This window comes from Cyphomyrmex costatus, unplaced genomic scaffold (assembly GCF_001594065.2).
Source record: "Cyphomyrmex costatus isolate MS0001 unplaced genomic scaffold, Ccosl1.0 scaffold57, whole genome shotgun sequence".
NCBI lineage: Eukaryota > Metazoa > Arthropoda > Insecta > Hymenoptera > Formicidae > Cyphomyrmex > Cyphomyrmex costatus.
Window position 1 is genome coordinate 160,299 of NW_017279883.1, and position 134,257 is coordinate 294,555.

Below are 134,257 nucleotides of genomic sequence, written 5' to 3' on the forward strand. Positions count from 1 at the left end.
TCCCCTCCCCTCCCCCCCCGCGACCGTCTCTTCGCCGAGAAGATCCATTCGAACTCCGTTTGATAATTTCGATGATGATTTCGCGCGCTCGCGACAATGACGCGTGTGCGTGGGAAAACGCGAGAATTTTTCTGCTCCTCTACACCTCCGCGACACGTGACGTGTGTCGCTCGCCGTTGGCGAAAATTGAAATTCCGTCAAGACTCTGCTTCGCCGATTTCAGTTATCTACTTTTCTTTCACCGTATCTCTTTTATCCGAGTTTACCCTTTCTCTCTCTCTCTCTCATCTCTCGCCTCCCCCCCCTCTCCCCCTGCTCCCTGTCATCATGCTCGCACGAATGCATACCGGGACAGTTACACGATCCAACTGTAACGCGCCGGCGACTACAGGCAGAAGTATTCTTCCGACTGCGATTAACAATGCTAGTTAGACACGTGTCCCGTGCGAAACTCGTGTGTGTCTGCGGTCGAACGCGTAAGCTCGATTGAACGAGACAGTGTTTAATGTTGGAAGAGAGACCTAAAGGGAGAGAGGGAGAGAGAGAGAGAAGGAGAAACGAGGTGCGTGGGGTGAACCAGAAGTATCAAGGGGGACTCAGAAAGTATCGCTGTCCGTCGGTCAACGTCTGGTGTACGAAATTCTTTGCGCGCAACGACAGACACGGCGAGAGAGAAGAGTCGCGTGTTCCGCGGTTACTGCACGAGACGAAAACAAGCGAGAGCGTGTTGGGGGAAGGAAGGGAGACGCGCGTACTTACTACAAATGAGTGCACCTGCAACCCAGGCGAAATGATGTAGCAAAAGTTATATATGAATCGGACGGGGGAGCCGTTCAGTGAAAACGCGGGGCAAAAGACAATCGTATCCGCGATTCTGCGGCGAACGAATAAAAGAAAAAGAGAACCGCAAAAGTCAGAAACCAATTCGCAGATAAACGCGAGGGACTGTAGTACAATTAAGTAATTCTAACTGTGTATAACAGTAGTGAGCATCGTGCTCTCGGAAACTTAATCATAAAATTGGATCTTGAAATGATTAAATCTCTTTATTATGTAACACTTTGCACTATGAAAGAGGGCGAATGTTAATTAATGTTCTGGAGCGAAATATATGTTCTCGCAATGGATATTGGTACCGAGGAAATGCAAAGAAAGCGTTTTGTATAGACCACTTCGTCGAACCGAATGTACACCGCGTATCGCGCTTTAATGAGAGGGAATAATTTTAAAAGGGGGGAAAAAAAACCACACATCGAATACAGACCGAGATGTCGAGAAAAAATAATCGTAGATTGAGTGCAATTACCCCCTCCTTTCCCTCCCCTCTCCCCCCCCCCACGTCTACTTGTGATAATTGTAATATAAATTAGACGGAAGTTGACGATTAAATATGCTGACGAATACACGTGTGATTTAAAGGATGAAGCTGAACAGTGTTGTTAGACATGCTTATTATTACACAGGTACGCATTCATCAATTAAATATTTGTAATAGATATGAAAAAGTTCTCGAAGACGGTATTTTTAATCGCGTTACACCGCGGGAGAGAACGTTATTCAGAGATGCGTGAATTCTTTCGAAATGATTCGATACAATGGGTAAATAATATAATAAATAAGACAAAAACGCAGTTAATTAAGCTATAATAGCATTATCTCGTGTGTCAGCAATTATGGTCAATTATTTACAATATATCGTTCGCGGTAACGACGCAGCTATATACACATCGATCGTCGCTCATTATTGATTTGTGATTGCATCTTGTAATTATCCGAAATATATAAAATTAAATTAATTTGTTACTGGCATGATTGCAAGCTACACTTTGCGATAATTAAACGTTCCGGCAAATGTTTGTTATTAACGCAATATACGGACAATTTGCTTGATCTCTATTATTTATTGTTTCGCGAAACAACGTACGAATTGCGCGCGGAGGAATTTATACGATGCGACGAGAGCGTTGTGTGTATGCAGTTTATACAAAGTATATTCCTTTTTTTCTCAAGCGAGACAAGAAGGCACAGGAAGGGAAAGGAAAGAGAGAGAGAGAGAGGGAGTTACGTGATGATATAAGCAATAAGCAAGACACAATCACGTAATATCCATCGCGCCCGTTTGGGTCATCTAATCGGTCTTCAATTTATCGCGGCGAGCAAAGTGACGAAATGTACAAAACGATAAGTTTTCGAGCTACCCTCCGACGCTCTGTACACACTATAACCTTCTCCACGGAGATACACCGTGGAATCAATCTGAAGGAAAATAATCCGATTGTCGTTTCGTCCTCCGATTCATAGCGGCGTAATTCAGCGGTAAGGTAACATACGAGACGCGTCGAAACTCTTCGTATTACTCACACACATAACACACTCACGGATTCATCGACCAGTCCCGGAATTGACTTTTTCTCACAAAACGGAAACTCAATACGAGACGCTGCGCTACTAACTTTTTAATATTCAACTTTAAATATCTTCCAAGTACTAAACCCTGAATCAAAAACTTCCTTCGAGTTTCACTTACAAAAAGAAAAATGTCTTATCGTCTAATTTTATCGCTGAAAATTCTCCGTCGCGCCATTCATCGTCGCGAGTATTACACATGTTTACGTCTCATTAAAAGTCAATCGAGTCTCGAACAGCTGGCGTGGAACTGACGAGAGGGATCTTCTCAAGCGCGCTTAATGCGAAACGATCGCTGTCTCTACGCCGAATACGATATTCTCCCTTTTCTCGAAAGATGAAAATCGCGCATGACACTCTTATCGAAAGTTTTATCGCGCTTCGAACGCGCGGTATAAGGGACAGGGATTGATTTGGAGCGGGTCGACAATGAAAACCTGTTGTGATCACGCGGTCGCACTTGCGCCGCGCCGCGACGCGACTCCGCACGCCGATCAAGGCGCGCTGCTGCCTGCCTGGTCAAGGTGAGCGTCGTCGGCCGAGGACTCTCGTGATCGTGCTCTTTGTGACCGAGAAATACAGTGCCGACAATCGTGAGTGTGTCTCGCGCAGCGGCCTACGGCCTAGCCTACGCGGACTCCAGCCGAGGGCGAATGACAACGGAGGAAGGTCGATCGTGGTGTGTGACGGAGGGTGTTTCCCAGAGCGAGAGACCCATTCACACAGTGAATCATTGTTGTTCGTCATTGTTGAACAAAGATGAAAGTACATTACAAACAGTCTGCCTCTTGCTGGGAAAAAAAAACCGCGCTCGTTTGAATCGTGATGTAAAAAGAAAAGGTGTTCGATATCGAGCGTATAACGGCGACAGCGATACCGCGCGGAAACAACCAATCAAATTTGCCCCAAAAATGCATTTTCCCGCGTAATAACGCCAGTAAACTGGAACAGCCAATCTCTGACCTCTGCCACAGGAATGGTACACCTCTCGTTCTACATGACGCTTCGAATCGCCACTGCGACAGGTCTTTCTCCGATTGAGCTCTTATTTCGGTCGATTCGAACATTTATCTATTATCGCGTTCATTTGTCACTTCTATTACGTAGTCGCGAAAGTGAAGATTTCATTGTCGGGAGGAAACCGTTTAACGCGGACTTGAAAAATACCGCGTCGGGGGTCGCGAAGGGCTAATCCGATTTCCACGAATTCCACTCGATAAATCGCTTTCGTAAACACGTCCTGTCCGAAGGACGTAGCCGCCGCGGCGACGATTTCAAACACAGCGAGTGGTCCTGGCGCGATTATATTTGTGACGGGAAAATATAGACTTAACGCGCATTGTTGGAAAGAGACGGATTGCCTATTTAGATATGCCACTTTGATAAGAATGCTGGTGAAAATTTAGTACGCGTCGGACTGCATGCGTCAAATCGACCGTATGCATTTTCAACAATTGGCGCATATAAAAACAGGTTCGTCACGAAATTGAAAATCAGAGAAATTGAATTGTCGGGGAACGTTGGAAACAGTGAGGGAAATTGGAGAAATCAGAGCATTTTCTGGAAAATAAAAAATTTTTTTTTTTTTTTTAAGTTTGATGTGCATACATCACACTTATGCAGAGATTTCGAATACTACCGACTTCGCAATTAAATGCAAGCAGTATCAACAGCATTAATGATACTTAAAATTTTGCTACGTTAAATTGCACTCTGAACAAAATATTTGACGGTTTCCAAAAATCACAGGATAAAAATACAAAAAATTGAAAATATTATTAAAAGTCAGAGAAAATCATCGAATTTTATCTGCAATGGAAATCTGCGGGGGAAAGTTATAGAATTTATGGCAATCCTGAAAAACTTCCTTAATTTATCCGAATCTTGCACGTGAAATATAATACCAAATTTCTTTTCGAGAACATTTTGTAACCGCGCTGTAAAAACGCGTACGATACATTTTAGGAAAGCATAGGATTGCGAAGCATATTAGATCGATAATAAAGTTGAACGTAAATAAATCGCGTTAATACGGGGAACTCATGGCGAGTATAAATCGCAATACCTTCGCCGCCGATAATAATTATTATATTGTCTTAACGATCGCGTGAATATCTTAATCGCGCGATATACTCGGTACTACGTTAAAGCGAACGATCGTAATCGTGAACTATCGTTATATTCAGCAGCATTTACGCAGCGTAGTTTATGTCGAGAAAATTAGTGTACTTCCACAATTAAATGACTCGTAAAACAGTCATCAAAGTGTGGCGCAGAGAACTCGTAACGATAAAAATGTAGCTGCGATTATTTCCACATTATTATTATTATATAAATACGTACTGGAATTAATCTTGTAGGTATTAGATGTTCCATCATGCAAATCTTTCAACAGTCGTTTTCAACAACCGTGATATTTTTAGAATTCATATTCCTGTCATTGGTTTCTTTGAAATAACGTGTATCATTATAGATAGATATTGTCACTTCAACGTGTCAAGTGTAATCCTGCCGGGTCTAGCATTATACGCAGTTACGACGACATAATGCCTCCTAAGATTTCTCTCCAACGGGTTTTACATAAAGTGCAAGTTGTAAAGCTCGTAAATATTTGTGCGCGTCCGCGTAAGCCAAAGTCACGTTTTAGCTAGGAGTTAATACTGGAAGATTCAACCTTGACTCAAATTCTCGAAGAGAGACGATCGACGTTACTACCGAGGAATGAAAATTGCGGAAAATATTAATCTCGAAACTGCTACTTTTTTTTTCTTCCGTGTCAGAAAAGTTTCCTTCTTTTCCCCGCCAGATACATTCGTTTGCGTCGCGAGATTATTATGACATAATGCGATAAAATCGTAAGATGCGACACTGAAATATATATATATATATATATCGCGCGTGATACGATAGGAAGAAGATACTTTGTTATTACACACATCGACGGCATTCTCTTTCGTGCATTGGGATTTCTAATCGTAACGTGCAACATGAAATACGGTGAAATATTGTGCGATACGATATAAGAAATACATTGTACAAAGATTGTAATTGTTTGCTGAAGGCGCTCCGTAGAGTTCGAATCGCTCCAACAAATATGAGTCATTTTTATTGAATAGAGAGAAGAAAGCGCGAGAACGAGAGAGAGAGATAGGGGGAGCGCCGACGTCGCGCGTGCATTCGGAAAATAAGCGCGTCGAAGCGGCGAGTTTATCGTTTGACTTCTGGCGATAAAAGAGCGATCATTGCTCCGTATCATTCGTAATATAAGAATTAATGCAAACGAGCTCGCTCGCGTGTATAGAAAATCCGCGATCCGCCCGATTCAATCTACTGTAGATGTACAATAATTATAGATTATTGTACGCTCGCGGTTGCCTTACTTTATCTTTGTAAATTATGTATTAATGGTACAATGTGACAAAAATCGCAGTAAATTACACTGTCCATAGGCAGTGATTACGTCAAAAAAAAACTTTCTGTAAAATGTAAATGATATATGCGGCCGATGAAATCGACTGGTGAATCTGTGAATGGATCTACGGTGATTATGAATGTTTATATTCCGCCGAGCGTGTCCGGCTTTATAAATTATGTATTAGTGGTATATATACTTGCGAAAAAAAAAAAATAAAATCATATTTAATTTACCACGTCTGATATATCGCTGTTTATTATTTTGATGAAACACTTTACGCAAAATATTGTAATTAACGTCGCAGTATTTCATGTTAACATGTTGGAATTAAATAAACAATTATAGATAAATGTGACTAATGAAATCAATTGAAATATTTTATCACGGTTGTCGAAACTTCATAAATTATGTATTAATATGTATATAAAACAAATTTTTCGAGGTTCGAGTCACAACGTCTCTGGCTGACACAACCACGCTGTTTTACAACTTTTCCACTTAAGCAATTAATATCGCCGGCGACACAGCGAAGCTAAATAGAGTAATAAATATATTCGAACGGAAATGTTTTTAATTGGGGGATCGTTATCAGATTACTAACTGCGAGACGCGACAGGACACGTCGGTTTCACGCACGTTTCGCGATATTTGCGCAAATCCGCGGTATAGTCTTGGATGTGAGCGCGCGCGAATTGTTTTATAAGGCAGAAATAATATACTCTGTGAGTGCATTCGAGCATCCGTCAAAAATATCGCGGTAACAATAGCGAAAGAAAAAAAATATATCCGACGTTTCGACTTCGCGTCAATGCGTGCACTACACTCTCGAGCTAACAGCGCGGGCGTATATTTCGTTTCTGTCTATTTTTCTGAAAACAAACATTCGATCTGACGAGCTGAATAACGCCAATGGAACACTAGGAAAGGACCACTCGTTTCTGGAGCACTCTTCGGAGCGCCATCGCGGAAAGTTATGTTTTTGTTGCGCCCGTTTCGTTTTTTGCCACCCCCACATACGACCGCCGCCGCCGCCGCCGCCGCGCGAGGGAGGTCCCTTGAACGGTTCGATAGGAATATGGGCCGCAGGTATTTCCTCTCTCTGACATTCGATAAATAGCGGCCGATGTTTGCTTTCGTAAATGAATGCCCTCTCCTCATTCGCGAGAGCCTGACACTTTTAATTTTTAATCCATATCGTGTGGATGTTACAGGCAAGTCCAAATATATAGGAATTGCATGATGCGAAGCATTCAGATTTATAGGAATATAGAAATCTTATACACGGCTGATCAAAATCGGTTGATAAGAGCTAAACAGAGTAGAGGTAAAAGTCGTGTTTACCCGGTGATATTTTCGTGATTCGACACCGTGTCCAACAGATTGGCATAATTGCCAAGTCGAAGTACTTGGAAACAGCACAATCAATAAGATATCGCGACGAGGCAAAACCCATCCTCGTAATTTATACGCAACTCCCACGCGAAATGCAATTGCCGCTGCGACGCGCCGCGCCGGTCTCTTCTTTTCTGCAAGAACGCGAGGGAAAACGATAGCACGTATGGCGTTGTACCGCGAATATTACGTTCGTGGATCGCAATTATCGTCCGTTCTTTCGCGTCCGGGCGAATCCATAAATTAACGAATGAAGCCACTTCATTTGAAATAACGTCGTGACGTATCACGCTTTTTTTCGTAAAACAACGCGAGACACATCGATAATGAAATGACATTTGTATTTGTAGAGTGCGATTTACTTATACGCTGCAAATACTCGGTTGACCACTCGGAAGAAAGAATTTGCAAAGCGTTTGCACGTGTGAAGCGCGGTGGATCGCATCCAGAAAAAGATACGCTTCTGTTTTATTTGCGTCGCGAAAACAATACGTCTGAAAAAAATCTGAAAATCCTAAGGAGTGGTTTAGTATACGAGAACAATTCGGCAGAACTGGAAACTCGCGAGTTCACGACAATTCTCAAGGAGCAGGATTGCACGTGAATTTTTACACGTGGTGTGTCTGACGAGACATACTTTGTCTTACCTGCGAATTATATTCTTAAGTATGTCGAGTGCTTCTGCCAGTGTAAAACTTGTCTCTAATACTATATGTATCGCAGGTTTTCTCCTTCGATATTTTCTTTTATTGTACGCATATCGCGCAGACAGCGCCTTCACTTTGAGCCCACAAAGTCGCTTTCACCTGTTCAATTAAGTCCTCGCTTTCGACCAAAGACACTCTAGTTATTTCGCGATTTTGTCAGTATACGAGGATAGAGGAGGTCGAGGTTTTCCTTCTCACTTTTCTCGACTAATTTACGGCACCGTTAAGACGGGCCGGAAGCCAGTGCAATCCGCGTAAAAATAATCGGCTCGATCGCCAGTTTTATTTCCTCTTAGTTACATTACAAATCCAGTGATCATTAACTCTAATTGTCATTAATTTACGACGCGACGCAAATGTCGAGTTGTCCGGGCGAATCTCAATTTTTTCCTCCACTCCGACGTAGCTTACTCATCGCTTTATCGACGTACAATATAAATGAAGCAAAAACTCGTTAGAAATTTTAATGTTGTAAAAAGAAGAAAAATCTCTCTCTCTCTCTCTCTGTTTCTTCACGATAATAGCGTCGCGACAATTGACGCATTCCACACTTTTGTGTTTCCAGTATAGGAGATTGACCTTATCGAAATTATTACCGGTTTCGAACTCCGTGTCGTGGTGCAAGTTTTTCGATTGTTTGCTGGGAATAAAGCGCGATTCCCACCACTCGGGGAATCGACGGGATCGACCCGGCGACTTAAATCTGCGAGCCGCCGCGGCAGGAAAAATCTTTAAAAATGCCCCGACGAAAAAAGCGCGCATGTGCAGCCACGAGCCATCTCTCTTCCCTTGCTCCTCTTTCTCGCCCTCCTACTACCACCGATGCGCTACAGTCCTCCCGGCTTCGCTTTATGCGTTTCTCGCAGCCAAAACAAATCGTAAAGACGCCCGGCGGAGTGCAATCCCATGCTTATTATCGAAAAATCAATGATATCAGCATTGGCGACTTTTCTCAAACACGAAATACCATTCCACGGAACAGTATAGGTACCGTGCGATAGTCGAAGAATTTTATGTTTTTACGGCGTGTACCTCGTTTCGTTAATAATAAGTCGATATGTCCCAACTATGTATTGATATAGAGATTTTTACGAACAAAAAGACCTCGACATCAGTTTCATCAAATCTCCTCCTTTTTCGAAAGATCAACGAAAGAAGGAATGGAATGAGATCTAATCGTACAGGTAGATTATTTGTAATTGGTTCTTGTCAATCTTTTTTACTTCTTTCGTCAATTATACACTCGAAGCCCAATACATATTATGTTTTATATCTTACACGTGCTGAACACAATTTTTTCTATTTTTACAATTTTCTTGCATGTTCCTCTTAACAATTATGTGATTATATCTCTTCTTTCATTGGTAAGCTCGTATAATTTCTATCAAGATTTCTTTCCCATTTTTGTTGATACTATACTAATCTATCTAAGAATGTCCTTACTCTAAAATTTGAAATGAGATATCGATATTGACTGAGAGATTAACACGAGAAACATTGGCTGATTATACGCGATAACATACCGTATTTAAACATTTTCACTAAAAGAAAGTTTTATCTATTATATGTTTTAGTTTCGAATGACGAATGTTGGACGAAATTAACAATGTTTGATTTGAGTGATTATTTTTTACGGGGAGTGGAAAGTATCTATCGAGATATATTTATAAGTTGCTGAAATAGTGTGTGGTGCTAGGATTTATGGCTCACCCTGTAAGAACTTGAGTGATAAACCGGTCCGAGCGAACAAAACGTCATTCAGCAGAGATTCCCCGACACACACACACACACACACGCACATTATAATATTCCTCGTTCTAACCGTCTGTATAATAATACAACACTGTCGAACAAGTCTCATTTTCACTTGCTGGCTGTTCTTATATATATTCGAATTTCGATGTAGATTTATATTTCAAGTGACAGAGTTTTGAAGTAGATTTTTTATTATTGTAACGATTGAAAATTAACACACAACACACACAGAATGCACACACTTTTTTAAGTCCATTTATGATTAAATTTAAGCTATATCGTTTATGTTTAAGTACTTGTGTTATTGAAATCTTAAGCTTTGTGTTCGTTTGAGAATAACTCGTAAGCAAAGAGAACAAGAAGGAATAAAAGTAAGAACAACTCTCCGTAACACTCTCCAATGATATATCCATTTGTAAGTGCAACTCTCAAGAGTGACTCTCGACGGTACTTCTTTCAAATGAACAGTAGCCGCTTGTCTTTATGTGATTTGTGAAACATAACGCGCATCAAAATCAACTTCGAAAGCTTACGATTGCTTAGTTGGTAAAGTTATAAGTGGATCGCGTCTCTCATTAAAGCTCGGTCGGACTGTAGCAAAACTTGGAGTTCGTATCAACGCTTGCCAATGTTTATCCACGCGAATGCAAGAGAAATCGAAAGAACAATCTGACATTTCTTTAATGCAATTTAGTATTAAGAACATTTCTTGAATAACTTGACACTGGGAAAGATTCTTGCGATGCGATGGAGAGAAAACTAATTTTTATCTTTGTTTATTTTTTATAGTCTTTCTAAGTATTAACCTTCTGCATTTGAATAATTGGTCTAAGTATTATTACTTACTTATTATTATTTTCGTCATTACTATTGTAAATATTGTCGCAATTCTTAAAAAAAATTGTATTTATCTAAATCACAATTTTTTTTTCTGATTTCTTACAAAAATCAATTTTTGGAGCAAATAAAAAAGTCATTATTTTATTCTATTAATTAAACTTTTAGTGTCTTTGATGTTTTTATCTTAATTATCAGCTTTCGTAAAATGCACTTACGGGTTACAAAACTTCTTGTGAGATTTCTTTTTACACGATATAGCTAATGACTTCCTGGATGCGAAGGAAATTTGGACGATTGCTCCGGGATTCTGGATGTAATTAAGTGTTGCCGGACGGAGATTGAGTTTAATGAGACGTTGCGTCGCCTTGATCGCATAACTTAATGAATTTCTCTAAATAAATCGGCTTTAGAGCAGATTAATGAATGTATTGTAATTTCTCTAATACAGGAATATGTATATATTTTTACAATTAATATATATATATATATATATATGTATATTGTTACATTATATATGTTAATCGTAAAAGAAGAGAGAGGTGGCGAATAAGAATCAGACCGTTGACGCGTAAATATTTACATCAATACATGATTGATGCTTTTATAATGATACAATTACTTGGTTTATCTAGGAATATCGAAAGCCTTTCAGATTTTCTCGTTGTATAATACACTTGATTAGAAAAACAGAAAATGATGTTTGCAAAACAAGATATCACTATATATATATATATATATATACGTGCTAATTAAAAAATTTGCGCTAATCGTGGAACTCGCGAAATGTTACGCAGAATTGTATCAATGACGATAACGATACTTCTCAAGCCGTAAATATCACATTAGCAACTTTTCGATTGGTTGCTTTTCTCCGCGATAACGGGATATTACAATGTTATCGCAACAGAGATTCTCAAAATAGTTAAAGCAATTATATGATCAAATAAACTTTGGATTGCAATAAATTAATCTCAACCGGTGTATGTAATATTATCTTAACAAATAACGGTTACGTAACGAATAAATACGATACAATAAAACAATTAACTATAAATACGATTCACGTGCAAACGATGGATGCGTGTCGAGTTGCAATAAATTTTTTTTTCTCTGGAAAACAAATTTATATATCGGTGAACTTCGTTAACAAATGTTTCCAAGTCTTATCGTTATCTGCCATATGACATTAACCATCGCTACACATCACGTTACACAACATTTCAATCTACTTCACGTCCTTCTGTATTCACATTCAAGTTTTTCGTTTTTATATTTTTTCTCATCTCCCTACAGTAAATTGGCGTTTGTTCTACTTTTAATCAATTTTCCAAAGAAAATAAATTATTGAATATTTTTGTGTGCACACAGTTCTGCTCGATATAAATTACGGATCTTGTAGATTGTGACTTGTTGCGTATCCAGGCGATAAATCCGTTGGAATATTTTTTGAGAAGAAACAATATAGCATTAGATGAGTCATTGAACAAAGCAAAAGCAAAAATTACATTAATACAGACCGCGCAAAATGCAAATTGAGTGACAAGTCCAAAGTGGCAAATGAGAGAAAATGAAGACTGATGTAATTGGTTCGATAAGAGAAGGAATGCCTCGCGATATTGCGTAACATAAATTCCGTAATCGTAAAGCGGACTTAAGCCGTCTCTTATTCCTCGTAATGTAATTGCGCGCGATAATACCGATTGGGCGAGACACATGTCTTAAATAAGCGTCTTAAATAGCGTGGTAAAGTTTAATTAAAAACTTTGCGCGATATGATGACCTTCTTTTGAGTTTGCCTCTTATTTTCGGTTAATTATAATCGTATCCCGCCTTTGTTACCTGCATATTTAAAAAATTAACGAGTATAAAGAAAAGCACATTAAAGCGGAATGTGCGATACGATTGTAAGAAGTTCCGTCTTATTCGAACATCCAAGGATAAAATTCCTCAAGGATTCAGGAATCCAGCGAATCGAGCACGTGGTTTTGTGTGGCGTTTAGCACCTTATAAATTATCAGCACGATACGCAGTTCATATATATTCGACCTGCATAACAGCGATTGAACTTGTGAAGCGTGAACCGGACGTGTCTATCCATGCGTGACTAGGAACGTGGTTCGATCTGATATTCTAGAACGTGCTTTCTAAGATCGAAGATTCTAAAGATGCAAACATCTACGTGGCCTAATTTCGAGAATAACGTTATTCCTGACCGAAATTGACCAAAGAATATACCTGCAAAATTTATTTTACGAACGCTGACCATCTATATATTCACACGATATTCATACTAAACCGTACACGAAATTCGAGACGATAAATGTAATAATAGTTACCGCGATCAAATAAAACTCTCCATTGTTTACACGAAAGCGAAAAACAAAATAAATATATCATATTTCTTTTCTTATACAATGACGCGCTAACTGTGAATCCTCTTTTTGCATTGTTTACTTGCAGATACTGGCGCGCCCTACGTATTGTACAAAGATAACATGGAGAGACCCCAGGGTCAGTGGGGCCCGGGGCCGGGATCTCTCCAGGACGGTGGACTGTACCCACAGCAGCAGCAACAACAGCAGCAGCAACAGGGTTCCTCCTCGTCGGGAAGCCCACAGCAGGCCTGTGGACCTCCAGTCGAGGGTGGCGAAAGTGGTCCTCCGCCCTCGTTAGCCTCGCCCGTGCCCTCACCATATCCTTCGGCGCCTCCCGAGCCTCAATCCTTGACTCCGCCGGACGATGATATACAGTCAAGTCAAGCCACGTCTCAGCAACAGCAACAACAGCAGCAACAACAAACGCAGCAGCAGGTCCAGCAGCAGCAGCAGCAGCAACAACAACAGCAGCAGCAACAACAGCAGCAGCAGCAGCAAGTTCAACAGCCACCTCAGCAACAACAAACGCAACAGCAAGATCATTCGCCGCAACAACAATTGACTCCTCACGCAGAGGTGGATCGCAGCGACTGCTTTCCTGGCGCCGGAGAGCTGCAACAATATCCGCAGCATTATTTTAAAGAAACCCGGCCGCACCCTTCACCGTCCGTGCCACCGCATATGCTTACACCCGGCGGCTTCTCCGCGCTGCACTATCTCAAGCAACCCGGAGTAATGCTGACGTCTCTCGGCCAAGGCGACGGCGGGCCTGGTCTGGACGCGCATCAGTACGCGAGTCCGGGCGCGCCGAACATGGCGACCGGGTTGCCTGACATTGTGCAGCAGAGCGGTAAATCGTCCAAGGCCGGTAACAGCGATCTACGTCTGTTCAAGTGCTTGACCTGCGGCAAAGACTTTAAGCAGAAATCGACTCTGCTGCAGCACGAGCGGATCCACACAGACAGCCGGCCGTACGGATGTCCGGAGTGCGGCAAGCGGTTCCGTCAGCAATCCCATCTCACGCAGCATCTGCGCATACATGCTAACGAGAAGCCGTACGCTTGCGTATACTGCGAGCGTACGTTCCGGCAGCGTGCCATCCTCAACCAGCATCTGCGCATCCACTCGGGTGAGAAGCCATACCAATGTCCGGAGTGCGGAAAACACTTCCGTCAGAAGGCGATCCTGAATCAGCACGTCCGCACACACCAAGGCGAGCATTTCTCTCTGCCTCCCAGACTCCCCAGAGGGCGTCCACCACAACCAAACACTGACCCACCCACCGGTTCTCACTCATTACTATCGCAACCACCGTCGTCACCGCCGTCACCATCGGCATCATCGCCATCGTCGTCATTATAATCATCACGCTCATTACCGCCGGCGGTACAATAACCCGCATACTAACGATTCATCTCGATTCTCACCTGTCCATCTGCAGCACCAATGGTGGATTTACTTAGCTCTAGAAAGAGCAAAGAATTATATAAATTAACAAAACGATGTGTCTCGAAATAATAGGGGTAAATTCACCACTGGTCTGTGTATCGGCTATATCCCTCACCAGCTTGCCGGAACGCGTTTTTCTTTCTCTGTTTTTTTTTTCCGTTTCGAAAGCTTTCCACAACTAACGACAACGAGTACCAGTAGTACCCATCGGCCTCGTTGAAGCTAAGGCCAACCGGCGGGTAAGAACGGTTGAGCTGGATGCGACAGCGCTGGTGAGCTGTGAGATAGAGCAATCCTTGTCCTCGTTCTATACGATCTGACTTGTCATCCAACTAACCCAACTGCCCTTTAATAACTCTCTGTGTTTCTCCGTTAAAGTGGACAGTCGGTCTGCTATGGATAACTATTTTCTCTCTGACATTTCTCTTCCCGTATATACCTGCTACTAATAACTTTCAATGGGAACCGCGATAAGTTGGTTTACGGTAATTTGCCAAACAGCACAAAAGTTCAAAAGACACGCAAATGCTTCGTCGAATCAATCAGGATATCTGATTAAACTAAAACTCTTTGCTCTTTGGATATTTGTGTTGTCTGGATGTTCTCACTTAACTTGAGCGAGCATCTATGAGGTCGCACTTAATTCGCGCTACAGTTGGCCTTTTTAGATAGATTTGATCCTGTATCAGTAAACCGTAATCCGGGCTACTAACGTTCCTCTTACGTTCCGTCTGTCGTGGAATACCGCCGATGAACCGTGGATCGTTCTCTCGTTACAGACGTGAGTCCACACCTCATCTTCAAGAACGGAATGACGCCGACTCTCTGGCCGCAGGACGTTCCCTTTCCACCTGAAGAGGGTAAGGAGGAAGTGGCATCGACATTCGGCGACACGGACACGCAGTCGGGCGCGTTCAGTCCGGCGCCGGACGCCAACTCTATCCAGTACCCGGCGTACTTCAAAGATCCAAAGGGCGGTAATCACGCGGTGTTTGGCGCAGGTGGCTCAGGCAGCTTTGGTGCGTTGCAGTACATCAAGCAGGGTGGCACGAAGAGCTGTCTACCCGACGTGATACAGCATGGCCGCTCGGCCGGCATGCCGTTGTACGTGCGTTGTCCGATTTGTCAAAAAGAGTTCAAGCAAAAGTCAACGTTGCTGCAACACGGGTGTATACACATCGAGTCGCGGCCGTATCCTTGTCCGGAGTGCGGCAAGCGATTCCGGCAACAGTCCCATCTCACGCAGCATCTGCGCATCCACACGAACGAGAAGCCGTACGGCTGTGTGTATTGTGGACGTAACTTCCGCCAACGTACGATTCTCAATCAGCACCTGCGCATCCATACCGGTGAGAAACCTTACAAGTGCCAGCAGTGTGGCAAGGACTTTCGTCAAAAAGCGATCCTGGACCAGCATACGCGCACTCACCAGGGCGATCGGCCATTCTGTTGTCCGATGCCAAACTGTAGGCGGCGGTTCGCCACCGAGCCCGAGGTGAAGAAACACATCGACAACCACATGAACCCGCACGCGGCCAAAGTGCGCCGGAATTCGAGCGGTGACACGAAACCGCCTGGCACACCCGCGGGCTTGGGTCCGGTACCTGTGCCTCGCGGCCTCACGCCGACGGTCGTCAAGCCGGAGCTTTACTTCCCGCAGTGTTACGCGCCCGCGTTCAATCATCAGCCGCCAGTCTCCACCGCGCAGTTCCCCGGCGCCCAGGCGAACGGCGTCTCCGTGACCGGCGAATTCAAGCCGCCGACCGGTCTGCCGCCACAGTGACTAACCGTCCATCCTGCCGCCTACTAGCAAGCAGGAATCCCCGCGCTGAGGTTTCAGCGCTGTTTCGGTCCCGCCGCGTTGGAGGCCGACGCAACGTCAAACGCCATCGCCGCCGCCGCCGCCGCCGCCGCAGCCGCCTCTCGATGCGGCCAGCAGCCGATCCAGCAACATTACCCGTGACATTTATCATTGTGCATTTACTAGAGTCTTCTTTATTTTCGTCGTTTCACACAACTCGCTCGCTCTTCTTGTTCCATCGCTGCTTAGCAGAACCTCAGAACACACGTCGCCCAGCTAGTCTTGAGCTCGACGGTGAGAATGGTTTCGTCGCGCAGACCGCATAATGCGATTATCCGAGAAGTACGTTGCGAAAATGTGTATTATCCGGTCCGCTATGTCTCTCTCTCTCTGCTTGATTGTCGGATAAAATTATCTTCGAGAGAAAACCGCTTTTCTGTCTGAATGTCGTAGCGTACCGGCTATGATGTAAGCAAAGAGAGAGAAAGAGAGAGTGGGAGAGAGAGAGAGAGAGAGAGAGAGAGAGGGGTATAAATTTCGGGTATATAAAGTTCGGGTACCTCTTGTTTGAAATGTCTTGGGTTTTTGCGTTGTTTGAAATATACGCGGACTAGGTCACACATCTCTGTGTGACATTCATCGAATATGCCGTTACGTATATCGCGAAAAGACGACAATCCTAGTTAGGATTATCGCTATCGTTACACGGTCGCAACAAACCGAGTAACAAACGATAATATACGATTATAGTTGCTCAGGTATCAATCGGTGTCTCGCGCGGCACTCGTAGTAAGTTCGTGATATACATTTTCTTCTTCATGTACGCGATCGTTCGTTACTTTCAACTTTTCAGCACATCGGATTAGATCGACCTTTTAGGAATCCCAAGATTAATGCTTCGTTATTGTTGGCGCACATCGATGACACAGTCTAGTTAATCCGCCAGCACACGCAAATACCGCTTCTCGCTGCGATCCGCATCTCCAAGTCGTCTCGAATTCGCACGAAGGACAAACAACGTTAAAGGGGACACGGGAAAAGCTCGGAAAAGCGGCCGCCGCTCACCGTCGAGTTTCTTACTAGACAGACCAAGGTAAAGTAAAATCAACGAAGAGTCTCGTCTATTCCTCCGTACGTATTTTTTATAATTAATCGATTACGACGTACCTTCTCGCGTTTCTTTCGTGGACAAGCGAGTAGCACGAGAGTTCGGGGCTTACTCCGCGAGACATAGATGAATTCAGAGAGATTGACAAGAGAGTTCCCGCGAATCCCTCTGAATCCATCTATCTTCTTCTCGCGAGATGGTGCATGCGCCGCCCGGGGCGTCACCGCTCACCGTTCAAAATGCCACGTATCGCCAAACGGGTTGAAGATGTTCGATTTCGACCAGACTAAAACGATTGTGATACAATATTTAACTTGCCTATGTTTTAAAAGTTTCGCGAGAGAGAAAGAGCGAGAGAGAGAGAGAGAATGAGTGAGCGAGTGAGAGTGAGAACGATATATGTATATATATATATATATTTATAAATATATATATATATATATGTAGAGAAAGAGAGAGAAATTTTGCTTCTTGAAGGGAGCGCTTACATGACCACGAGAAGAATACCTGTAAATATGTAAAGCCGTTCGCTCCAAACAAAAGAAGAAGAACGAGAAGGAACGACGGAGAAAAGTGAAGTATGCGAGCGTGCGCGAATGGGACTAGGTGTGAATGAGACGGGAAAAAAAAATAAAAGGTACGACTGAATGAGAGGGTAGAAGAAAGACGATATAGGGGGTTGGGGCGGAAAGGCGGGGGAGGGGAGATATGACGAGCAGAAAAGAGGAAGATACGAGAGATTATAGGTAGAATTTACGAGAACGATGCATCCCCCCACTGTGCTGAGCCATAGCTTTCCGTAGATCGAGTCGCGACGACGACGACGATCCGCGTTAGCGTGACGGGGAAAAGAAACGGAAGAAGAAGAAGATTAGGGAGGGGAGGGGTGCAATTCTTGTATACTATAGTAATAATTTGAATGTATATTTATACAGGTTATATTATATTCTAACTATATGACGATATTTTGAATCGGTTTTAAAATCAGATTGGTGCTGATAAAAGAAACTAGATAAGCAAGTACGAAAAAAAAAAACAAGAGGAGGGAACGTGGAAGAAGGCTGAGACACCGTAAAAGTTAGCGTTTAAGTAACGTAGACGATAGCGTAGCTCAAAGTAAAGAAAAGACTTTGAAGGACCGCGCTCGCACGGGGTCCGCTCACATCTCGGAGAATTATCATCATCACTCTTTAAAAGAAAAGAAAAAAAAACAGGGGGAAAAAGGAAAGGAAAAGAAAAAGAAAAACGATTCGTGGCAATACTTAAATGAAGAGCAAAAATGGGAGGAGAGAGGGGGAAGAAGGCTTCAACGTATTAGAGAATAATCTTTTAAAAATTTCTATATTAAGACGTGTGTGATCTCTCTAATTATTGTACATTACGTAATGAGTCTAAAACTTAGACGACGAGATACGTTAGTATAATTACGATTACGTACGTATTAGGTGTTCTACAGTTAGTCTTTTTGTCATTTAGAGACACAGAGATCTGAAGATGATAATTGCGCGGCCATATTCTCTGTGGCCTGTTCGTAGTGCCTCGGAATTGCTGCTCGCGGCAGTGATTTGACCGTATTTTTAGGAAGGTATATTATATTATATTATATTGAGGAACCGCAATTATATTATACTCTCCAATATACAATATTAAAAAAAGAAAAGGAAAGGAGGGGGGGGGGGAATCGCGTCGTGAGGCGTCGCGTTAATAAAACGACTCATTAAATTATTATGACGAAAGAAAATCTACTTATATATATCGCGAGGATGAAATAACGACGACGATATAATCGTGGTTGTTGTTCACTGTTGTTTTTGTTGTTCTTATTATTTTTACTTTTCTTTCTCTCGTTCATTACGTATAAAACGTGAAGTTATGAAGAAAAAAAGGAAAGATGGCGAATGGGAAAATATTGAACGCCGGGAATGGCGGGGTCTCTTCCGGTGTGGCCGTTCGTAATATTTATGAGTATTATTATTAACGTTGAAATAATTTTAATACTTATCCACGTGCCCTTTTTAGGATATATCTTTATCGTTCTTGCGGCGAAAAGAAGAAAGCGCAAGTAAACTTGTTAGACGTTGATCTAATTGAATCGTACTCGAAACATCGATCCGTATGCCTTCGTATACACACATATGCGTCTGTAACAAAAATATGACATATTCTTATTACGTTTCGTAGAAACTTTTTGCAATAGCATGTTGGATATGGTAAAGCCGTGTCAAGTTCAGTGAAGTGAGTTTAAGATGAAAATTATAGATAACGAAACTAAAATAGATACACGATTCGTAATCTACTAGGGGGAAGTACACTTTAAAACTTTTTTAAAAAGTTAAAAAAATTTTTTGTTCAAAATGTAGTTTAAAATTAACGTGTATAAATTCCCAAGTGGATATTCGAATTATTTTTCGAGTTATAGCATTTCAAGTGGACGCGCGTATCTATGCGCATAGAGGTAGTCGATTCAATCGTTGCACTGCAAATAATGTGAATATTGAAGCCAAAATATACATACAGAATATAAAACATGGATAGAATCGCATAGAAATGAGTGCTCCATCAATCATGAAAAAAACGCAAGAAACTTTAAAGGCTTTTTCTCGAAACCATATGTTTTTCAAGACGATATACATGATTTCTCGAGCTACAATTGACGGATTGGCAATTTGAAAAAAATGTATATATATTTCAAATTGCATATATATATATATATATATAACTAGTATTTTTTTTGTCTGTCGTACGATTTTATTGATAACATTCCTAGTTTACAATAATAATACAAATGCAAAATACAATAACAATATCAAAACATGTGTTAAAAATTCAAACACGTATATTTCCGTCAATTTTCAAAGAAATGAAAATAAGTCACAGGCGATGAGGAGTACGTTATAATTTATGAAACTATTTCGATTTTTGATTTCAGGATAACCAAAATAGCGGAATCTGTTTACAAGCAAAATCACATTTATTATTTTTCAATAAAATTTGCAACATGACGAGTTTAATGTACATATGTATTAGTAAAGTGCCAAATTACTCGGATCGCATTACAACCCAAATTCAAACAAAAAAACTCTACTTTTTAGACTAATTAAAGTGTATTGTTTCCTTAAGTACTTTACGAAATCGCATGTAAAAAAGAACTTGATGGTTATTTCATTATTTTTATTACTTTGTATTTCATTCTTGCTCCGCAAATTTTTTTATTGTTATGATAACTTATATAATTGTTTTACGTACATCAAGCATGGGATTTTAGCGTTTACCATTTGATTATTGTTAAAGATGCTCAATGTTTGTTGAAAATTGTAGCGGTTGTTTGCACAAAAATGAAAATACTTCTCTAAGACTTTGAGAATTTTGTTTCTCATCGAAAAAAGGTATAATTAAAAGAAAAACAATCTTTCATTCCTTCTTTATTATTAAACTTTACACTGACCGCGTTATAATCGTGTCTCAATTACAGATTCGTATAGATAGTAATTCATTTTTGTTGTAAACATCTGTTCTTATTTACATGTTTTACTCATTATCAAAAAGACGGAATATTTTTATCGATCGGATAAATGTCAGTGTCCGGAATGCTTTTCCTCTTTCACAAATAATGTGTCAGTGATTTATATTATCCCAAAACAGGGACACCCGAATAAAAATTGCAACCGTTTCACAGATAACAGTCATAAAACATATTTTTTTAGCTTACATTATTTTCTTCTTTTTATTTTTCGAGGTAATTAAAGTTTTTTTACTTCTCGAAATCTTTAATCACATATATTTCTTATACATTTCGGACGTTATATATATTTTATAATTTTATTTCTCTACGAGACACACAACAAACATTAAAAACTCAACTTACAGTTTAACTAATGAATGTCCAGCACACAATGATATGCGCGCGATATAAATTATAAAATATACATTTACGAGTACTAATTTATTATATATACAAGAAATTAAACATTTTAAATTAAATTATTTTTTGCAAACATTTTTGCTCAAAACTTTCATGTAATCTATAATTAATGGCCGGTTTTTTATATGTACTCCTTCGGTCCAATTTATGTCAAATCGGAAACGACGATAGTCTCATTTCGTTCGGTAAAACTCGCCGCGGGAAACATTGCTCGCAAAATCGTGTGGTAACGTCGAAAAGAGTAGCGCACGAGGAAAGGAATTTTTTTTCGAAAAAAATAGAGAAATTGCAATATAAGTGGGAAAAGAATTACGTTGACAGCATTTTAAACTTATTCATACGCACGGCCGATTGTACTTTAAAGGAATCCGTGATAACGAAAATAACCGATTACACACAAAGATTCATATACATAAACATATTAACATAACAGGCCAAGATTAGAGGGGGAAGAAAAAAAAAAGAGAGGAAGAGGTAGAGACACGCGCACTCGCATTTCCCGACGTAATCTTCTTTCTCTCTAACGAGTCAAAACATTATCGAGAAGCGAATTAAGTTTGATGAGAATCGCGTAAACTGAAAAATGCGAAAACGAAAATAATAACTGTTGTAGACTATGTGTAGATAAAAACAGATATTTGTTTTTTTATATATTATTACTACGAAGTACTCGATATAATTGTATCATTATATCTTATTATTATTATTATTATTATTACTATATTATTATTTTATTATTAATATTATTATTACTATTATATATGTAATAACTATTATATTATTATTAAGTTTTATACAAGAGAGATATTACGTATGGTGCATTTCTTTTAGTATCGTCACAGTGTTTTGATCACCTTTGTTTTTATTACGCTATATCGACTGTGCGAAATTCTCTCACTCTGTTTTCATATCCGACAAGAAGTCTCTTTTTTTTTTTTATATGCTACTATCGATATTAGTCGACTATTAGTGCTTATGCTTTATTGTATTCTAATCTCGCAGTCACAAAATCCGCCGTGTGATATAACAATACGTATATTCGAGTGTCGCGAACGAAGAAGAAGCGATGTCGGATTGGTGTTTTTTTAATCTCTTTTATATATATATTATATATATAAATATTTTATATACATATTGCAAGATGTACTTTGCAAAGAGGAGCGGGAGAAGGGGGGGGGAGGTCTAGAGTTGTTTTTCTGGCCGAATGACAGGGACGTTACTTCGTACTTTAAGTTCCGCATACGCGTGAGACCGCAGACTTCGTGGCGAGCTGTTGCGAGCAGGGATGAATTTATATACGAAGAAACTAAATGCGGCTTAAGACTGCTCGGAGGAAAACCACTGAATTAGATTGTAGAAGAATCCGTTTCGGAAGAGAGACAATAGGAGGGAGAGAAACGCATGATGCGTCTCTTCTTCGCTTTGGTTCTCGTGAATGTTATTAGCTTCAGACCGCGAAAAATCATCATCCCGCCCGTGCCTGCGAGCGAAACTGGTTCGGGTGGTTAGACGACGTCGGAAGGTTGCGCGGTGCCATTTCGATCGACGGGAGAAAAGAAGGGAAGCAGTGAGAGGAGTATAGGAGGAGAGAGAGAGAAAGAGAGAGAGAGAGAGAGAGAGAGAGCGCAAGGTATACGTATTAAGTAGAATCGGCGATGCACTGTGATAACGACCACTAACGACATACAACATCCGCTTAATTTCATTTGATCCTACGTCGGAATTATGCGTCAGCCAACTTTCTCGGAGTTGGATATCTCGCAAACGTCGCTCTCTGTCTTTCGCTCTCCATCTCGTCCCCTGCTCCCTTCGGAATCGCAAGGACGGCGGAGAATCTCGCCGTCTGCCGATCGATTTACTATTTTGCAATAACGGCCCTCGTCTATCTCACCTCGACGCCAGCGTTTAATCTTTTTTTCTTTTTTTTTTTTTTTCCTTTGTTTATCACGTTGCTTTCGTGGATGCGCAGCAAGAACGCCGGTCAGTCTGTTTTGGAGATAAGATAGCTCGCGTTATTCTACGTTCCGGTTTAACAGCGAGCTTTCGTGGATTTGAAAGTGTTTATGTAGATCCACGAATAATCCGCGAGTGGGCCTGGGAGGGCTTATCCGATCTGGTTTATCGTCAAAAAATGGACTGGACTAGTTTTACTTGCGCCATTCGTGTTGCGACGAGGTAGAAATGCACGAACAAATTCCAGGATGTCCAGCTCTCGCCACGAATTCCGTGGTAAATGCGCGATCGTGTATCCGTATACGTAAACGACAGAACAAGCGATCTTGTTTCTTTTCGGTTATTCTTCTTTTTTTTTTTTTTATATATATATAGTTTTTTCCTTTTTATAGCCGGATGTGTGCTTTCAAAGATGCGTAAAAAAAGAGGCAACGCGTTTATCACAGGCTGCGCCACTCTCGTCGTTCACCGAATGCTCAACATAGATTAGGTTTAAGCTTTATATATATATATAATATTACCTAATGATATATATATGTAAATTATTGTTTTCTCTTTCCCCTCGTAAGACTCAGGGCACGCGCTCTCAAACGGGCCGTACCCCGCCGACAGGGTGGCGCATCCAACGTTCCGTACATAATCATTCGTACTCATTTTGTTTTCGAAAGCTCCGCAAAAAAGCGGATGGATTAGAAGAAAATCGATAGAAACTCGTTCTACAAAGCTGCGTATTTCTGTCCTTCAAGTCAGGTTTTAAAAATGAAGTCGAATTTTTTTTCTATTTTCTCTCTCTCGTTTTAATAATTCTTCTAAAGAGATTAACTTAATCTTTTAATCAGAATTAAGATATGCTGTACTGAATTTTCTGTTTTCTTTCACATTAAATACTCGATTATTTCGCTTTATTCTACAGAAAAGAGTGTAAAGCCTGCATGTATCGACTAAGTAGCTATTGGCCGAGACTATACTAGTCTTTCCTTTTAACAGTTTTAATTGTAATCTCGTCTGTCTAGACGGAGAAAGAAAATTTGCTAAAATTAGTTTAACGCGCGACGTTGGTACTTTCAATTTCGAAAGAATTAACTTCGTGGAAAGAACGGAAAGAAATCAAAGCTTCCAAATGTGATCTTAAATCTTAAATCTTCGATAATGAAAAATTGAATTCTACGAGTTTTATAGAACGACTTTCTCACAATTTCTTTCGATCGATCGACTTTTTGCAGGGCTGAGAAAAAGAGAGGCAAAAACCTCCGAAAACGTTAATTTATGCAAATGGGAGAACAACGCGATGCGCGCGCGAAAGAAATACAAACGGGGGTGTTCGCATACGTTCTCCCGTGTGAGATCTCGCTTTCGAAATTTTTAGCTTTAAAAGAAGAGAAAAAAAAAAGGAAGAAAAGCCCTCGAATGCGAACGCCGACGCAGGTGCAATACGTTTCACAGATGTGCATAAGTATACTTAGGATCGTGCCGTGATGCGTTGAACACGTTGAGAGGAAAGCACGCGAATTTGCAAATATTAAATGGCGCCGTTTAGCGCGTGCAGCATTGTACGTGCACCATATATGTCCAGTTACGAGCCGCAAATTGTTACGTCGCGTGCGCTCACGTAGGCTCCGTTAACACTGAAAACTCGTCTTATTCTGTAATACGAAAATTGCTTGCTCGCGAGAAAAAGAGAAACGAATCAAAAAGGAAAACTGATGGAAATGCATTTTTCGTCGAAATGACAAATTTCATGAAGTCGATTACATTTTGTTGGCTTAAGAATCGTTTATTTGTATTTTCCTCCGATTTCTGTTCGTTCAGTTTAATATTTACGACGTGCAATTTGAAAAAAGGAGAGTTAATTAATAATAATGAAAAAGTTAACACACACATACGCAGACTCGCCCGAGATCACAATTGTAAAAGAAACGGAGATCACGCGGCGTGCCAAGCGCCGGGGTGATGCATATACCATTATTTACAAGTATATACGCAAGCAGCGAAATACTGCGCCAAGATCGACCTTACCTCGTTTTTCGTCGTTTAGCATGCAAATTTATTCGCGGCGCAACTTCCCTAATTATATTGCCGGTGGTATACCTCTTGATTCATGTTTGACGGTACGATAAATTGTTGAGAATGATGTTACGTTTTCGGCGAGGCTCTTTAGAGACAACGATGTTCTCCATGGAAATATCAGCCATTAAGCAGCAGCCATTAGGGAAACTATGAATAGTGTGCGCAGCGAAATTAAATGCTTTTTGCATGTACGAAACATATATATTTTATAATGTCACACGTAAATATATATTGTATTTTGTTAAAAAGCGCCTTCCGTTTGGTTCGTTTTGTTGCCCTTCTATCTTTAAGTTACGCATATAGTTAAGTTTTCGCGCTCTGCACGTAGAGATCTATGTTACCGAACTATCCAATTGTCAAAAAGTTTTTCGCAGTAGGTATATGTATTATTTGTAACGCTTTATGATTTTGTAACAGCCGATTTAACTTGCTTTCCGTTTACAACACACTTCATCATCCTTCTGCCGTAAATCGTTGCTTTCGGTAATTACGAAATTACAATGTCAAATCAATCGCACGCAGAACCGCGATGTTCTGGCTCGAAGAGTTAATTCGGCTGGAATCTTGGCCGCAGAGTTTTTCGCTGCAACGTTACAACGGAACCAGGTTCCTAATAGTAATTTAGGGAGTGGGAAGAGTGAAAGAAATCAATTCGTCTCATATATTTTGTGACTGACGAGTGTCTCACGGCGGGCGCGGGTCCGATTCTGTTCGAACCGACAGTGTTCCCAAAGATATATCACCGTGTATATCGTGCATACATCCTTTGTTCTCCTTTTCTTCGCTCTCCTCCTTTGGCTTATTTCTCTCTGACACAGCGCTTCCAACATCCCGCCCAGTTTCTAGTGTTTCTCCGTGTTCACCCTCGTCCGCGATTCACCAACTTCATAATGTACATATATATATATATATGTGTACATGTATACATACGCGCGTATATATTATATTAATCAACAAGTGTGGCTGTTCATTACGAAACGGTCCCGCGTCCATGCCCCGAGCGTGTTCTGTTTTTCATTTTTTTTCACCTTTTTTATACAAATAAAATATACAAATAATACCAGACAAGCGCACGTCTTCCAGCACAACCCTCATTATTTTCCGTCCTTGTGGAGTTTACCGAGACATTATGTTACTTGTAATATATTTTCTAAACTTTAACGGAATATGTAATTCTTATTTCGATGAATGTTTTATAGATTTATGTATACATATATAAAGATTTGAAAGAAAACTTTTGTATGTACGACGGCGGTACATTTTTCTGAAGGAAAGTAAGGATGGAATTAAAAGAAGAGCTAACGATTAAAAAAATTTGACTTTAACGTGAAGCAAAAGTGCATTGACTCAACTTTAAACTTGCATAACTTGAACGCACTTTCGGTTTCTTTGGCATTTCGCCGTCAATTAGAAAGTAGCGCAATGAAAAACACAATGTCTCGGTAAATAGCGCCACTTCATAATTATTACTTTTGTTTCAGCTGGCAGTTATATTGTTTTCTCTTCGATCGCTTCTTCTGTTTACTTTAAATTGTTTAATTTTAAGTTGGTGTAATTTCGTTTTTCTTTTGTTTCCACGGATAATCACGATGATCGACACGAAAATATTTCTCATCAGTTCATAAACCTGAGATATAATTATGCAAGTAAATTTTAAGACGTGAAAACATAATATTCGTATTGATATTTGTAAATTAATTGTTTATTTGCATATTTCAGATATTCCTCTTACATAAACAACAAAAAAAGATCTGTATTAGAATTTCGATTAATACATCGTGATGAAATCGTGATAATAACGTAATCAAAACTTTTACTCGAGCGACTGGAAATTGTCGAAAATCTTTTCTCTACCGAAGTGAGCTTCAACGTCGCGATTTCGGGATCGGCTTTATCGGGTCTACGACGCGCGGAGAATAAATTTCAAGCATGGTCGTAAATTTGAGAGACCGACCGACCGACCGACCAACCAACCAACCGACCATCGGGGAACAGTCCGTCTCTCGCGCCGTGCAACCAGTTTTGCGCGGGCACGTCAGATCACGGCTGCTTGTCAGAACCGCGCTTGTCCGCTGCAACCTTGATTTGGATTATTTGCAATGAATTTTACAGAGCGCCGCTCTTATATGATGTACGCACCTGTACACGTGCGTTCTTATCCGCGAAACTTCATCAGAATCCAACAGAAACGTCTGTTAAAATCTCGCTCAGGCGAACACAGAAGCCACTTGCTCTCGTTCGCACGACAGTGGTTCTCGTTTTATCTCGTCAGTGACTATGGTCGGTAAAAATAGAGGGGATTCGTCATTTTTCAAAATCGAATTATAGAGGCGTGACTTTATGTTATACCTTTACACGCGACATAAATCAATTATCGTCGTGATTACGTTTGAAATGCATTAACATATTCGATGTACGGAGAAAACGATCCATTTCCAGAATATCCAATTTCACTTGTTAAACCGTAAACATGCAAATACGACAATGTGCCGTCCATTATCCCCGGAAGACCGAGAGGTTTCCGTATATATATCTGAAGACGAGTAAGTAAGAGGAAGAGAGACGCGGTATGTAAATTTGGCTCGTTCGTCAGTGCAGGGAATAACGTCGTCACTTTTGTCGGTTACTTTTTGTATTACTCTTCTTGCACGGCAGCGAAAACGGAGCGTTTAAGTAGTTACTCGAAGGGAAGCGAGAGGCGATCATCTGAAGCGTGCTTCAGTCTGGAGAACTGTTAAGCTATAATACGTTCGATCGATGCAAAAGTTTGAGCGGCCTATAAACACACGAGAGAGAGAGAGAGAGAGAGAGAGAGAGAGGAGGGGGGAGAGAGAGGGAACGAAAAGAGACAGAGGGAGAGTGTGAGAGAGAGAGAAATACAGAGAGAGAAAGCCACGAGAGCGCGCAGTGTTTGAGAAACTCTGTCGTCTCTCTGCGTAGAAGCTGCCCGACTGCACTTGACTTTCCAACTTCACGACCACAGCCGCAGCACAAGTGAATCCCGCCCATACGAGGACAGTAAAAAGATCAAATTGAGATAGCCAAGAGAGCTCGAGCTATCAAAGGAAAGGCGAAGTGAAAAGTGTCCGAGTTACGCGCGACTTCGCCTTTTACGACAAACAAATCGAGCAATTTTGAGCAATTTAGGAAAATTGCATGGATAATTTTGAGAGGGAATCACGCGCGCCGAATAATTACCGGAAGATAATTGCATACGCGAAGGCGAATTAACATCGGATACCAATTTCCGACGAAATGTATATACATATACTCGCGTATATTTTCAAGATAAAAGAGAGAGAACATTTTTACGATATTAATAAAATATTGAGATTGTCAATAATATTACAACGTATATACGCGGTTCATAATGGTGCTATTAAATCTGGCGTTTTCTCATCGGGATCGCCGCGCTGCTGCTGCTGCGTTTCTCATCTCTGACGCTAACGGTTGGACTTAGTAAAACGAGACACGGAGACGTCGTCGTAGGTGACACGACACTGACGGTGAGAATCACGACGACAGCAATTTGATTCACGCTTGTATCTCGGCCAAGCAGCTAATGTAGTTATTGCCAAAAATGACGAGGAACGAGTTTACGCGGCTCACACCGATCGGCGTACCATCTTAACCAGCCGCGTACACGCCGAATCCGGTTAGACCGGTTCGGCGAGACGTTAGATTTTCGCGTGATCGCACTTTCGGTTTCTGAATATTGTGTCCTTGAATGAAGCCCCGCATCGCGTATAGTGGCTGCGGTGGTCGCGGAGGTACGTGATGCAAGAACGAATGCACCGAAAATTATTTTCGGTTGAAAAAAAAAGGCACACGATAAAGAAGCACTTGATATAGTACATATAATATTTTATTCATCGCCGCCGAGCGCGGCAGGATAGTAGAGGTATTTTTCAGCAACACGAATGATGTACGCTGTTTTTGGGACGCTTTGTTGCGCGTACAAGGGGAACCAATTAAATCTACTTTTGCTGCAAAGCCAACTTTTAATAATACTGATTGTGAGCTGGAAAGCTGTAAATGTCAACGATACCAATAGAAGCTTTCAAATTTATTCGCGGATCAGTTGTCGGATTTGTAAATTATTTTCGTCGAGTATTCATAAGCTCATTAATATGTATACCTACATACGTATTTGTTATTATAATTATGAAATATCAAGCTCTCTATTAAGAGGATGGTATAATTATTGCTAGATAAAATCAAGCGTTTTGTTTGAAATACGTATCTCCTTGAATCAGATAAATGTATCTATTAACATAACATCGTTATTAATACAAATTGTATTTATTAACATAACATCAGAGAGACTAGAATTTATTTCGTGTCAAAATACTTTTAAAGGACCTTTTCTTTCACTGGAAAATAAAGAGAAATAATATAAAAATTCTGGTTTAACGTGTTCTCTCAGTTAATTTTTATGCAGTTCGAAACTGGGTAAGGCGAACGCAGAAAGCTTTTAAGGTAAGGGCATACGGCTCGCAAACACAGATTAACAATTATATTGTACGGCGGATTGCCGTAGAGAGAAACAATGAGTTGCAGCTCATTGCACGGTCGATGCGCGACGCGCCGCGCCGCGAAATGCAAGCGAGCGAGCAAGCCGAAGGACAAGGAGCAGCCGGGTATCGGAACGGTGCGAAGAATGATGGATCATCATGCATGCCCGAAAACCCGTTGGGACTCGGCGGAGATGAAGAATGTTGACCGGAGAAGAGAGAGAGAGAGAGAGAAAGGGAGAAGGAGAGAAAGAGAGAGAGAGAAGAATCCAGCCGGCGGCACGGCGAAGAGGCGATATCAGCGATCATGAAGTATGACTCCGACTGTTTTGAGCGTCCGACTCGACGCGGGAACGAGAGGAAATTATTATGCGCTGTAGAACTTCCGATCGTGCCGTTCGGCGTAACACGTCGCGAGATAGATAATAGTTTTCATTTTGGAGAAAAACTCCGTTTATCTCAATCGAGTCTCGTTGAAAGAAAAATGAAAATTGTCGCTCGTACAATCAGCGGGATTTGGAAGATTCACGTAAAAAAGACGTCAATCCTAAAGAGAGAGAGAGAGAGAGAGAGAGAGAGAGAGAGAGAGGGGGATCTTTTTTAGAGGGAGAAAAAGAGACAGGCAATTTTTGTGAATATTTTAATCATAAATTATAATCTACAACTGTGTTTATTTTAGTTGATAAAATTCTTCCGAAAACACAAACGCATTCAGAGTAAAGTCCCTACATAGATAACTGAATTAAGACCAACTGAAGTGGATACCTTTGAAGTTATAGCAGAACTGTGGATCGCGGTTTTTATCATTCGGCGTATATAATTCCGAATTAATTTCACCGTAAATACTAAGAAATGTACCTTACATCGGTTATTTCGATTACACGCGGTACCCAATCTGTCTAACAGAGAGTTATCTTCCAGAGCTAGGCGCTCTATCGACAACACACCGAAATATCTGACCTCACCGAGATTACGGCGAGATTCGAATCGCCTGGCGATAAACCGCGCGCGCATCGAATCACGAGGACATTCTTAAAAGGCATTCCGCACAATGACAATACCAAGTTCGCGTAGTTAAAGCCGAGACTTGGTCGTCATCGCTCGCCGTCGCGCGAAAATACAGGCGGGAGCGAAGAGGACAACCGCATAGAGGCCGGGACGAGAGAAGAAGAAAGAGAAAGAGGGAGAGAATTACGCGTTCGCTATATGGACCACGCGAGGCGAAAGTGAGACGGGGGGCAGAACCGCGATGGATGAGGAGAGGAGACGCGCCAGGCTAGGGGAGAGCCAGGGGGGTATCGCGAAGGAGAGAGACGAGATCCTCTCTCGGGTCCCCCCCGGCTGGCTCATAACTCGATGCCGTACGGTGGGAGAAACGCCCTTGACTCGGACTTGGTGGTTGGCGGGGGAGTGGGACCACGGCGCGGCCTTGAGCCGGCCCGTCTCGTTCCCCACGACCAGCGTTTCTCAATCTCGCGGTCTCGTCGGGGGTCTACCTCTCTCAGGTCCAACTCACCAGCAGCGTAACGCCGTAAAACGACGAAAATGTAGGAACGGTCATGAATTTCTATGAAGGGAGATAACACACTGACAACTGGGACAATCTGTCGCCCTTCCATAAGGAGGAGGATCGAGCGAGAAATGGCAAGAGGAAAAATACGTGGTGGTTTAACGACGTCTAATTTTTTAGCGGAAGGAGCTCGGTGACGTAGAGATGAAGAGGAAGGTGTGTGCGTGTGTGTGTGTGTGTGTGCATCCAAGTCCAACCGAGATAAAGCTCTTCTCGTATCTTACATCATTGTTTTCGTGGCGTTCTTGTACTTCTCGAGGCCGCTGTGCGTCACGCTTCTTCTCGACGTAGATGCGTCGCGAAGCGAGACGTTCTGGAAGAAAGATGTATACAGGTGGACGCGAACAGCATTACGTAGGTCAAGTAAGCGAATGTACTCTAAAAGCGCGTCATGAGAGCATCATCCTACCCATCGAGATAGCAACGTGCTATACAATAAAATAAAAAAAATCTCTGAAAAATGTAATACATATTATATTTTCCCTTTGAATCTGAATATCACAAATTCATATATTGTTTAAACTAAATAATCCTTAATATAAAATAAAGACGTCGCCAGAGGATCTTTAGTCCTCCAGAGACGACGAATCTCTATTTCGTCGTGCAACGTTTATAGGCTCTTGGACGCAACGAGGGCGTTCAGCGAGCGAGCCAATGTTGCGGGGGAACGACGTTAGTCGGCCGAAAACCTAATCACCGACGGATCGCCAGCCACGCGGGCATCTCTCGAAACGAGTCAGTCGGCGGGCAAAAGCGGGGTTCAAGGTTCATGAACTTGGCACGACGACCGTCGCGACGACTCTTATGAGCGTGGCGCGGCCACGACAGAGGAGAGAGCCCCCCTCGCGGCTCTCTTTCTCTGGACCTCTCTCCCCTCGTGGCTCTCGCGCGACCACGTGAACGAAATTCCTCCTCAACAAGAACGAGTGAGAAGGATCCTCGAAAAAAACATTCCGATGCACGATTGCATCTATGGTGCATCATCGTCGGATCGTGTAATAACAACGCGACGTTAACCATTGCACAAACGATCGTGCTATCTGTCTTTTTCAAAGATAACGGATGAAGTGTAGCTCGCTTTGAAATCTCGACGATTTGTCTTAATCTTTTATGTCAAGAAATTATTTCAACTCGAACACGTCTGATAATTAGCGGATACGAGAAAAATGTTGATTCCATACGTACACCCTAATATGAGTATAGCTGGCCATTCACGCTAAGATCAGAAGATCTGGAAAAAAATTCGCAGAATCCAAGAACGTTGTAGCATATGTGTTCAACGGTCGCTTCTCCGTACTATATTTCGTAAGCATTGACAGCCAGTACGAATGCAAACCGAATACAATGACACCCTCGTTGCGAATCTCGCGAATTTACGCGCGGTCCGGAAGGTGCGATCGAGGAAGTTGAGAACAAAACGCGTTTCGTCTGTCAGAAGTGTCTGCGAGTATCGTGGGATAGGAAGAGGAAGGAGGGAGGTGTCTTGGAAAGAAAGAGAGAACAACGCGAAGGACCGTAGAGGGAAAGAGAGGGAGAGGAAGAGGGAAAAAGACGCGCGGTTTAAAGGAGCGAGGAGGAAGAAAGAAGCGGTCGAGACGATCAAAATTGGTAGCGAACCTTCTGATAGGGGCACAAGGTGCACGTTTTAAGCCCCCATGTTGTAGGATCTCCGTGTTTGTTACACAGAACGAGTAAGTTACCAAGAACAGATCCTCTTCATCCGTAAAAAAAGAAACCTTTAATTTAAAAAATATACGATTTTCTTGAACACACGTTTGATATTTTCTTTAAGTTCTGTATTTTCCTCCCCCCCCCCCCCAAATTGCATCAAATTTTATATTCGATGATAATGAGAGATTATGAAGAAACAATGTTTCATTTGTCATTTAACGGCTTGAAAGATGATACGTGCGCGGAGTTCGTTCGCCGATCGGTCTCTGTCGCGGTTTAGGGCCCCACGTATGCTGAATCCGCTACTGATCGAAGGGATCTCGAGGGGTCCCACCGTCCGTCGCTCTCGCTGCATCGTCGTCTCGTACGGTCCGTATACACCTCACCGGTGCACCGGTGCTTATCCTTTATACTTTATTTTGCCTCCGCGAAATACCGGCTGACAGTTACTCCCTCGAACGAAATAAAAGATATCTCCTCCCTCTCTCTCTCTCTCTTTTTCTCTTGGTCTCGCGGAAGAGAATCGCGCGCGCGGCTCCGGGGAAGTTCCTGCCACTTGGCCTACTACTCCACTCCGCTCTCTTCGCTCGCGGACGAGCTACCGGGGCTTTTCTTTTTACGCGAGCCACTTCCTGCTCTCCGCGAACTTTGTTTTTCTTTCTTGTCCCTCCCTCGCCCTTCGTCCACGGTCCCCCTCGCGGTTCTTCCGCAGCTTCTTTCTTTCTTTTCCCCTTTTCTTGTTGCTCCACCCCGAGACCCAGTCACGGGGGATTATGCAACACATAACGGAGAAATCTAAACAAGCACGACGAAATTCGCCGGGATCGGACTACCCGAACTCTCTTTTGGAGCGACGTCCCTTGCACGCACTGCTTTTGGATCGCTCGGCCGAAGAATGCCAATCTGCGATGAATTCTGATATTCGCTGAATATCGATCGTCTAACTTTTTTTTTTTTCCTCAGGGCGGAAACGTGAAAAGTAAATGCATTTTGTGTGTACATATTATACATCCGTGTAAAAAATTAAATATTAATTTTTCACAATTAATTTAACTCTGTGAGATATATTATTTCAATTTATAATTGTGTTTCAAGTCCCCCCCAGACAAATCAAATTGGCGCGCAGTCCATAAAATTATATTAGTTATATTTGCATATTCACATATGAGTATTGCTAAAGACCCGTTTTGACCAAAAATAGATTCTTCTGTTTTATTTATATTTAAAAAACTTTCTCTCGATATATCGTGATACTAAAGGTCATCTCATTACTTTATCAAGTCGACTTTATTAAGTTTTAGACATGACATTGAGCTTTTCTCAGAGAAAGGATCGAACAATTTTCTCTTGTACGGAAAATACATGCTGCAGTGTATCGATAATCTCTTGCCTTGGTCAATAAGAATATATACATATATCGTAGTCAATTTTCGGGACAACAAAAATTGATAACGAAATGGAAACTCGTGCTTTCGAAGAATAGCAATAAATACTCGTTGGAAAGATTAAAAATGAAGAATCGGAGGAAGCCCCGTAGAATAAGGAGCCCCGCGTGCGCGCGCTACCATATACACGTCACGTTATTGCCGACGATTTCGCGATTGCCGAGCGCGATCAATGTAACCTGCGTACCCTTGGCGGGATGCTGTGTGCGTGAGGCGGCGATTACTACCGTCTGGCTGTTATTACGAGTCGGCGGGACAGGCCAGGCAACGCGCGCCGAAGGACTGCTATGCAAAGGACTCTCGCTGGCGGCGGCGTTTGCATACTAGTAGATTAGTTCGCTAGGTCGCTGTAGTTTCGTCGTCTCACCCAATTCCGGACGGGATGAATAAACCAACAGCAACAGGTTAATCGCTCGCTCGGCGAAACGCGCCGCAAACGTTAATCGTTTTATTACTCCCCGTTACGCGCGTTTTACCGTATCTCGAAGTTTTCGCGGCGCGGGACGACGCGAAAATTGACACCGCGACGCATCGCGCCCGGCGGCGCGCTATTATTTTAATCGAGCCGCCCGCCGTTCCTTTGTCGTGCACCGCCGGGGCTCCGCTGTTGTTTGTCAGAGCGTAAACAATTGCGGCATTGTATCCGGAACGCTGCGTTGTTCGCAGCATTATTGCAAACATTTAACGCGACGTTTATCGGTTCCGTTATATGTAATTCCACGCGGACGTACGATCCCGCGCGATCGACATGTCTGACAACGCGTTGTCTCTCGGATTTAATAATTGTCGAAACGTTCCCGACACGCATCCATCCTTCGTGGAAAAACGCCCGGTGACAGTTTGACGAATTGATCTGTGTGTGGATTCGTATCGCGGATTCCCGATCTCTGGTGGAACCTTCACTCAAAGAACTGAACAGCGTAGGATGTAAACTGGAGACCAAAGAGAGAGAATGGAATTTCAAATATTTAAATTAATTTCTTTTTCAATTTTTCTTTAACACTGGAACCGCAGCTGTGCCATTTTTCGTCCGTCTGATAAAAAGTTGTATCTTTTCCAGTTAATTTAGATTTACGTGGATCTTTAGATTTTTGTGACTTTGCATAAATAATCGTCATAGTTAATTACAAGAATAATTCTACTTTTATGATGACGCAATCCTTCCTCGTAAGAATCCAAATTTAACCTGAACCGTGATTAAGTCAAATCGTCGCGATTCTAATGTTAAAGAGTTAAGATTTACACTGATCGCATTCAACTTTTCAGCTCCATTATTTGCGTTACATCGAATTATGTTTTCTACCTCGAGGCAAGGGAGAAATCCTTCTGATTTTTCCGCGATACATCGAAGGTAGCTATAATTCAACGTTTTGACGAAAGATCGCTAGTAGAAAAGATTGGTTGGCAGTTGACGATGCAAGTAAATTGCCCCCACTGCGCTTTGTTTTTGCGGAGTGCGCCGGCGTCGCGCATTTGCGCATCGAAGCCCGTCCAACTGTTTACCTGTTTAAAAACGTATTCGTTTTTTACTAATTTTTTTTTTTTCTTTAATCGTAGTAGCTACCTGCTACGCCAATGAAACACTCGCCGACCTTCGAATCGGAGTCTGACCGTTTTTGTGTATCGTGCCGGTAGCTCGAGGAGGGGCTGCCTCCTCAAGGAGTGGAAATAAACCTGTGAGAGGAGGTGCAGGACCCCTAAGAAATCACTGGAGGGGAGATAGGTAGCTGCAAGAGAGCAGTCAGGGGGGGGGGGAGAATAACGCATACTACAGAGTGATTCATAAGTTTGCTTACATAGGCAATGTCTTTAGTTAGCTGAACTGTAAAAATGTTAAAGCGAACGCGCAGAGGCCGGGATATTATTTTTGTTACAAGATAAATGTTTCTTTAAAACTCATCCTCGCGTTACGACGAAGGTATACGGATATCGGTATTTCGAGAGTACATCTACTGCGATTGGTGCATATTCCGCACATTACACATGTATATATTCCTTTGTGATATTTTTCGATTTGTCATTGATTCGGATCACGATGACGCCAGCGCCTTTACGAAAATTACGAAATTACGATTAAAATTAATTAATTCGATAATTGTATACGATAATCGAGCGTTAACGATACATGCATCGCACACCGAGGAAACAAAATAAAAAATGCACCGAGCGAAAATTAAAGCTCGCCTCGTGTGCCGCAAAGAGTATCTCTTCTTTTCACACGCGACTCTGTTGACTCGTTGAATTTCTTTGTGCAAGAGGCGAGCTCTTCGTTCTTCAAAATGTCTTTAATATCCATCTCAATTTCGAGTTATTTTACTTTCGATGCAATAGGAAACTGTCTATTCTTTTTCTCGCTTTCAATTCTTTTTTAAACAAATTTATATAAACGCTTCTCTACCGATTCTCGTAATATATATATATACAAAAAACGCTCGTTTGGTATACGAGCAGAGGTAGTAGATACGACGTAGATAATTTTGTAACGATTACAGAGAGAGAGGAGAGAGAGAGAGTATATGTGCAACAAAGAAATGTGATCCGATCGATTAATACGTAGCGGTGTGCCATAAGATCTCGCGCGAACGTATAGTTGTTCGACCCGCGCGGCTCGCGGAGTCGATACGTAAGAAATTCGGACGAGCGACAATTAAGAAGCAAAAAGCGAAATTTCTCACCACGTCCAATTCGCATAAGTGAGCTGACGTGTCACGGCAATCAAATATCTATATATATATATATATACGTACATTCAGGAACTTAACGACGCCAAGCGGAAATTAGGTGGAAAAGGTCGCGGTAAAATTCTCTTTACGTTCGAAATATCGCTACAATTATTACACACAGGTATACACATATACATATAAATATATATATATATTAATATATAATAGATTATCGCACAGGTGCTCCGAACATTGCAGGCATCTTCCACGCTCTACCGAGGAATACGTAATTCAGTGTGACTTATAGAGAGAGAATATGAAAAATAATAATAATATAATAATAATATTAATAATAATATTATAATAATAACAGTAATAATATTTACATTTTAATGACCGTTTTCAAGTCGTATCGATAAGACAATGCAAAGAAGTGACAATCCCAAAAGATGGTTTTCGAACAAGCCGGAAACAATTTTATCGACAAGATAACAGTGCGGCAACTTTTATTCACTTTAAATCGATTCATTTAGATGTCTTTCTTCGCGTTTTTGTCAAGTAAAAAAAACATGTTAGAGAGAGAGAGAAAGAATATAGTGTACGGGTAGTACATCGTTTATATGTCACCAGAAATCATTTCTGAGTTTCTAATCAAACTTACGTTCTTCTTTTCGATCCTTTTCTGATTGCAAATACGATTGTAACGTTTGAATTTTTGTAATTTGTGTAAAAAAAAATAATTAGTTGATCTATTTGAAATGGCTCGCTATCTACACTTTATATAACACATTGACGAACGCTTAATATGACGAACCCGCGAAGAAAAGAAATAGATCCAAGTGAGCCGAGTGCAAGAGAGATCCGATCCTCCAATCTAATCTAATTGAATATTCAGGTGATTCTCTCTCGTTGAACGCGTTGTACTCTTACGTTGCCTCTCTATACGAACGACACCGCAAAGTAGAAGCTTCGTCTCACTGTTTCCGAACTGATCTTAAATCGGTCTTTAACGCGGATTGCTCGACTTTTTGACACGCCACAATGTTTTTCATCCTTTCTCGATAAGACGGTTTCCCTCGTGAGATTGCACGCGTTACACGACACGTGTCACTTAATCAAAATGTTATACGTATTCTCTATTGTATACTAGTAAGCAATTGCCGAACAGGAGCGGACGCGCTTGTACCACACATCGACTGATTAGAGTTTCGTTCGAACTGTCCATGCGAGCGCAAGCGAGAACTCTTTCCCTGCAGCTTTACGTTGCGATCGTTGCACTTACTGGATGCTGGACGATGTTTCCGTATCTCGTGACTGTGCATTGGGAGACAGTGGTGTGTTATGTGCGCGAGAAACAAATGTTTATACAATATATAATAAATATATGCGCTACGAGAGAGGAGAGAAAGAGAGAGAGAGAAAGAGAAAGAGTGGCGGTAAAGTATCGGGACGCACGTGCGATAGTCGGGAATATTTCATTACGTGACGTTATTATTATACTATTTTCATATGCCGGATAAATCAAAACGGAGAGATTCGCTCGTCCGGTGATGTTATCCCGTGACTTTATCAAATCGAAATTACATAATCAACATCGGCGGCGGTGCATTCACGCACGTGTGTCGCAATACTACGTGTGTCGCTCTCGTGCGCGTTTCTCGGTATACGGTAAACGATTAAACAAATGGGAATCACTAGTGTGTGTGTGTGTGTGTGTGTGTGTGTGTGTGTGTGCGTGCGTGCGTGTGTGTGCGTGTATATAGAGGACCACGGGTTCCTTAATTTTACAATTCTTGAGAGAAAGAGAGAGAGAGAGAGAGGGGGGGGGGGGGGGGGGGAGGAGAGAGATAGAGAAAGCGAATACATGAATGCTCGTCAAAAAATAATTAGTAATAATAAACGATAATTCACATTGCGTATCTCTCGTTGCGCGCCTAGTAGACTGCAAATAGTAGTCATTCGAAAGTCCGTACATCGTGTTTTGGAGACACGAGCAGGAAGTGTATAGTGTTTTATTACAAGAAGTCCATGCATCGACGGGATCTTCTGTGTCGCTTTCCGGACAATTACTTTTGTGATTTATTCGTAATCGAAGGAGCATTTATAAGGTATAAGGCGCACCCGGTATTCGAAGATTACAACAGATTATAACCCCGAAAAGAGAAAAATCGAATTAAAAGAAACTGACAGTGTCGGATGATAAGCGTACCTCGTGAGCATAGCTTACAAGGGAATTTTTTGGAAAAAAATGGTAATCTTTTTAATTCCTTCTGTGTAGAATGAAGCATAACGATATAACAAAGTGCCCAATATGGAATGGAGAGGAATTTGCTCTAATAAAACAATTAAATCGCTTAATTCCATCTGAAGGATTAAAATGAATGAAGAAAATTAATAAACTGTTAAACTTATCTCTGACAATTTTATAGATTGAATCAGTTTCTTTGAATTTCTTCTTCTTGCGGGGAGAGCTTTAAAAATCACTGGTAAAACTGACAGAAATCGAATAGCCGGGAGAAGCCATTTTTCGCTCTTCGATAATTATATGAGTAATTGTCTTTTGTTTGACAGAAAAGCGATGCGAAGGTCGGTCGCGTTGTACTCAGATATACTCCGCATACCTTGTTATTCAGCAGCAGTTGAACAGATGAATATGATTTATTGCAGAGAGCCGTAATACCACAAGTGAAACCGTTCTAAGTATATTTGTTATACACACATATTGTTACCATTGCCACATGAAAGCAATTATTAACTCCATAGCCTGGGCCATTGTTAGACGAACGAGAACTCGGGACTGTTTCTTGAAGTAGGATTGCAACTGGCGTTACTATCACTATAAAGTTCGTGATTATAATTATTACACTTTTTAATAAAATGTAATAACTATATTGTTTAAGAGGACAGTTGAAAAGAGATCCGAGGAGGGGATCTTGGAAACACTGGAAAACGCGCGAACAGTTCCTTCTCATGAATTTTAATAATTAGACTTTAGCGTTATTCTTTCAACATAAAACGCACCACGTTTTAAGTTTCTTCTATCGAGAAATAATTTCCAAGGGTGAGCTGATTTAAGAATAATTACGTTTCTCTTTAATCTTATATTCTTTATCTTTTGTTTTTCTTCTTTTTAACAGCGCAATCCTACGTCGAGGAAGAAAAGAGTTACAAAAGAAAGTGAGACAAGTTATCGTAATAGTCGCCGATTACTCCGTAACAATGGCAATGCCCATACGTATGAAGTCTGTAATCGAAATGCTTTATATTTTTACACCGAACAAAGCAGTATATAACGTACAATAAAACAATAAAACATGTCCTTCCATACATGCAACCTCAAGATGACAAATGTTAAATTTTTATTTTTACAACAGCCCACTATCACTTCCGATATCTGAGCTATATTTGGGCGTATAATTATAGTTGAGACTATTAATTAGGATATTAAAGTCGGCTAGATTCATTTTAATCGACTCACAATTTTACGATTTCTACACGAATGATCGTCTACTGTAATATACGCATTATACGATACGTATACATATGTTAGTGATATTATACCGATGCGACGACTCGTTTTACGATCGTTAATAATCCGCAGGAAAGGAAAAAAGATTTCGAAACTGTTAATTTCTTCTCCGAAATTATGAAAACGAGCTGGCCTGTCCAAACAAATACGTATATAGTTAGCGTTCCATTCGTCCGTTGTCGCAGCGTCCGATTGTACATTGACGCCAATTAATTCCGGCTATGCAGATTTATGCTGTTTCGAAGCGAAGAAATCAAAAGAGGGGAAGAAGAAGCAAATAGTACCAAAAGCGAATTGCGAACGCCGACGCGTTTAACTTCGATCACGACCGACACATATATTGTACATATGTATTTATTAAAAATGATAGATATACGAACTCTCACACACACAACAAACACACTCAACGCGCATACATTTACGCAAAAGTTTCCACCGTACTGAATAGTGTGTGTTAAATATTTTTCTCCGACATTACATGTCTGGTATTCATAGTACATTTTTATTTTAAGACCATCTTTTAGGTAATGTCTTAAGATGTTAACACGGCTCTGTGATTAGCTTATGACATCTTAAAACTGTACTTCAGACAGTCTTAAATGTAAAAACCGATTATATCAATACCGACCTATAATTTTCATATACAAGAAAAAAGAAGAACTGCATCGACGATGATTCCGCGAATACGCGACAGCCTTCAATATTATTGTTCTATATAATGGATTTCAGATACTGTTGCAAATTGTTTCTCCAAGTAATCTCTGCATATGCGAGTTTGACGTGAACATGAACGTGATGATGAACCTTTTACGCGATGCCGTTCTTCGATCGTGATGTAGGTCTCGCGAAATTCAATCGAGCGTGCAAAATCAAAAATTGCATCCTGTCTAATTTCTGTCGACAAAATTAATCCTCGGCAAACCTGCCGAAAGACAAAAGTTAGCCAGTATCTCAGCTCACGTTATGTGGTAAACATTTGCGTATACAACATGTCGTTCCATCAGCAACATCATTATTGTTATCACCTGGTCGACCGACTTATAGTGTGCCGTCGAGGTTTCTTATCGGCGGAACACTGTACGTGTTCGGTTTTTTTATTATAATCGCCGTCAAATTTAATTTCAACGTATTCTTGATCTGTACAGGCTGTGTCGAAAGTCCCGTGATGGTTTATAAACTCCCCGAAAATATGAAGTTTTACAAAATTATATGAAAATTAAATTATTAACGTTACGAATTAAGGAGTCTCGAGCCATGTGATATAAATAAGTTACAAATCTTATCCTTCCATCGATTAATGAATTTTGTTTTATCAATGTATAAATCTCAGGCTCGAGGTGCAATCTGAACATTTACACAGATCTGTCGAGGAGGCAAAGAATTTCGATCGATTTGAGAGTATTGACGGAAAAACTTCTTGCGGGGAAAATGCGTGCGACTTTTGATACGGCCTACACATACGAGGTTTAACATGGTACGGCGAACACACAAACAAATTAAATTCACATTTGTTTATTTTAGAACGCCTCTAATAATAAAGACAGCCGTACTTACTTGTACGTGAAAGTATACGTATCTGAAGGAAGGGAACTTCGATATCTCCTCGATTCGCCAAATCGCGACGGAATTTTCTTCAAGCGCGGAGCGGGACGTCGCCAAATTGGGATATTGCCTTTTTGGTAGAAAAGGGAGGATTCGATGTCGAATCTTCGAAACGCGGGAGATCGAGAAGGGGAATATAGGGCTAATGTCGAGTCGAGCCTGAAATTAATAATCAAAATTGAACGACTGTTTGCGAAACACTTGTGATTAACTATTTTATAAAACCGACCCACGGTACGTCCTTAGATATATTATGTAACAAAATGTAGAAAGCAAGAAAAGAGAAATAAATCGAGGAAAATTCCCTTGTGAGAGAGCACGAATATAAAATAAAGACTTTTAAACATTATCATCCGTTTTTATCACACTCTCATCTGAATGATAAAAAAAAAAAGAAGAAAAAGGTAAAAAGAAAATGCGAAGACAGTCTTTCCCGTTTCGATGTTTATCGTTATTCATTTTACGCGCGTCGAATCGTTGGGACTGTGTTCGTAATGTTATTAGCCGTTAGAAGTTTCTCGATCATTAGAAGCCGTCAAAAGAAAGAAAAAAAAGAAATCGAATGTTTACAGAAGAAAAGGTACATACCACACGCTTACTGGAAAATACGAATATAAAATGTATTTCAAGACGTCTTCATGTAAAGCTGATGAATGTTTTACGTGTATTAAAATGTTCCCTTTTAATCCTATTAAGACTTACAAAATATTATAAGTATTATACTTTACTTGTATATATACATATGTGATAAAAAAATATATATATATCTATATATATACATCTTGTTCTCTTGTGTGCGTAAAATTTATATTCGTGACCTGTTCTCCGTCAAACAAATGTATATGTTGAAACATTATATGCATAGTTAATTCGTAATAATACAGGTTATATGTCAGCATCTTGATACCGTGAGGACTACGAGCGAATTTGCAAATAAAAGTTTTATATATTTACAGAAAAATATATTTTTGACTATCTATTTTTACAATTTGGTTTTACAATCTTATTAAATAAACAATATCAACGTGGAAACTCGCAATATATATTACAATTTGTGCACAATACATATTACAATTTGATTTTAATAAGATGTGCAAATTATGTCTTTAACATATTAACGTTTTTAAAATATCGTGATTGTCATGCAGTTTTATTTGTATATCGCGTTTACTTTCATAGACGTCATGATTCAAGTAAAATATGCATTATGATAGATTATCACAGTTCTGCAATAAAATATAAATTTATGTTTATGTGTATTCAGTCAATTGGAATTATATTCATAATTCCTACAGAGAATAATGTTTTAGAATCCAGTGATTATTCTCCTTTAAGCGTATAGTTTCTTAAACATCGTTCGAGGGTACCATGTCCAAATCGGAAACCGTACTAATGCTAGGTAAACTACTGTCGCTCCAATCAGGATGTGGACAGTCCCGTAATGGACTAGGTATATTAACAGGTTTCCTATTTTGCATATCGCCTTGCTTCCTTATGCCAGAAACTGTTGATTTTGTAATGCTTTCAAAAACTTTTGATGCATTAAGAAACAAATTTTTGGTGTTATCATTTTCTTTTCCCTTAAATGTTGTAAACCCTTTTATTTTATGGATATCATTTTCTTTATTGTGATCCTTCTTTGAAGATTGATGCAAGGATTTTTTTGTGGTTACATCATTCGTATTTTGGCAAGGGACAGTATTATTTTCATTATTATTTTGCTTTATTGGTCCTTTATCCTTAACTGTTAATAATAAACATTAATATAAATTAAAAATTGCATTAAGGTGATTTCAATGATAATTGTGTAGTAAACTCAAACAAACTTACCTTCATTTTGATCCGGCAGTATGGTATGTGATGATTCCCCATCAAGTAAACTAACGAGTTCAAAATCTTTAACGGGCGCATCCTTTTTTAAAACATGTTCTTTAGGAATGGAATCTTCTGAAGAAATGTCTGATAAATCATTCCAGGATTTATTAAAGTCATTAGAAAAACTAGAGGTAGGAGAAGAACATGCGTGCCCTATATGAATCAACGATATGTGGGAACTTGTGCTTCCTTCTTTCATATACATCTCATTTAAAATTTTTACATGTTTTTCAATATGATTTTGTAGCTCTCTGTAATACAAATCAATTGTTACATAATTTGTACGATTTACAATTATATATCCATCGCGCGCGCAATTAGTAATTTTTTTTAAATATATACATATTAAAAGTAGAATGTGTAATATACTAACTGTATTGTATTTCGATAATCAGTAATTTGTGCATCTTTATAAGAAGATAACTTCGAAAGTTTATTTATTTCCATTGTTAAATATTCGTTATCAATATCATTTTTTCGTGCAAGTTCTGTTTGCTTATTTAGATTCGTTTTTAGATCTGTAATCGTTCTTTCGTTGTTTTCAATTTGTTGCATTAGCCTTGACATTGTATCGTTCTTTTTATAAGTGGCTTCTTTCAGTTGTTGTGTAAGTCTTTCTACTTGAAATTTTAAGTCTGCATATTTTTGATCAACTTCCTTTAATCGTTCATCTCGCTCTTGAATTTCACTGATGTAAAATAAAAAGATTGAAAAATTAATATTAACTTCTAGTTTTCTTATTACACTTACATATCACATCAAACCTTTTTAATTTTTCTCGTTCTAATATGAATGATTCATATGACACAGTTCTTATTTTTTTACTAGATTCCTTTAGTGGAACTGCATTGAATTCTGCTTTGGTTTCTAGATCCTGCAAAAAATAACAATGTAATAAATTCATTCAAAGCTGGTATAAAAGTGACAGAACAATTAAATAGACTTATATAATAAATGTCAATTAAAGTATATGCCGAAAAATATAAATTACAGGTAAATATAATATATTGTAAAGAATATTACTACGTCGATTCGCAAATTTTCGCAAGTGTTTTGATACGCGTATATCTCTTTATATAGAATCTCGATTGAATAACTTTTACAGGCGTATAAGGTAGGCTTCCACTACAATGCCTTACTGATGAGTCCAGTAGTACGAAACGCCAAAATTAGGTGATATTCTTTGCAATATATTAAAATAAATTAAAGAATTTAACGAATGTATTGGCTCGTAGCCCTGATTCTCTACATTAGTGGTAAATATAATGTTTAGATAACATGTAATTTTAACAGCTTACCGGTACTTTCTGCAATATTTGTTCCATTTCAGTAAAAATTTCACAGATTCTTTTATCATTTTTATTAACTAAATCTTTTAACTGTTTGATTAAATGTAACATGTGTAGTGGATTAAAATCAGTAATAAGTTTGTTAAAATCATAATCAGAACATTGTACTGCACAATCCTGAACAAAAATTGATGAACAGCATGGTAAATGTTTTTCATCTAACTTTTTCTAGAAAGATATTTTTTATATGAGAAATTATATATTCAATATAAAAAATATTTAAATAAGAAGCATGTAATCATATACAGGGTGGGACATTTAAAAGTGTTATAAGCTATTATCTCTAAAAGTAATCAAAATCAAAATATGTTCAGACAAAAGTTGTATAATTTCAAAGAGAAATAATGATAAAATCAATTAAAAAATTCTTTATTATTTCTTTATTAATTCGTTATTAGAGAAAATACATAGTTGTTTTTCAAAAATGTGATATAGCTTGTAACACTTTAAATGCTTTAAATGCTCTATTGTATGTATATATAGATTTAAAATTTATATAATATATAAGACTTACATGTTTCACAGTACTTTTCTGTTGTTTTTTAGCATTTATATTCTTTTCTGCTTCTTTTCCACTTTGTTTAGAAGAGTGTTGTTTTGATACATGTAACAAATTCTGATTAAAAACATTACCCCAGTTTGGTGGAGTGTTATTATCAGTAGTCATAGATCTTATCTTCTCAGCTTTCTGTTCATGGTTACAACTCACTACAGGTGAAGTACGTTTCTGACCCTGATTCTTTTTTCTTACTGTGACTTCTACAATATGATCCTGACCGAACATTATAACTTCGTTGGACGGGCTCATTGTGACACGCTTCTAATAAAAAAAAAATATGAAAATTCATTTAGACATTATAGCAAAATTATCTACATACCATAAAAGTGCATTATAAAAAAAATAAAACCTTTTGTTCTGCATCACCAGGTTTACAGGTTCGTTGATAATTGCCTGAACTATTTTTCTTGATAGTACCGGTCTTATGTATCTTACTCATTTTGGCACTTATTAAAGTCACATTGACTGTTAGATGTTGTTGAACATTTATTTATGAATATATTCATGAAACTTTCAGAAAAACAAATAGAGAAAAGTAAACATTATCTTGAACATAATAGAAGATTGATATATTAACAAATAATCAGAATGTATTGTAATCTAAAAATATGGTACTTTACAGATCGTAGTATTTGTTTAGCACTTATCAGAAGAAGCGTAATGTAATTATTAATTATCTAATATCGTTTTACAAATATATTATCAGAACAAATATATTATTAGCTAAAATCCTTACAATGCAAGACATTAGATTCCGCGCGACATCATCAAACTTCACTGAGTTGTTGTCAACAGTTGTCAATTACTTAGAGAGAAGACTTGAATAAATGGAACACGACCAGAAAGTTGTCAATTACTCCTTTCCCTCCTCTAGACTGCGTTCAGAAACATCACCCGAGTGCTCCCTTGTTCGTCATAAACTGATTTTTTCATGTGCAATGAGAGCCGCGCTTTCTTTTAGGATTGTCCTGCCATTGGCTGTCGCTAGTTAACGATAGCGACAATCATCGATAAAACGTTTAGAGAATCCCGGCCCAGCACGCTGCGGCAGCAAAATGTCATGTGATACAAATTTTCGAGAACTGATTGGAAGTGCGTCACAGTGCGTCACCTCACAAGAGATTTTTAACCAATAATAACATTTTGCTGCCGCAGCGTGCTGCGCATGAAAAAGCTTTATCCTTGTTTAACATGATTGGACAACAAGGATAAAACCACGAAGTAATAAGAAGGAGATCAAGCTCAAGCGTTCGGCCATGAAAAAGATGGGCTCGAAACACGGTGTATAGAAGAACTGATCCGAGCGCGCCTGTCGGAAAATACATCGAAACACATCGAAATGTAGTAGGTTAGAGAAAGCGAAATATATGTCACGTGACAATACTTTCAACTTTTCCCACGAAGGCGCTAAAATCACATCTTCTTAATTTTTCATGGGGTTTTCCGAAACCGTGTTTCGAGCCTATATTTATTCTCGAGTTTGATCTCCTTCTTATTACTCCGTGCTGCGTGTGAAAAGGGGAAGGATCCCATTTACCTTCATTCCCGATTGCACACACCACTCACATCGATCGGTGTCTAGTAACTTTTCATGCGTGTGAAAAGGGGAAGGTCCCATTTACCTTCATTCCCGATTGCACACACCACTCACATCGATCGGTGTCTAGTAACTTTTCCGTGCTTTACCAATGAGGTTATATTATTTTTGAATTGGCCAATCAGCGAGCAACGTGTGCAATCGTCATGTAGGTAATCGGAATCTTCCCATGAAAAGGACCTTAAGATATTCAATTCTCAAAGTGTTACACGCAGTTGCTTAAATATGGCGGCTGCTTTTTGATCAATCAAAACGTTGTTTCGTATTGTAAAAAGTTACCTTAATTACTATCATGTGTATTCCACTGATTTTGAGCAAGCATTTGATTGGTAATGGCCGCAACACAAGATTTTTTTATGCGCATAATATAATGGTCGTGTTCCGAAATGCACTGCCAGTACTGAAAATCTATAGTTCACGTTACATATACTATAAATTTTCAGTACTGGCAATGCATATCGGAACATGCCTTTTATCATGACTTGAAGATAGGTTTATTCTTTATTTTCACACTATACCTGAATTGGTGCCCACGGTGCAAAGTTGAAATTCGCTAAAATCCTAAAATTCAGTCAATAGAATACAGATTTCGATTAGGACTGGTAGTCTTATTGGTTGAATTTTAGGATTTTGGGGTTAAGAACTGAAGCAGATAATGCCGGTTCTACATTAGTTGCAAATCGATCGCAAGTTCGTTGCGACAGCCAATCTCAAGCTTGCATTTTGAAATCAACGCTTCAGATTGGCTGTCGCAACAAACTTGCGATCGACTTGCAACTAATGTAGAACCGGCATAACAGGCATTTAAATCGTGAGTTGGCAAACTGGGGTTAAGATGGTATTAATGGTTGCTTTCCATCTACGACACAGCAATCACCTCATCTTTATTTAACATTAGCGAACGACGAGGATGCAACGATTGCCGTGTCACACCGTGTCACTTCTGTGTCTCTTGTTGGATAATAATCTTATGCGTAGATATTATTTTTTACATTAAAATAATCCAGATGACTTATGAACGTACTTCTTATATCGTACATATATTTAAAATGTAAATATTCTAAAGCGCCAACCGAAAATTAGCAACCATAACCAAGAGTGTCCGACTATGCTTTTCTGCTGTGTCGAATCGTGTCGTGGCGTGTCGTTGTTGGAAAGCACCGCGTTCGACACTGTGTCGATGTGTGTCGCCTAAAAGCCTTGATCGAAAGCAGCCAATATAAAAACCAACCATGAACTTCAGCCCCTAGTATCACCCAAACTTGGAGCTCGGAGCAGTGTGGGCAACCGAATTCCGAAATAACGAGTATTTCGTGTAAATCACACGCACACATTGTCATTTATCAGTGTCGCGTCAAGTATAGCTGGTCTCCGAGATAACTAGCGTACATTAATCGACGATTAAACCCGTAGCTGTTTCACGGAAGCTGTAGAACTGCGTATCGTTCATCCCGCGCGCGATAATCGATATCGAGGGCGTATCAACGATACGCGATCGCAAGGTCCGGCTTAAGGGGATTAGGGACAGTGTATTCAAGTTACATCGTCTACGCACGTCTACGGCGCGTGGTTCCAGGCTCGTTCTTGTAAACATGGTATTTGGACTCGTCGGGATAATTGTTTTTTTCCACAAGACCAATTAAGCTCCGCAGGAGCGCGAATCTTACGAGCAGCGTGAGGGACAGCGCAGCCGCCTTCTGAGAAGACCGGCGTGTATCATGTGATTCTCACTGGAATACAACAAGTATGGGCACATTTCCGTTTCACGGTGAGTTTGTCATGTTCTGCCATTTGGACCGCTCATTGGATTTCGTGTTTTCGGAATACCGCTCAAATAGGTGGGATAGCCCGGGGGGGGGAACTGATATTGACCACTACGCTAGTTACTCTTCTCGTGATAATCAAGTTTGCTCGCGTGCTATCATAAGGTTGTTTTTTTTTTTTATTCCTGTACTGGATTGCGCACTGAAACTTTAATTACTTTCGCCAAACATTAAATATCTACCTGTTTAAGTTTAAAAATTATATACTTGTTGAGCTATATAGAAAACAGACCTTTAAATTGCTTATTCCTTACATGTTAATTAAAGTTTGCCAGTAGTTAATTAGACAAATTGCACGTTAGATTTTTTGCATCTACTTGCAACTTGCATTTTGTTTATAAGATCAATTGTCGTTACTGTATGAATTATTTGTTGACTTTCGCGGACATTTATACTTACTAGGTTATAGCTGTTTTCATAATAACACGATACATGATATTTATATTACAATATTTTCTTGCAAAACAGGAAACTATATGATTTAATGACAAAAATTTGCCGCATCTTGGTACTTTACCATGGAGCAATCAGACTCGCCACAAGTTCTGGAAGTTCATGAGATCGAAACGGAAGATGTACAAATAGTTGAAATCGTCAAACCAGATATAAAAACCATTGCAGAAAGTAGTCAAGATTTATCCAAGGTGTACAAGCTACCGTCGGAATCTCTATTAACAGTAGACAATACTGATATTCATACAGGAGTTAAGTCAAAAGATCATGTAGACAAAAGCCACAGCGAGGTATCTACTAAAGAAATTGACAATGATGTCAATAATCAAGTGGAATCTGAGTCAACGGAGCCAAATGTAGAGGTACATAAATCAGAACAGGAAGAGATCAAAATCTATGATATAAAAGACGAGGTAAATTCAAATCATGAATCACAACACTTGTCTAATGAGGAAGACCAAAGCCTAAATGTGATAACTGAATCTAAAATAATAAATGAAGATAAAGAAGCAACGAAGGCAACGGATAGTCTACAAAATGACTGTATTATAATAGAGGACGCAAATCAATTTGATTCCAGGGATAAGCAGAATGTAGTACCAGACGAGTCTAGAGTTAGTAAACATGAGGGCCAAAGTCATGACTCGTATAAGTCAATTGAAGAAACAATCAAGGAAATGCATGATAGCGATAGTAATCAGAATAACTCAGTAGCAACTAATGCTGAACCAACTAAGTTGATGCAGGAAGAAACAGAGGTAGTTGTAGTAGTAGAGACTGTACCAGACACAACTAACACAACAGCAGATAATTTTATTGTTACTTTACAAAAGAAAGATTCTGATAAGGAATGTAATCAAGAAAATGTTACTTTGCAAGAAAAACAAATTGCAAAATCTGAACATGGGAACAATAAGATTGATCTAATTCGTTATAGTCAAGAAAGTGACGATACCATACTAGAAGTAACAGAAATTATAGATACTCCACTTGACGAACGATACAAGCAGCAAAGTAATACGGGCTACATAGACAGTAATAAATGCGATACGAAATCCATAAAACTAGTTGATAGGAAAATTACAGTAGATGAAAGTGTAAATGATGAAAATATTAAAATAAAAGCGACTGATAAAAGTTTGATAAATTCTGGAAAAAAGAATAAAGAAGATATCACTATTATTATAGATGAGAAAATTATAATCACAGAAGTTGAGTCTTCTCAAACAGATCTACCACAAATTGAAAATATCCATAAAAATATTGTTAAGGAGATAACTGAGCATAAACAAGATGATACCTCTGTTGACAAAGTGTCCACAGTGGATTCATCGAAGAAAAGAAGCTTTATCCAAGATATATTTGATGATTGGGGTGTTGAGAATACGGATGAAGATACACAATCAAGTTCAAAAGTACAAGACTCTGTTGAGATTGAATTAAAAAGCCTAATGGATGAAACGAAGACAGACCAGACTGTTTCGAGTGAATCAGTTGCAACTTGTCAAGAAAAAGTCCCTTCTGCAGTTGAAGAATATGATGAGACACATAATATTGTAAGTACAATCGAGAAGAGTACAACGAAACAGCCGACTGAAGAAACAGAAAATCAAAAGAAAAACAAAGCTGTTAATAAGGACGCAATATCATTGAATAAAAATGAAACGAATTTTCCTGTGCCAACTGTGAACAAATCTTCACGAAGTATGGATACGCATCCGGTTAACGCGTCGTCACACGACACTACAGTTCCTAAAAGTCGCGCTCGGCATTTAACCAGTCAGATAGTGTCGCCAGCCGAAGTGACGGAAGTGTTGAAGGAGCGTTTTCGCGAAAAGCAGAAGAGCGTAGAGGCATCGCGTGGACCAGATATATTCTTTGTGAAAAAATTAACGCAAAGACTGTCTAGTAAGTTGGCAGGTAGCACAGTATCCAATCCAGTACCAAAACTCATACCATTACCACAGCAAACTGCTTCTTCAAATCCATCTCCCTCTTCTGTTGCTGCATCATCGACACTGGAAAACTGTGATAAAAAGGAAACGGAAAACACAACAACGGAAGCTGGCAAGGATAGTAATTCTGATAACAAAGAACTATTGGCCATCTTAGAGGGTGACATTGATCCTGACTGGTCCATTTTGAAACCACCAGTTCTCACCGAAGAAAGCAAAACGGCGTCAAATACCGTGGAACACTCTGAACAAAGCAGTCCACCAAAACTCGATCCGTTAATTGAACGAGAATTGGCGCTGAAACAGCTCCTTGAATTGCCCATAGCACCGTCCAAGATTTCATTGCGGAAAAAGAAAACGTTCCGAGCAGCGTCTGGTAAAGCATCTAAGGACGCGACGATTGTCGAGAAAAGTTCGCTTGCTGCACAACGAAAGGAAACTAATGTAGATTTAGCAAGTGAAAATACGCAACCAAATACAAAATCCGTTGAAATTGATTTAAATTCTTTATCTCATGAAAAGAATCAGGATCAGATAAATTTACGATTAGAAGAGTCGAGATCAGGCAGAAAGCGTAAACCCACCGAAAAAGCAAGAGAGCACGAAGAAAATACGATAAAACGACAGAAGGTATATAGAGGTAAAGTTTCGATAAATAAGAAACAAATAGAAGAAAAGTCCGTCTCTAGTGATAACTTGACGGTTGAAAATCATGTTGCGACGAACGTTGCTGTAAATAATGAGAAAATTGCCATGAAAGAAGCAGCAGGTAAACAGTCTGAGAATAAAATAGATTCAGTTCTTAATAAAATTGAAGATTCTTCTTCAAAACGGTCGAAGCCTGGTCTTGTTAAAAAAGGACCGATCACTAAGAAGAAAATGGTAGTTAAGAAGTTGTTGCGCCAAAAAGTGTCACCTGATAAGAAATCTGTTCAGCTGAAAACTAAGCTGACTTCGTCGCCGAAGAAGACACCCCCGAAAGCTGTCTCAAAATCGCCAAAGCGGACGACTGAAGTTCCAGTTGGTGACGTGAAGCCTAAGAAGAAGAATATAAATGAGATAGACAGATTGTTACAAGACGAAGGTGTTGTCAATTTACTGTACGATGTAGAACAGCCGGATAGAAAACGCCTGGTTCCTATTACAAAGTCACGAGCGAAAGTAATGGACCTGCAGAAAGTGCAACGTGAACTTAAAATTAGAAAAAAATTAGTTCGCAATGCTGTGTTGCGATTACGTACGTCAACGACCGCGGATGTTTCGAAATCTCCGAGGTCAAAAAGAACGACGATTCATGCGGTTGATGCTCAAGACAAAAAGATGGTAGAGCAAGTCTCGTCACCAAAAACTGCATCACCCACAGAATTTATTCTTCCCGCAAAGATTCGAAATGCGGCTGACGCGTCTATCATTGTCAGGAGACACTCGTCTAGTTCATTTTCGAGTGCATCTGGAAGTCCCAGAGTTAGCGTTGACTCATCTGAGAAATTTATAGAAGCCGTCAAGTCGGAAGACGGAACAATTCATTCCTTGAGATCTGCCAAAAAGAGACGAGATTCACAAGATGAGAAAATTAATTATTCGAAGAAGAAGAAGAAAACTATACAAAAGTCTGATACTGATGTTACTGCTACTAATATCAGTACCATCTCTACTACAACTACTACAATTGCCAGCAATACTATTGCTAATAATACGGAAGAAAAAGTTAATGTACGCCCCGGTAAGAAATCAGAAATCAAGAAAATGGACAAAATCGGGAAGCAACAGGAAAACATTTCTGCAGTTGAAGACAATGTTTCGAGTAAAGTTACAACCCGATCGTCGAATGGTGCAGTATCAGGGAAAGTAACAGCAAAGAGCAAAAAAGTTATGAGAAGCAAAGTAACTTTTGCCAAGGCAAATGAGCCTGATAATGCTGAGGATTCTTTGAAAAATGATGATAAATTATCTGCTTGTCTTGCTGAAGCAGCTACTGCTCTTTCAGTCGTCAATGCCAGAAATGGTGCGACTACGCGAAAGAGCAAAGGTAAAGGTAAACACTTATCCAATAATGCCCTTTTTTTTTTGTAAAACTAAAAATATAATAATTTATTTTCCATGTGAGAAAACGATGAAATGTTAAAAGTAATTTAAAAACAATTTGATATGAACTATATAATAAATATCTTACAATATTTCAGTAAATACAAATACTGTGAAACCATTGGATATAGATAGTAACAAAATGAAAACGGAAATACAAGCTCAATTCAGTAATAAAGAAATAAATGTTCGACGACATGGTAATCTCGTACAATTAATACTTACACCATCCTCTTCGACAAAAATAAGAAATGCTCTTACATTACAAGTAAGTAGTTTTACACTCAGACAATCTCCAAACTCTATTAGAAACTATTAATACATATTTCTTTCAATGTTATTAAGGTAATGCAAGAATTCAAAGAGGCTTTGTCGATATTAAAAAGAGATGACAAATGTAGGGTAGTACTCTTAACATCTACGGGTACAAGCTTTTGTGAAGGTCTCGATCTTTCCACATTATTGCATTCAAATAAGGATGAACGACGATCCATCGCTCAAGAGTTGGCACTTGCTGTCAAGTATGTATTTAGATTTGTGTAAATATTTAATATAATATTAATATAGTATTTTATATAATTTTTAATATACTATTTTATACAGTTAATGTACTTTATATATAATAGTTTATATGTAAAGTACATCAACTGTATAAAATAGTATATTAAATTATATAAAATACTATATTAATATTATATTAAGACTTTATATATAATAGTTTATTTCATCAAATTTTTTTTTTAGGGACTTTATAAAAAGTTTAGCTACTTTTAATAAACCTATAGTAGCTGGTGTACAAGGTGCTGCAATTGGACTTGGAGTGACTATGTTACCTCTTTTTGACCTTGTAATTGCTAGTGATAAAGCGACGTTCTGTACGCCTTACGGAAAATTAGGACAAATTGCCGAAGGTGCTGCAGTCTTCACTCTGTCACACATACTAGGCAGTGCAATTGTAAGTCGTAAGCAATTTTTATAACATTTATAACATAACGTGAAAATAATAAAAAAACAACGTCTATGCATTTCGATAGACGAGCGAGCTTCTTTTGGGAGGAAGAACTTTAACAGCGAGTGAAGCATTAAGAGCCGGTCTTGTTACTCGAGTTTTATGGCCTGATCGGTTTCAAGTCGAATTATTACCATCATTGAGGGCTATGAGCGATCAATCGTCACAGGTAAGTTATATACAACAATGTTTCTTGATTTTAATCTTATTAATGCTTTTGCAATATATTTACGAGATATATATTATATTTTATGCACTCATAATATCGCTAAACTTTTAACAGTTTTTTTACATTTAGTAAATTATAGAACTTTTAATAACGGTAACAATAAGCCATATAAGCAGGTCCGGAATAAAGTAATTCCTGTACATTTACTTGTGTCTTATTTTTGAAAACGCATAAATGCTTTTCTGGACATGTACATCTATAATATGTTGAATATAGATCAGATCGTATATAGCCGCAAAACTCCAAAGTCTCGCACATTCTTTTCTGTATTAAAAAGTTTACATTCAGTAAATAACATTGATAGATAAAAGAATATATATATATATGTGTGTGTATATATATATAAAGGTATTAAAATAAAATAAAATAATTAATCTTGTCTATTCCTACATGATTTAAACATTTTTTCTTTTTAAATAAGAGAGTACAGAAGAGAATTAATGGTTTTATATATTGTAAATAATAACAAAAAGTATGTATAGATCATGGAAAATACTTGTAATTATCTCGTAAAATGCAGAAACGATTTTCTCTCTGTGCATTACATTACATATATAAAATATATACCTTGACACATCTGAATATTTGAACAATACCATGCTTTTCGTATGTGTATTTTTGCAATTTCCAGTAATGTGTTTGCGGACATATGCAATTCATAGTTACATTGTACGGTATTATATAGTTATTATTCGTATCACCTTCTCCATGTACGATCATTGCTTCTTGTTTATGTGCGCATGTCTCCAGTTCCAGAAATTGCGTACAGAACTGTCAGGAAACATAATTATTGGAAATGTTAAAAATATTTTTTAGTTACTTAATATTTTTGATACCTTCAGAATGGATTTATTATTGAGGAATATGGTTGAGTTATCAAAGGTTTTTGTCCATTGCCACGGACATTCATTCCCATCGGGACAGTGACAAAGCCTTTCCGTCAATTTAGGCATCCAAAATCGATCATGAATTACATTGCACACCTCGTAAGGTTCACAGTTGTGTAAATCGCTTTCTCCTTCAACCTGTTTTGATTCAATAGAAATTTGTCGTTCAATAGAAATTACGACGTTATACTCTTATGAGAACTATGTTTATATAGTATTTCGTTTACGAACTCCCTTCATATACTTGAACGTATTATTAGCCTTACTGCTAATTGTTGTATATACACCGACACTCGCGTTTATCAGGGAAATGAAGAAACAAGTTTTGATAAACATATTTACAATCGTACGTATACTCGACTGTGCTAGATTCGATTGTCATAAGCAAAATTATTAACGCAAGTAGCAGCAATAATGCTAATATATTCTCGATTCTACGTGTGCACCCACATGACTCCATTACGAAATATTTTAATATTCATGGCATTGTCTTCGTTTCATTTGTAAGATGCAGAAATATGAGTATAAATCGAGTGTTGATAATAAAGACTATGTTTTTTGCAGTATTGTACATATTTTAATAGGTTTGATAAACACAGATTTAACAAAGATATATAATAAAAGAAAGTATTTATATAGGATATTGTAAAATAAGAGAATCGTTTCTGCATATGTGTATAATTATAATTTTTGAAGTCACTAATCATATTTTTTTTAATAAAAAAATCTGTTTTTTAGTCCATGGAAGCAACAAAGGCTCTACTACGTCACAGTTTACGGAAAAAATTAGATGCCGCACTTGAATCAGAAACATACTTATTAATTCAACATTGGTGTTCTATAGAATGCCAAACTACTATAAAGGCTTACATTGATGGAAAAATTGAATAAACAATAGTAAGCCCTTCATATACATGGTAAAATGTTACGATTTATATATATATATATATACGTGTATACATACATTGTAATTTATTATAATGCATTATTTATTGTGAAAATATTAATTTCAGTGTACTACTGTTTAGTTGTGATTTTGCAATCTGTGTTAAAAATCAGATGTGACAGGTTCGTGAATATTGATGGAGATAATAACACAAAAATCGACATATAAAATTGATGTCCTATAAACTTTTTAATGCGACATTCTACGTCAATGCACTCTATAATATATAATTTAGATATAAGATATAAATATTGAGAACCACTCAAAAAGATGGACTATTTTATTATTAGATCATTTAGATATAAATTTATTATTCATAAATATATGTGTATATATATTTACATATATATATATATATGTGTGTGTGTATGTGATATATATGCATATATCCTTCTGCATTATGTTATTATTGTTAGATTAAAATAAAGGTGCATTCATTGTAAGAATCAAATTAAATTTCTGATATATTGTTTTACCGATTTCATTGGTTTGTATGAATTTATGCATGGTGGTAGAAACCCACCATGAATTTATGTGTATTTGCAAAGACTTGTGCGACTGTTTAAAAAGAAGTTCGAAATTGCACATAAACGAACTTCACAATTCAAATAGCCAATGGATCTATTTTTTTCCTTGTAAAGCAATATTTATGCATAAAATTTTCATAAAATTGACAAGTATTTATTATTTATCGGAAGAAATGGCAGCACCGGAAATGCCATGCACTTATGAGTTCTCCAAAGGCAATGGCACCGGTGTGGCAGAAGCGCTTGGAAACTGGGGTTTCTCTAACAGAACTTGTAGCGCCGGCCAAGAGTTACAACGTTTAAAGTGTCTCTTTGCAAAAATGGATTCTTTGTGAGGGAAATATGCATTTTATTCAACAATAAAGATTCAAATTGATGAATTGCTGGCCTTAAGGAAAAATTCGACCATAAAAAAAAATAAAAGGATTGCCTTAATTTTAGACGCAGTGACAAACCGGTGATGTGTGTTAAATACGATCCCAGATACGATCCTGAAGCATGGCATGTTAAGCCTAGTCCCAATGAATGTAAACCAGCATGGACATTTCCTATAAACAGGCCTCTAATTACTCACTGTTCGACCGCCACAATTGCGAAAGTTTCCAATATGCTTGAGATCGGATCGGACTTAATGTTATTCATTCCTGGCCGCAGCTATGTTCAACAGGGTGTATGTATATACTCTTTCAATGAATTTAATCATTTAAAGCAAACCAGCAAAATTTTATTATTATGGATCAATATATTACCATATAAATTTCGGTTATATATTGTACCTAAAGTAGATACTTTGCGCGTACAATTATATAATTTACTTTTAGACGAGTAAATGGTATCGTCGAAGTTCAGACTGTTGTTATCAACCTAGCTGTCTAGCTCCGCAATGTCCTGTACGATATTCTTGTGAAGGCTAACCTTTAAAATTTATGTAGTTTGTAATCGTGCTTAATAGTGATGATAACATCAAACTGAATATTTCTGTTTTTTTTTCTAATAATAAGATGTAATATTTGTGCAATATACATATACATTAAATTCTAAAATGTTTATGATTAAAAAAAAGTCACGATGGAGGAATCAAGGTATAAGGACACAAGTAACAATACAATTGAGTTAACAAAAATTATATCTGAGAGCAATGAGGTCGTTTAATTTATTTTTCTTTTACTTTAACAAACACAGTGTTTCGAGCTTTTGCGCGTTGCGTGAGAACAATTACATTATCGAATGGTGGGACAAGTAATTTAACTGACCGTCATTGCCAGATTTTCATTCTTTGAGCTGATATATATTGGTGGATGAAGTATTTCTAGATACTAGCTAGCGTTACAACAATGTACACTAATTTGAATTCCTTAAAATAGAAACTGATCTACACAAGTAGCATTTTGTAAGATCCTAGATAAGGAGCTCTGTGCTGTCTTTGCGATGACTCTGCATAAAAGCTTTCTCTCGGGATTCTTATGTACAAGAAAAAAATATATAAAAAACTGAATTGATATGAGTCATGGTACAATATAAATATGAAAACTGTACGAAAACGACGTACGATTTACGCGAGTCAATAATATATGTTATACGAGTTATTAAAAATATATACTTATGATATCTTAAGCAAGTATTAATAATATACATATCGTAATGTATAAATTAAGACTAGATAGAATATCGGAGACCTTATCTACTTCTACAGCCAATATAATAATCGAGTGTGACTGAAGTATAACTTATAAACTAGTTACGCAATGACATGCGGCACAATAACGGCTGAAAGCGTACTGGCAAGAAGAAGAGAGCATGGTATTTTGTTGACATCTTTTTCCACATATTTTGTCTTAAGTTGGGCATAACACTGAAATCAGAATAGTAATTTTGTAAGTATTTCTTAACAATGTTTATCGATCATGATTTATAATACGTTCGAGTTGAAAAATTGTTTATATTTGTAGTGGAAAAATTGAATTGAAAATCTAGTTACCTTTGAGTATATAATCTGTTAGTAAAGTGGGTACTGTCGGGCTATCCTCGCTAATGGCCTTTAATACTGCAAATAAGCATGTATATTGATATATGTATGTAGTTATATTTTGTAATTATTTTTTATTATTAAAAAATTGTATGTAATTAGATTAAATTATTATTAATAATACTTACTTTTGATAAGTACTTGCAAGGCTTGATTGTCTGGCGGACCATTGTCTGTATGATATGGAATAACGGTTGTCAGGTACTGTAATAAGAATGAAAAATTCCATTTTCTCTAAATTGTACAATTAAATTACTGAAAACTGACTTTTTTTTATTAAAGATTTAATTTACTGTAAAAGAGTATTCGTAATTTAATAGTTAAAAGATAAATGCGTAAAATTTACTACGTAAGTTCATAATTCTATACAGCGGTATACCTTTGGCTCCTGCAAAGACCTATGTTGTGGCAACGGACTAGTACCATTCTGCATTTGATTTCTCTTCTTTGTAACATGATGCTGCCTACGTCGATTTTGCACAGCCAACAGTAAAGAGATAAACTGGTTTTTAAGTTCCTTTTCATATTCTAATTCATCCCGAAGCGCAAGCTCGGCAATTAGTGTTTCGCTCAAAGCCGCAACCAAGGATTCCATTTCTCCAAAAAGTTCAGTCAGTTGGCTGGAGGAAAGTTGCTTTAATTCTAAAAATACATTTAATGTTTTTTAATATGTTTTTCCATTTTAGAAATTAATTTATCTCTATATTATTATATTTAACGTGAATACTTTTCAACATATAATTATTTTAAATACTTTTTTCATGAAGTGGCGATCCAAGTACTTCTCTACTTCTTTCCAAAGCCTCATCGCTATCCAATAAAGAACCCTCTGAATCTGGCGATCTTTCCATTGACGGACTTTCCTGTGGCGGCGACAAGATGCAAAATCGCTTATTTAGTAATTATTGCACCGGCAAGAATAAGAATTCAAGTGAATGCGTCAAGGTTATACCTGCATTATATCATCTATCTCGCGAAGAACTTCCTCGGCAGTCTTTAGCGGTTCTTCCGGACTGTGAGTATCAGTACTGCTGGACAAGATTAAAGCATGCATGTCCAAGTCTGTGGCAACTGCCTCATCTTCGCTACTCAAATCTTCCAATTCGGGTCTATAGAGAACAAAAAACGAAAGCATCGAATTTACGAATAATAGAGTCGATGTGAGAAAACGAGAAGCAAAGTCAGAAAAATTTTTTTTAAATGCATAATTGCTGCAAAGTAAACTTTTTACGAATAATTATACAAATAGTTAAATGTGCAAGAAACAAACATCTACCTTTCTGTCGAAGCGGGTGCTTCGTTCAAATTCAAAGCGGGCATATGCATTTTCCGCGCGTAGGATTTGCTCCAGTCGATGGGTAAGATATTCCCGAAAGTTCCGGTAATCGTCCACCACATCCTATAAAAAATATAATATTGTAAAAAATACACATACATATATATGGTTATTGATACACGAAGACTCTCTTGCCGTTTTCTAAGGGCAGTTTGCTTATAATCTTAGCAATCGTTTATATCATTTAAGTATACGTAAACAGATGTATCTCTTCAGAGATGACTCATATCCTTTAATTCACATCATTCTCTAGTCGAGGAAATTAATGTACTTTAAATGTGTCATCATTTTTTATTGCTCGATTACTGAATGTTTCGATTAGGAATACCGCATCTTCCTCTTTCTTAATTTTTATTTGAAAAATTCTGGAGCATGATTTTTTATAACAAGCCTATGCAATTTTCTTGACTGTGTAAGATATAGAATTGTCTTATAATTTTTCTTCAAAATTTTATTTATTTTATTATATCGAAAATGTATATTACAAATGTATATAATAGTGTTAACTATTTTACTAATATACTAAGATGACGATTCGAGATTATTTCAAGAACACCTTTAATCTTTATTTTATTTTTATTCCTTTCATAATTTTTTTGTTTTGATATAAATAAATATATATAAAATTTCTAATATCTCTCTCTCTCTCTCTTTCTACATATACACAATGGATAAAGAAAAGTTTACTCATAGAGGTGTCATAACAGTTTCCGGCATTCATCTAAAGGTTAATGAGGACGTATGACAGAAATGTCGCGTAATTTTAGCGTGAAGGACATGATTTGCGAGATATTACAAGAACATGACGTGTAATGCGCGATCAATAAATGCAGATGTTCCTACGAGGATGATATAATGCCACGATATTATCTATTGAGTCGTGCCAATGTGTGTTGTTCTACAATGTAGAAACACGCATTTGGAACGTTCTATATATAGCTGTCATCAGAGACAGGTTTCTCACTCAGGAGGACTCTAAGTCTTTTTAATACCGCGCCTGTTTATATCATTAATATAATAGCCGTGTGAGCATTCCCATTAGGAACACATTTGGAACACCCTCTATGGTGATGAGAGCGACAGACTTTCTAGGACGCCGCGTGAATCATTGCAGGCTGTGGGCGTTTCCTGCGTTACGCATTGTACATGTACGCACTGCATAGATAAGACGTTTAATCAAGTGCGAACAAAACGTAAGTCAACGACGTTACGGCGATAACATGTTGTTTTCTAAAGGAAGTCATTTTTCATGCGAAGAACGGCCAGAGCGAAGACTCCTCGCGGCGCGAATTTGCGAACAATGTATCTCGTGGGAGCCGAGCAGCAAAAACAACATCCAGAGGCCTGTAATATCCTCAGGAACTGAAATATCAATCGATTGTTATCTTCTTTTACATCTTCTCTTCCAAATGTTCTCTCGCAGTCGATGCATCGCGATGAGCGACAGAAACCATGCGTTTTAAAAGTCATCCGAAGCTCTTTCTTAAAATATCTCTCAGTTCCGCTAACGTGAAATATTTACGTTTCTCACGAATCTTCCTTTTACTTTCTTGAAATATTAAATGGACACACAGTCGACAGAAAGATTAAAATTTCTTATTTTTTTATTAACCAATATTTCTCAGAAAGTTCGAATCAGTTTTTACTTACATATGAATTCTTTTTTTTTTTAGACTAAAAAAAAAATGTGTAAAATATATAAATTAAAAACCTCTGAACTTTTATGAAAAAAATTTGTGTATAGAGATATTTTAAGAGAATAAAGTCATTAAAATCTATATTTATGTTGGGAATATTAAAATCTATATTATGTATGGGAATATTAGATATTCTTTTTGTTCAAAATTTTCATGTATCTGTGTATTTACATGTGTAGAAAAATGGCTGCAACGGATATCAACGCATTGATCGACCATTTGATGTCGTGGGTTAATAAATCGAGGTCAACTCAGTCCACTTGAGTCTCTGATTAATGTAAAGTGGCTTTATCTCCAGTGTACACGTTGTTCGTATCGAAAAGGTCCGACATTTTTATACCGCATGGTACGTACGAAGTCAAGCTAATTTTTAATCTTTGAACGTTTGCAAAAATCATAGTTGGATAAGAAAGGATAAAAGGAAGCTCAGCGATTGTAAAATTAGCTTAATCTCGAAAAATGGGGATTTCGCAATTTTGCAAAAACAGCTCTTATCAATTCTTTTAAATTTGCTTGCTTCTCACAAAATCTGCTCAAAACAGAGAGAGAGAGAGAGAGAAAATATTTAAAAAAATTATAAATTCTGTTCTTAATTAAAATCAGATGAATTCTCATATACATATATATATATAGCCTTCGCGTATAAATTTATTCCCGTAACACCCCGTAAATGTGATCGCCGCTATCTGAGGCGCGTGCGCGCCGATATTGACGTTTGCCCTCTGTTTGGAGGGTGGTGTAGCTCGATACGAACGAAGGAGCAAAACAGAGATTAAATTTTCATGTCACGCGTTTTCGTTAGTATCAAAACACTTACGAAACGATAGTATCGGTTAAGAGAGTGAATTCAAGCGTCCATCTATCGAGTTACAGAAATCTGGTGCAAGTCAATTGATATATAAAAAAACACATTTTATATATATTTTTTATATTATATACAGATATAGTAATATATTTCCATAGAATTCTACATAAAACTCGAAAGCTAAACTGATCACGTCCACTTTTTATATATTTTATAATATTTTAATATAATTGAGGGTAATTATATTCACATAATATAATATATATATATATATATGTGTTATGTATATGTATATATTATATCTTGTAGCTTTGTCAATTTTCTTTACTTCTCATTCCATAGAAACAATCAATTTAGTTTCTGAGAAGCTTTTACTTAGATCGGTTGCATGCGATGATAATCCGTGTCCACGCAAATCATTAAGGTCTAAGGGGATCTATTAATCTCCGTTCGACACGCGTTTCCGGTGCGGCCAGTACTTGGACGTCGCGTTCAGCCTCGCGCTAGAAAGTGCGGCTGGAAAATTACGAAGAAACCGCGTTTGAACGCGTTGGATCGCGACGAGCAACGTAATATACGATGGAGAATGCAAGCGCTTCGCGAACGTGTGCCCTCGCATCGCTACCGCGGCTTTGTCACAATCGCAATCGGGTCGATGACCTTATTAGTCATCGGAATGGAGAGAACATGCCATTTGAATAATGCCACCCTCGCCAAACGCCCTTTCATAACGCCAGAGTAAATCGGAGCCGATCAATGGCACTCGAAATCGCTTGTTCTAGAATCTAGACAAACCACGAAAGGTAGACTTCTTGAGAGAAGAAAGAAAAAGATACCTGCCGATTGTGTTTATTTAGACTGATATTCTTTTTTCATTTATTGCAATCTGCTTCAAGTTTCCTGAGCTATGGGCGTAGCCAGACTGTGCTTTCCCTTATAAATCTTAAAGGAGAACAAAAAAATTACAAATTACGATTATGTTTAATGAGTACTAAGAAGAAATTAATTTTAGAAAAGGAAGGAGAATTGGAGGTGAAAGTTATAGAAAGACTTACTGAGAATTCAAGACGGTTAATGTCATAAATTTAATTTTTCACAATTCGAAGAATCAGTTTACAATTTCAAGAGAAAAATTAAGTAAATTATAGTAAATTAAATGTGTAATTTTACGATTTACTTATCAATAATCAATTAGAAATAATAATATAAGACAAAACAAGTTCAATAGTTAATATCACTCGATTACCCTCCCCCGAAGATTCAAAGGTCTCAATTTCAATTTGTCCATCTCTCCCCCTAAACAAAATCCTGATTACGCCCATGTTCTGAGTTACAATTTTTCCCCCCTAAAGTAATTTTTTTTTTCACGACTCGTGATCGTGAATTCTTGAATAATTAAACTCTTAAAATCTTGTAATTATATAAAAAAATATACGTAATATTTTTTTCGTCGATAGATAACAAAAATTGCATGAAGTCCATAGAAGACACATATGGATTATCTCGTGCACTTTCAAAGGATGTGTAGGAAATTAACGAACCGATCGAAAATCGCGCAGTACTTCCGCACGACGGCGGATGATGAGGCGAATGATCCAATGTAAATTTAACAGCTTTGTGCGTGGCTGCGCGCGGAAGAAGAGACAATTTCGCGCTTCGCTGAATTTCACCTGCTGCCGCTTGGTTATGCTCGTTAGGACGTGCAGCCTTGCCTTGTCCGTGGGCATGTTGCGACTGTAATTTACACTCTGCGACTAAAATATTTGCCGAGATCGTCTATGGCAGCGTGAAGCCTCGACCCCTCAAAATGATCAAAAATCCGTGAAACTGGGCAAGCTCCAAAACGTGCTTACAATGTGTGTTCACATTGACAGAAAAATGTACTAAATTTTAATAAATATTGCTTAAACTAATATACTATTTATTTAAAATAAATACTTATAAAATAAAATATATAATAGTTCGAGTAATAGTTAAATTAATAGTTCTTATCAAATAAATATATGTTCATTCACAATTAGTGCAAATATTTATTAAAATTTAGTACATTTTCTCTGTACAGGTACTTATAATGCCTATATGTTTTAATTTTTCGGTGTATTTGCAAAATTTTAATAACTAAGAGAATTTCAGGAAAAAGTTATCTTTTCACTTAATTAAGAAGTTATATCATATTAGAAATTACGTCATATCATATTGAATAAATATGTAGTCTAACTTGTGTCTATGACGCAGCTTGAATCATGCCTACGTCAACGTGTCTCGCCGGAGATGTTCGTCAAGGTTGCCTTGAAAAATCTCGTCGTGACTCGCTATACTTAGAAGTATGCGTTCATAGTGATAAGAAAAAAGATTTAGGAGACGTATCTAATAATAAAGTGCCACCTAGGGTATTATTATCAGAAAAATAAAGATTAATTATTAAAATCCAATTAAATACATGAAATCTTCTTTTTAGATTCTATAATATTAAACTAAAAGTGCTAAGACAACAGATTTGTGTCTTGAATTTATAAGCGTTTTATTATTTTTATTGAAATATTTCATACATTTAATTTATCGTCTTTTGTACACTTTACTAAAAATTAATAAACTGATATTAACGTTTTGTGGAAAACTAGCACAAAAATAATTTTATTGTCAAATAATTGGATTAAGGAAATGTTTATATTTGAATTATACAATCGAGATGCATTTTTTTTATGTCAAGCGGCGACACTGTGGCTACTTTGGAGAGAAAGCTGCAATACGTGCCGTAAACATCGCGTAGAGAGTACTAACGGTGTCGACACACTTCTTCCATTGGGAAATCGATTACTGTCGAGTATCAAGAAGAAATTCCATTTTCTACCATCCATTTTTTTCATTTTTAAAAAATGCGTCTGCCTCGAATTATAGGATCAAAATGTTGAATCAGTGTTCACATACAATAACATGCATAATATATGTGTAGTAGATCTTTTAGTTTATACACAAAAAATACATACAGTATGTAAGTAATGATTACTTGTTTCAGATATGTTTCAAAAGTTCATATATATTCTTAAACCTATTTTAAGTTTATCACAAACATCAAATTAATTAAAAATATATTTAAAAATGTGCTAGATTTTAATTAATATCTTTTTGAAGTGTCAACTAAATATTTATTTACAGTAAATAAATATTTACTCAATAAAAAAAGATTGTTAAATTAAATTAATAGTTCCTGTACCGAATAAATATAGATTTATTATATATTTAGAAAATGTTGTACTGAACAGTATTTTTTTATATGTAATTATTTTAAAACTATGTCACGTAAGGTAATTTCAAAAATTTTTAATACGAGTCTTTCAACTAAATGCTCCACTAAGATAGATGTGAAACCATACATCTAATTGGGTTGCACTAGGCTGCAATACCGCATTAAACGGAGCATTAAATGAAATTGCTGACGTGTTTTAAAGAAAGAGAAGTACAAGAAGAAAGAGAGAGTACGAGTAAGCGAGGAGTAATCAACATGAAAGATAGATTACTGGACCGCGTTCTACTCTCTGGATAGGAATGCTACCCGTTATTGCGCATTACGTATCATGCGTGTTATGACGAGCAAACGGGTTAACGGATAATGCAATAAGTGATTATTTCCGCTGTAGCAATCGTCACTTTCAAGCGAAGAAACGGGAGTCACGAGGAAGCCGGAGTCCGCAAAACGTAAACGTCGATTTTAATACGCACGCGTTTACTTAGTAATTTTCATGCGAGCGTGTACTCTACGCGTCGTCGACATGTTGTTGATTTATATCCCGTGTGTACTCTAAGGCAGTGAAACCGGTATGCCCGTCGTAACCGAGTTCTCGTTATACAAACCGAAAAACCGCATAATTATACGCATGAAGATTTGCGATCACCTACGAATACGATTAATTAGGGTTAATTAAAATAAATGCGTCAATGGAGTCAAATGTGCTGATAATTTTTAACGATGACGAAAACTCTTACACAGTTATTAACTTCTTAATACACACGATGATATTCCGGTCTTTTTAAGGATCCTGTAACAGAGGCTGGCTACGAGCAATTTAGTGCAAAATAAAAGTGAAAAAGAAGGGTATCTGTTTTTTTTTTTTTCGATAAATACTATCTCTCATTCTAACTTACATCATCTTATTTATTCCAATTTACTAAAGTTGATAAAAACGACAGACTAATCAAATGTTCGTCATGGCTAGATTCTGTTACAGTGTTTCTAGATCCTTTACTACACACGAGGCTCGTTTCTTCTTGCATGGTTTATCTTTCCTCTTTTTTTCCCCAACCGTGGAGAGAAAAGGAAGAAAGATAAATCATGCAAGAATTTTAGCTAAAAAGAAACAACCTACGATGGGTCGTTTATGTCCTGGATAAATTTGCATCATACTTTTATAAACAAAAGTTTATCAAGTGATCCCTACATATTCTAACATTGCTAGGAAGTATTTATAAAGTAGTGTGTGTTAAAAATAAAAAAAGATAGAGATTATTGTTTAGTCAAATGTGCTTAATATTTCAAAGAAAAGGAATGCTTAGGACACGAATGACCCAATCGTGTGTACATTAAGGATTAAAAGTGATACCATTAGATTATCCCTTACGTAACATCGGATAATCTCATTTTGTGCAATAGATGCTTCATTAAGATGAGATCATTAGGATAAGTATCAATTATGCGGTGAACGCGACTTACTGGCACTCGTTCATGATCTCCTCCTGCGTTCGCACCTGCACTGGAGCCAATGATTCCACGTCAGTGCCATAATCGCGAAAGCAAGACGTGATCTTTTCGTCGAAGGTGTTAACGAGATCCTCGAGACTACCGCTGAACGGGCTGAACGTTCCTTCCTGGAGGATGTCAGTGCCGCTTTCGTGTGTCGTAGGCGGCTCATTCGCGTTACAGTTCTCGCTGAAATTCGTATCCAGGCTGGCGTCCAATAATTGTTCTGCGCAATTGAGAAAACGATCAATAGATACAGATATCTGACACAATATAATACAAAAAATATGCAACAAGAAATACATGTATCTCTTAAGTTCGATTCCATCAATGTAAGAATAACTTTAATTTCGATTCAATATCAAACTGCAACATATTAAGAGTTAAAATTAAATCCCAATTTTTTTTAACAAAAGAAATAATTGCAATGCCATTTGTGACTAAAATAATATATACATTTTAACAACTACATATAAACGTTTAAAAAATATTGCCAACCATAGACATACTTTGAAATTGTTTTTTGGAGAAATTTGTATTAACATACTTGAATCTGAGTGATTAAGGCCAAATTCCAAAATATACGATTAACTTAAATTAACAGTTAATAAAATTAATAAATATTAAATTAAACCGAGATTAAAGTTAATATTACATTAATAAAATAAAACTTTAATTACATGAATTCAAGAATGTCAATACAAATTTATCAAGAAACAGTTTCTTTCAAAGTAGGTAATAACGGTTAATAACGCTTAATAACGGTAAATTTTAAGAAATCTATATATAGTTTTAATCATAAATGGCGTTGATGTTGCAATTATTTTTTTTCGTCGAAACAAATTCGGATCCAAATTTAATCTTAAACACAATTCCGCACTTTACCATCGACAAGACACAAAGAAAAATTAATTGCCTCTCGAGCGATATATATGTATATTTTTTTCTTCTCACGCCGAGTACGATTTTGCGATGCAGATAATCTTGAGTGGAGATTCAAAAGGTCTGCGAGAGAGATTTCTCTTGCAGAAAAATTAAATCACAGTTTTTTTGAACATGGCCGGAGACGCTACCGCGTCTCCTGATATCGGAAAAGATGAACATAAAGCAACACACCACAAACATTGATCACAGACTCGACGGATTACCCATTATTTTCCCGGAGATGGAAAAACTCTAAAGGGATTATGTGCATCCCTATATGTATATATATATCTAGAAAGAAATAAAGAGTCGGTTATTATCGCGGCGATAATTAATGGCCTTCATGGAATTGGTTCGTCGTGGCAAGAACTCGCGAGTGTCTACAGAAAAATAGCTTATACTTGAACGTCGCTGTATTCGCAAACACAACATTTCGGGTGAATTCGAAGGAACTTACTGCGTTAACCGGCGACGATTTCACGGTGACCGAACGACAAAAATAAATTCGGAGAAGACCCGCGGTCGATCTAATGCCCGTTTCTACCAATGTAGATTAACTTTAATCTCGGTTTAACTAACTCTTCGCCTCTTTCTAATTCTTAGAACAAGATGAAAAATTAATTAACTAAAATTAAAATTGACAGAAACGGGGACAATGTAAAGTAAATTAACTTTAATCCTGGTTTACCTTTTGTCTTTTCCAGTTCCAAGAATTAGAAAAGGATGAGAGGTTTATTAAATCAAGCACTTAAAGTTAATCTACATTGGTAGAAATAGATAAGTCGAGTAAACCGAGCGTTATCGTTTTCCCATTTGTTTTAGCTGTCACACACACTGGTATAGAATTCTTTTAAATATACAAAGCGCCAACCAGGCCCAAAATTGATGCCGTGTCCCGTTGCACGAAATTGCGAGGTTCGTAACACCTGTCGATCTCTGAGAAACGCTGCTCTCCGAAGCTGCGTGCACTTCTTCCCTCTAAGTGCAGTTTCATCAACGTAAGATTAACTTTAATCTCGCAGTATAAATTCGATTTACTCCATAAAAATTATGCCCGTTCCTGCCAACGTAGTTTAATTTTAATCTTGGTTCACACATTCAAGATGTAGAACGAGCTGAATCGAGATCAAAGTTAATCTTATCACATATTGGTGGAACCGGGTCCCAATCCGTGTCACGAAAGATCGACTTATTCGGAAACATTCAGAGAGAACCAAAATTTAGGTCGCGGATTGCGCGACCCTGTACAGAATTACATCACCACTGTAGCCATTGCCAGCAATATTCATTGAGAATTTAATATTTCCACGAAGGTTTCAGCTGTCCGCTGAAACAACAGCATGAAAAACGCAGCAGCGCGCGATATCATATATTCACGCCAATTAACTTGGGGGTAATAATAGCTCGCGTTGTAATTTCTAGTCTGTTTGTCACTAATTTCGAAAAGTGGCCCGGATACGATATGAAAGGCCGATGGCCAAACTTATATGAGCGTCGCCGGAGCACACACCCTGCGTGCGTTCCGCGAGACGAAGTAAACAACAAAAGGCGGTGTTTCGCACCTGTCAGGAGGTTCATGTTCTTCAGGCTGGCGGTGTCCTCCTCCTCGAAGCGCGCGAGGGGTGCCTCGAACTTCAACTCGGCGATCTTACCTGCCATGTCCCTCATTATTGAACGTGAGGGAGTATCCCGCGGGTGCGACGTAGAATTCGGCGTCGCGGCCGAACGTATATCTCGCTTTTTCTTTCGCAGTCCACGGAAAACGGACTCGCCTCGCCGCCGTTTATCCGACGAGATCTCGAGAGCCGAGGTCGGGACGACGTCGACGACGCGACCGAAACATGTAGGAGGTGCGACGACGCGCTCGCGCGCACACACACACACACACACACACACAAGCGCGCAGCACCGGCCCAGCCACGCGCGCCCGCGCGATCACGCACACGTCAAACGCTCGAAACGTGCGCGTGATAACCCCTGTCGACACGAACGAACCGTCTACGAGCGACTGACGTAGTAACGTGGAGGGGACCTGGCTCTGGCGCTCTGCGCTCTGCTCCTCTTCGCTGCTCTTCGACGGAGCCACGGTGGTGGTGGTGGTGTAGCGACGGGTTACGTCGGAGTGAGTAGTGGTGGGATGATCACTGGTCGTCATGGTAACCGCTGCTGCGCCGAAGTCACGAATCGTCTCCCTCCGCCAGGACCAGCCAGCCAGGGCTGACGCGCTGACCTATGCCCGTTTCTACCAACAAGTTTCATTTTAATCGTCGCTCGATTTTAACTTGACTTCATCTTTTCTCTTAATTTTTAGAACTAGAGAAAGACGAAGTTGATTGTGCGAGATTAAAATTGAACTACATTGCTACAGACAGACGTTATGTTCAAAGTGTGTCCCCTTTCAAAGATTTTATATTTTAATAAGTAGAACGCAGAGAAATAGTAATCTCGTAAAGGTATCATTTTGACTCCTTATATTTATCACTTATGAGTTCGTTTTTAAATATTAAATGACGTCCTATGATATATATTATTATCATGACTGCATTATGATTCTGTGTTTTACCTGGGATTTTATTGAATTTGTACAAATATTTATCGGCGTATTCCCTCTTCTTTCTCACATTTTTTTTTTCTAGTAGGCGATTGTATCCTTTAAGGGATGCTGGAGTGTCTGTTTTATCATTATACTTAGTTAAAGACTCGTTTCTCTTAATTGCATTTACGGATGGAAAAATCCTTTTGTATAATTAAAGTATCGACAACAATGAATTGCGCTAGCTACATTTCAATACGAAAAACGGAAGAAAATTAAAAACTTATACAGTTTCGTTATCGGCTTCTGTGATTTTTGATAACGAAACTGTAAATTTTTTTTCCGTTTTTCGTATTGAAATGTAGCTAGCGCAATTCATTGTTGTCGATACTTTAATTATGAAGAAGGATTTTTCCATCCGTAAATGCAATTAAGAGAAACGAGTCTTTAACTAAGTAAGTAATGGTAAAACAGGCGGGTCCAGCATCACCTTAATTCTCTTTCTAATGTTTAGAGGTATTATATATCCTCCTCAAATGCAAAAAATGTTAGATAAAATAGATTTGTTCCAGGGTTTTAATTATACAATACATTTTGATACGCGCTTAATTACTCAATAATGCGTAATTGTATAAGATAGAAAGCAGTAGCATAATATTAAATGTTAAAAAAGAGAGGGTGCCTGCACTTAATATTAGTATCGCATAAAATAGTCATAATCATCAATTTAAAAAAACTGTAGCTTTGTTGTTTGTTCTTTTACTATATATGTCCCTAATCTACGCCTCTGATTAGAAATAACAATTTCGCTGAAAGTATAAATTCCTCAATGGGTAAAAAACTTGATGGTGCAGCCAACGACTGTAGATAAGATAAGTATCTTTGGAAAGAGCGGCAATTATAGCAACAGTTGGACACTGCACGTTTCCTACATTTCCACATGCTGGTATATTTATTGTTCGATAAATAAATATTTTTCTGTGAAATGTCTATATACAAATACAAAAAAAATAGTAATTGACGAATTAATGTATACCAATATATATAACATTTCAATTAAAATTTGACTTATAGAATACCCAAACGACACAATTACGTTCAAAATACTTTGCCGAACGTTAAAATTGTATAATAAACTAAAAATATTATAAATATACTTTAAAAGTTAATAAATTTTTTTTTAATTATTTAATGAATATTATTAAACCGTTAAAATATTTCGTATAAGACCGATTTTAATTTTAACGTTAAATGTTCTTCTAAAGGTATATAGATATTGATAACATTAATTTTGTTTTTATACATTATAAAAATCTTTCAGTTGAACTTTTTTTATTAGGTGTGCAACTTTGCTTCCGCCGTTTCCTATAGGTGACTTTAGCGGTAAATGGTGGTCGAAATAAATAGTTAATAGGTCATAGACGTCATACAATAAACAACAATAAACTTGGGCATTTGTCAACATAACTCCATAGAAACATTAGTCGATTTGTGTCTGCATCATAAAGTTATTTCTCAATTGAAAATGTCAGTTTATGAGCCAAATTCTCGTCATTTGCGGGAGGTTTTAATTTTCTGCTTCAATATGAAGAAATCTGCGGCTGAGGCTCATCGAATGCTCTCAAATACTTATGGTGAGGCCGCTATTAGTGAAAGAACGTGTCGTGAGTGGTTTCAACGCTTCAAGAACGGTGATTTTGACATCGATAACCAGCATAGCGGTGGAAGAAAGAAGGTTTTCGAAGATGCAGAATTGGAGGCATTACTTGATCAAGATTCGTGTCAAAATCAAGAAGAATTGGCACGATCATTGGGAGTGACTCAACAAACCATTTCAAAACGCCTCAAAGCCATGGGAATGATTCAGAAGCAGGGAAATTGGGTAATAAATGTATAATAAATTGTCCGCTTGGGACATTGCCCTTTTTCAAATAATTCTAATATCATAATTAATATAAATAATTAAAACAAATTGAATAAAAATATTGTAGTTTTTGATTGATTAATGGAATTGCTTTAAATTGCAGATTAAGAAGAGTTAAATTACTTTAGAAATACAGATGGATAATTTCGAGAAGACATAATCAAGATACGATTTTATCAAGAGAATACAGCAATCACACAGTTATCCACGTGACGGATATAATTAAATTTCAATCGAAATATACAGTTTGCTCTGTACATGGCGAAAAAAATATTTCAATTTCTAATAGCTGATTAATAAATCACCGCCCATCGAGGTGAGTCGATAAACATTAATGCCAATCGAGCAGGTTTAATGCCACAAAAAAAGAAGTGTTCTATCATTAAATACAAGTTGCATAAAGAAGCAAGGCGATTTGCATCTAATGGAACTCAAAAGAACGCGCGATCTGATTTCCATCCTTGGCGAAGCGATGGTTACAGATAATCGTACGTTTCTTGATGCGGAGTAGGGAACAGGGAAGGGAACGGGGTGAGAAGGATGTAAAAAAAATATTATTTATCTAGAGCGCACAGAGTTCGAATTTTTTTTATTACATCTTTTTTACATCGCTTCATGATGTGGAGTTTACATAGTTGACGTAGAGCACATTTTTTTCGTAAAGTTTATGAATAAGTAGTACACAATTAGCAATTATTTATTCACTCCTACCAATCCAATCTTCCTTTGCCGAATCTTGAATTGGTTGCTGCGAATTCTGCGTTTCTTTTTTTCGGACTTGCCCTTCGCGATCTCCGCGGTGATCTGTCATTCATCTTTACTATAATATGCGTTGGAGAACAATTTTAATACTACCACGTGTAAAATATTACTTCAATGTTAAGTTTAGCAAACTTGTGTGTGTGTGTGTGTGTGTGTGTGTGTGGGTGGACTGAGTGAATAGAAAGAACAAATGGAGGGATTGTAGTCAGCCTTGGTATCGCACCTCTCTCGTAACGTAAATCTCTTTGTCACTACCGGATGTTTTAATAAAAATGACGCACGAGAATATGCTCTCTACAGGAACCGATTAATCCCGTTACTCCGATTATCTATTTCTTCTCTACATTCATTTTTTTTTTCATATTGAGATTAATATATGATTTTGATGAATGATTTTGATTATGTTAGTAAATTAGGATTGATTTTCGCATCTGATTACTTGTAAGAAAAAAATTAAACAAGTCAACATGTAATTGTTGAGTAAAACACATTACACGAAATCTCTTTTATTTACGTTCAAAAATTTAATTCTCAATAAGATATCCGTGCTGTTATTTATCTTTTTTTTTTATTGCTGTGCTGGTCGGAAATTACGTTGCATATCTTAAGTATTATTACACATCGGAAATTACGTAATTAACAATTGTATAATTTCTGCAATGTGCAATAATATCTATAAGATATGCGACATTAAAAAATCTGTAATTCATATTGATTTCTGTATTAACTTTATTATGTTCAAAATAGCCTTGTAAATTATAATTTCAATACAATGATCTAGCGGAGAACGCCTTCTTTAATGATTAATTATAGACCGAGAAGTAAATCGATCGAGCTAAAAGAATAAAAATTTAAAAAAACGTATATGTGTTCACATATTAGTTCACACATAGATGCGATGTTCAATTCTAAACTTATAATATTCTGAAATCTAACGACACATAAACAGATAGCAATATTTATCAATTGTTTTCAGTGGTGACATGTATGATTTTCATTTACAAATAAGATGATAATTAATTCTAATTGGATATAGATTCAACGATTCATAATTGAATATAGATTCAACGATTCATAATTATCATAAATGCTACAAATGTTTTACCCTCGAACGAAATTAGAAATTTGCGAGTACCGAGAAAAAAAATGTTGATTTAATATAAAATGTAAAATTGTCTGTCACATAACATTAAGCAAGTATCGTTTACGTATTACAATTAAAAAAGAGAATAGAAAAATTGAATGATATAAATATGCACGAGAAAATCCAAGGCGCAAGAAGTAAACGCAAAATGACGTATTATATCATAAAAATTTCCGGAGTAATTTATTAACATTAGGTAGCAATAATTGATGGCCTACAATAAGATACTTAATCACAGGCACTATAATTATTCTACTATTGCATTCACATATAAAATTTTTTACATATTTGTATCGCGTTGTTCTTGCGCAAATATCAATATTAATGTTTCTTAAATTAATAGACGGGAATGTTTGTATGTCTTGCACATGTCATAACTGAACATTAATTGAGTTTCTAACGGATTTACGTATAATTATTTTGACATTTTTGTTGTATATATCTTTCTATTTGTAATATATTCATTACCATAATTTAGTAATGAGATTATGGTCATTAGCATAATTAATAAAGTTTAATTGATCGTTTACGCATAGTATTTTAAATGATAATTTATACATTTTACATGCATATACACTCTGGCGGGAAAGAACGATTGTGAGAAATTGCGCTTTTATCTGCAGCGTTGAAACAAAAAATCAGATAACATAGTTCAATAAAGCTAACATTATAAAGTAACCGAATGAGTCACATCGCAATCTTATGTACTCTTGTTATCTGTTATGCAAAACGATCATATCAATGCAATATGGCATGAACTTCTTTGCACTCGTTATGTGAATTCTGAATAGTCGTAAGAATTTTCTTATTATTATTTTGGACATGCATAGCCTATAATGTTCAAGCCTGTAACGTCAATAAAATAAATAATAATAAATAGTTGGCAACATTATTTAACTCCGTGTATAATGTAGTTTTAAAAAAAGTAAGAGAAAAATCAACTAAGTTTTATTCAGAGTTACGGCAGGAAGGCGTTCCTGAATAGATTACTTTATTATTATCGCGTATCGATAAAAATGTGCGAGATAAGATCCTCGCAGGAAAATCCAGAAATAAAATATCCGGTAATATTCAGTAACGGTCATAAGCGAGGACTTTGACATTTTTTCAGATTTTTTTTAATAACGCGATGGAAATATCGTTATCTACACGCGCAAATATATGCTACCAGTAGATCTGTCTTACGCTGTGCAACAATCGACGATGACATCCGTGATGGAAAATAAATCAAGTAATTAGGTCAATTTGCACAATAAACACAGGGCAACGTCCTTTTAATTGCATTACGAACGGCTCTTCACTCGCGCATTACTAATCGCGAGATCTCTCGACAATAATTCTATTTAATCCTATTTAAGTTGCTACTCGAAAGTAGATTGCACAACTAATCGTATACGTTTATCAGAATTGTACTGTTGTAAATCCGCTATGCAAACAAGCAATTATTAATTATAGACAACGTTTTTATCGGTTCATTCAAGATAACGTCGATTAAATGCATTTTATTTCTACCGTGAAATTTTCATTCAAAAAATTTGTTTCCGAATATTTGTTTAAACAATGCGTGTTTGACATTGATATAGGAATTCGATATGAAATCATGGACAAGTCGATAAGCAAATAGATAGAATGTGTATAAGATTTTTACGAAATACTCGTGAACGGTTATTGAGTCAAACGATACTACAATGAGTTGATTAATGCACATGCATGATCCCCGTGTACGGTGGTTTCAAGTGTATCAATGAAACCCTATTACTGAGAGCCATCTCGCTCCCTAATGAAATTTAATGGAAAAATAGACCAGGGGAGACTCGCTCGAATGTATTACATATATCACTGGTAACGATCCATAATCTACGATCATCCTTCTCACATTCAGTTCACAGTTGGATATAACGGGAGAGAAAGTATCCACGCGTTGTACGTATCTTTCGGTGAATTCACGTGAAACCGACGGACGTCTTACTGCCAAGCAAGTAAATAGTCATATAAGTAGAGTATAAGGATAGGATTTTTATCGAGAGCATGCGCCGGGATGTTCCAATTTACTTCGAATATCTTGTTGAACGCTCGTTCGTTCGTAGTTACTCGCTTTCTTCTTCATCCTACGAAGCTACGTTTCAATTAAGTCTAATTAATAAGATAATTATCTTATAAATTGTAAACGTACGCATTTAATAGAAAAGTATCCCTTAATAAATTTCGTCAAAAATGTGTACTTGTTATTCAAGCAGATGAGTAGACAAGTTGATGACAGGTGTTGTATTATTTTATCACGATTTATCTTCGCAAATGGGCACAATTATATCTAACAATAAATAAATAAAAGACTTAAATACTTGTCTAATAATAATATATTTTCCTTGTGTAATTAAAATGTAAAAGACATTTAATTGATAATTCTTTTTGATTAATTTGAACATTATGATAGAAATTATTTATTAGATATTCCAATTATCATTAATATGTATAAATTATAAACGTAATATTTTTTTCATAAAATGTAATATTAATTTTAAAAAAATATAATTTAAAAAAATGACTGGTATTAGCTTGTTTCTTAATTTTAAACTTAAAAAATGTTTATAGCTTAAATTTACATTATAAATATTAATTTCTGTGTAACTGCGCTGAACAGTCTAAATGTAGATAGCAAGAGACACTTTGCATATTGCGGCGCATCCATGCCAATAATAACCTCTGCCGAATTCCTATGTGCTGCACGAAGCGTTGAATCAAGACGAAATCACAATCTGAAAATATACTATAGCAATAGTTATTTTAAACCATTTATGTAATGAAAATTGTATTTTAAAAGCAAAACCGAATAGATTAAAAAATTAAATATTGTAACAAAAAAATCCTCTTGAAAAATTAAATTATAAAAATAGTTGCAATTGTCGTTCCAAGCAATAACTTTGAGATATAATGATGTAAAATTGGCCAATTATAGATTATAGTGATACATAAATAAACGACTATTTGTCCGTGAATCACGTTTCGATTGTGTTAGTAATCGCGCATTTTATGCGCTCACTAAACTATCAATGCATGACTCACAGATTATCGTTTAACTGTTATTTATAATTAGCCAGTATTTAAACTTATATAACTCAAAAACTACTGGTTAGAAGGACAAACGACAAATATTTTTGTAATTTATTTTTTTGAGAATTTCCTTCCTGTAGTATTTTGATCCGCAAATTTTAGGTGCACAAATTTCTAGTTTAACTTCTTTCAAAAACTGTCTTGAAGTAACAATGTACTTCTTACAAGTGTTCGATGATCAAACGTCGTGATTAAATAAATCTTGACAATAATGCGAATATTGCTGCTAAATTATCCATTCAAGTGAGACTCAATCAGATTCAATTTCTACACATTAACGATCAATTGAGCACTGCACGTGCTACGATTGCGAATACCGGAAATATAATACAAAAGGTGACTTATACTGTTCTCTATCACCTACAACTCTATACCAACATAACATACCGATCAATCTTTTTTTAGAAATTAATTTTAGCATATTTCTCTAAGTATGAAATAGTAATAGTAAGAAAATACGCCACAGAATTTTTAATATAGAAGAATATATTCAGAACTAATTGATGAATTCTTAGACGAAAAGCAGCTCAGTAGACCTGAGCCAGATATTGTCGTCCTGGTCAGTGATTATGCAATAAAATATGCGTAACGTAAAATGTTAATGCCATGTAGAACAATAACGTATTACACATTCAAATAGAAACTGCTAAACAAAGGTTAGGTTATTAACCTAAACATCGATAACGACCATAATTGCCGATAATATATATATAGTTCTCACTGATAATAACATTCGAATGGGATGCACCGTTAAACTCGTGCGCGACTGTCACTTCGTCCGCATTCGTCGCCGTTACATTGGATGAATCATTTTCGTGTATGGATCGACTGGTGTATGGATCTGTCGTGTGATAAATCGTTTTACTGATCAGGATACCGCATCTGTATTTGCGTGTGTACGCACATTAACGCGGATAAAAAGCGTTACTCTACAGCAACAGAAGCGGAACGAAGCCGAGCACGAGGCGTGTAGTCAGGTAGGTATGGCATATCTCGTTCTGATGCAACGTAATACATACTCGCGTGCAGATCGCGTGTTATACGTGATGAATGCAAATAATGCGCTAATTACGGCGCTTCATTTGGACAAATTTTCGTCCGCGTCACGTGACTGTTCACGCTTCGATGCCTCGAACGACGGGAATATAAATATTAAGTACGTATTAATTTAACTTTTACATACATTTCTTTCTACATTTCAATTATCTTTAATAAACGAGTTTGTTCTAAACATACGACGCTAAAAGTAATTCTAAATTACTTTTAATTCGATGCATATAAAACACAATAAGCTTATCAAATATTTTGTATATTTATGTACGTATATTTTTATATGATCAAAATTTTGAGAAACAAATGTAGAATAATATAATAATAGAAATGTATTTCACATTAAATATTTCAGGTGAATTTATTTGATAAAAGAATTTAATGAAGCAGTGGAGTATAAATAAAATGTTTTTATCATTATCTCTCTCTGCAACGTCAAATAGATTTATTTGAGATAAAAATCGAGAAGAATCGATAAAATAACAAAACTTGATTTTTTATTTATTTTCCACGACTAAATATAGTACGAACAATAGATTTATTTTAAAAACACGCAATTGTTGTAACATTTTTTTTCCTTCATATTTACGCGCTTTTACATTGTCGCATCGGCCTGTCTAGTAAACAGTTTAATTCCTGCAGCATGCGTGCAACCTGATGTCAATATTAGCTCTCGAATTAATTCTAACAAGTTCTAACTTAAATAATGTCTTAGAAAACAGACAGTTTGCTCTTGAGTCATTATAATGTTTTAGTGACTAAACTATTAAAATCGGATTAAGCAATTTTAATTAACTTATCAATCTTAATTAAAACGATATTAAGAAATTAATATGGTTGGCAAATTGATGATTAAAATGATCTTGTAAATAAATAAAATCATTAAAATAATTGATTCATTATGATCTTCCAGTTTTAAAGCGTGAATTAAGCTTTACAAAGGATCGTGTTACATAGTTACTTCGAGGACAACTGGTCTGTGTGTCGACACATTCAATATAATACAATTTTAATTTGAATATACACAACTTGTAAATTTTGGTTTATCAGAGGATGAAAAATCCAGTATAAAGACGTATTGTATTTCTCAAATAATTTAAACAATCTTTTGTTAATAATTTAAATTTATTGTCTTTTTGAAGATAGTTGCAAATTTGAATTAATATAGGATCCTGTAATCGGATGTACGAGGAATTAAATTCCTTCAATAGGATAAATAGGATGAAATTCCATATGTTGGTACGATTCAATGTTCCCCTACTATATGAGCATATGCGCACTTTTATTATAAGTAATAGGAATTATACTATTGAAAGTGCGTCAGAAAGCGCTCTCGTTTTGGTCGAAGAATTATATGTGCATAATGAACGATATATATATTATGTACATACATTTAATAGTAAACGATAGCAATTCGCTTTGATTGACCATTCACTCAAGGCCTCCATCGGTCGTTAAAACTATTTTATCTTATCTTAATAGATTACGATTGCAGTGACATAGTCTGCGACATGATGGAACTATTTTTTATTAAGCGCCGAAGGTGCTCCAATAATTCATACAGCATATTCTATTCAAGACATATTCTGGAAACGTCAAATATCAGGACATTCAGAGGACACGGAGATATCCTCTAGGTGTCTTTAGGATGTTCCTTGAAGATCTCTATGTTGTATGGGAAATCATATTCGTAATCGCACATCGAATCGACATCGTAAAGTCGATCTTCCCAAATTATTAGTGATTGTCCAATTAAAATGTAAAAAAAGAACATTTTTATTTTTATTCCAAAAATACCTACACTTTTTTTTATCAAAGCTCAATTTGATTTAATTTACAACTTGAAAAAATTAATTATGTTATTTTTATAAACGATATTTAATATTACTGTTTTATCCTCTTTTTTTATTCTTCATATTCTAATAATATTTTTATTGTTTGATACTTTTTTTTATTGCAATATTTTCTGGCAAATATCATATACATAATTTTTTGTGTTATCCATTTTCTTGTTTTCTTAATTTTATAATTAATGTATTATTGAAATATTTAATGTATGGATATATATATATATATATAACGATTTTTAACATAAATGATATTTGCACAAATTATAAAAATGTAATGATTTATTATATCCTGCTTGCATAAAATTGTTTGAGACAACAAAAATTTGAATCAGTTCACTAACAACAGACATATTCAAGGCGATAGATTTATGCAATTCAATCTGTGTTTCAAGGACAGCCTTTTTATCTGTCTAATATAAATCTTCTAAAGGCTCCTGTTGAGTAACTCTTCACAAAACCTCATTATCACCTGTTCTGTTCTCTTTTCCGATCAAACGCGGAAACCTAGCTATAACATAATATTCATTCAGGATTTGCTACCGCATCCAATTTGAAAGGCTGCGAGGAATGCTTGAGAAATTACTTTATTGAGGCCGTTAAGTTTCATTGTCGATCGTTTATCGATTGTCTAACTTATCGAGTGTCACGATCAAAGGATACACGGTAGGAGAACATATACGGCCATGAAGATGCCTCGTAATTCTTGCTGTATCTCTATGCTATTTAAATCATTGAGTCGCTGAGTAGTATTAACTTGCTAAAAGATTATTCGCAACGAAAACGAACCGTGTATTTAACCGGCCGACAATCATAAAAGCTAATAAACGATATTTTATCGATTTTTTATTGCGGAAAAATTGATTTTGTAGATTAGAAAATGATCACGTTACTCACCTTTGACGAGTAATGCGAACAAGTAGATATTACTGCATATTTTTACATTATGATTTTATATATATATACATATATATAATAAGAAGGGAAAGTCATACATATATTTAACCTTTTGAACTACATGATTTTTACTGTGACAGTCTTCAAGATATCATGTTCGATTCTAGATATGATTGTACGATTATTGGTGACCTTCGAGCAGATAGATCGAGTGGACTGTCGTTGTCTTTGGCATGTTCCGTTCTCCATAGCACAATTGCTCGTATAAGGGCATAAACAACATCAGCATATAACACTATATAAATGAACATACTGATAAGAGATATGCCAGTGGCACAAGAACGTCATCAGCAATTCTCTCTGAAAGAAACTGGGTATATTAAAAATTAAAGTTGTATTTAAAAAGTGCATTATATTCATTAATTATAAAATGCGTTTATTCACAATTATCATGACATCCAATCACTATTATTATAGTTTATCATGTATTATTATGTATTTTATCAGATGTGCTTTTCCAAAACGTTTTTGCAAATTCAAAATGTCATTAATTAATGAATTGGTTTTCTCAAACTCCAAATACAATTCTGATTAAAAATCTGGTTCTCAATTACAAATATGAAACTTTGAGAAAAATAATTGATGTATTCGATTATTAGAATTAAAAATTTTAAATTGCGTAATAAAGTAACATTAATTTTCAATTTACTTGTAACATAAGAACGGAAAAACATGAACCTATCTACCAGAAAAAATTGACGAGTCGAGCATCGATTAAATCTATTTGCCACCTATACAAATAATAATTTGAATTCAATCACTTTTCGATGTCAGTTAATGTCCTACGTGAATTAAGTAGTACGTCGAGTGGTGAAATATATGGACGCATATTATTATTTCTTGTTAATTAATGCATTACGATACTCACGACAATCGACGGTGTCGAATAGAAATTATTTTTGATTTTTGTATGCAACGTACACAGTTATACATTGCACACTTTGCTTTTTAATAGTAAACCGTCAGAATTCTGTACCTATATATCACGAACTAGACTCGTGATAAAATGAAATTGTTATTATTCCCTAAGTCATAAAAGTCTTGATAAAACTTTATGAGCACTTTTAAGTGAAAATAGACTGCTTAAATTAAACATGAGTAAAAACGTCATGCGGTCAAGGCGGTTTTTCGTGCCTATAATAATATTTTTTTGTGAATTTATATATATATTTCGTGACGGGTATCATGTGAACTCTGTGTGTGTATCTATAAAAACTATACTGTTTTTTATTTTATTTATACTATTTTTTATTTTATGTTAAGAAATAGAAAATAGTAAATTGAAAATAGAAAATAAAAGTATTCTGTTCAATCATGAAATATCGAAATGACAAATAATTATCTTAATTTAAAAATAATAATTGTATGATATTAAAGCCGAAACATGTAAAAGTAAATATGTATATTTTTGTTAGCTCTATTAAATTTATTATTTAGTATTTATTAATGTTTATCATAATATGATTTTCGAATGTTTCTTATTTGTTGACTCTTATCGCTTTTAATATCACACAATTGTTAATTATTTTTTAATATTATAAGAATATTAAGAAGAAAATAAATGTTAATATATTAAATACTAATAGTAGTATTATTTACCTTTTTTGTATTACTACAAAATATTTATTTGAAATAGAGGCATTCTGTAAATAAATATTTCTATTGAATCTACTTCAACTATTTCCCTATACTAAAAATATGTATTTACTATTTTCTATTTCAACTAACTGTGTTTTCCTTAGCATGGGTCTTCTCTGATAATCTAATTCTCCTCACTGGAAAACTTAATAAAAAATAAAGTTCAGTTTATCACAACAAATCGCTATAAAATTATACAATTATATGATATATTATCATGCGACAATTATTATACAATTATATGATATGTATAATTATGTGATGATTGCGGATCGATCCAAGGCTGATTATATAGATATCCTACGATATTAAAAACGGGGGCGTCACCGATCCTAAGTATCCTAAACTATATCTATTTGTCCCTGAACCTGCAAGAATGCCTGTTGCTCTTACGGAGCGTATATAAGACTGTCGGCGTTCTATTACAATGCGCAGTGTTAGATTACTACCTCGTCGACAACAATCGAGCATCACGTTGTTAAGCACTTGGAGAAGTTGCTTCCACAGTTACAACTTGTATATTTGCCTCTCAAGTGCGGTAAAGCTCGCGGATCTTATCGTTCATCATGGAGAACGTACGTGCATCAAATCGGGTTAATGCAATTCGCATCGACAGCGACAAGACCACCACCAATTTCGTGAAAGATGCACCGAAGATTACGAGATATTCGGTAAGAAGTTAAACGAATAAGTTGAAATAAAAATTGAAATCCGCGTATATTCTCTGACACTTTAAATACTAAATTAATACTTGATGCGTTTGATATAATATGTTAAACATTCCACTTCAGAATTGGAAGATATAACTATAGTTATTGAAGCTCTGCTTTTATGACTGTAAAGATAGACACATTTCTTGAATTCGATTGAATAAATAAACGATCCTATACAATATGAAAAATTTTAGAAATTTTTCATACAATCTTTCTAAAATATAAATATATTCAGGAAATGAAAATTTTTTTAATATTCTCTTTTTTATAATATTTGTACAATATTTTTAAAATATTTTTGTAAAATATTTAAAAAATATTGCAATACTTTAAAATGTAAAATATTTTAAAAAATTATTCGTACAAATATTTTATACCATGTGGATATTATTTTGTGTAAGAATGTATCGAGAGATCAAGTAAAATTATTTTGGTTTATAATCCTTATTTATTAGTTTTTTTTTTATTATTTTTATCGTATATTATGCATTCATAAGTTTTTTCTTAGAATATCGCTATTTTATTTTATGAAATAAATAAGGAGATTTTTATTACATGTGCTTTAGTCGAAATGTTTAAGCGTAATCAAAAGATTATACGGTTGTGTCTCGGGTCAAGACAATCAATTTGTTAGTTGGCGCCCGAAAGAGAGTCGTGTATCTGTCAAAAATTATACCGCTTTCAATTTTTGATCGAGTGTGATACTCTTCCTAAATAATACTTCTCTAAGGGATAAAATGAGTTTTGTTCCTTACATTGGTGATGATATTCGCGTAAAAGTGCTTTATAGTGATCTAATCATTTTCTCGCAATAATTGTAGGATGTCAGAAATTATTATGCAGATTATTAATTACGCTGAAAGAAACCGTAAGCGAACTTTTAATGTAAGTAATGACACGCTCCCTTTGACATGACGTAACTCGAACGATGACAACGCGTCTTACACAATTATATCCTTTTGCAAACGTAATGACGCGTAATATTCAGAGAGTGGCTCCTTTAATTGCGACAAATTTTTATCGGCGCATTAAGCAATTAAGCGATTATTTTAAATTATAATTTAGCAAATGATTATTAAATGACTTATCAGAGGAAGGACATTTTAAATTATACAACGGATGAACAATAACGGTGTAACATTCAAGGCAAAGGAGTTTTGCATTCCGCAAGGTTTCCTTACGTTCTAAATAACACGTCACGATATCACATAGTAGCAAAGTAACCGTCTCAAAACACATCCGTTCAATAATAGAAAAAATTTTAAAAAATTAAAAAAAAATTAAAAAAAAAGATTTATTGCAAATAAAAAAAATTTCGAAACATTTTTCAGAGAATTTTTAATTTCATGTTATTTTATATATGTACGTATATCTATGTCGTTTGCAAATCGTGTCAGACCCAACGAACAAGTTGCCGTTATTTGTCGTCATTTTGATGACAAAATGACGTGTTCCACCTCATTTCGATGTCAAAATGATGATAAATAACAAATCAAGTCAATTTGTTTGCTGGAAACGCACATTGCATCCGCACGCGCAGGCGGTCTTATCAATTCTTACAAATCACTGCTTGGAAGTGGATCAATGACAGATTAGCGTTGGACGACGTTGACCGCACAATGGTCGATCGCCATAGAACGCATTGAATAAATGAGACTGTCTCACGCATGTCCACGTAACGTACGGTGTAATAAGCTGATGCATCATTAATCATTCCTACGTATATAAAAGTTTCCTCTGAATCCTCGACTCGAGGATCGTGTTGCAGCGTTCCGCGCAAATTGCGCTGAATTTACATTTCCTATTGTACAGAAATTGCATGACGCGTGTCTCATGTACCGGTTAACTATGTATGTACACCCCAAGGTATATATTAGGTCTAAATAAGATATACATCAATCATTAAATAATAGCGTTCTAAATCAATAATATATCAAATAATCCTTCAAATATCTTTTTTCTTAATCATTTTATTGTAAAATATTAATTAATAAGCCTAGTATTATAATGCTTTTAATTTTTTCCTAAAAGCATTCAATTTCTAAATATAAAATTGTATTATAGTGTTATAATCTTTTCTTATAATGCCATATAATTTTTGTATTCTCATTTTCATAACGTTTTTATTTCAGTTGGCCGATTTGGCTGACGGGTCGAGTAACAGTATGGATTATCATATCGAGATAATTACTAAGAATGACAAACTGAGAGTGCTGAAATTCTTGAGGAGGTTTTTCTTCAGAGACGAGCCGCTAAATCAGAACATTCAATTGATTCCGGAAGGTGAAGACAGTACTTGCACAGAACTGGAGGAATATTGCAGCAATGCCTCATTTGAAAATAACTTGAGTCTAATGGCAGTTTCTGCGAGTGGCACAATTGTTGGAGTTCTGCTTAATGGTAAAACTGTAGTAGTAGTTCTTTGTTAACTTTATAAATACTCGGTTAAACTTTTTTATGAAGACAATGTTCTTTCTTCGAACTTTTGAAAAACATCTCGAACTAGCATCACGTTTGTAATTTTGTTTCTCGTGCGTTTTACGTTATTTAAATCAATTGTATATTCTCAATAACAGTAATCAAGCACATATTTCCAGAAAAAAAATTTTAAGTGACATAAAAGTAATTTTTCCAATTGGTAAAAATATTGCTATTTCAATTTTGATAATAATATCAAAATAATTAAAATTATTTTATTATTATTTGTTGTCCATCGATTTTTTGTCTATATTTTATTAAATATTAATCTCTTATATTTATAATCAAAGAAACTATATTTGTTAATATATATGTACCAATGTTTCTTCAGATTAAATTATTTATATTCGTTAATATATAAAAGATAAAAGAAAATATGTACACATATATGTATATCTTTATGTTCTTGAAATACTTACGATTGTGTCGTCTCGCTTGAGCAGATGCAAAAATTGTCAGTTAATTTGAAACGTATCTTAACTGTATTCAAATAAATGCACATCAAGAGAAGAGACTAAAGAAATACAACGGTACCGTGATGTTACGTAAAATGCTACGGATCTCGAATAATACCGCGTGAGTTATTATCCGATACTGGTTGAGACTCGAAATAGATAATTATATCATAATTTGCTGATAAATATGTATCTACATTAAAATGCACAAACAACTATTACGCGACATTCAAAAATCGCATTCTTAAATTATACATATGCAAATCGTTAACGGTGCTACAAAGAAGTTAATCATACATTTAAATACGATTTAAAATAAACAATATGAATAAATAATACGTAAACAGCTTAAATTGGAACAAGAATAGTAAAATGAAAAATCACTCACACAAAAGGAGATATCCTCTAAAATTTATAATATTCTTTAACATAATACTAATAAATATTTATAAATACAAAAAATAATATTAAATATTTATAAGTATAAAAAAAAGAAAAGAAAAAACACATTACATTTACAAAATCTTCAAAAATATTACATTTATAAATGAAAAATATTGTTGATACAGCAATGATAGATTTATAATTTAACAGTAAGCATAGAAATATTAACTGAATCTATTTAGATATCACTCGCTTTATCTTTTATTATGCAGAATTATTAATTTGCAAAGTTCATAAAAAAGAAGAATATCACGTAATACAAGAGTCGAGAAATATATAATTCCTTCATTAAAAACTGGAAATACAGCTATAACATGTTTTACATTCAGACAGTGAGATTCAGTGAGACAGTAAGATTTCATATTCAGATACTTTGTTAGTAGATAACACGATTGCTATTACACATAAATGTTTAAGTAATTTCGAATTGGCCTTCCTATAACAGAAATATTATTTTATAAAGAATCTAAGTTATTGTGTCAAATGTGTAGTGACGGAAGAAATTAAATTTTATAATAAAAATACTTATTAAATTAATTGTTTAACATACTGAAAAATTTTTTAATATTTGTTATAAATTTATATACTATTTCTACGTTATGTCTTAATTCGTGGCTTATCATCCGCGTTATAATTGATATATAGCTGTAGTTAAAAGATAATATGTAAAATGCACTGTGACAAGACACATGCTTATATACGTACGGATTATACGTCACGCCATATTATATACACGAGAATATATTTAAAATAATTTCTAGATTATTATTACCCTCGATAAATATTAAAATGTAAAAAATATTGAAAAAAAAAACTGTTGTTTGGAATGTTAAAAATAAATGATTGGCAAATGATTAATGATAAAGGAACTGTGCGTGTCTTATTTTATCGACTTATTTAATTTAATAACTACATATTAAAATTTATACAAGATATTTCAGGACTTTTAAGAGAAACTAAAAGATAATAGAGCTGAACAAAAATAAAAGCATTTATTGAGGAACCTGGTGGTCTCCCACTCCTCTGATACATTTTTAAGGAGCTCTGTTTGGATTGACTGTAAGGTATCTTTTTACACAACCAAATTAAAGAACATGAATTATTGTTGTGAGTTATCACGCAATCGAAAAAGTAGCTCCTTAAAAAGGCATCAGAGGATATAATTTCCTTAACAAGAGTTGATTTTCTTGACGAGAGCCATTCTCTTGTAATTTATTTAAAAAATTTTGTGTGTGTGTGTATTATAATGTTAATTTTTTTTAGGGATATGTTATACCTAAACATTAATTATTAAAAACATTTTAATATAAATTATTCACGTAGTTGTAGATTAACATGGATTTACTTTTTACAGGCAAAATGGGTCTTTCATCAAATGAAGAACCGGAATATATACGTTCGTGTAAAAATCCGAAATTTAAGAAGATACTGAGATTATTGCATCATCTGGATAAAAGTGTAAACATGGGTGAACGATTTCCAGACTCCAAAATTATGGAGGTCAGAATAATTTCGGTGGACACAAATTGGAGAGGAAGAGGTGTCGGGACGACTCTGATGGAAAAAACATCGTAAATATTATCTTGCTTTTGCGATATATTTAAAGATCGATCGAAATGAGAGATGCGTTTAAGAGAGCGAAAGATATTTTCTTGATCAACTTATAAATTGCAGGGAAATGGCAAAGGAACAAGGATTTCATTACCTCAGGGCAGATTGTACGTCCATTTTTACCACTAAGATGTGCGAACGACTTGGTTACGATCAGATATATAAAATTAATTATAAGGATTACGTGGATGAGGACGGAAAACCAATCTTTTCACCTGCACCACCACACGTAGCGGCTGTCACATATGTAAAGAAATTGTAAAAATAAAATTAAAAGATATGGAATTAAAGAGAGAAGTACATCTGGAATGGACAAAAGTTTGTGTAAAGAATAACAAAATAGCAATATATTATATTATATTACGTTGATTATTAAAAATGTATAGCAGTGTTTTAGTTGTAAAAAATAATGAATAAAATATACTTTATAATTTACTGTACAATTTATGTGTAAAAAATATACATATCTAAGTTACATCTAAATGTAATATTAAATTATTGTAAATACAATAATTGCTTTAAGAAATGATTGGGATTGAGATAGCATAGATGTCTGTATATTTACATGTGCAAAAAATGTATTATTAACAAATACATATGTATCGCTGAAATATGTGTGTATATATATAATTTTAAAAAATTATAAGTGTAAAATGTAATTTTTTCGTCTATTATTATTATCTAAAAAATATTAAAAATATAAGTCAAATAATGCATTACTGTTAAAGTAATTTTACTATTAAAGATCCGAATTCGACTCTTGGCCGAGGTAATATTTTTCGCAATATAAATCATTTACAGATATTTAATATGTCATTCATAGATTTTAATATATCATTCAATTTTATTAAGATTCAAGATGCTATGAACATCAAAATTGTTAAATTGGTAGATAATTTAATTTGTGATATTATTGCAATAGTTTCATAGAGTGGCGTTTCAAGACCGAAAAATTGTTCGGCGCGTGGTTTAAACGATTACATACGTAATATATAAATTCACATGGAATTATAATAGCATCTAAGATCCAGCTCGACTGTTAAAGACAATTTCTTATTGGTTGTGTTTCTCACATGTATCGTCTTATACGATGTAATATTTAAATAAAGTAATTTTCTTACCGTAGCTTTTCTTTACTGTTTGTGAAAGAGTGACCATAGTAGTGACGTTACTTTTTTAAATCTGTCGATTTCAGGCCATTGGTATAGTTTATTGAAATAGATACGTTAAAAGAAAAAGTAGAGATCATAATTCATCATCTTAGTATTAATATTCGATTTGTTCATCTCACAAATTTATTAGATCAATTAATCTAATAAAATCTTTTGTTCCTCAAAATCATAATTAAGTGAATTTTTTTTCTTTATCCCACTTTATCCTATAGCTTTCACCCTTTTATATAAGTATAGATAAAAATAAAAAAAATATTTAAAACTTTTTATAATTGAGGTATATTAAAGAACATTTTGGATTTTGTTTTATAGATTTAATATATCATGCTTTCAAATCTTTTCTATTAAGCAGATAAACAAAATTTTATATAAAAAGAATCCGTGAAATATAAATATATAAAGCCATTTTTATATAAAAATCATATAATAATAGGATATATTTTTAGTAAAACAGGAAAGAAAAGGAAATCGAGGAAAACACTATGTCTCTAACTACCATTTTTTTAATTTCTAATAAAATTTTTGCTAACATTCACTACTACTGTCTTCAGTCAGGTACTCTTTAAAATCCTCTTCGGAATTAAGATCTTTTATAGAAAACTTATCGGCTTTAATATGTACCGATTCTCGAATTTGTTGGTATTTGTGTTCTATTAGAGCATTCCGCAAAGCTACTATCTTTCTCACTTTAATAGAATAAAATATGAAGATAAGTTGTAGCAACCCTAATCCAATACACCCAAGAGCTATTAGGAGGCCAAAGTTGGTATTCGGTTGTTGTGGAGGTGGTGGCCACGGTCCTCCTGCTGTACGTACTTCATATTCCCATTGACTGCTATATTGCCTGAAACAATGTATTATGTTACTTGTATTAAATTTTTTGCTCACTATTACATATTTATTGCATTTATACATGGAATATAGAATCAATTATAAAAATATAGTCACTTTATTTTAATCTGTTTACAAAAATATAACACTCCATACAACAGAACTTCTCTCTGGACATTTTTAGTCCCTTGAAGAACTGTTTTATGCACGGAGAGAGAGCAAGAGAGAATGGAAATGAAAATAATACAATTTCAGCATTACATCAAAAAAGCATATTCACTGATTATATTATATTTGTTTTAAATAATGTGATGAGTTTTCTACAGATATTCACAAAACAAATTTGGAATTGCAAAAGCAAGAATTCTAAAAATATGACTTAATTCCATATTGCATTAGTAGTATTTTTAAATAAAATCAATATTATATTAACTTACATGTTTTGTGAATTATATATGTGAGACGGGTTAAACTTATACTTCAAATCAAAATCATATAGGCGCCTTGTATTTTCTTTGCCTAGGATCATGTATGCCTCGTTCAACCTTACAAAATCAGCATGACCTTGTTTACCACTAGTATCTGGATGCAACTAGCAAAAATAAATGTACAATTAGTATGATTAAAAAATATAAACTAGTGAAAACAGAAAAAAATAAACAATATTCAGAAAAAAATAAGTTGTTCATATTTGTAATATTATCCAAATTAAAAATTTATGATTTCTCCTAATACAAATTATTATCTAAAGCATTACATACTTCTTGTATTTAGATGATTACATACTTGTTTTGATAATTTTATAAAAGCTTGTCTAATCTCTTTCTGCGACGCATCAGGTGAAACATTTAAAATTTCATAATGATTCTGCTGGTACCTTTAAAAGGAACGCGCTACATTGGCAAAAATTAAATTTGTTTCTTTTAGCAGGCTGACACTTTCTGCACTCAGAATAAAATAAGTATATATTTCCATCTCTTATATTAAAGGGAAGGGAAAGAGAGAAGATTGTGGATAAATATATAGTATTATGTTCTTTCCTTTGGATTTCCCTGTAATTTTGTAAATTTGTGTTTTTTCATGCATAGAATATATTTTCCGAGAAAAAGAGTCAATCTTATTTTCTTTTTATCCCAAATTTTTTAAATATCTACATAAAAAGAATACATAATGTTAACTTTGAATGACAAACTATTCTCTACTATAATTTAAATTATACAAAAAAATAATTTGTAGTTATAATTAATGAAAAAAGAGAACCTGCATAAAATAATCAGAGAATTATCATTTTTTAACGTACTGACATAAAAAAACTAACATTAATGAAAAATATAAACAATTTTTCTTCTCGAAATATATTTTACTCATGAAAATATCAAAATTTATAAAATTACAAAAAATTGGAGAAGAGCATTATACTAACTATTTATGAAAGATTATAATAGAGTACAAAAAGTAGCTAGCTAAAAAAAAACAAATTTATTATTTGATAACGATTATGATGTAACATAATAACAAAAACAGATCTAACCTCCGAGTTCCATAACTTCTGGCCACACAACAGATTTCAGGTTTGCACACTCGTAAAAATTGTGCCATTGTTTATCAACGCGATATTTCTCAACAAAACGATAAGTCATTTTGGAAACTAGAAGCATTTTGCACATCGGTGACTCGTCTGTCAAACGAAAGTCGCCATTTTTCTTGTAAATTTGTATGATACAGGCTCCTTAGCACCACCTGGCTCTATGGCACCAAAATTGGAACTAAAAGGGCACGTGACCAAGGTATCGATCATGCACGTGACCAGTAGTGGGGATATTCAAATCTATACGCGCATATCCATATGAATATAACAGCTTATAAGTTCTTGAGCGATGTGTTAACTAATGTTATTAACATTATTTAAGTTTGCATTATTTAAGATAGAGAAATATACTGTTTCTCCACACATCTAAAATAATGCAATCTTAAATAATGTTAATAACATTACTTAACACATTGCTCAGATTTTGTATTTAGATTAATATAAAGGTGTTATCTAATATTATTAAAAATTCTTTTTTTATTTTTATTAATATTTATTTAATAAATATATATGTTTTATACATATATTTTTTATTAAATATTAAAGGAGAGGCCCCTATTATGAGATATCGAGTTCATTTTGTGTAATTACTAAATGTTTATTGGTAGAATTAAAAAAAATAATAGGTCATTTTAAAGAGAATTTAATAAGCTTTAAGATAGTGTTATGTAAAATTTAATTCAAATTTTATTTTATTTTTTAATTAAAGAAATGTAAAAGGTGAACAAATCGCAAAGTCGAAAAATTGTGCTCCTAGTATGAGATACCCCGAGAAATCGATAATAAAGCACAAAGCACATCAGTATTAGAATTAAAAAAACTTTATTTGATGTTTCTAACATATCAACGAGTACAGCCTATGCGCGTAAATTGAGCATGTGATGCATTGTATTCAGGATTTGCCTTTAGTAGTAATTGGAATTAAGTATTGCAGAAACAGACCCTCAATGTTCATTCCGGTTATTCTTTTTATTATTGTACAATAACATTTATACTTTAACATCGATTTTCACTTGGGCACAGAAGTATAGATTATTTCATATTAGAAATATCCTGGGTATCTCATATTACGAGTATCACGTCTTACAGCTTTACGATCATCAAATCTAACTTCTTTAATTAAACAATTCAACATATTTCGTATTTTTCTATCAGTACGATCTTACTCTATTACTACATGAAGAATTTATTGCCAAATAATTATTTATTAAATAATAAACAAAGATTAAAGGCTTATCTCAATGAAACTTGAAAACATTCAAACTCTAAAATTTTATTTTACAATTACTGTAGGCATGATCTAACAATGAATTTTCCACTAGTTTTCAATCCAAGAGCAATAATTTCATGATAAAATCAACAAATAGCATTTATTAGTTTAGCAGAAACACCGCTATTTCATGTTAAGCGCCTATCTCATAATAGGGGGCTTTCCTTACTATAAAAGTTACAATTATTTTTCGCTAATTTTATTTTATTTTTTTTTTTATTAAAAATATAATGCAGTACATTTTCCCGTCCCACTTTACAGACTGCGGACTGTCGGATATACAAATATTTTGAATACCCGGTGTGGTTAAAAAATGTAATGCATATTGTATAATGATATAATGAATGTAATAGAAGGTATGACTATAAAGAAAAAGAATGAGAGAGAGAGAGGGGGGGGGAGAGAGAAAGGGAGGGAGGGAGAGAAGGAGGGAGAGAGGGGGGAGAGAGAGTGAGTGAGTGAGTGAGAATATACAAAATAAAGAAATAAATATATATATATACATGTATATATATATACAAAAAGAGATAAGAAATAAATTGTAAATATGAGAAAAACTTATCGTTATGTATAATATATATGTATATTTCCCAAATTTTTTCAGTACTTCACAATACTTCACGGAACTTTTCCTTTACGTTAAACAACGATTAAACTCGATTGAACTAGATTAAATACAGTTACGTGCATGTAATGGTTACGTGGGAACACGTAAGAAATTCGTTACACATTACACTTCGTAAATGATGTTCATTGATGTTCGTAAATATATATATATTCGTCAATGGCCGACAACAACCTATAGTGGAGAGAACACGGTGCTAGGTCTGTGGCACCCGTATTGAAACTACACACCAGCTTCCGCCGTCACTAAAATATACGGAGTTTGAAGCATATAATACTTTAATTAGTCTGCTGATAAGAAAAAGGATTTTTTTTTTTATTAACTATGAGTGAATTTCATTTCATATATGTATGATGCATCTTTGTTGTTCAATGAATGTAAAAAAGTATATGTGAAATAGAATGCACCATCATTTATGCTATCAAGTACAATACTTGCATAGCAATATGATAGAAATTTGAATAAAACCCATACTGTAATAATTTATACATTGATGGATAAGAAAAGACGTTTTCTCGTAAGTCATGACACATATCATTTTATTGTACCACCTAAATACAGGCTATAAAATGCACAACATAAAACAAAATAGCATATTCGCTCAATATGCGTCGACTGGTGTAATTATCGAATTGCTAGAGAGCGTTGAGATTAAACAAAATTCAATCCCTAAGTATAGGTATTCAGAATATAATCTACTAAATTCATCTAAAAAGGATTAAATAAAGGATACAAATTTTTATAATATAATGTATTATAATATAATTATTATAATATAATATATTCCATAATCGAATATAAAATTTTTTAATTGTTATATAACAATCAGAAATTTTATATAATTTAACCCTTTATGCTTATTACGAGTCAAAATGAACAGAGCATAATGTAAATCTCAAAAGTATTAGGACAAATTAAAAAAATTTTATAAATTTAAAAAGTTATAACTTTAAGTAAAAAATTTATTTTCTGAAGTTCACTCGTTACAATTTTTTTTAGGATTAAAGTTAAATTTTTCACTACAACACTATTATTCCATTTTCTTGATGAATAAAGTTAGGAATAAACTATAATTTTTTAAAGTGTGAGCATAAAAGGTTAACCAAAACGCATTTAATTATACACATATTGATATTAAACTATAATCAAAACATTTATGTCATGCATTAGAGACAATAGAAGGATCACATACCTGTAATAAAATTATTAGGAAGTTTAAAACTCCACTGTATACCTGAAACAAATATGCTTTCATCATAAAATCGATAAAAAGGTTTGTGTTAAATCGAAAACAATTCACGTAAAAGAATAACCCTGACAGCACAGAATATTTATAATTAGCACCATAATTATTTATAATTACACATTCTTTAAAATACTACATAAAAATGTTGTACCTATTTTAAATAAGCCTAATTTGAAAACGTTAAAATGTAAATTAAATGTAGGTATATTATCTAATGTTTATTTTTAAATAGATAAATATTTTAAATAAATATTTAATCTTCTATTCAATGTAATGTAGAACATACCTTGTAAATGGTATTATATCCAAAGCGAAAATCTCCCGAGCCAAATTTTACCTCCCTTTGTTTTATTTGGAGTATAAATTGTAAAATCTAATAGAAATAAATGATCTAAGAAATGTAAAATAGACACTAACCTTTACGACATATTGGACACTTGTATAAATTCTACGAAATGGTTTTGTAAATAATTAAGACATTATTAAAAAATAATAAAAATATGTCATATGTGAAACAATAATCACCAATCTTATAGGTTAAATAACAATATGTTATTTTTAACTACAATATGTTTAAAATTCAAGTCATTTTTTAGTTCCAAAGTAAATTGAATTCATATTTTATTTTGTGTGTCCTCAAGAAATAAACTAAATTTGAGTCAAAATTAATCTGTTGCATTGAGAAAAATTATTCAATTCCATTGTTCCAGATAAGTTAACGGCATACTGAGTACAATCAGTGGCTATCTACAGAAATGATTAAAAATAATTCAAACTGGATGTAACATCAACATTATGAAGTCAAGTTATTCAATATTATGAATTTGACATATCCGTTAATATTCATATATTTTAGGTATTTGTACATACATTAACATTAATTACAAAAGTTTTACAATAAATATCTTTAATTTTGTAAGACAAAAAATGTATAGCGTATATGTATGTATTGTAGGTATACATTGACAGTATAATCAATAATTCAAATAATAGCTTTTTTGACGTGTAAAATAAAAAATTAGTTATAAAACAATATTCAATACTAAAGACCGTTAATGTGAAAACACAATCAATACAAATACAAAAAAAAGGCTATAACAATCTAGCTTAGATCTTTATCGCTTACATATACTCTACCGCGGTACTATCACGAATTAAATTAAATTAATAATAATTAAACTAGCTAATAGTTATAAAACTTTTTCCAGCTATACATGTTTATATACGTATGGTGTTAGTACATAATGTGCATAAATTTTCTAATATATGTACATAAGAACATAATGCAATTGTTGTTTTACATTGTTTTTGTCTTTTACGTAATAATTCGATAAAATTTATACAGATGTCCGAACTTCTGTAAACGCTGATAAAATTATGCGTAGAATAATTAAAGTCTTACGAAAATTCTGTTATAATAAATTACCTGTTCACGTAAATCATCATCCTGATTATAATTGGACAATTTGTATAGAATTTCTACCGTCTCGCTTGTCTGAAATTGTTATCCCTATAAAAATATCTTTAGAACAAAGAAAATATATGTTGCAAATGCGCATAAATAAGATATCCAAAACGTTAAGTTCTTCTTCATAAAATATGTATACGAAATAAATGTAATTAGCCAAGTATTTCATAATGCAAAACATATAAAATAAATTGAAAGTAACTAAACTTGTCAACTGGGTTATAGTGAAGAAAAAACTTGACGTGCACGAGTCGCACGCATTAAACGCAACATTCTAATACAAAACATATGATTTATAGTACGGAAATTATTTGTCAAATTAATTAACAAAATGGTCATTACGTACAGTACTACTAAAAGTATCTAAAAGTTTAAAGTGGTCTTTTTTAGTAAATCGATTTCTAGATCTCGGTCTCGGCTGTTCAATTTTATTCCAACTGGTCGTAATCAAAATACACTGATAATATCAAATAATAACCGTGTGTTTAGACGTTTTATTATGGTTTTAGTTTCTAAAGTAATTTTAATTTAAAGATTGCCGATAACAAAATTCGAGATTGAACCATAGTGGTACCATCTAGAACTTGACAACATCACGAACGTATGTAACGACGTTCTTGGCTCGTGTTATATGCCGAGACATTAACATAATTTTAATACGAGTACATTTGTCATCGGGACAGTTTCAGTTGAATTACAAAATGTAAGTCTGTGTAAAATTAAAAGTTCTATCCAAATAAATATGATTATGTCATTTGGGATAAACTGTACGTATGTAACTTCATCCATATAAAATTCTTGCTTGTGCTTATTATTCTAATTAGAAATAATTAATAATGTTTTTTTTACCATACCTTATAGTTAATAGTTTGACATAAATAATTTAATGTAAGAAACAAGATGCTACTCGGAATCAAACATAATATTGGATAAAGAAAGCTGACTGTATTTATAAGTGACCATGAGGTACGGCCATTTACGTTGTTCAAAAGTAATGTATATATATTGATAGATACAAATGCAGCGCCTATAAAGTACCACAGCATGAATAGTAACATTTGTATGTGGAATACTTTGTTTAGTTTACGTGATATAAGGCATAGTTGTAGATGGACGTGCCTATAAATAAATAGCACTAATCAATAATAATCAATCCATAAAGAAACATATAAAAAGTACTAAATAAAACATATTTTTAGAGTGGAATTTTATTTAAGCTATAGTTGTAACTTTCAATTAGTTTGAAATGTGCGATTATTTCAGTTGAAGTTCATTATTTTTGTAGCTATATGATATGCGTATGATCCACACTTAACTTGAAAACTTTCAATATATCTTTCATCTTTTATGGTACTAAAAATATTTTAGATAAAAATAGCATGAGGTACGTGATACGTATTTTGATTACATTAGTTATTTTTGTAGATGGAGGTCCAATATGAAGTTCAACACTTTTTCAAATGTAATTATTGGATTACAAATTAGTTCGGTCCGTTTTCCAAAAGATGATCGCCTCCAAAGACGAGTCATTTTTTCGAGATGGAATTCGAAAATTGTCTGAGAGATGGGAAAAAGTAGTAGCCAGCGATGGACAATACTTTAATTAATCTGTTCATTCATTTTGTTTTGAAGTAAATGCATTTTTGAACACAAAAAACGGACCAAACTAATTTGTACACCTAATACATATATATATTTTTATATGATATGATTTCTTTCTAATTAGTCTAAAATTAATATAAATTAGTTTAAAAATTAATATAAATATATAAAAAAATAGCTTTCAATATACGTATAACATTTTAGATCAATATGCCAGATCTCGAAGAAAGAATAAAATATCTCGTAATTTATATTACAGGTTTTTTAAATTTATCATACTTTTTCGCATTACCTTAAACCGATATATGCTAAATAATTGGAAAAACCATATTATGTAAAAAAAATGATATAATTTCATTAAAACAAACGAAAGTAATCATCATATCTGGAGACACGGTAGTGTCTCGGCGCTAAGCCAAGCGCAGCGACATTGGGCGCATTCAGCGGACTCAACAGTTGAGTGAGCGCTCGCTGTTATTGCTGTATTCTTTTAGATCATTCAATCAGAATTTTAGATCTGGAAGAATACACCAATAATAATAGCGAGCGCTCACTCAACTGTTGAGTCCGCTGAATGCGCCCATTGTCGTGGCTACTTTACGCGAGATTATCAAATCTCAATAACGGCTGAACTGATCAAGTTCTATATACTCTCAATCGATAGCCACTGCTTAAATTGTATAATAAAGGTGCTTTTATTTTTTTTACGTGCCCTATGAGTGGAAATATCGCGACGCAAAGTCCGAATCTGTAACTTTCTAGATCGTTTTTAAGATACATCGTTGTCATCATTATTATTATTATTATTATTAACGTCGTCGATCAGAGAGAAATGTACGGTTCGTTTTTTCGATAATAAAGGGCTTTTGACTTTATGTCTATCTATTATATTATTATCTTTTTAACGCCTCTATCTAAACTTATTACTGTGTCCATTTTACTAGAATGCGATCTGAGTTCTTAGATCTCAAGAATGTGTAGCTAATTAATATGTAGTTTTTACGGAAAGTCTATAAGTCGACTGGCAACACATTTTTCGATCGGAGAATTCGGATCGAATTCGAGCACTGTATAGACACAGAGCTTAATGTACACCGCGAACAGTTACTTTCTAAACGTTTTTTAAAATATTCTATGTATTTCACTTTCGGTGAATTACAAAATTTAAAAGAAGAAATACTGTAAGCATCCAAATATGGGAGCTCATTTGTGTATGTACACCGTAATTCTTTTCAAAAATTACATTATAATCCATATATATTGCTTGCGATTCTTAGCTCCTGTTATCCGTTGACTGACTAAAATGGATCTGTTTTCCCTTCTACATCTGTGATCTGCATTATTTTCGAAAATATCGGAATAAATTACACGTAATAGGTTATTGACTTGATGAAATCTGGAGCTCGTGTATCTGAATTGAATGAATAAAGAGACTCAATTAAATCTTTCAGCAAAATTAAAATACGTATAGGTATGTTATAAACTTTAAAATCATTATTAAATAATCAAAGTCAAACTAAATGTTGACATATGTACTAACCCAAGAACAGTTCCACAAATCAAAGCACTTGAAGCAATTATATACTCAAAATATTTGTAGATGTATATAATATAAAAATATCTAATAAAGGTCGCAAATAAATGTGAGGTATTGAATGAATATGTAGCAAAAATAGAATAAATTGATATCACTAAATCAATAAAAGGGTATATATTCCATCCAATTATTATTCGAAGTATCCAGTTACGCAGCACTTGGTATTTCTTTGGAACACCGAGTGCTTCCAATGTGTCGTCTACTATGGAGAGTTCATGTAAACATATCTTCAATTCCTTTAAAAAATCATTTAGATTTTTATGCAACATAAAATAGAAACTATTATAAGTTTATACTTGAAGTAATAAAAATTGCTATTGCAATGTGTACAGTAGAGCTACCAAAAATGGTAGCTAAAGTTTTATTGCAATTTAGTTAGTTCTTATACATAAGACATAAATAAATTATTTTAAAAACGAATTCATGGTCGCAATAATATAAATACAAATCTTAATTTTATCAAACAAACTTTGTCTACAATAAATATTAATATATTAATATTAAAATTGATTCTTTTAAAAAAAATTTACAAAATCGTATTCATCCAAAATAAAAAATTTGTTATTACATATCAAACTTCTTTAATTTCAATTAAAAATCCGTTTAAATTTAAGAAACATTCAAAGATCAAGTAATAGAGACTGGGAAAGAATTAAAAATTTTACCTTATAACGATAGAAGCTGATAAGAATAGACATAAGGGCAATCAAGACACATAAAAGGTTGATGATGTCTGCAAAGTCTATTAAATTATGCCATTGGTAGTATATTTTATAATGAATGAAGTATATAAGAGTACCCAATACAGCCAAAGCATACAGGCAAGAGAAATACAACCTAGGTTGTCCATGTGGATATTCAAACAAGCTCAAACAGTGGAACGAACTTATAATAAATAATGGTGCCAGTGTTGACTGTAACGATTTTGTCATAGTTTTTCGATCGTCTACTAGTAACTTGAAATAATTTTTGCTGCATGAAAGGCAAACGTACGAGTTTAAATATTTTTTATAAGAATTTCAGAAATAGTTTGTAAAGATCCTTTAAAAACTGCAGAAGAATTACACTGTGAAGTGCTTATATTGGAGGATAAAATTGATACATACGTGTATCAACTAATAAGTACTGAGCGACTATATAAGTACACATATGATACAGAATAAATTGCTTTGCTCTAGTGAAATTTTTATTTGTACGTATACTTTATTCAAGCATACAAATTACTATAATCGTAACTATTCTTTCAATATTAATTCTTTATACTAGGTTCCAAAGTAGTTCATGGATGATATTTATTTACGACGCTTTTAACGTCGTATCGATTAGAGTTGAAGTAGATAACTTCGATAAAGTGTTTTACGTATTATATAGAAACTAATTCTCATAATATAACATTATTTGTAAATTTAAAAATTATATAGTTAATATATAACGCTTGTAACACTCTGAAGAAAATTTTGGTCCGAGTGGTCGTTAATCATTGTCAAACTTAAATTGTCCAATTTAATGAAGTTAATTTATTAATACAATAACTGGGGATTCATTAATATTATCAATATGTCAAATGATGTCATCAATATGTCATATGCAGAAATGTCTAATATATAAAAGACATGCGACCACCGTTGAAACTCGAAACATACCAGCGCTGGCACCCTTGAGCGGCAGGAACTAAGTTTACCACCTTTTATTATTATTATAATAGTAATTTAATTTCGAAATGCAAATTTCTTTTGATTTCCTGTGAATCTGTAACTTCTAATGTGTGCTTTACGAACACTTTTCCATAGGCAAAAAATGTTTTTCAGCAAGGGACGAATTTGTATAATGTAACATATTGAATTTGTTGTCCTTGTTTACCATTATTTAACAAAAAGATGTCATTTTTCATTGGTCTTTTGTTGAAACTTGTCAAAATGTATGTTAGGAAGACGCTACGCTAACGTCGTTCACGGAGCTTGCTAACGTTATTGCGTTATTGATTCCAGGAACAGTATTGATAGCGTTTGCGTTTATAATGTGAATAGCATCTCCTCGAACGCATTCTATAAAGTTATTATTTACTTGCGTAATAATATTTTTATATTTGAAGAGGGCTTAATATAAAGCCAAAACACATATGTAGTAGACATATAATTTTATTTTATATTTTATAAATATATAATTTTATTATGTCAAAAAGGTTTATTATTTAATTGTATTATTATTAATTTTAAAATAAACATAAATATTTTTTCTTATTATTTTTTTTTATTATTCTTTGACTCTTATATGCACTATATTTATATATTTTTTAATTTTAAGTATTCTTTTTTTAATTTTTGTATTTTGAAATTATTTATTAAAACTGCTTGATTTTTGTGACATACGCTTACAAATTTTTTTAATCAAAAAATTAAATAATTTTATAATCATATTTAATGTAATAATAATTATTAATTTATTATTCATTTTTACATGTAATACTGCAATGTCATCAATATTTTGTATTTTATGATAATTGTATCATGTAACTTATATGTGTGAATAACAAAATTAAAACAATATAAATAAAAAAGGGGCAAAGAGCCGATGATGTAACAAACAAAAAACTTTCATTCAAATAATAATAATAATATATGTATAGCTACAAATGTTGCGACTCCGATCGGGTCATTCTCAATGTTACAATAAAGACAAATAATAATTCGTTATCATCTGGTAAATATTACAAAATTCATTATCCTTCTAAAATTATTTTGTTCGTAAATTTTAATTTAATAAAAAAAAATGAAATTTACCTATATATGTTACTATATACTTTATACCTATATAATAATCTAAATTGTAATTGTTATTTAAATTTGATTTAAATTGTAATTGTTATTTAATTTTATTTTAAGAAAAATTACATTCTGATGCCAAAAATAATTTTTTTAAAATTAACTTTTTTTTAACTTAAGTTAATTTTAATCTTACCTTAATTTTAGTTAAGTTTATTTTTTATTCTTTCAACTTTTATTTTAACTTTATTACGTAAATTTTAATTTTAACTATTACATTACCTTAACTATTACATTAATTTTATTAACTTAATTTCATTACGTTATCTGACATCATCGAAGTTATGTGTTCTTATAAAGGGATATGTTCATTTGCAATTTTGCTCTAATTTTTAATATTAGATGTCGTAAAAAGAAATTCATTATTTTTGCATGAAATTATAATGGAAAAATAATGGATTTCTTTTTACTACACCTCTATTATTATAACTACGGCCTAGGTCCGGACATTCCAGCTCGGTCACAAGCTCCGCGCGAAGAACCGCTGGCGCAGGTGAATTCAATAGCGCCGAGACATTACCGTGTCTCCAAATGTAAACAAAGCGTGGAGAGTTTGTTCAGCAAGCATCTTACTCGCATGCAGCGATTCTCCGCGCGGAGCCCGTGAGTCCGAACATCCTGACCCTAATTATAACTACTAAGTATATATCACCACGATGTAGATTACCATCTTTTGCGTTCTTTTTTATTTATTGACACTCTCTACATTTTATTTTATAAGCAAAATAATCAAAAGGCTCAGTTGAATAAATCAAAAGAAACAAATAAAATGCCAATATGAGCCAACACAAGTTATCAGTGTGTACATTTTATACAATTTATTTGAAATGAATAATAAAGCGTATACGTTTTGAACTACGGTTAAGGTCTTCTTTAGTACATATTAAATTAATATATTTTAGTACATATAATTAATATATTTAAAAATAACAATTCAAAATAAAAATTAAATTAAATTACATCCATGATGGTAGCGCATACAAACTATACATTATATTAAAGTGTGAGGTAAGAAATACTAAACTAATTTGGACATTATCATCTTAGTTCGAATACAAAGTCTATAGCAAGGTATCTGGATTCGACTTCCGACCGAGGTAATATTTTTCGCAATAAGAATAATTATTTCCAGATTTAGTTTTTTCATATTATTAGAGTTGCGCGCGTTTCAAGACCAACGATTGTTCGGCACGCAATTTGGGGGAACTACGTATATTAGTTAATTATTTGTTTTAATTCGTGATAGTACGTCGGTAGTTTATATGTAAGCGATTAAAGATTCAAAGGTGGTGCTCGGGGCCCCGTGGGGATCTTACCGCATGACGCCCCTGCCGGCTCGTCTATCGTTCCTGCAACCATTCAGCCTGCGACGCCTAACGCGTTCGACGGCGCTCGCAAAATCTGCACATATTGCAAAAATTATGGGCATTTGTTCAATGAATGTCGAAAGAGACAATATAGATTCAACAATCCTAATATTAATAACAATAATATTAACAATAATGTACCTGCATCTCCACAAACGGTAAATCGCTTCGAGACCTCGGCCAGCGGGACCGTACGAGGCCAGAGAATGTTTGTCCCGTCCTTCCACTAGAATGTGTCATCGAGGATTATTCATTATACGCTCTCCGGTCCGACACCGGCGACATACCCGTCATCGAGCTTCAATCCGCCTCTTTCAGAGGACCAGTAGCATTTATGCTAGATACAGGCGATCAGCCTAATACAGTAAAACGAAACTGCATTAATGAAAACTTAACTATTAATACTAATGAGATTTTGCAACTTACCGGTATAACAGAAAATGTGGTTAACACGCTTGGATCCGTTCAAATCAATGCAATGTCTGTCCCGGTAGTATTTCACGTCGTCTCCAATGACTTCCCTATAATTCCACAAGGAATATTAGGCTCCACATTTTTTATTGAACAAAACGCATGCATAAACTATGCTGAAAATAACATTACCTGGCGTGGTCAATCACTTCCATTTAAACAAAGAGAATCTGTTAAAATTCCTGCTCGCACGAATTCAGGATTTGTAATTCGTATATCTCTCTCTCAAATCCAGAGATTAAAACGGGATATCTCCCACGACTTATTGTCAGATATATTTTAACTTCAGCTTGCTTTTAGCATAAATGTTTCAAGGAAGATAAATACAATTGTAACGTGGAGATCTTGAATGTAATCGCTTATTTGTGCTCGGTACAAATCTATTCGTACAATCAGTGATCGACATGATTCACGAATATATGTTATATATGTTATAATAGTTGGCATTAATAATGAAGAAAGCGACGATAACCTTCTGATATAACAGATAATACTATACTTATAATCGTAAATTTATTTGAAAAACTGTATGTATCCGGCCGGCCAAGACGATACCGGTATGTATCCTGTCGGCGTGTGGGAAGCTGGTATAACGTATCCTGCTGGCGTGTGTGAAGCCGGTATAACATATCTTGCTGGCGTGTGTGAAGCCGGTACGTATCTTACTGGTAAATACGAGGCCGGTACGTATCGTCCCAGAGTGGATGATACCGGAACATTTCCTACCGGCGCGGACGGAGCCGGTATGTATTCTGCCGGTGGGTTTGATGTAGTTGAAAAGACTTGTGGAGCAACAAAGAGATGACAAAGACGGCATGGCGAGCGCAGGTAAACTTTGTTTAGTAGTCGAGGAATACATCTTATATGGATCTCTTTTATCTTCTTGTTTCTGTTTCTGAATCGTTCGGTGAGTTTCTTGCTTTACTTCCTGTAAATAAAATTTTAAATAATTTTATTTATATGTATGCTTATGTTATTCCGCGTGATCATCTGTCAGAAATTTTTAAAATTTTTCATATTTACAATTAAAAACATATAGTAAATAGGAGAAGCAAACATATTGACGTAAAGATTAGATATACCCATGAACTATATGTGTGTGTGTGTGTGTGTGTGTGTGGTGTGTGTGTGTGTGTTATCTGAAAATTTTATATCTTAATATTTTCTAATAAACTGTTACTTATTTCTGCGGAAGAGTTTCCAAAGAGATCACACTTGCGGACGAACTAAAACTGACTCCAGAGTCCAGTCTCGAAGCTCCAGCTTCGGGAATCGTACTCATACTCCTGTCACTCCTGATTCGTCTGCGCTCTCGCAGCCTTTACTACTGCGTATTACCACTATGGAGCATGTTCGAGACTGCACTTCCCTCCCTCCCCCCTCACTCTCTCTCTCTCTCTCTCATACTTACTCTATTATTCCTGCAGAATTGTTTTTTTTCCGAAGGAACTATCTTATGGAAATGAAGTAAATATTTGAACAAGTATCTTTTCAATGAATTGCACAAATCACCAGTTATAATACACGGTAACAATAATAAAATCGAAAAGAGAAATCTTAAAAAAAAAAACAGAAAAAAATTGAGAAAAAGAAGTTAAACTATAAAAAAAAAAATAAAACAAGAAAATAAAAAAAAAATTAAAAATGGGCAAAAAAAAAACAAAAAAAAAGGGAATATACACTCACCACCTTCACGTTGGTTATTCCTGGGTTCGGCAGAGAGCGAGATAACCTAATGCGTGTGATATGTTTTATAAATTAGTCCAATTCGGAATCTATCAAATATGTATTTACTTATTAAAGAAAGTTATATTTTTCGAAATAAAAGAATATATGACTAAAAAGATACGAAAAAACGCGATTTTTTAGGGTTTTTTTTTTAGTTTTGACTTGAAAATGACCTTGGCGACAATTTTTTTATCATATTCGTAATAAGCACATCAAAATACATAAATATATGAAATTACAGCTAAGAGCATTATTCGCAAATACAACCGTTTATTAAAAAATTTAATATTTCAACTCCCATTTTCAGCCCTTAAAACATCATGTCTATCTACACTGAGAAAGATATCCAATGTTTTTGATCGGTAATAACCGTTCTACTGCTTTTTCCGATCAATTTCGATCGGATTCAGGGTTATTCGATGAGGTGACGAACACCTTTATCCGATGAAATGTAATTTCCGATTACATGTGAACGGAATATGAACCGCCATATGCCTATCCGTTCAAATTTCATCGGATAAACGTACAACTTGATCGGACATTAACTTTGAACGGATAAAAAGAGAGTATTTTATCCGATCAGATTTGATATGGAATTGGAAGGGGCTGGCCAATCACGGAATGGTTACGTGTGATCGGATATTATTTCCATATAGGCTCTTTATTCTAGGCTGGTGTCATTATACTTATAGTTCTGAAGGATTACTCGACCATAACAGACACGTTTCGGCTCGTCTCGTTCGTTCATTCTGACGCGCGTTATTGCCGACGTAGACGGCATATATTATATATACATATATAGGGTGTGTGCGTGCGTGCGGGCGTGCGTGCGTGCGTGCGGGCGTGCGTGCGTGCGTGCGTACGTGCGTGCGTGCGTGCGTGTGTGTGTGTGTGTGTGTGTGTGTGTGTGTGTGTTGTGTGTGTACCCTATATATATGTATATTTCATATAAAATCGCTGCACTGAGAAAAATATCCAGGCTTTTTCCAATCATTAATGATCGGATTGTCCGTCCAAAAATTAACAAACGGTTATTTCCGATTACCTTGATCGGACAAAAGATCCGATCAAATATTTAATCGGAAATAAATTTATCGGAATATCCGATGAGAAACATCCGATCATTATTTTTTGAACGGACTATTTTCGACCACATTATGTCCGATCAAATATTTGATCGGATCTTTTGTCCGATTAAGATAATCGAAAATAATCGTTTGTTAATTTTTGGACGGACAATCCGATCATTATAATGATCGGAAAAAGCCTGGATATTTTTCTCAGTGTACTATTCGACTTGTAGAGGTCGCTCAAAGCACTAGTAAACCTCCTTTGCACGCAAATTATCCAGAATTTTCGTGTATTAATAAAAATTTGAGCTCAAAAACTCAAATATTAGGTAATGTTTCTCCTCATACCCAACCAAGTTTGACTGAAACAAAAACCACAACCGAAAATTCACTCATTGCATGCAATACAAAAAACCAAACACTATGTAGTACAAATAACATTGATAATAATTTACCACTGAAAAAATCCAAACTAACAAATAAGAAAAATTCAAATTTTGCTCCATCTACCTCATTTATAAGTAACAAAGAAAAGGAAATTAAGAATCCACTTTCTTTGTCTACTATTGAGGTACAGTTACCTCTCAATATTTTTAACAATAAATTATTCAAAGGCACATTAAGAGATGCCGACAATTCAAATCAATTTACCTCTCGTTATAATAACATTATCGTTCCTTATAACAAATCTATTAATACTATTTTTACTAATTCTTTTGCTACTCATTCTACTAATTCTATCGAATCTTTAGCTATGAGCATTCACGAAGGTCCCCCTGTTCGCAAGACGTCACCAACATGGAGTTGGTTTAGGATATGTATATATTTTTTGTAATTTAATTTCACTGAAGATGACTGGAATTCAGTCGAAACGTATGAATTTTGTAATTTTGTAATTTTTGTAATCTTTTGAAAGAGATTTTTTAATATATCTATATTTTAACGCATTGACAACCGCGTAGATTTTAAATTTACTCTCACTTGCCTGTTTTGTAATATATTTGATTGTTTGTTTATCGAGAGTCCAATATAGACGTTAATATTTATAAATTTTATAATTATGTATTTAAGATGTATATTGTGCACTATATATTTACATCGTATGTTATGAATTTATTCGAAATATTTGGAATCAAAGACAAAAACATGAACAAAATTTACGATAAAAATTGTTACCTTCTTTAGAAGTATTCTTGGCATTTTCTGCACAATTATCGAAATATTTTTGCAGAGTATCGATCTGCTTGAACAGAATGTCTCTAAATGTTTCAATTTCGGCCAACTTTTCCTTCAATCCTCTAATGCCACGTTTAATAAGACTACTAGCACTCGTTGTCGATTGTGTATTTGATATGAGCAAAATGGCACTACCGTGTCGTTTGAGACTATTCTCGCTTCCATAACCATTGTATATTAGTATCTTCACTATTTACGTCATTAGTGTTTACAATGTTAAATGTATAAATAAGACAAAGTACCATCTTTGAGTACAATAAATCTAGTTTGCCAGCCATGTATGTAATTTGTCCATTTGGATAGTATACCCTGAAGTTCCGGAACTATGACTCCGTCAGAGTCGTCGACATCGCCGTCGATCTCGGCATCAATGTCAAATGAAACGTCAATCGAGGAAAATGCTTGAAAATTATTCCGTTTTCCCTAAAAAACATAATAGAAATCTAAGGAATATAATTTACATTTAAATTCGGGCTTTTTAAGCGCCCTTAACTTATAGTTAAAAAAAAAAGTAATTTACCCAAGACTAACTTACTCTATGATTCCTCCTGATATTGAATTAGCTCGTCGTATATGCGTGTCGTACAAGGTTCGGCAAGATGAGTATTCGCGTCAGATCGGTGATGAAAAATGGAGTATAATAAAATAAAATAAAGTAAAATAAAATAAACGAACACGATTTATACTCTCTCCAACGAGCATATTGGAGCATGTTGGAGCGTGCGACGCGAACAAACCTACCATATAAAGATAAAATCACGTAGAGAACGGTGAGGTACGCTACAAAATAAATAAAAATAATAATGAATCCCAACATCTTGATGTGCTGTAAATAGGTAATATATGATGCAGCATCCTACCCTTTGATATGCCAATTTATATCTTTTAACCTGAAAAACAAATTATGAATTATTGTGTGTGTGTGTGTGTGTGACTTAATTAAGTTACAGTAAGTAAGAGTTACAGTAAAAGGTAAAAGTTCTGTAGATTTGCCCATATATTTATCTGTTATATAGAAAGTTCAGCATTTCTTCCCTCGAAAACTATCGACTTCTAGAAAAAATGATAAGGAACAAAAGATACTTAGAATGCGTCAAGAAATATTTCAGAATTTTTTCAGAATTTTTCGTAAATTCTAGAAAATTTTCAAAAAATTGGAATAAAAAACAAGGAAAGAATTATCGCCTATAACGGTCAAAGCTAGATCAAAGTGCTTATTATAAATATGTGTGAATTTTTATATATACTACATATGTAGTCCCCCCATAATTGCGCGATGATAACATTCAGACATAACGCATAAATACTACAGTAGTATTATAATATCACCAATAAATACTTGATTAATTACAAATAAATATAAAGATGTTAATTTAAAATTCCGTAAATAATTGGATCTTATTAATTTTAGTATATTGCGAAGAATATCACAAGTTGGCGTTTCATCCCGGCTTCCACTACTGGACTCATCAGTAAGGTAATGTAGTGGGAGCCTACCTTATACGCCTGTGTTAGATGTTAAGTCGAGGTACTATATGAAGAATTATACGTGTGTCAAAGCACTTGCGAGAATTTGAGAATAACTATAGACCTCTGAAGGCGAGTCGACGAAGTGATATTTTTCGCAATATTTATTTTTTAAGAAATAGCGTCTTTTTGCAGGCAACGCGTAATGGAATAAAAAAATTTTCAAAAATGTCACCGAAAAATCAGAAAAAATTTTAGTGTTTTCCTCGATGAATTCTGATAACTTTTCATACTTCTCATTTTTTCGAAAAAGTTCATAGTTTTCGAGTTAGAGCGCCCTCAAAATTTTCAAAAATAAATTTGTTTCGGACGCCATTTTGAGGACCGCCATGTTAAATTTTTTTTCGGACCATACATATTTTAAAATTTAAAACTCGAAAACGCTTTTCTATGTGGTAAAGGATGTGTATATTGCCGGTATCATATAGAAATTTTAGACCTAAAATTTTATTTAGTCAAAAAAATGACATTTTTTTGCAATAAATTGTATACAACTTTTTAAGCATTGGTGTTAGGCAAATTCTGAGGTCATATTCTGAAAGAACATGAAATTTTACGTCGAGTATCATGGGTCTGATTTTTTTTTTGGCATAAATAATATGAAAAGAAACTGGATGAAAATGAGTTCAGAATTGAAGACATTCAGGACTTAATGGGTTAAAAGATGATCTGTACTTAAAGACAGTTGTCAGAACTGAGAATAAAGAAACATAACTCAGTTGATCGGATGTCAAAGATATTTACCTTTGTGAGGGTAATGACCCTAACAAATAATCGTATGTTTTGTCTAATTTCTCTATGTCTTTTTATGTGTTTATACCATTCTTTTGTTCTCTGATCTTTTATGAAAGCATCTCAGAAATCAGTCTCTTTTTATAATGTGATTCTACATCCATAATACGACTAAATTGTTATGTTATTATCATTCTTGAAGGCCTCGCACATCATTAAGCAGTGATCCTTGCAACACAAAGCACAGCGCTCTCTTTTCTTCTGAGCATGATGTGCGCGAGCGACTTTTGAGCCACTAAACTTCCCTGGATTTGCATCGAGCTTGCTATCGGATATGGCTTCTAGTGTCAGCAATCGACGTTCCAGGAATTCCTGCAGCTCCGCGAACGACGGTGGCAGTGTTTTGCCACCAATGTGCTCTTCCTATCGAGTTCGAGTTCGTGGATCCAGCAACTCTGTGATCCAGTACACATACAGGTCCTCTCCATTAGTTATGGGTCGCACAATATTGGCGAGGGCTCCTGCTGTATTTCTGGCGCAATGAAAGAGCTTACGCAGATCAGTGGCTGACTCCGATTTCAGTTTTGGCAAGGCCAAGAGAGTTGCGTAAAAGGATCGAACCAGCAGTCTCGTATTTTCGTACTCATCGATAAGAGATTGCCACGCAAGCGAGAAGTTACTTCCTGTCGTAGGTAAATTTTTTATGAGTAATTCCGCTTCTCCCTTCAGGCTCGTCTTCAAATAATGCATCTTCGTGACGTCGGAAATGGATGAGCCCTTTACGATCAATGATCAGAAGAGATCTCGAAAGGCTGGCCAATCCTCGTATTTATCCGAGAATTGTGGGATCTGGAGACGTGGCAGTGTGGTGCCGGAAGACGCAGCAGCTTCCACATGTACCTTTGTCTCCTCCTTGGTTGCTTCACTACTCATCGAGTCCTCGATTTCGACAAGCATGGCTCTTTGATGAGTATATACTTCTTCTGTCTGTCCCATGAAGTTCTTCAGACAATATTCGTGTTTCTTCAAGTCCTTGAGATAACTATCCCGTAAACGCTCGTGCTGCGCCTCGAATTTCTGCCATTTGGCATCGAGGAGCTTAAGCATGGTGGACACGAGTGCTTTCGTAGGTTTTGCGGCGCCTGACTTCCTCAGGTTTTCATGTATGCACGCGATGCGCCCGTAAAAATCTACTTGAGCCTCAATTATTGCCTTCATCCTTCTCTTTTCAGATTCACGCAAAGGAACGTCTTAAGGGGAGGCACCTGTCTTATTTTGACCCCTCGAAATTCTAATGACTGAAGGTGCTCGTATTTTTATTCTTCGTCGATTTTGAGGTCAAAAACATACCAGATTGTTATAAAAAAAAAATTCGAATTTTTCACTGAAAAAAAAATTTTATTTTTTCAATCGTAAAAGATATTGTCAAATGCATACGAGAGATTATTCGAAATGTTGAGAAGATCATATAAAAAAATTACCATAATAAAATATTGAGAATTGTAAGAGAAGATAGATTTTTAAGATTGAACTTAAGGAATTTCAACTACTGAAATCACAAATTAATTGAAAAACATTATTTTTTTGGCTTAGAAATATATTTTTTCAATACATAAGAACGTTTATGACAATTCTGAATATATATACATACAGCCATCTATGCATATAAAATTATATACGTATATGTAATGATAACGTAAAAACTAAGTATTTCAGAACAGCCCCGCTCCATACATAGTTCCTTCGTTTTCAACATAATTCTCCTCCCTTCTGTTCGTTGCGCGTGCTATAATGCGTCTAGCTTTTCTGAATTTTTCGGTTGATTTTTCTATGCCTCTTGCTAGTCTCCGAGAGTCCATGTTTTTTGCTAGCCTTAGAGTTTCCGTGCCAGTAGATAGCCCTAATTGCGTCAGAATGTCAGATACTGTTCTTGTGGTCTCGAGGTTATATTCGCATATAGCCAAAGAAGTTGAAATTTTTACACGAGATTTGCCAACAAACACTTCTTTTGGACATCTACTCCAAATAATGTTATGCAAACTTTCATTTGCGTTCTGAGTCAGACATCTTGAGCAACGCAATAATAAGGAATCTTCAGACAATCTTTGATATAACGGTAGAATTTTATCAAAACACAACTGACTAAGAGGTGTATGGATATTTCCATTGTGAGGTCGTGGTTCCTTATTATTCGCCTTGTCTGCTTGAAAGAAACACCAAGATGATGATCCTTCTGGACACAAAAAGTGCTGAGGTTTCAGATCAGTCGAAACAGCATGGTAAATCGAGGCCAGGATCGCGTCTCTCATAGCCTATTGATAAATGTTCATCAAATTATAAAGCCCATGCATTTTTGGATACCATTTGTGAATACTTGAGAAATTCATATTTATACTCACATCAATATCGTTTTTATGCCTGTAAATAGCCTTCTTATAATATTCCGCAAACTTTTGTATCGTAGTTTTCTTCAGCTGTCCATATCCTCGACCGCCGAGGGTCACTTTACGTGCTTTTTCCTCCGATACTATGTTGCATAGCCCAGTGTACAGTCTAGAAATAGTTGTGTGGTATAAATATACTGCTTATCAGTTATTAGAAATGACAAAAAGAAGCAATCACATAAATAAATCAACTTACCTTTTTCCTACATGATTGACACATTCTTCTTTGTCAATTTCATGACCTGCACCATAAACATTTAGGCTAGTTAGGTGGTTGAAGGTTTTCGAGTCCCCATCTGATAGCATTTTCTTATATCGGAAACCATATTCGATAGAACGCTTCCAAAGTTTTTCAGCAATCGATACTTCCATAGCTCCAGCGGATCCATCATGGTTCTTTGTACAATCTTCGGCATGCCCTTTAGACCAGATATCAAATTCCGACGATTTTTCACCTAACTCAGCAGCAGCAATTGCGCAAGTATGACAATATTTGGTCATAATATCGTAATCAATAACAAATCCCGTGTCTATGTCGATAACGCATCCTACACCATGCTTCGATTTATAGCCACGCGTGAGCCAAGTGCCATCGTAACTGACTCCAATATCTACGATTTCTTGATTTTCTGTTCTTTCGTTATCTTCTATTTGCACATCTGCAATTGATCTCTCTTCGACTATACCACCATTTTCATTTATTTCACTTTCCACTATAAAATTATCTAATGATCCCTCCTCTTCTTCGACTATTTCTAATTCCACTTCTATTGCATGTTTTTCTGTGACATTATCCTACGAAGAATAAAAATACGAGCACCTTCAGTCATTAGAATTTCGAGGGGTCAAAATAAGACAGGTGCCTCCCCTTAAACTGCACGATGAGCGAACTTACTCAGAAACTACCGATTTACCGAAATCCGGCTCGAAGGACCAAAAATGTAGCGGAGCGGAAAAGATGAGGACAAAAATTAAGACACGTATTACACTTTTCACTAACACCTTCTTAATATTAAATTTATGTGAACAACTGATGAATATGCCACTATCCTTTTTATATCAACTTGAACTATACATAATAATCTTGAAACTACCCCTCCTACAATTCTAATCCTTATAATTCAATTTTTCCCATTTGTTACGGATTTCCATCCGTCTCCTTCTTTCTTTAGTCAATTAATTTAACTCCTGTTTATATCATAAAATTCTGTATAGCGTTATCCGCGTCAGCTGACTCTGATTTAAATCTCGCTTTAACGAGTGTCAATATTAGAGGGAATACCAAATAAGGCAATGTATCGACTCTGTTTACATTCTCACACTGATACTCGTATCAGTGAGCTGTTCCGAGGAATTTCTCGAATTTTCAGAGAAACAATATAGGTCAAGCGTCGCCGATCTCAGAGTCAGTCGCGCGTTAGACACTTAGTAAAACAGAGCACTTGAAATAAACGACCTTTCGAATTGGAATCTCGAATTCTTTAATTTCCTCACGCCAAGCCCTACTGCAATTACTGCAGTACCAGGTAGTCAGTGCGAACAACTTACTTGCACGTTAAACACCATTTAATATTAATTTATAATAATTTATAAATTTCTATTAATCGAATAATCCCATAACCTCCTATTTTTAATAAAATCCCAGCTAACACACAATTAACTTTATTAATTTTTATCGCACGAAACAATAAGTACAAATACAAAACTGAATTTAATAAATGATCTCAATAGAGGTTTTTCAATAGAGGGAGTATGGTCGTTTTATTGATTATTCAATAAACATAGTTTTGTGTGCGAAAATGTTAGACACCCTTATTATTATAGTGTATATAATATAGTATATATACAATTTTCAAGTGTATTTTATAATACTATCGTGACATCCTAATTAGCTAAATATGATAAAAAAATCTAAATGTAAGGCAAAAAATATATTTTATTTAATGTTGCATTATAATTTTCGTTAAAAAAATGCTAACATGCAACAAATGTCATCATATATGTATATAGCTAGAATATATATCAATTTATCTAAAATATTAGTCATTCTTTATCAATACACATCTTAGAACATTATATATATCGAGCTTAGTGAAAAACAGGAAATGACAAGGAAAAAAAGACGAGAAAAAAGATAATAAAAAAAAATTATAACGATGCAGAAAGATATTTTAAAATTAAAGCGTCTCACAATGTAAAATTGATAATACAACGTAGGCAGTTTTGTATGGCAACTGAATATATTTAATGGTAACACGTGACAATGGTCATGACAATGACATCAGATTAGACAATTGCTCAACTTTGAATATACCTACCCGGGAACTTTCAATAGGTACATTATAAAAGTTACGTTTGCTACAAAATTTCCTACCGATTACAATTGGAACCTGCAAATGATCAGAAAAAGCTATATTTGCAACTTGAATAATTTCACCGTCAGCAGTATCACAGCAATTATTGGGAGCATTATTTGTTATTTTGAATAACGGAAGTGCAGCACCACGATATTGGCGCCTGCAACCTGGTAACACCGGACCGATACTATGCGGAGAAAAAAGTTTAAGAAATATACTTATGATTTTGTGGTTTTACTGTTGGATTTTCGGCCTCGAATGACATGATTTCTCCAAGTCTTCGGCCAATTTGCTCAAGTGGTCTGTTGCGTGCTCTAACTTTTCGTTTTATGCTTTGCATGTAATTTTCAAAGGGAAATGCAGATATTGTATCCAGACTGAAATCAACTAATTTGTCAGCAAAATATTCTGCATCGTCAGCTATATGTATGTTATTGTGAAAATTATGCGTAATGAAATTTTTATCATACAATACTTCAGTCCATTGAACAAAATGTTTTAAAATATCTTTAGCAAATTGTCGGAGCTCTCGTTCTTTGTACAGATGCAGATTTAATAAAATTTTCATTGCACAATGAAATTCTAAAAAGTGAACATATTTTTGTTCGCTTAGAATATTTTTTAACACAACTGGGCCTACATACAACATGAATAATCTGAATTCTGTCCCTTTCCACCGTAAAACAATGAACAGCTCTCTACACTTCTTGCGAATTCTGCAGGAATATAACATTGAAGTTCAACAAGATGGTTCGACGGCATTTCGACCTGAGTTGCAGAAAGTCTATGAGGAATTTGTCCCTTGTACCACATATTCAATATCATTGTACGCATTACACCAAGCCATTGTAAATGTAAATAATCGAGAATGAAATGATGCACAAAATCTAAACCTACAATGTTGATCAGTGGAGTAACTCGACGGCGAAAATCACCATCTCTCCATTCTAGAAAATCCTTACTAGTGCGAGCAGGCTTTCCAAATCATCGAATATTCGTCGATTGTCAGAGGTGACACCGCGAACAGTGCACCTAGTACAAGAATTGAAACCTGTGTGCGATACCGTTCCCATTATATAACTCTTCGCTGGTGCATCACAAACAAAATATACACTGTCTAAAAATATAGTGTGATCCTCAAAATAAAGGCCATGCTCCATAAGATTATTAATTTCTTCAATAAAATCCTGCAAATAATTATTCAAATTATCAAGTTTCTCTTTGCCATAATGTAGATACCTATGCCTATAGGAAAAACTTTCTTAAGTAGTTCAGATATGGATGTTACGATGCATAAAATGGGATATACTTGAGCAGATGAACTTTTAAATAGTCGAGGTAATCCGTCAATGTTAACTAGTAATTTAAAAGTGGGTATATTTTTTAAATATTTAGGAGCAATTTTAAGTAATTGTTTCTTCAATCCGATATGTAATAATAACGTGGTTCGACAATTTTCTTTTTCATTTTTACTTCCGTCTGAAGTAATGTTCGCGCATCTATAGGAAATCTGGATTCTGATTCATCATCGGCAAAACACTCGTCATTCTTTTTTAGACCTACCAACAAATCAGAAATTGCTGTATGTGTTATATTGTGTTTTAAAGCCCAACCACGAAGAAATTTTAGAATCATAAATTTAGAGGAAATTAAATTTTCATGATACTGATTGTGAGAAGAGCTTGAAGAACTAATTCTACCTAAGTGGTGATTGCGGATTTTGAGGAAGGTCATCAGGATTGGTATTTTCATGTAAAACATCACTTTCATAATCATCATTACTATATTCAAAATAAGAGAGTTCTGAATGTTCAGTATATTCTGATAGTTTAGATTGTTTAGAAAAATTAGAATGTTCAGATTCGTTGCATAGAAACTCTTCGGAATATTGAAGATAATCTGAGGAATGAGATAGCTCGATAATATGTCTGTTAATGGTATTGTCAATTGCAAAATCCGTTGAATAGTCCTCATTTTTAATTCTCTTTTTTTGGCCTTATTGGACAGCATATAAAATGGGACGTTTTCGGCATAATCTCCTCAGTATAAACTGAAATAAGTGTATAAATGTACAATCAGCAACTAAAAAGTTGCAACATTTTTTAAATATAGGTTTCGGAATGCAGCCTACTTACCGAGCGATTGGTTATTACTTATGGATCAGTAAGTATAAGAACCAATCGCTCGACGAGCAGGCTACATTCCAAATCCCTAAAAAAAATGTTTCAATCTTTAAAAGAGTGTTGATTTATAGTCAAGTATTAATGCTTAGAAACTCTAACGGTCTAAAATCGACCATGACGACAAGAATTTATTAAAATAATTATTGAAAAACAAATCATGTTTGATAAATATTTATAAATGTAATATTTAAAAAAATCTTTGGAAGGTAAATACTGCGTTGACGTCTTAGCCTGCAGAATAGAAATAAAAAATATTTACGAAAAATTAATAAAAGATAGTACGACGAGACAAATATAATTGTTATCAACATTGACAAATATTACGCACCTTTAGAGTTAAATGCAGTGCATGAAAGCACACGTATACGGGCGAATTACTATTCAAAAATTGTTAGATTGCTTGTCAATTTAACTAAGTAATATTACTGCGGTAGTAAGTACGTATGCATCAATGCTAAAAAACTATTAGCGTCGCGATTTATGGGGGACTACATACGCAGTATATAAAATTCACACAATTATAGTATAATAAGCACTGTGATCCAGCTTTGACCGTAAAATGGCTTTCTTCTTCTGGTTTATTATTGTTTATCATAAATATTAGAAGTTTCATACACATTTCCTTTAAACAAGTTTAGTTAGCCAAAGTTAATTTATTAGAAGATAAAATAACACTGCACACTAATGATATATAGATAAGTGCAAATATAGCGAACTGAAATGCGTCGACGAGAATAGCACTATTACAATTTTTGGTCCCCACTGTTTCACGAGGGATGTAACAAATTACCGCACTCGATACTCTACAGGGACGTCGTTACCAAAATTCAGGCCGACAATCACCCTACTGCCTACGCGGTAACTGACAATGGAAATAACATTGTTTTCTTCATCCATGCACGTTGCGACGCTTGTAACAGTACTATTTTTCAAACGGAGCACTCGCGCTTCTTTTTCGCGTAGAAATAATGAGTAATAATGTTAAGAATGTAAATAAGTTATGTTTAATCTACAATTTTTCATTCCTATATTACTTTATTAAGCGCACCGCGCACGAAAGCGTCAAAAATTTCTATACGAGTATCACTCTAAAGAAATGTCAAAAAGAATCCACAAAAATACGTACCGCTATCCTTAACGCATACAGCGATCCGAACACGCTTGCCTATGCACTTACTGTGCAACCGGACACTCGGCTCGTATCCAAGGAGAAGCTGCACGTATTCTTCAGTGCCTTCCGGTGCCAGTACAACTGAAACCCACTGAAACCTGCTTCCTGGAATTACCGGTCGTAGCCAACGGGGTTCCAATGTATCTTCTGCCGCCTTTCTCCACCAAGGGCACCGAGATCGCTTGTAGTCCTATGGCTCTACATATAAACTCAAAGGGCAGTGGCACTCACTCTCGTTACAAGAGCAACTCCGTTGAAATAAGATCAAGGCAATTACCTTGGGAGAAACAGGCACCCCCGTATCCTTCTGAGGACGACGCCTTAAACTTTGCCAACGAAGTTAAAGAAAACGATAACCACTCTAAATCATGTATCCGATTAAATAACAAGATAAAAAAATCCTTTTCGTTCTGTTAATAATAGTGCGTTTGCATAACAAATTATAAAATTTTCATACCAAACAAATAAGGATAAATACTCACTAGCAATGGTGGTCAACAACCATACTCGATGTAGAAATCATTGGAAATCCACTACATAAGGAAAAAAACATTATTCCGAGGCGCACTTTATTCATTCACGCAAAATTGTGACCCATTCCACATCCCGAGTCAAACGTTAATTTAAGAATTTTGTTTTAAAATTGCAATATGATGATTTTTAACACAGTTATGAGCAGTTAAAGTCGGAATGCTCATTTTTTACTTAATCCGCGATGGTTCGTTATTAAAAAATTGTAAAAATAGTTTTAAGAAACAATTTTATGAGGAAAATTTCAAGCTTTTACACGAAAAAGTCGAAAATTTTTGTAGATTTTGTTACACATATAATAAGAAAGTGAGATAAGTAAGATAAAGATTTCTCATTTCATTCAATTCGTAATTTTCTATTATATAAAAATTACTAAACTTCACAAAAACTAAAAACAAATAGTGACCTTTTAAAAGTAGAAATTTCAAGATTTAAAACTCTTCTTTGAAATTCAAGTTTCGTTTATTTTTAACGAAGTTACATCTGTCTAAATTTTGTCTATTTTTTTACAAAAAATTAAACGTTCCTCTAATTTTTGTGAGTAGTATAATTATTAATTATATACATATAATATATAATACAATATATATTTATATTATTAGAGTAGAATCTCACGTAATCTTGCTGATATTATTACAGTCTACATGCTATACGTTAGCCTATAGGTTCGTTCCGTTTCACACATAGTGCGTATGATACATTATTTTATTCTTGTTGTTCACCGAATATTAAAAAAAGATAAAATGGTACATCATGCGCATAATGCGTGAAACGGAAGGTAGCCTATAAGTGAACTGTGAATACAATGTCACATCGCTATGTGTGTGTGTTTTCCATAGCACTAATTACAACTAAAACTTTCATGTTGTTAGAAATAAAGAAACGATAAAAGTAACTAGTAAAATTGTTACCACTCCCCCAAAAGAGTAGCTGCGTTACCATGAACGTTAAGAAATGTAACGTCGTTACCAGTGGCGTAGTGACAAAGATGTTTCGGGAGGAGCTGTATAAATCAGCTTTTTAATGTTCTTTTTTATACTACTAGTGATACATTCGGTAAGCATAAACAAAAAAAGTTTCATTTGAAACGATATAATACCACCAGGTGATGCTCTGAGTCAGCTGATTTGAGTTCTGTTTTTTTTTTTGTTAGGTTGCCACATCTATCATTGACATTTTCACCAAATTTTATCACCATAGCTTGACATTTGTAAAAGTTACGCCGTCTTGAATACATTCACCTCTGCACGTGTTTTCGATTTTTTATAGTTTAAAAAATGGAGTTTTTTTATTTTTGACCAAGAACGAAACGAATAGCATCCAACAGCCATCGAATTCACCCGATAGCTCCCTGCGAGTTCTTTCTGTTCGTTCGAGTCAAAAAACCACTACGAGGAACGCGTTTTAATAGAAAGGAGGTAATGGAAAAATCGAAAACGGCTCTGATGGCTATACCGACAATAGAGTTCCAGAAATGTTTCGAGAGCTGGATCAAGCGCTGGCATAAGTGTGTTGCAGTCGATGGGGAGTACTTTGAAGGGGACAATATCACTTTTGATGATTAAACTTGTATTTTGAATTTTCTGAATGAATTCCGGGAACTTTTTGATCAAGGTGGTATAATACATATCTAATATTAGGTGCTTGAATTAATTTTCGCTGTTTTTTGCTAAAAAAAACTCGTGCTCTTTTTTATTAAAAAGGTACCTGATATTTCATTCACAATATTGTCCATCGAAAGCTATAACCTTTTCCCACTTTTCGGGTAACAAATGGATAGAAAAATTCAGGTTCTTTCGAGGCGACCCAGTTATCGAGCCATTTTTTGATATCTTCGAAACAACTACGACACACGACACCGACTTGATCCTACCAAATGCACAGCATAACCTTCTTTCCATGAATATCCTGTTTCGGCGCTGATGGTGATGGTTCGCTAGGACGGTACCCATGATTTCTTGCGTTTAGGATTGTCATAACAAATCCATTTTTCATCGCCAATCATGACTTCCGTTTTCGTCTTTGAAGCAGCAATTCATAAATGGCTGAACGTTTTGTAATGTCTCTTTCGTTCAATTCATGTGGGACCCAATTTCCTAACTTCTGGATCATTCTCATTGCTTTTAAACGTTTGCTAACGGTTAACACATCGACATTTAATGTTTTCGACAACTCTTTGAGCGTCTGACATAAATCTTCTTGAAGTAATGCCTCCAATTCTCCATCTTCAAATTTATTCGGTTGACCAGGGCGCTCTTTGTCATTCACGTCAAAATCGTTGTTTTTAAATCTTCTAAACCAATTTCTGCAAGTAGTTTCAGCTAGAGCATGCTCCCCATAAGCTTCCACTAACAAACAATAATTTTCAGCAGCAGATTTCTTGAAGTTAAAACAAAATAGTAACGCTTCCCGCAAATGCTCTTTTTTTTTGGTACGAAACCCGAAATTTTCAATGCGATAAAAAATTGTGTTCTTTGCATCCGATTGAATGTTATATACTGATTATTAAAGCCTATTGATAGTACTTTCATATATTGTTGAAAAGTGGAGGCTAACGTGTCTCCATCACTGCGCCGTGCGTGTCTAACGCCAACAATGACTCGCTGAAGGAGAAATGAAATAGGCGAGAAAATGCTTAGTGAGCAGTGGAAGGTTAATTACTGAATCTGACTCATGGTCAGAAGTTTAAACATAATTTATTACAATAAATATGCATGAAGAACTCGCGCGGACATGATCGCGTGCGTATGATAATAATAATAACGGTATCGCGAGATCGATTATGACACACATAACTTAGAAATTAACAACAAGATTATGGTTTAACGACATGAATAATTATTAAAATCTCTCGACGTAACTTAAAAAGGAAATAATACATCTTACCAAGCGCTATTTACAATTTATCGGGTTATACAAAAGGTATATGCATGTCGCACGCAATACGCAAGACGCTTCTATCCCTCTAACAGCGTATATATTCTAGATGAGGAAATGAAAAAAGAACTGACTCGAACGCCGCAGCTAACGCCTGCAACGCCACAGTACTCCTCCCTCAATATATATTAACGTTACGGAAAAAATACTGATTACAACACTACTAGAACGAAAATAATAAAGAGTAACATTAAACGAAATAAACAGAAATTTATTCTTAATTGGTTGCTTAACGTAATATTACGTGAATTAAATCTTAAATCTAATCGTCTTTCGCTTGATTGTCGGACCCGAGTAAGTCTTTGATTCACATTGCACTAGTATGTTAGTTGAAGGCGGAGACGCAGTAGTTACTGAGTCCTGTATTACTAAATAAGCAGAAGCAGGTTTAAGTCTGTTGGTGCTGCATCTATCATTAATTCAATAACAAAGACTTTATGCGGTCCGGTATACGGTTGGTCCACTCCTTAATGTCTTTAGCCACGGAGAGCCACACGAATTTCTGCATGATTTGCCGGTGAGTTGCTCTGCCACTTGGATGAGACATTTGATGTACCAGGTCGAAAACTCGTCTGCGTAATGGTCCGGGAATATAAGGACGCCTGTTACCTTCTACTTTAAGAAAGATATGTGAGTAGTTATATAAATCTTTATATAAAGATAGTTTAGGTCTAATGTGATGAAAGGTTGGCCTAGGTCGTAACTTTTGCATAATTACGCGGACATCTTCGACAAAGATTCGTGGGTCACTCGACATTTCTTCAGAGAAGAAGAAGTCGCTCGGTATTTTAAGTGTAGTGCCGTAAACCAATTCAGCTACGGAAGTGCATAGATCCTTTGTAAAGCAAGTTCTTAGGCCGAGCAGTACTACTGGCAGTGTATCCGTCCATTGAGCTTCACTATGGCACATTAATGCAATTTTTAAAGAACCATCGCTCGATAATCCCATTAGTTTCAGGATGGAACGCAGTTGTTCGACAGCGCTTAGAACTGACGAGCTTGGTCAGTGCGTCAAACATTGTGCTTCGAATTGCGAACCTTGATCGTTTGTAAGTCGTGGAGCTCCGAATCTGGATATCCAAAGGGTGAAGAACATTTTCGCTACTGTGTCTGCAATGCAGTCCTCCATTGGAATAGCTTCTGGCCAACGTGTAAATCCGTCAATTGTTGTTAATAAATAATTTATAACCTTTAGATGAAGGTAAAGGACGGCTATATCGATATGGACATGTTTGAAACGGGTGTCAGGCACTGGTATGTTGGTGGGTGACGTATGGTTGTGACGATAAATTTTGAATTGCTGGCATACTAAACAGATGCGGGCCCACTCCTTAATGTCTTTAGCCACGGAGAGCCACACGAATTTCTGCATGATTTGCCGGTGAGTTGCTCTGCCACTTGGATGAGACATTTGATGTACCAGGTCGAAAACTCGTCTGCGTAATGGTCCGGGAATATAAAGTCTTATATCTTCTTCTGACGTGTCACAGTAAATGATAGATGTTTCCGATAAGGTAAACTTTTTGAGCTTTAAAGAGACTGATATAGACTGTTTCAATTGCTATAATTTTTCGTCCGAGACTTGAGCTACTGCGATCTCTTGCATATCGAGGCTGGTTGGCATCACGATAATGTCGACACAAGATAATACATCCGCTACGATGTGCTTAGCGTCTGAGACGTACAATGGTTTAGAATTGGTATAGATAAAAATAATCAATGATTATTATACCGTATAACAGTATACGATTAAATAATATAATAAATATACATTTTTTAAACGCTTTCAGTATACTTAATATACCTATACAGGGTCCGCCACCAAAATCCGGACTAATCGAACAATTTCTTTAAACAAAATGTATTTAATGAAAAATTAAATATTACAAAAAATCCTGTTACGTGGCACTTGGGGGATCCCTATAGAGCATAATTATTCGATATATCTCCCATTAGCTTGAACGACGGCCTCTATTCTCGGTCCGAAGCGTTTGCACGCACGCTGTAATGTAGCGCTGTCCATGTCGACGAATGCTGCCTCAATAGCGGTCCTTAATGACGTCACATTAGGATGCCGAGACTTGTTAGTGATCCTTTCAACTACGCTTCATACGTAGTAGTCCAAACGATTTAAATCTGGGCTGTTGGGAGGCCAGAATTCCTTGGACCGCGAGCAACTCGCCTTATCCTGGCAGCCTCAGAGAGCATCTATCGTATATTTAATGTGTACAATTTGTATGGAAGGTCCTCCTCAGCAATTTGACGCATTGTTGACTCATTTACACCAACAATCGATGCTAATTTTCGCAACGATTGCCCTGGGTCATCCGAAATCAGCGCTTGAGCCTTTTCAATGACTGTGGGTGTCCTCGCGGTGCGTTCTTTCGAGTGATTCTTCCTCACTGGCATACTGGAACCTTCATTGAATTGTTCTAAAGCCGTAAATTTGGCCATAATGTCATAAACGATTGATTTCGGATATCCAAAAAATCGAATTATTTCTGTTACTGAGTGCACAGTGCGAAGGCCTTTGATAATCGCAGCTCTTCGATTATAATTCGATGTTTCAACATCGCGACCACTTTGAGAATATGACTGTTTACTAGAAGCATCAGGCTTTCTCGAAAAGCCAACAACATCCTCTGGTGGAGACACAATATAGCGGAAAATTTCAATTAAAATTTGTCCAGATTTTGGTGGCGAACCCTGTACTTTATAGTACAAATATGGTATAAATGTAGTATATGATATACATATAACAATATATATTTAAAAATCAAAATAAATATATATCTTTTAAACGTTTTTAACAAACCTAATTTACATAATAAACACTCAATGATATACATATTATATATATTGAAAATTCAGAAATGGTATACGTAGCAATAATAAGTAAATGATTGTTATACTATATAATAGTATATGTTAAAAAAAACTGTAATAAATATACATTTTTTAACGTTTTTAATAAATCTAATTTATCTAATAAATATTCTATATGTATAAATATGGTATAATATATATATCTCGTATTTCGTAGCTGTTAAAGAACCTTTATCTGTTGTGGTAGGCGCTGCAACCATAAAGATTTGAGTACCTCCTGACATGCCGTTTTGCGCAAGATCCCTAATTCTGCGAAGCAACTGTGACGGACGGCGGTCGCCTAGGTCAACCTCATTTAACAATCTGCGAAACTACTGACTAACCTATTTTTGAGGGCGGTGTATTTATCAGTCGCAGGAGGGTTAAGCACAATGTCGCTAATACCTGTCAGGGAAGTGTCGTCAAGGTATTGTATCACATAGTTGTTCACGTTTACGGTTATATTCGCGGTAAGGAATTGGTCTTCCATCTGCTCGAATCATAGATCCGGCTTCATTTTCCAACATAGAGTGGGTCACATTCCGATTCACGAAAGTGGGCACTTCTTCGGATGGACGTGGCGACGTACCGCTACCCTGATCGTCCGAAGAAGGGCCGCTTGAACTACTGGCCATGTCGATGATTATATTGTACGGACGCGACGCGATCACGTCGGTTATAGAGGCTAACGTGTTTCATTGTCCAACACTGCGTGTCTGACGCCAACGATGACTTGCCGAAGACAAAATGAAATAGGCGAGAAAATGCTTAGTTGGCAGTGGAAAGTTAATCACTGAATCTGATTCAGAAGTTTAAAGATAATTTATTACAAACTCAAATATGCGTATGTTCGAAGTACTCGCGCAGACGTGATCGCGTGCGAATGACAACAATAATAACGGAATCGCGAGATCGATCATGACACTTAGAAATCAACGACAAGATTATTATCTAACGACATGAACAATTAACATCTCGCGACGTAACTTAAAAAGGAAATATTACATCTTATCAAGCGCTGCTTACAATTTATCGCCGGATTATATAAAAGGTACGCATATTGCACGCAATACGCAAGACGCTTTTATCTCTTTAACAGCGTATTCTAGATGGAAAAACGAAAAAAGAACTGATTCAAGCGCCGCAGCTAACGTAGCAACATCACAGAAACAGTTCAAATATTCACCACTCCCGGTCAACAGTGAGAATTAATTCAAGCACCTAATACATATAAATAATAATATATAATTTATATATATATGTCGTTGCAATGTCACATCGGATGTTTCATTGACGCTGCGTATAAATTATCATAATTTTTTATTATTGCATTTAAAGATCTAAAACTTTCCAGAAAACTTCTTCAAATATTTAACTACAATGTAGCATTAATCTACTAATATTTAATTCGAAAATTCGTAATACAAATTTAACGTTTAAAAAAAAATTCACTAAACTCGACAAAATATTATTAAAAATTCGCCATTTTGTTGTAAAGTGCTTCGAAAATTTCGGAATAGCTTTACAAGTCGCAAAATATGTCAAAGTTATAGTGTAAAAATGTCAATAATAAATATTAATATCTGGCTGAAAATTTATAAGTTAATAAACGATATTTTTGCAACTAAATTAAATATGAGAACTATCCCCCAACAAGATTTAATTTCCTTTCTCAAAACAAATTGATATTTACGGCTCAACAATTTTATTTATATATTCTTACGCAATTATTGAAATTATTTAAAATTTCGGAAAGGGCTGCAGCCCTTCCAGCCTCCCTCCCCCTTGGCTACGCCATTGGTCGTTACTTATTTATTACCGAAAAAAGTAACTTGTAACGGTAACTACGTTACAAATAACGCGTTATATGTTAATCCTGCAAAGTCGTATGTAGCAGAAAATGCAATTGTTTTGGAAAAAATTAGGCAATCAATTACAACTGTTCAGTTAATATAAAAAGCATATTATTTTAGAGTAGATTTATATTTTATATCAATTTAAAAAATTTACTAATCAATAATAAATTTATTCAATACTAAATGTTTTACCAAGCATAGATACCAATACCGATTCGATTGTATCTACCTCATATCATATTTAAATATTCCTTTTGTTTAATCATGTTTTTTATATTAGATATACTTTGCTTTCCAAACACGCGTGTTTAAAATACATATTTATTTGGTTAGGAAGTGATTAATTTATCGCGTTAATTAAAAATAAATACTAAATCCGAAGTAACACGATGTGATAGATATATCATGGATATCATGGATTGTCTCGGTAGTCTAATTGGTAGTCTCTAATTAGGATATTTACGCGTGAAGCAAGCGATCCGCCATGTTCTTTTTAGAGTCATTAACAAATTTATACTCTGAAATTACAATTATTTTTTATTACGGTCTAGCATAATTTTCAAACCAAATCTCAATAACCGACTTTTATATATTGTGCACTAAGAATAACATATTGCAGTTATTTTTTAGAAAACTGTAATCTGCAAATCGTAATCTTTTTTACTTATACGAATGTATGTTTATTTTGAATTTGCACTTTGAATAATCTATCATTTACTTTTCGTGGTAATATATTATTAAACTTAGGAAGGTAAATATCCTGTTTAGGGGAGCCCGCGCCAATGACCTTGACCTTGACATATATTGTCAAGGACATGATCCTGAGTAACCTCCAACAGGTTTTAGCCGTCGCTTGCCCTTCGTTAAAAAGTTATTAACAATTATAGTTTTAAAATTAATGTATTATTTCTGCTATACATGCGTATGATGTTAAGTACTATTCTATATCTTTCTCTAACACGTCCTTTTTCAGAAACGTTAAACTTTCCACATGAAGTAACTTTCACCCCCCCCCCCTCCCCACGGGTACACGACTTCCATAATTGTACTATTGCTATGATTTATATACTGTTGCACGTATGGTAGATTGCGAGAGCTATCTCACAATGAATTGTTTGAATTATTTGAACCTACTGTATGCACGCATACATTGTACAATGTAAAGCGACGTAGAAATTGTAAGTTCTTTCACAGAGGAAAAAGTGGAGTCTTGTTCCATATGAGCTTCACGTATTTATGTTGATATGAAATAGATCTCGTCGTGCGGAAAGTTGAAATCCACTTACAATCTAAAAGACATATGTTATGGTCAAATTCTGTTTACATTTTGACGGTCAGTATTGAATAACGTTCTAATTTTCCCTCAGTGTGATTTGTTTCAATATCTTATGTACTTTCATATAGATCAGACGTAATACGCAACATTCAATATGAGATTATATGAATTTTTGTATATGTCAAATAATTTTGATTCTTTATGGAACTTTTTGTGTCAAAAAGGTGTAGTTCGGAATCAAATAGTATGTCCGAGATGTCAAAATTTATTAATATTACATAATAGTGCAGAAAATCATATATTCCACTGCAAAAACCATTATTACAAAATTATTAAAGGCCGTAAAACGACAAAAAATGACATGTAATTTTAAAATTAGTGCGTTTCACGGGACATGGTTTGAACGAATGCATTTAGATTTACCAAAAGTTTGTCGTTTTATTGCATATTTCGTAATCAAGTCACCACCACGACAGAAATTTTTATTGAAAGAATTACACTTAAATGATACAGGTGTAGTAGATTGCATGGGCGTCAACTTTTGCGGGGAGTGTGTGGAGTACTCCACACGCCAGAATTTTTCATGTGTGGAATTCCACATATGAACTATTTTTTGAAAATAACTAGTGTTGAGTAAAAATAGAAAAATTTTTTTGGAACTTTGTAACATCTCTCGGAGACGTTATTACGATTCTTCAAAAAGATAAATCAGTGAGAGACTTAGTTTCAGAGTACACAAAACTAATTAAAATATTATTAACCGGTGACGACGTGTACTTTAGAACGTTCTTTCTCTACTTTGAGAAGATTGCAAACGTATTTACGTATTTTGAATTCATTAGCTGTATTGCACGTACACTCCGATATTGCTGAGACTTTAGATATTGAAGTACTTATGGATGAATTCATTGTAAGAAATAAGAATCGAAGCTCAACGTTTGCTCTAAATGATTTACGAACTTAAACATACTTCTAAGAATAATGTATTGATATATAAATGTATACTCTATTAATATATTAATTATATGCTCTAAATCTAAATAGTTCACGAAGTTAAATATATTTAATAACAATATATATACAAGAGGCTCCTATGAATAAATCAAATATTAAAATAAATTGTCGTTGAGAGCCAACACAGGATGAAAGTGTGTAATAAAATTTATTTAGTTACATAAAATCGCATACGTTTCGACCTTACTCCAGGTCCTCTTCAATGCATGAATTACACTAATATTTAAAAAATTCTTTGATGGAGTAAAATGGTGTCAAAAACAATTACAATACAAGAAAAACTAATAACTACATGGTATTGTCAACTTGCAATCAAATATCACGATCATTGAAGTGCAAAATTCACTGAAATATATAGTGTGATCATGTCAGATTTTTATAGAATTTTAGAAATAAAAGCCATGAAAAAACATAGAATTTTAGAATTACAACACCATATAGTTATTAGTTTTTCTTGTATTGTAATTGTTTTTGACACCATCTACTCCATCAAAGAATTTTTTTAATATTAGTGTAATTCATGCATTGAAAAGGACCTGGACTAAGATCGAAACGTATGCGATTTTATGTAACTAAATAAATTTTATTACACACTTTCATCCTGTGTTGGCTCTCAACGGCAATTTATTTTAATATTTAAATAAATTTATAAGAATAATATATTAATATATATATATATAATATATATATAATATATACACATATATTAATATATTATGGTTCAACTCCACACATGGCTAATCGGCAAGTTGGCGCCCCCGGTAGATTGGACAAATTGTCGAGAAATAAGTATCTATATATATAATGTAATATAATAATATAATATGTGGCGTCGAGTGGCTCACCGCTCAGTGCGATTGACTCGCAATCTGTAGACCCGAGTTCAATCCCACGTGCGCCCAAAACAACGTGATTTTTTGCGTTTAATGAGCCGAAAAAGGGCTCCACCTGGTGATCAAAAAGATCTATGATCATCAGCGCCGTTCGGATTCGGCGTTAAACTGTAGGTCCTATACCTCAGCATACGTCAGTATATATCAGTGTATATTAGTAGATATATGTCTCTAATATCTGACTGAGGTAGGATTCTGTGGATCAATCACCCACAAATCTGAAAACAATTTGATTCGAGAAACGAATATAGGCCTCGGACAAAAAGTGGAAGAGGCCTGTAGTTGTCCTATGTTCCACATTAGTAGATGAAAGGAGTCATCATCATCATCAATATAATAATATAATATAATAATATATTATTGTTTATCTATGTTATTGTGTTTATTTATGTTTATTTCACAATTAGCGATATTTTTTGCTTTACAAATTAATTGTAGTTACTTCAACAATGGATTGAACAGAAACAAGAACCAATTGGTGGAATTCGAAAAGTTGTCGAAATAGATGATGCGAAAATAGGTAAAAGAAAATATAATACTGGACGTTTAATCCGAGGTCAATGGATATTTGGTGGCATTGACCGTGACAGTAAACAAGTTTTTATTTTACCTGTACAAGATCGACGTGCTGAAACATTATTGCCAATTATTCGCCAATATGTTAGATCTGGTTCTGTTATTCATACAGATAAATGGCAAGCATACGATGCTTTATCCAATGAAAATTATACACATTATACTATTAATCACTCAACTAATTCTGTTGACCCAGAAACTGGTGTTCACACCCAAAATATTGAGAGACTGTGGCGCGATATGCGAGCGAATATTCCTCATTACGGTATACGTGATTACCATTTTATTCATTATATCGCCGAACTTTTGTTTAAAAGAAAATATGATAACAATGAACATATTGAAGGTTTTTTCGAAGTAATGAAGTTTATATATCCATTAGATATTTAAATATTGATTAAACTTTACTTTTTATATTGTACATTGACTATTTTTCTTTTTACCATTACTCCTATTATTTAAATTATGAGTTAACACAATATAAAACGACACGGAAGTTGCAAGCTCCTTCGCACAGAAAAAGGTAGAGTGAGAGTCGCTTCGCGTGGATGCAGTAGGTTCCGTCCCACCCCATACTATACGGGGGGGCTCTACTACTGTTAAAAATAACCTAACCCAACCCATTTAGTGGTGTGAGATAGCTCTCGTTTCGCGTAGAAAGTCGAAACCCACGTGCAACAGTATAATTATAGAAGTCGTATGAGTAGATACAGTAGGTTCCGCCACCCCTGCGCAGGGCTCCAATACTGTTAAAAATAACCTAACCCAACCCATTTAGTGGTGTGAGGTAACTCTTGCTTCGCGTAGAAAGTTGAAACCATGAAGTAAGAGTAAGGAGACTTAACTGTGTAGACTGAAGGTGGTCACGAAAAATGTTCCGTGTACTGCCATGTCCGCCGAACGGAATAACTTGCAACATTTCATCGCCATATTGAATATTTATATGTGTGCAGTGTACACGTATGTGTACACATATACATAATATATATCGAATCGGGATGACAGATATCTTAATCTTTAAAGTCTCGAACTTTAACGCTTAATAACTAGGTTCACAAGGCCGATCCCTGCATTTTTCTTATAGATTCTTTCGTTCTGAGTGAAAACGCGACGAATGAGTATAATTTTATTAAGATTTTAGGAGAGCAAGCTATACTCTACCTTTTAGAAGACAAATACGTGTCTTAAACGTATAAAATTATACTCATTCGTCGCGTTTTCACTTAGAACGAAAGAATCTATAAAAAAAATGCGGGGATCGGCCTTGTGAACCGAGTTATTAAGCGTTAAAGTTCGAGATCTTACAGGTTATCTGTCATCCCGATTCGATATATATTATGTATATGTGTACACGTACGTGTATACAGTCGCAAGTATACTGCACACATATAAATATTCAATATGGCGATGAAATGTTGCAAGTTATTCCGTTCGGCGAACATGGCAGTACACGGAACATTTTTCGTGACCAACTTTTTTCTCCATATCCTTACTCTTACTTCATGGTCGAAACCCACGTGCAACAGTACAGGCATGTGACTTTCTATGCGAAAACACTTCCATGATTGTTGCTGGCCAATATTGCGGTCCATTGATATTTCTTATTAATGACGAAGAGGCTAATTTCACATGTAAAGAAAATTGTGAAGTTAAGAGCAGATATGCAAAACAACTTCCGATAAGTCAGCTTTCACGTTTAGTACTTTGCGTTGTGCCGCTCCTGAGCGCGCCAACTTTAGACGATATGATTCGTTAAATTTAAACGCTTATAATTCAAAAGTTATTATAGCCTCAACATTTTGGTATTAGAATTTTCGTCTCAAAATTATCTCAAGAATCTCCCCTTAAACGGAAATCGTCTCTTTATTGGACACCCTGTACATATACAAACACATTTAATAATTTTTTAGCATATCAACGTGTCGACATAACTGCCGACGAAGTGTCAGACTATACGCGTATGTCTCAGCAAAAATTTAATGCGTCCTCGTAAACGATATTTCATTGAAAAGATACTTGTTCAAATATTCACTTCATCTCCATAAGATAATTACTTCGAAAAAAAACAATTCTGTAGGAATAATAAATAGAGTAAGTATGATAGAGAGAGAGAGGGGGGGAGGGAGGGAGGTGC

General features: G+C 35.3%; 8 protein-coding genes and 1 long non-coding RNA gene across 13 annotated transcripts in view; 4 read left to right on the plus strand and 5 right to left on the minus strand.

Moving 5' to 3' along the window:
* The window catches only part of LOC108779278 (myeloid zinc finger 1), a 17,179-nt gene extending 519 nt beyond the window's left edge, over positions 1 to 16,660 (plus strand). Inside the window, exons 2-3 of the mRNA XM_018546666.1 lie at positions 12,976 to 14,103; positions 15,119 to 16,660. Of these exons, the coding sequence (XP_018402168.1) occupies positions 12,976 to 14,103; positions 15,119 to 16,122 (2,132 nt within the window). The 3' untranslated portion in view covers positions 16,123 to 16,660. The remainder of the gene's footprint in view (positions 1 to 12,975; positions 14,104 to 15,118) is intronic.
* Positions 16,661 to 43,416: 26,756 nt separating this feature from the next.
* LOC108779289 (uncharacterized) lies at positions 43,417 to 44,294 on the minus strand. The gene is made up of 2 exons (XM_018546677.1): positions 44,015 to 44,294; positions 43,417 to 43,928 (listed from the first exon to the last, which is right to left on the minus strand). The coding sequence occupies exons 1-2, from the start codon at positions 44,262 to 44,264 to the stop codon at positions 43,531 to 43,533; spliced, it is 648 nt and encodes a 215-aa protein (XP_018402179.1). The 5' UTR covers positions 44,265 to 44,294; the 3' UTR covers positions 43,417 to 43,530.
* Positions 44,295 to 44,404: 110 nt separating this feature from the next.
* LOC108779270 (putative leucine-rich repeat-containing protein DDB_G0290503) lies at positions 44,405 to 46,825 on the minus strand. The gene is made up of 6 exons (XM_018546655.1): positions 46,704 to 46,825; positions 46,317 to 46,477; positions 45,923 to 46,228; positions 45,358 to 45,525; positions 44,824 to 44,933; positions 44,405 to 44,747 (listed from the first exon to the last, which is right to left on the minus strand). Exons 2-6 carry the CDS (start codon positions 46,404 to 46,406, stop codon positions 44,405 to 44,407), a joined length of 1,017 nt encoding a protein of 338 aa, XP_018402157.1. The 5' UTR covers positions 46,407 to 46,477; positions 46,704 to 46,825.
* A 2,364-nt stretch (positions 46,826 to 49,189) lies between these two features.
* Positions 49,190 to 57,207, plus strand: LOC108779275 (HP1 and insulator partner protein 1). Of its 2 annotated transcripts, none has more exons than XM_018546660.1 (8): positions 49,190 to 49,332; positions 49,856 to 53,830; positions 53,979 to 54,148; positions 54,226 to 54,401; positions 54,625 to 54,835; positions 54,915 to 55,058; positions 56,744 to 56,922; positions 57,019 to 57,207. In XM_018546660.1, the coding sequence occupies exons 2-7, from the start codon at positions 49,906 to 49,908 to the stop codon at positions 56,894 to 56,896; spliced, it is 4,779 nt and encodes a 1,592-aa protein (XP_018402162.1). In that variant the 5' UTR covers positions 49,190 to 49,332; positions 49,856 to 49,905; the 3' UTR covers positions 56,897 to 56,922; positions 57,019 to 57,207. The 2 variants fall into 2 exon arrangements, with proteins under 2 accessions (XP_018402162.1, XP_018402163.1); XM_018546661.1 differs by having other exon boundaries at positions 49,856 to 53,824.
* Positions 57,208 to 57,520: 313 nt separating this feature from the next.
* Positions 57,521 to 58,509, plus strand: LOC108779274 (uncharacterized). Its single transcript, XM_018546659.1, has 3 exons — positions 57,521 to 57,809; positions 57,920 to 58,148; positions 58,300 to 58,509. Exons 1-3 carry the CDS (start codon positions 57,601 to 57,603, stop codon positions 58,390 to 58,392), a joined length of 531 nt encoding a protein of 176 aa, XP_018402161.1. The 5' UTR covers positions 57,521 to 57,600; the 3' UTR covers positions 58,393 to 58,509.
* A 92-nt stretch (positions 58,510 to 58,601) lies between these two features.
* On the minus strand, positions 58,602 to 70,911 carry Unc-76 (fasciculation and elongation protein Unc-76). The gene is made up of 9 exons (XM_018546658.1): positions 70,564 to 70,911; positions 68,051 to 68,303; positions 60,781 to 60,903; positions 60,457 to 60,613; positions 60,259 to 60,367; positions 59,884 to 60,146; positions 59,633 to 59,708; positions 59,457 to 59,522; positions 58,602 to 59,330 (listed from the first exon to the last, which is right to left on the minus strand). Exons 1-9 carry the CDS (start codon positions 70,667 to 70,669, stop codon positions 59,314 to 59,316), a joined length of 1,170 nt encoding a protein of 389 aa, XP_018402160.1. The 5' UTR covers positions 70,670 to 70,911; the 3' UTR covers positions 58,602 to 59,313.
* A 6,340-nt stretch (positions 70,912 to 77,251) lies between these two features.
* LOC108779279 (dopamine N-acetyltransferase) lies at positions 77,252 to 90,051 on the plus strand. Of its 4 annotated transcripts, none has more exons than XM_018546668.1 (4): positions 77,252 to 77,343; positions 86,813 to 87,080; positions 89,412 to 89,628; positions 89,732 to 90,051. In XM_018546668.1, the coding sequence occupies exons 2-4, from the start codon at positions 86,846 to 86,848 to the stop codon at positions 89,928 to 89,930; spliced, it is 651 nt and encodes a 216-aa protein (XP_018402170.1). In that variant the 5' UTR covers positions 77,252 to 77,343; positions 86,813 to 86,845; the 3' UTR covers positions 89,931 to 90,051. The 4 variants fall into 4 exon arrangements, with proteins under 4 accessions (XP_018402170.1, XP_018402171.1, XP_018402172.1 ...); XM_018546669.1 differs by having other exon boundaries at positions 77,252 to 77,339; XM_018546670.1 differs by lacking the exon at positions 77,252 to 77,343 and adding an exon at positions 79,336 to 79,452.
* A 1,279-nt stretch (positions 90,052 to 91,330) lies between these two features.
* Positions 91,331 to 93,444, minus strand: LOC108779287 (dnaJ homolog subfamily C member 4). Its single transcript, XM_018546675.1, has 4 exons — positions 93,203 to 93,444; positions 92,458 to 92,548; positions 92,109 to 92,263; positions 91,331 to 91,684 (listed from the first exon to the last, which is right to left on the minus strand). The coding sequence occupies exons 1-4, from the start codon at positions 93,268 to 93,270 to the stop codon at positions 91,366 to 91,368; spliced, it is 633 nt and encodes a 210-aa protein (XP_018402177.1). The 5' UTR covers positions 93,271 to 93,444; the 3' UTR covers positions 91,331 to 91,365.
* An 11,423-nt stretch (positions 93,445 to 104,867) lies between these two features.
* On the minus strand, positions 104,868 to 106,789 carry LOC108779281 (uncharacterized). The gene is made up of 4 exons (XR_001940867.1): positions 105,860 to 106,789; positions 105,683 to 105,777; positions 105,398 to 105,612; positions 104,868 to 105,290 (listed from the first exon to the last, which is right to left on the minus strand). It is a non-coding gene; the product is annotated as an uncharacterized LOC108779281 (long non-coding RNA).
* Positions 106,790 to 134,257: the final 27,468 nt, after the last annotated feature.

Coding starts and splice junctions, on each gene's coding strand:
- LOC108779289 (XM_018546677.1), bottom strand. CDS start 44,264: ATGTATATGAAAGAAGGAAGCACAAGTTCCCACATATCGTTGATTCAT. Junction 43,929..44,014: donor ACTGCCGGATCAAAATGAAG/GTAAGTTTGTTT, acceptor TATTATTAACAG/TTAAGGATAAAGGACCAATA.
- LOC108779270 (XM_018546655.1), bottom strand. CDS start 46,406: ATGAGTAAGATACATAAGACCGGTACTATCAAGAAAAATAGTTCAGGC. Junction 44,934..45,357: donor AAATATTGCAGAAAGTACCG/GTAAGCTGTTAA, acceptor TATTTTTTGCAG/GATCTAGAAACCAAAGCAGA. Junction 44,748..44,823: donor GAACGAGAAAAATTAAAAAG/GTTTGATGTGAT, acceptor ATTTTACATCAG/TGAAATTCAAGAGCGAGATG.
- LOC108779275 (XM_018546660.1), top strand. CDS start 49,906: ATGGAGCAATCAGACTCGCCACAAGTTCTGGAAGTTCATGAGATCGAA. Junction 53,831..53,978: donor GCGAAAGAGCAAAGGTAAAG/GTAAACACTTAT, acceptor ACAATATTTCAG/TAAATACAAATACTGTGAAA. Junction 54,402..54,624: donor GAGTTGGCACTTGCTGTCAA/GTATGTATTTAG, acceptor TTTTTTTTTTAG/GGACTTTATAAAAAGTTTAG.
- LOC108779274 (XM_018546659.1), top strand. CDS start 57,601: ATGCATAAAATTTTCATAAAATTGACAAGTATTTATTATTTATCGGAA. Junction 57,810..57,919: donor TTTGCAAAAATGGATTCTTT/GTGAGGGAAATA, acceptor CCTTAATTTTAG/ACGCAGTGACAAACCGGTGA. Junction 58,149..58,299: donor GCAGCTATGTTCAACAGGGT/GTATGTATATAC, acceptor ATTTACTTTTAG/ACGAGTAAATGGTATCGTCG.
- Unc-76 (XM_018546658.1), bottom strand. CDS start 70,669: ATGAGGGACATGGCAGGTAAGATCGCCGAGTTGAAGTTCGAGGCACCC. Junction 60,614..60,780: donor GCACCCGCTTCGACAGAAAG/GTAGATGTTTGT, acceptor TGTTCTCTATAG/ACCCGAATTGGAAGATTTGA. Junction 60,147..60,258: donor ATCGCCACTTCATGAAAAAA/GTATTTAAAATA, acceptor ATGTATTTTTAG/AATTAAAGCAACTTTCCTCC.
- LOC108779279 (XM_018546667.1), top strand. CDS start 84,534: ATGGAGAACGTACGTGCATCAAATCGGGTTAATGCAATTCGCATCGAC. Junction 84,639..86,812: donor CGAAGATTACGAGATATTCG/GTAAGAAGTTAA, acceptor TTTTTATTTCAG/TTGGCCGATTTGGCTGACGG. Junction 89,629..89,731: donor ACTCTGATGGAAAAAACATC/GTAAATATTATC, acceptor TATAAATTGCAG/GGAAATGGCAAAGGAACAAG.
- LOC108779287 (XM_018546675.1), bottom strand. CDS start 93,270: ATGGCACAATTTTTACGAGTGTGCAAACCTGAAATCTGTTGTGTGGCC. Junction 92,264..92,457: donor TTATAAAATTATCAAAACAA/GTATGTAATCAT, acceptor TATTTTTGCTAG/TTGCATCCAGATACTAGTGG. Junction 91,685..92,108: donor ATATATAATTCACAAAACAT/GTAAGTTAATAT, acceptor ACATTGTTTCAG/GCAATATAGCAGTCAATGGG.